Raw genomic sequence first — 144,179 nt, 5'->3', positions numbered from 1 at the left:
GCCGGTCCACACAGTCATGGTACCGTGCTCCAGTACCATCCCACACAGCCATGGTTCCGTGTTCCGGTTCCGTGCCCAGCAGCCATGGTGCCTGCTCTAGTACCGGCCCACACAGCCATTGTTCCGGCCCCAGTTCTGGCCCCAGCGGCCATGGTTCCGGCCCCAGCAGCCATGGTTCCGGCCCCTGTTCCGGTCCCAGCAGCCATGGTCCCGACTTCAGTTTCGGCTCCAGTACTGGCTCCCCGGCCGACGCCAGCCCCCCGTGTCCTGTCGGTGGTCCGGCCGACTCCAGCACCTCGTGTCCTGTCGGTGGTCCGGCCGACTCCAGCACCTCGGGTCCTGTCGGTGGTCCGGCCGACTCCAGCACCTCGTGTCCTGTCGGTGGTCCGGCCGACTCCAGCACCTCGGGTCCTGTCGGTGGTCCGGCCGACTCCAGCACCTCGTGTCCTGTCGGTGGTCCGGCCGACTCCAGCACCTCGTGTCCTGTCGGTGGTCCGGCCGACTCCGGCCCCCCGTGTTTTGTCAGTGGTTCGGCCCACTCCAGCCCCTCGTGTTCTGTCGGTGGTCCGGCCGACTCCGGCCCCCCGTGTTTTGTCAGTGGTTCGGCCGACTCCAGCACCTCGTGTCCTGTCGGTGGTCCGGCCGACTCCGGCCCCCCGTGTTTTGTCAGTGGTTCGGCCCACTCCAGCCCCTCGTGTTCTGTCGGTGGTCCGGCCGACTCCAGCACCCCGTGTCCTGTTGGCTCTATGGCCGACGCCTACCCCATGTCCTGTGATGTTGGAGGTCCCGCCGACTACTCTCCTGCCGGGGGTCTTGCCAACTCCATGTCCTGTCCCGTTGGGGGTCCCGCCGACTACTCTTCTGCCGGGGGTCTTGCCAATCCTATGTCCTGTCCCGTTGGGGGTCCCGCCGACTACTCTTCTGCCGGGGGTCCTGCCAACCCTATGTCCTGTGCCGTTGGAGGTCCCGCCGACTACTCTTCTGCCGGGGGTCCTGCCAACCCTATGTCCTGTGCCGTTGGAGGTCCCGCCGACTACTCTTCTGCCGGGGGTCTTGCCAATCCTATGTCCTGTCCCGTTGGGGGTCCTGCCGACTACTCTTCTGCCGGGGGTCCTGCCAACCCTATGTCCTGTGCTGTTGGAGGTCCCACCGACTACTCTCCTGCCGGGAGTCTTGCCAACTCCATGTCCTGTCCCATTGGGGGTCCCGCCGACTACTCTTCTGCCGGGGGTCTTGCCAATCCTATGTCCTGTCCCGTTGGGGGTCCCGCCGACTACTCTTCTGCCGGGGGTCCTGCCAACCCTATGTCCTGTGCTGTTGGATGTCCCGCCGACTACTCTTCTGCCGGGGGTCCTGCCAACCCTATGTCCTGTGCCGTTGGAGGTCCCGCCGACTACTCTTCTGCCGGGGGTCTTGCCAATCCTATGTCCTGTCCCGTTGGGGGTCCCGCCGACTACTCTTCTGCCGGGGGTCCTGCCAACCCTATGTCCTGTGCTGTTGGAGGTCCCACCGACTACTCTCCTGCCGGGAGTCTTGCCAACTCCATGTCCTGTCCCATTGGGGGTCCCGCCGACTACTCTTCTGCCGGGGGTCTTGCCAACCCTGTGTCATGTGCCGTTGGGGGTTCAGCTGTGGGTCCTGCCAACCCCATGTCCTGTCCCGTTGGGGGTCCCGCCGACTACTGCTCCGCCAGGTTTCCTGCCAACACCAGATCCTGTCCTGTTGGGGGTCCCGCCGACACCTGCTCCACCAGATTTCCTGCCTACACCATGTCCTGTCCTGTTGGGGGTCCCGCCGACACCTGTCCCGCCGGGGCTCCTGCCAGCTCCATGTTCTGTTCTGTTGGGGGTCCCGCCGACACCTGTCCCGCCGGGGGTCCTGCCAACTCTGTGTCCTGTCCTGTTGGAGGACCCGCCGACACCTGTTCCACCGGGGGTCCTGCCAACTCTGTGTCCTGTTCCGTTGGAGGTCCAGTCGACACCAGCCCTTGCTCCATCCGGGGTCCCATTGACACCAGTCCATGTCATGTCCAGGATCCCGTCTACGCCTGTTCCGTCGGCTCCGGTTCCTGTCTGGCCGACAACGGGTCCTGCCCGGCCTCCGGAGCTGTCCCGTCAGCGCCTTCCTGCCCGTCCTCCGGAGTTGTCCCGTCAGCACCTTCCTCCCCGGCCTCCGGAGCTGTCCCGTCGACGCCTTCTTGTTCGCCCTCGAGCCCGGCCCCCTGAGTGCCGGGGCCTTCGCCCTCGAGCTCGGCCCCCTGATTTCCCCAGCCGTGGCCTTCGCCCTCGAGCCCGGCCTCCTGACGCTTTCAGCCGCTGCCTTTGCTCTCATGCCCGGCCCCCTGAGTTCGCCCGCTGTGGTCTTCGCCCTTTTTTGAACTCTGCCTTGCCCCCGGGCCGTCCGCCCGAGACCCCCTCCTTGATCTCTGCCTTGCCCCCGGGCCGTCCGCCCGAGACCCCTTCCGGGTCCTCCGCTGTGCCCCTGGGTTGTCAGCCCAAACCCGTCCTCCAGACCCCCTCCACCCACCCTGCTGGAATTTTTTGGACTTTTGGGGGTTTTCTTGGGACATCTGGAATCCGTCCCTTGAGGGGGGGGTTCTGTTACGGTTTTGTATTTATGTTTTCATTTTCCACCTTTTGTTTTGAAATTTTTTCCTCCTTGTGTCTTCTCTGTTCCTTCTTCCTGTGTTTGCCTTCCTGTCATTAGTTCCCCTGGTGTGTCTGATTGTGTTCACCTGTTGCCCTTGTGTTTCTGCCTCTCTTACCCCAGCTGTGTCTTGTGATTACCCCTCCCTGTATTTAGTCTTGTCTCTTCCTGTGTTCCCCTGTCGGTTCATTGTTGGTTTTTCCTGTCTTCCTCCATGTCAGTCACGGTTGTCTCTCCTGTCTCCCTCCATGTTGGTCACGGTCAGTTTTTTGTACAACCCATTTGTTTCATGCCTTGTTTTTGATCAGCTTTTAAAATAAAGCTCGCTTTTTGTTACGAGACCTGTTACCTTTTTGATAGTCTGCATTTGGGTCCTACCCTTCCACGCCATCCTAACATAAAAGCCACATAGCTGCACCTGCAAGGTGAATACAGCTGGTAAAAGAAAAAGCGTTTGAATGCGTACATTAACAGGTTTATGATATCACTGCCCCGTCCAAGACACGAGTGGATCTGACTTTAATTACATTTGACTCGAGTGTTTCGTCAACTTAATGTGTTGCTTAAAAATAATACTTCTGCATACAGTATGTGACACTGTGAGTGTTGCACGGCCAGATACGGCTCAAGAAGCTGACTCAAATAAGGAAATATATGATACATTATGAGGTGGAGCCAGGGGTAGACCAGGTGCAGAAAACAATGAGGGGAGCACTTAACACATGTCTACACAGACAGCCACTCGAAGTCAACAATTTTTGACATGGGGGTTTAAATTGCCATGCCTCTGTTTGGCTTTCGAGCCCGTCTCAGGATTAATGCCCAGGAAGCACCTGAAAACAATAAGCCAAGACAACAATTTCAATTTACATAGATTTATATGTTGCATCATTTATTTCAAGGCACATGCAGCGGTGCCCCTTTCAATTTAAAGGGCCCATGTCATGGCCATTTCCACTGATCATAATTACATTGTTGAGGTATACTAAAATAGATTTATACTGTGCAATTTTCCAAACTCACATTGGTTTCGCATACAGCATCTCTGTATAGTATGTGTATTCAGCAGTATTCACTCTCTCCACTAAACGACTCGTTGGAGCTCTTGCCCCCCCCCCTCCCTGTGAGCCTAGTGTGCTCCGATTGGTCAGCTCGGCCACTCTGTTCTGATTAGTCAACCACCAGAGAGGCTCCGCCCGCTTTTTTTCGGCTCGCTCTCAGAACATCAGTCTTATAATGCCGTCAGTACAGCCGTATATTGTATACGCTAACTAACCGAACTGTACCTACAACTGTTGTTATAGAAGAGTGTGACGGCCCCAGGGCCTTTGTGCAGGCGTGTTGCAGGTCTTACGATGGGGTGGAGCTGAAGAGGCTAATCAGCGCGATCACGGACACCTCCGGAGCCGAGGTGCTATTAAGCCCAGCTGCCCGGAGTCACACGGGCCCCTCTCTCTCTCCAAAGCGGCTCGGCGATCCTCTCCACTCGACCACCTATCTCTGCATTTACCACAATAAATGTGCCGTGGTTTTGTAAACTCGTGTATGTCTCCTTGTCTTTCCGTTGTGGCCTACGAGCCGGTCATAACAAAGAGTAAGTTATTTTTACCTGTAATAAACTACTACTGTTTGATGAGAAATCAAATCATGGTTTGCTATATATGAATGATATGTTATAGGAGCAAATAATTCAGGGAAGAAAGGATAGGCCTACTAAGTATTTCCATTAAACTTTATTTTTAGAAATGTTCAAAAATGAACATAAATATACATATATACGGTATATCATCCATTCCCCCCCGCAACTTGCCTGGGCGCAGCCGGGGCTTTTTAGGACGATGCATCAGTGTGGTAGTCCCGTCCCCGTCATGTATTGTCCGGGTGGATCTGGCTGGACGAAATCAAATGCAAATCACAAAATATTAGAGAAACTTAGTTGTTTTAGATTCGTTAGTAGTAGTTGTGGTAGGAGTGTGGATCTATCTAATCCATCTAATGAACAGCTTGCCAGCTAATATGCTAACCTAGCTTTCTTGTTTACTGTGGTAGCTAACACGATATGAACGCTAGCTCGGAGGAACGGCAACTATAATGTAGTGTAATAAAACTACTATGAACAAAAGCTAGTGGTTCATATTAGGCTAGCAATAACGTGTTTATAATTGCAATCTTATACGGGTATTCTGCTACGTTCGGTCATACATTGTAACTTGCATGAATACATTGTTTTGCGCTAGCATGTATAGCTAGCCTCGTTAGCTATACATGCAGTATGTACATGTACTGTCACAATGTAGGGTAAATCACCCGGAGTATACTGTATGAGTATTCCGTGTGTGTGACTGCAGACATTCTCCTGCCATGACAAACATGTAAGGCCATCTGCTGACATTGTAGTTGATATATTTAAACGCTAGCAACGTAACATAACACAAATGTTTTTCCGATCAAACCCATGTCTAGCTCCGTTGGTTAGATCGGTAGCATACACGCTACGCCAGCTATAATGTAAATCCGTTTCGCGACTGACCGCACGGCAAATCACCCGGAGTATACTGTCAATAGGTATTTTGTGTGTGAATGCAGACATTCTCCTGCTATGAGATACATGTATGCAAGGCCATCTGCTGATATTAGAGTTGATATATGGAAACGCTAGCAACTTAGTTAGCACAGTTAGCACTGTGTCAATGGCTTAGCAGTCCCACACAGTTTACACATTTAAACAGTCTTGTTTGATAAATACACAAATAACAATGCAAACTTACAGGTTGTGTACCCGAATCTTCCCCTGCTCCAAACGGTCCAAACAAACTAGGAATAGCATCGTCCTTCAGTTTCAAATGCTGTGCATATCCGGCCTCAAACTGGGCAATGTTTTGGAAGCTTTCGTCTGTGAAATGCCGGTTCTTCGAACCTCTGAAGGAACAGTGTTAAAACTGACTTCATCGTGGTTCTTCCGGCGGTAGGACAAACAGCTCAGATTTCTCCTCACATTTCAGGAAACAGGTCCTTGGCAGTGGCATGACTGGATCGATTGTGAACTGAACCAGAGCTTCCAACAGTAAATGTTAGGCTGGCAGAGGGTGCGGCCAGCGCCGCTGGATGTGGCCATAGCTCTTCGGGATTGGTCCATTTCGTTCCGGGTACCGCATGACATCATGCGGTACCCGGAAGAATCAAATGGGCAGTGACGTATCTCCAACGGTATTTTCTGTGTTAGAGTTTTACTCGCTACAGGGTGTACTTTGAGGGTTTTGACTCTGCACACCGTTTACATGCATAAAAACCTTCATAACACACAAGGGGACGGGTAATAACCGGAAAAGCATGACATGGGAGCTTTAAGTAAAACCTGCACCAAAGAAAGAAATTAGTATTTAAAGCCAAGCAAGAGCGATAAAAGCAAGAAAATCACTTAATTTGTTGTGTTATCACAGAGGATGGTCTGAATACAGTATTTTACTGTGAAATAATACATTAACATGTTGTGAAATCCTGGTAATCATTTATCCTGTACATTCACAGTAATTAACTTTGCCTGCATTGATTTCCCTGTGAAATTCAAAATTACAGTATTATATTGTGAGCATTACAGGTAAAGACTGTAAAGTGGTAAAACAGTAATTTATTGTAAAATATTACAGCTAAATATTGTGATATCATGGTAATATTTTACAGTGTACTTCTTTCTACTTTACCCTAAATCGAGGTTCTGAATAAACTGCTTTTCCAAAAAACTAAAACAAATGAAACCATCCGAATACAATTGTTGTGGTCAAGTTTAAAGTATTGTTGATCTTGATTGTTTTTAATGGCACCTGTCTAATGTATTCCACAACATAATGATAATCAGACACATAATATGGTCCCACAGTATAAAGCTGATATGGCAAAGATGTTTGTTGTTTGTTTGTCTTTGGCTCCTCTCCAACTCTGCCTTTTTTTCGTTATGTGCTTTTGACCTTGATCTCAAACATTCTCTTGCACTATTTTATCTGTTTTATCTGTTTTATTTGTTTTATGTCCTATATATATTCATGTTGCACTGTTGGAGGAGCCTGTGACTTCAGTTTTTCATTCCCATATCTACACTGTAGCTCAAAGTCAAAAGTCAAGTCAGTCAAAGTCAATTTTATTGTCAATCTTCCAGTTTGTGTGTACAGACAGAGAGATCGAAATACTGTTTCCCACAATCCCAAATATAAAAACAAATGTATATAAAATAGCTACTGTGCACATGACAATAAAGACTTGAATCTTGAATGTTAGCAAACAGTGTCTTACTCTAACCCCAACCCCATCTGACATAAAGGCAATGTTGAGATCATTTTGAGAGGTAATTCTAAGGCCAATGGCGTGTGCGTGTGCGTGTGTGTGTGTGTGTATATGTGCGTGTGTGTGTGTGTGTGTCATTTCCAGCAGCAGACTAGCAGGTCCTGCAGCATGTGATCTGGTGCTCTCAGGTGATAGAACAACAATTTGTTAGGCCTGTGCACAACCAGCACACACCTCTCCTCCCTCTCCGTGTGTGTGTGTGTGTGTGTGTGTGTGTGTGTGTGTGTGTGTGTGTGTGTGTGTGTGTGTGTGTGTGTGTGTGTGTGTGTGTGTGTGTGTGTGTGTGAGAATCTGTAAGCATGCACGGATCATTTCATGGGAAAAAAAGGCCATCTTTTGAGGGATGTGTCTGATGTGTCTTTGAAGAGCTGCTTGATTACTCAAAAACAAAAAACAACTGTTAGTGTGTTTATGCACCTGGCTGCCAAAGATAAACATGCAGTTTGACCAAGGGCTTATTTCATTAGTGAGCAGAGAAGGAGAAAGACCTGGAGCAAAGAGAAGGAACTCAAATGAAGAAGCATTTCAGTGCAGAAGAGACTTCAGAAATAATCTTGCAGCCTTCTTCTGCCAGCGAGCTGCAGGACTCATCTGAAGAAGACACAAGGTTCGAGGGGGGGTCTGACACTGAATGCTCTCTGGAGTCCAGCATTTCTTTGAGTTCCTCTGACCCTTCATCTGAAAGTGGAGAGGACACTGAGGGTCCGGCCCACCATCCACCACCACGGGGGGGCTTTCTTCTCACAATCTGTGAGGACACCCTGGTTTTCCCCAGCTCCTGGGAGAACGACCTCCGTTCTTCTCTGTCCCCTCACTGTGGGCCGGACCCTCAGTGTCCTCTCCACTTTTCATATCCCTGATCATTTTGTCAAACTGGCATATATACATGAGAGGTAATTCTAAGGCCAATGTTCACTTTCCTTTTGCTCTTTGTCCGCCGACTCTGGAGAAACATTTGACTCTTTAGATGTTTTCGTTACAGCATACAAAACGACAACATTTGGCAGCAAATTCCTGCCATTCCAATGGCCAGGGGGAGGTAGACAGAAACAAAAAGAAAGAGAACTGCAAAAACATACTAGGCATATTTAGTTTAAAGAAACTCAGCTCACAGCTCTGAGGAGAGTTATCAAATTATTGAAACACCCTCCTAACCAGCTCTTGGGAAAATACTGAATGTACTCTTCCAATATCAGAGCACACATGATAACAAAGGTATCCCAACTGTAGCTGTGTACATGACAGGATGTATGATTACCTAGAAGACCATCAGGACTGTTTTAGGCATATGATAGCTATGTGATTAACATGATGATTCAGCCTCTATGGAGATAGACATATGACAAGCATGATCATTTCTGACGTGGAGCTCATCTGAACTAAACATTGAATACTGCTTTCTATTCCTCCATCTTGTGACTGTGTAACTCCCTCTCTTGTATATCAGCATGAGAAGGACACTGTTCAGGAACTATTTTTACCAAATGCTCTGTATGTGATGACTACTGTACTTCCATTCTTGAACTAGAACCTACCACTAAATCACTAAGTAAATGATCAAATGAAATAAATGATATACATCCAAATAAAAATAATAACAATGTGCCTCACGGGGCTTTGCAATCTGAACAGCCTTTCACAGAACTATATTTGACCCTAAACAGAGACATGTTGGCAGGAGCACCTGATCTCTGTGATTGATCGAAAGGGCAGAAGTGATGCAATGTTTTCTATTTCCATGCCTCCAAACAACATAATAGCACACAGATGTTTGCTGTTTGCACAGATTTGAAAATAACCTTGTCTGAACTTGTCTCTTGTGAACAGGACATGTTTGTGTAGCACCATGTCAAACTACACACTGACGTTTTCAACCATATTCAATGTAAAAAATACTGCTATATTTGACGATGTTTTTTTATATTTTTGTAATGTTATTATAGTTTTCTTAAAATAGTTTCCTATTTGTGTTTTATTTGTATTTGTTAACCTACTCTGTAATAAACCTGTTTCTGATTCTGATTCTGATGATAATGCGTCTTCAAAAATGTTGAATTTCATTGATTATTGATTTTAGGCCTCTGGAATTTAATATTGAATAAAAAAAGTACAATAACAGCTCATATTTCGGCCTAAAAAAACAATAAAAAAATAGTCCAACTTCCTACTTTACTGTGAGAAAGTATTTAACCCTTGTGCCCTCCTCGGGCATTTTTGTACATTTTTCCTGACTTTTCTTTTTGATTTGGTAATCATTTCAGCTGTGTTACAGCTTTTGGCATGGATTTTTGCAAGAAGTCTTCTTTTGAGTCAAATTTTTGAAATCCAATGTCGTTTACTCTTACATGTTTTGTATACTCTCGTGATGCATTTTGCACCCTCTGGACCCCTTCGTGGCAAAAATGTACACGCTCATAAAAACTGCTATTAAATCATCATACATCAATATTTTATTAAACTTTTTTTTCCATGAATCACTTGAACAACTTCTAACGTGCTCAAAACTACCAAACATCCAATAATTTTCAGGATTTTAACTCTTTAAATGCCTGTTTCATTATTTGAATTATTTAATTTCTCTTAAAAAAAAAAAAAAAAAAAGAATTTCTTTCAATATAATAATTAGTAAAGAGATGGAACTTTGGTGGTTATTAGAGTCTTGGATGTGTCAAAGATTAGCAACAAAATTGATTTTGACTGCATTATTAATTTTTACGTAGTGTCAGATATTACCTCTGGACACCTTCGTGGCAAAAATGTACACGCCCCAAACAACTGCTATTAAATCATCATACATCAATATCTTTTTCTACTTTTTTTTTCATGAATCACATATACAACTTCTAACGTTCTCAAAACTACCAAACATTCAATCATTGGCAGGATTTTAACCCTTTAAACGCCTGTTTCATTATTTTAATTATTTCATTTCTCTCAAAAATGCCTCATTGACTTCCATTCAGACCACATTTGTTGATCTCACTGCCATTGCAGTATAAAACCATGCATTTTGTAATGTCAGCATTTCATTTAGAAGAAAAGTAGTGATATTTGATATTTCTACTCTATTCCAACAAATTAAACCATTTTCCCACTGTTGGCCGATGCATTACATTCTTACATTTTTGCCAGTTATATTATGGAGCCGTGTGACTACCAGGGGGCCCCGAGAGTGGTGTAAAAAACACATACAATAGAATAATGAATGTGTGTGTGTGTGTGTGTGTGTGTGTGTGTGTGTGTGTGTGTGTGTGTGTGTGTGTGTGTGTGTGTGTGTGTGTGTGTGTGTGTGTGTGTGTGTGTGTGTATGTATGTATGTATATGTATGTGTGTGCGTGTGCGTGTGCGTGTGCGTGTGCGTGTGCGTGTGTGTGTGTGTGTGTGTGTGTATATGTGCGTGTGTGTGTGTGTGTGTCATTTCCAGCAGCAGACTAGCAGGTCCTGCAGCATGTGATCTGGTGCTCTCAGGTGATAGAACAACAATTTGTTAGACCTGTGCACAACCAGCACACACCTCTCCTCCCTCTTCGTGTGTGTGTGTGTGTGTGTGTGTGTGTGTGAGAATCTGTAAGCATGCACGGATCATTTCATGGGAAAAAAAGGCCATCTTTTGAGGGATGTGTTTGATGTGTCTTTGAAGAGCTGCTTGATTACTCAAAAACAAAAAACAACTGTTAGTGTGTTTATGCACCTGGCTGCCAAAGATAAACATGCAGTTTGACCAAGGGCTTACGTATTTCATTAGTGAGCAGAGAAGGAGAAAGACCTGGAGCAAAGAGAAGGAACTCAAATGAAGAAGCATTTCAGTGCAGAAGAGACTTCAGAAATAATCTTGCAGCCTTCTTCTGCCAGCGAGCTGCAGGACTCATCTGAAGAAGACACAAGGTTCGAGGGGGGGTCTGACACTGAATGCTCTCTGGAGTCCAGCATTTCTTTGAGTTCCTCTGACCCTTCATCTGAAAGTGGAGAGGACACTGAGGTAGGGCTGTGCAATTAATCGTATTTTAATCTCGATTACGATTTTGGCTTGCAACGATTACGAAAACAACGTAATCGAAATAAAACGATTATTATTTTTATTAAAAAAAAAAAAAAATTAATTATTATTATTTTTTTTTATTTTTTATTTTTTGGTTTTTCAGTTGAATTATACTTAATGTTCAGGGTAATCAACTGTTAAAAACATACTGTTCACATTTTTGTTTCAATAAATGGATGTTTTCAAAGTAAATGGATAATCGTTTTTAATAATCGTGATATCAATTATTGACCAAAATAATCGTGATTAGGATTTTTGCCATAATCGCACAGCCCTACACTGAGGGTCCGGCCCACCATCCACCACCACGGGGGGCTTTCTTCTCACAATCTGTGAGGACACCCTGGTTTTCCCCAGCTCCTGGGAGAACGACCTCCGTTCTTCTCTGTCCCCTCACTGTGGGCCGGACCCTCAGTGTCCTCTCCACTTTTCATATCCCTGATCATTTTTGTCAAACTGGCATATATACAGTAAGTGAATTGATCAAATATGTTAAATAATTAAAGCTGCTCATGCAATTCATTGTTATTTTACGCTTCTATTATATTGCATTTGATAAAATTGTTACATTTTTACAAATTACTGCATTTTCTAATCAACTACGTTAATACTTTCCTTTTTGGGTCTTTTCTAGTATGTGAAGATGTGTTGATCCATAACTGTCACACCACTCTCACTTTAATCATGACATCTTGGAGTGATCCTTTGACCAAGAATGGAGGAATAAATGATTAACCATTATAATCCAGTTAATGCCTCATAGCCACTTTGATCTAATCACCAGTGGCTCCAGAGAACTGCAGTTCCTCCGATAATACTTTAATGTTTTACCTGGCAGTTTCCCGTGGATCACATGATGTGTCTGGCAGACGGACTACGTGACATCAGATATGGATCCAGTTCCAGGAATTTGTTTGCAGGAAAATAGATTCCATGACAATCGGCAAGCGTCTAGTCTCGTTTTTCCCTGACTGTTTACTGTGTTGAGTTAACCCCTTGAACTCTTGTGGCATCCACTTGTTTAGATATAAATTGGTCATCCTCAAGATTGAGTCTCTTCCTTATGTTTAGCTCTAACAAATGATGAATACTAGATCTTTAAAAATGATGCTTTCTGGACCAGGTCAGTTATTTAAGTGCTTTTGAAATAACATATTTTCTACAATAAAAATAGCAACATTTTGTGCGTATGTTTAAGTTAGCATGTTAACTAAAAATACATAATTGAAAATAAAACAAATCTATGAAGCGATACAGTATATATTTATCAATGGTTATTACACTACTGGCAAAAAGAGGGTAGAAATACATATACTTGGAATACATAGAGTTTCAATTAATTGCACAGTGTTTATTCAAACTCTACATTTCTACTATCTAAATATATCATCATATCATATCCAATATGTCTAACTATTTATAGCTAGCAATGATTCTTATGAAGCCAATGAGTGGCAAAGAGAGGAAAATATATCTATCTATCAACAATAGGAACAACCTAGATCAACAAGCTAGATCAACATGGATCAACAACCATAGATCAACAACATCGATTAACATAGATCAACATAGATCAACAACAAAGGTCAACAACATAGATCAACAACCCCCCCCCCCCCCCCCCCCCCCCAATTGTACTCCGCACTTGGACTAGGACTACTGTTTTTATTTTCTTTGTATTGTTTCTGTTCTGATTTCATCTAAAGCATATTTGAGCATTAGGAAAAGCGCTATAAAACTCCCATGTATTATTATAGATATTCCCATGATGACCCACAATGCACCAGAGGCCTGTACTACGAAGCCGGATTTTCCTAACCTGGATATGTTTGAGTTAGCCGGTTGGCCCAATCCAAAACATACGCGCTCTGGCTAAACTGTACTACGACGCTGGTTATCAAGTGGATCGCTCAAGCCAGCCGTGTCCTATCTAGTTAGGTGCGCGTTCACATGAAAGGGGTGGTATTTGGAGCATTCGACCAATCACAAACATGGACAAGCGTACTGACAGCGCAGCGTCATACTTCCTGAATGAAAAGTGAACTTTAATATTAGTCAAATATGAAGAAGTTAAACTTTAAACATCCATGACTTAAACACTTTATCCAGGATAAAAGCCACATAGCTGCACCTGCAAGGTGAATACAGCTGGTAAAAGAAAAAGTGTTTGAATACGTACATTAACAGGTTTATGATATCACTGCCCTGTCCAAGACACGAGTGGATCTGACTTTAATTAGGAGAATTTGACTCGAGTGTTTCGTCAACTTAATGTGTTGCTTAAAATATTACTTCTGCATACAGTACAGTATGTGACACTGTGAGTGTTGCACGGCCAGATACGGCTCAAGAAGCTGACTCAAATAAGGAAATATATGATACATTATGATGTGATATGATATGAATGATAATGGGACACATCGACGTCTGCACTCACAGTGCCGCGGACTGTACTCAATGTTACTCTGATCCGGTTACTTATGTCGTGGCAGATATTTAAGTAAGTTAGTAACGCTAATGTTATAATAGTCAGATTGCTCTGAAGATGGGAGGGAATATTCTATTAATTTTCACGTTCACACAGTCAGTTGATTTTTGCCGGCCGTCTTTCCTGCAACGGCAATTTTTCTGTATTTCCTCTATCCTGTAATATGACTTGATAGCTTTAAACTCCGCACACAGAGCTCTGATTGGTCAGCAGGCGGTGCTTTCACTGAGTTGATCTCTTAGCCTGCAACCAAACCTCCTCCCGAGGAGGTTAGCCGCTCAGCATAAGTTACCATGGAGATCTAGCCCGCTAAAAAGAGAACCAGCGTCGTAGGACCGGAAAGCCCGAGTTTTCCCTGAAGTCAGCCGGCTAAGCGAAAATCCGGCTTCGTAGTACAGTCTCTGTTTTCATGGTTGGACTTCTTATCTCTATCAAACCATGTCGCTCATCACATCCCCACATCGACCAGCAAACTATAATTAATAAAACAATGAGGAGCTCCAGGGGTCATTTTACACTAGTTACCCAGGTATGGGACTGGCAGAAACAGACAGATCTTTTTATCTATTTACTTATTTATTTGTTTATTCCACACATGGCAGTTATTTTAAAACAAAACATGTACACTTTACAGAAAATGTACACTTGTAATGGTTTGTTTTTGTTGTATTTATAGCGCATGGTGGAAAGGAGCAGGGAGAAGAACGTCTTATTTTACCTGCCACTTCTTAAAGAAAAATGAATTAACCATAAAAAAAGAAAAATTATTTCAGTCACAGTTGCTTACAAATACTGACACATAAAACCAGAACACAACTTCATACCGTCTAATACGCTTTCTTTATACATTTTCTCAAACATAAACATTTTCTTACAGCCCTTTAAATCATTCGGCAAAGAATTCCACTTCACACTAAACTATAATTAATAAAACATTGAGGACCTCCTCAAAATAAATGTACTAATTTAGTTGGAATGCTGATACAGCATTCCAACTATATGTTATTCAAAATCTTGATTCCGGCCGTTATTTTGCCGGTCTTCGTGCACATTCCACATCGCAGAAACTCCGTTCAAACATCCAAACGTTCAGCTCAATCGGGAATCGATGACTATTACTTTTCTCATTCATAACTTTCATAATTTCCGAGATATATCCCATAATTCATCAAATTTTTAACCATTGAAGTCAATGGAGAAAATCTTCAGACTTGAACAATCTTCTTGCGACTTCAACTGCTAACTGTTCATTCTTACTTTCACTCAGAAACCTCATTCCAACTTTAAAATGTTACACATCTTTCTGACATTATTCGTGTAACAGAACTTTTAAATCTGACACGAGAGAGAAAACAACAAGATCAGCGCCATATAGATTATTATATACTATTATACTATTATTATTATATACTATTATACTATTATACGGCTCTGACCAAGATGAAAAAATCGAATCCATCTCATTTGCCTACGAACATTTCTGCTAAAGACCGGGCAAAGCAGTACCCCGATGTCTTGCACGAAAGTGTGGGGAAACTATTCTGCACCCCGTGCAACTGTGTGTTGGAGCATAAGAGAAAATCGACGGTGACGACCCACTTTGATTCATTCAAACATTCTAAAATGCTTTCTGCTGCTGCGGACAAGAAAGTCAAACAACTCACGTTCACCGAGGCATCAACCTCCAAAACCCTTTCGAGGGCTACAAGAAACGAGGTGAGTAGCCTACAAGATTGAAGCTGGTCAGATAACGAACGAGTAAATGAAAACAGAATGAGGCGGAGAAGAGTGTGTGTGTGTGTGTGTGTGTGTGTGAGAGTGAGAGAGAGAGTGATTAAAATAGCCCATATATAAATACATAAATAACACTTTGTGATGTAGCTTGCTTCTAGTATGCTTGTTTATCATAGGAACTCTTTAAAAGGGCTCACTTTCATTCAGTAGTAGCCTAGTAACAGGGTGTGGGAGAAGAATCACCTTTTTTCCGCCTCCCGCATATTTCGCAACTTTTCGCATATTTAGCATATTTCCGCATATTTCGCAACGTCACCGCATAAAATCACATAAAAACCCCGCATGTTTAATCGCATAATCAAGGATTTTAGCCCGCATAATCAAGGATTTTAGCCCGCATAATCTAGGATTTTAGCCCGCATAATCTAGGATTTTAGCCCGCGTTTTTCTGGAGGGTCTAATATTTCCTCACAGCAGCAGCCGCACACCTTTAGTTAATCTGCCAAAAAGGCCACATTTTTGACCCGAAAGTACACAAAAAGCACACTTCAGATACTCAAGGTCCTTGAGATGCTTCATGCTTTGAAATTTCACTGATATCTGTTACGGTTCTTCAACAAAACGTTCACATGTAACAGGTTTATCTCTCATTCAGAACAATGCAAATGCTCTCCTCTCACTGATTACTGCACGTTGACACGTCGTTAGCTCAAATATAAACACCTGTGTCATGGAACACGATGATGTCATAACTCCAACTGACATGCTCAGAGCAGCAGAATTCAGATAATGGTTAATGGTCCTGCCCTCAACAGCTCTACGTCAATTATGGGGTGTCATCATATGCCGTTTCCATGGAAGATCAAGAGAAGAGAGAGAGGGCGATCAAGAGAAGAGAGAGAGGGCGATAAAGAGAAGAGAGAGAGGGCGATCCAGAGAAGAGAGAGAGAAGAGAGAAGAGAGAGGGCGATCAAGAGAAGAGAGAGAGTAATGTAACCTCCTAATGTAATGTATAACTCCTATGAAAATGTTCAAAAAGTGCTCAAACTTCACATGTGTGCTAACAGTCCAGCCGTGAAGACATCTACGGGACAGTTTTGAGATTTCTTCAAATGCCGTTGCCATGGCAACACAATGCTCACCATGAAACACGGTTTTCTCATAACTTCAGTGAAAATGCTCCAAACGGCCCAAAACTTCACAGGCTTGGTAACGATGCAGCTATCAACGCATCTAAGCGTATTATGGGATGTCATCAAATGCCGTTGGCATGGCGACAGATCATTCGCCATCAAGTTAGTTCAAAAGTTTGCAGTTCAAATATTCTGCTGCTTTTCCAAGCCTTTTTACTTTCTTTTCTTCTCTCATCGCACATTCAAGCCCCCAGTGTTCATGTATCATTTCAATCTAAATTCTTCACTTTCTTCTTACACATTACATTTCAGCATAGCAATTCAGCGTCAGCTTTTCAGCATGAAGTATTCCCACTAGCAATTTATTCAGGAATTGCATTCTCTAGTTTTACACTATTTACTCAGATATGAGACTGGCAGAAACGCCGGGTTACGTATTGTAACCCTTGTTATATAAACACAGGCGGAGCCCTCTACTGGACTCTATGGGTACTACCTTATCCCGCGTGCATTCTCCCACTGAGACTTCTATAGACGTAGCCGGCCCAGGGCGGGCCTACCTGAATGCGCGCGCATCACACCGTATAAAAGGAGGCCTCGCCTCCTGACTGCTATCCTATACCTCTCTTCAGCGAGTGGAACAGGACAGACAGTGCCCTGAGTAGAGGGCTCCGCCTATGTTTATACAACAAGGGTTACAATACGTAACCCGGCGTTATATCTCTCACAGGCTCTGCCCTCTACTGGACTCTATGGGTACAGTGGGTGGAGCCCTGATGTATACGCGCACTGTCGTCCAACACCAATCCACCCTACTGCCCCTGACCGGCTTTTCTGGTCAGCAGCTGCTGCCCCCCCCTCTCCTTTAACCCGGTTGTGACCGAGGAGAAATCTGGGCTGCGGCTGACAGAGCACACCCTGCTGCGCTTGCCTCGCAGAAAGTGTGCTCAAAAAACAGTGCCGGGGGACCCTCCCCCCCCCGCCCCTAGACGGATGGGGAGAGCCCCCTCTGCCCCGTATGGGCTTACTACGCACCTGCCTTCCTGAATCCCTAAGGATAACAGGGAGAGCGCCAGCGCCCATGCCTCACACTCAAGCACTGACCCCATGCAGAATGTGAGAGGACTAAAAATGTGGGGGGGCTATCCTCCCCCTGCCTCTCGGCAGGAGGGGGGCAGCCCCTCCGCCCGTAACGGGCCAGCGCGCCTCTTGCCTATCCCGGGACCCTCAGAGGGCCCAGGAAAGGTGAAGGCGCATCACGTCCGGGGAGGGGGTCAGATGCCAACTGACCCACAACCCCCCCCCTCCCCTACAAATTATGTGTTGCCCCAGCAAGCACAGACGAGGAGAAAGAGCCAGACATGTCCAAGAGATAAAACCTTATAAAGGGGCCTGGCGTCGACCAAGACGCCGCTGTGCATAAATCCTCCACACTGTTGAATAAGGCTGTTGACACAGCTACAGCCCGTGTGGAGTGCGCACGAATCCCCGTGGGGCAGGCTCTCCCTGCCTGACCGTAGGCATGTGCAATGCACTCGCAGAGCCAGCCTGCCAGGCGTTTCTTGGACAGAGCTTTCCCGATCACCCCGCCCCCGAAGCACACGAACAGCTGTTCGGTGCGTCTAAGGGCAGCCGTGAGCTCCACATAACATGCTAGCGCACGCACCGGGCAGAGGAGGTGCAGTTTAGCCTCCCTGGCCCCCCATGGAGGGGGAGACTGAAACCCCCTAACTGAATAGCCCTCGACCTGAACGCACTCCTTAGGTCTTTAGACCCAAAGGAGGGGTTCGGTCTAAGTGTCGCGCCGCTCCGGCCACCCCGAACTAGTAAACAACTCGGGTGCACCGACAGAGCAGTTAACTCGGACACTCTTTTGGCTGACGTTAAGGCAAGAAGCAAAGCTGTTTTCCACGACAATGCTTTCAGAGGGGAGAGCTCCAGAGGCTCAATGGTCCCGAGGCCAGAGCCTCGAGCACTAGGGGCAGGTCCCACTGCGCGGTGGAGACGTGCACTACAGGGCGCAGTCTCCTAACCCCCTGTAAAAACCGCGACATCAGTGGTTGATTAAAGGCTGACCTGCCACCAAAAACCCTCACGACAGGACGAGATGGCTGCTGCATACACTTTCACTGTGAAATGCGCCAGCCCTCTGTCCACCAGTAAGTGTAAGAAGGAAAAAATAGAGCCCAACTCACAAGATAGGGGCTCTATTCCCCGCTCCTCACACCAATGCTGGAATCTCAGCCACTTTGGCCTGTAACAGGCTGTGTTGACGAGACGCCACTGTGGCCAGGGAAATCATCCGCCCTGCTGCGGTGGCCACGCCATAAATCAGATTACTCATCTGACTAAGAGCGTGGTCCGAATAATCGTCCTGAGACGGGAGGGCGGGGGCGTCTGCCTGAGGGTGATCAGGAAGACGCCAACACGCCAAGATTATCGGGGCCTTCGTTTTTAAATGGCTGCTGCCATGTCGCCTCCACACACCGCCATACCTCTGGCAGCTGGGGCGAAACGAAGGTCGGCTGCGCCGGATGCACCGGGTCATAAACCCCCGATCTCAGGCGGTTTATAGGCCTCGGTGGCAGCGGTGGGGGGAGCGGTAAACCTACATGCTCCGCTGCCAGAGTCATCACCGCTGGGAAATCCATCCGCGCAGAGCTGAGAGTTGGACCTCCGGATAGCGAGGCGTCCTCGTCGTCGATCATCGGAATCGGGGCCGTCTGGCCCCACGGCAGGGAGAACCGGAACGATGTTCCCTCGCTTCCCGAATCGCCCATGTCCACGACGTCGAGATCCAGCTCCTCCGACTCCTCCTGCGAGGCAATCTTCTCCAGGAAGTGCTGCCCACGATGCTCCCTCGTGCGCCGCGGGATCGCCTGGCAGGCCGAGCACGCCGGCGTCGAGCCCATACCGTTCATCGCGTGGTCGGGCCCCAAACACGTGAAGCAGAGGGGGTGCGGATCGACTCCTGAAATCAGGTTCGGACAATTCGGGCAGGTCCTATGGTCCAGCCATACTCTCTCTCTATTACTTTCACTTCAATACGTCTTACGTCTTCTGTGGAATCACTTCCGCTTAGCTGAAGAGAAAAAGGATAGCAGTCAGGAGGCGAGGCCTCCTTTTATACGGTGTGATGCGCGCGCATTCAGGTAGGCCCGCCCTGGGCCGGCTACGTCTATAGAAGTCTCAGTGGGAGAATGCACGCGGGATAAGGTAGTACCCATAGAGTCCAGTAGAGGGCGGAGCCTGTGAGAGATATAACAGACAGATCTTAAAGAAGTTATAAAACAACGATTACATATTTTATTAGCATAACTCATTATTAATCAAAACAACCTCATAGGTCAGGCTTCTGTGGTCAATTTCCCAGAAGGGCCAGAAACCAGAATAAACCTTTCTATTCACAGATGGTTTGTGGATAATTCTCATTTTGTTATAAAAAGTGAAAGCTGATGAAACAAAAATATCCTATGTCTCCAGGGAAATTAAAGCCTGCATGAAGTTAATGTAGCAACATGAACTGCTTGGCTCTGACTTAAAGATAATTTACATTTACAACAGTAACTTTATGGCAGCGTTTCACAATTTGCCCTTTTTACAGATCATAATAAAAAGCTAAGAATGAATCCATAAAAGAAATAAACACCACTTTCAATCAGACCGGCGTACCTGCAGTAAGTTCTGAGGAAATGCATTATGACGCGTTTTCTATTAACGGTCAAAACCCACTTGTTTACAGTATCATACATTGTTATTTATCTGTTTGTTATAGAGGTCTGCCAACTCAGTTGTCATGAGTTCAAACTGTCACAGTTGTGATTCTCATGATCAGTTTCATAACATGTGTATCTGATATCATTTCATGGCCATTTCTTAGAAACTCAAAGATTCATAAGAATGCATTATCACTGTTGAGATCTCATGACTAACGGGCATTTTTGACATTACAATGAGGTTGTTCTCAAGTGTCTTTGAACTGGAAAACAAGAGTGGTGGTTATGTAACTTTAATATGGGCTCAAATGACCAAGGTATCACCCAGTAGACTTCCTCAAGTTTCAAAATATAGCACAACATCGTCTACAAATAGTTAAAGTGCACCTATCATGCTATTTTAAGGCATCTATAATGGGTCTCAGATATATATATATATGTTATATATATATATATATATGTTATATATATATATACATAACAACAATGTTTTCCCGAGCAAACTAATGTCTAGCTCCGTTTTTTAGCTCAGTAGCATACACGCTAGGAACGCCAGCTATAATGTAATTACGTTTCGCGACTGACCGTACGGTAAATCACCCGGAGTATACTGTCTATGAGTATTTCGCGTGTGAATGCAGACATTCTCCTGCTATGAGATACATGTATGTAAGGCCATCTGCTGATATTAGAGTTGATATATGGAAACGCTAGCAACTTAGTTAGCACAGTTAGCACTGTGTCAATGGCTTAGCAGTCCGACACACGTTTACACATTCAAACAGTCGTGGTAGATACCTTGTTTGATAAATACACAAATAACAAAGCAAACTTACAGGTTGTGTACCCGAATCTTCCCCTGCTCCAAACGGTCCAAACAAACTAGGAATAGCATCGTCCTTCAGTTTCAAATGCTTAGCATATCCGGCCTCAAACTGGGCAATGTTTTGGAAGCTTTCGTCTGTGAAATGCCGCGCACACAGTAACGTTCTTCGAACCTCTGAAGGAACAGTGTTAAACAGAAATTTCAACCACTGACTTCGTCGTGGTTCTTCCGTCGGTAGGACAAACAGCTCCGATTTCTCCTCACATTTCAGGAAACAGGTCCTTGGCATTGGCATGAGTGGATCGATTGTGAACTGAACCAGAGCTTCCAACAGTAAATGTTAGGCTGGCAGAGGGTGCGGCCAGCGCCGCTGTGTGTGGCCATAGCTCTTCCGGATTGGTCCATTTTGTTCCGGGTACCGCATGACATCATGCTGTACCTGGAAGAATCAAATGAACAGTGACGTATCTCCAACGAGGCGTTTTGGGGAGGTATTTTCTGTGTTAGAGTTTTACTCGCTACATGGTGTACTTTGAGGGTTTTGACTCTGCACACCGTTTACATGCTTAAAAACCTTCATAACACACAAGGGGACGGGTAATAACCGGAAAAGCATGACACCTCTCCTTTAAGTTATTATAATGTAATTTTAAGTTTGCACATCTTTATTCATCATTTTTTCCAAATGTATACGTTTTCAGTTTAGACTTTAACGCATACTGTCCACCTGAGTGGACATATAAAACGTTTTTTTCCTAAATTTGAAAAAACTAGATAAAAAAAAACTAAAGTTAAAATCTTGTTTTTAATGCCCCAAGAGCAATAAAAACACTTGGTAAAAAGATCCTGAGTGAGGCTTTCATAATTCATGCATGAAAGGGTTAAATACCTAGCATTTGCCCTGACTTGACCTTTAAACTCTTATTCTAGATGTCTTTATCGGTTATTGATGGAGAGGAATGCATTTTAACAATTTTAGAATAAATCTGCAACATAACAAAAAGTGAAGCAATTAATAGGATAAGAATACTTTCTGATTGTACTGTCGGTATCTGAGAAGTCGAAATAAACGTAAAAGGTTGCTTGCATTTTTGTTTAAAAACGGAGATCATGAGATTTCAATCAGGAGAGACGGTTTTGATGTAAGAATACATATTTATTGCCCGGAATACACCAATGAATGTAATGGAGTTTTGGCTATTAGGCTCCGTTGTGCAGGAAGTATCATTCGGGAGGGGAGAACCGATCCGATGAAACCCCCCGGGGTCTAGACACTGGTCGTGATGAATGGATAGTTGGGGTCGGTCTGAAGGGGAGTGGCTTAGCTTGACCCTGGATTCAGAGGGACAGGAGGTGAAAAGGGGTGGAGGAGGGTTGCGTCGAGTCACCTGAAATGACAGCTGTCAGAGGGGGGAGAGCAGACTTAAAAGGTTTAGCGGAGCGCTATGATAGGCTTGTGAGAATAGAGCGAAGTGATTGGTTGAGCTGGGGAGTGACGCCCCCGATGACTTATTGAGAGGAGAGAGAGTAGTGACATGGAAATAGTAAATGAATGAGTAAAGAAGGTCTTCCTGGTTGAACTTGCGCTGAGCTTCATGTAGCATTGCTGTAGAAGTCCAATTAAACTTATATGAATCACATTGGACCAAATATGATCTCCCACTTTCACATTGAACACGTGCAAAATCATTTTTCCTTTATCTCACTATCAAAAGACTTATGTATCTGATGCACATGTTACGGGCCGTCTCCACGGCAGCGTTAAAAAATCTTGAAACGCTTCTGCCCATTCACTTTGAATGGGGTGACGTCACTTTTTTTCGCTTTCGCCGAAATGCATTGTGGGCAGGCGAGCGGAGATTCTCAGGATTTTCAAGATCCAAAGTTGAACAATGTTCAACTTTTGAGGCTGAGGTGGAAGCGTCAGCCAATCAAATCCCGTGTACGCAAATCTGACAGTTCAAGCTCTAGCCAATCAAACGGCGTGTATGCTGGGAGAGAAATACCGCAGGTCATTTCCTCATATTCCAAAAAATGGAGGAGAAATTAGCGGTAGCGAATCAATCACCCGGTGCTTTATGACCAGACCTACCGGGATATAAACCGGAGGAGCCAGGCATGGAGGGAGGTGGCAGAGACAGTGGTAGGTTTTCGCCTGTTTTGGGGAGTTTATATCTAGTTTACTTCTGGCTTTTTTGCTTCGTATGTCGCGGGCGGGAGATTCATGTGATTGGTTGCTCGCAAAAAATCCTCAAGCTTCAGATACGCCCACCTCCAAGATTTTTTTAACGCTGCCGTGGAGACGGCCCATTATACAACTCAGCAAGACATATTTTGAAAAACAACACAGGATCCTGAGAGTTAAAAGAAAGGTCAGACACTCAATATGTTTTTTTTAAAGAACCACTGAATGGTTAGCGGAGTTAATAGCCGCGTTCACACCGGAGTACTTTCACCGTACTTTTCGCGTTTTAGTTCCGTGAGTACCCCTTATGTCGCGTTCACACCAAAAATCGTACTTAATCTCGGGTACTTTTACCCCCATTTTTAGAGCCAGCTCAGAGAGCGTACTTTTCTGTGGGTGAAAAGTGCTCCAAAAGTGCCCCAGTGCTGATTGGCTGGGCGAATTGCAAACCACGCCCGTACAACTCTGAAAATGTTGTGTGGAGACGCCATTGTTTTTCCTCGCTACAAAAACACAACACTCCGTGCGTTGTGTTTGTTTTTGAAAGCAGTTATGGCAAGCATCAAGAAATGATGAGGAGGTGTCGGCGCTTCTGGAGATCTACGCCGAGGAGGCGACCCAGGGAATGCTACTGAAGCCAGTTCGGTAGCTTTCACTCGACCTGGGAATTGTGCACAGCCGGCTAAATATAAAGAAACTCAGGACTACAAACGGCGGATTCAGTGGCCACGATGACTACCACGACGAAGGTAAAATCAACTACATGCACTGGGGTTTTAATCTGCACAATAATGGTCTCAGATGTACTTTTATTTGCTCAGTAGATCAAGCTAGCCATGCTAGCCATAATAGGCTAACACCGGCCCCGAGCTAGCTACATCTAGCTAGCTAGATATTCTCCGCCGCTATGAAAACGTTTTGACTTGTGAATAACTGTGCAGTGTTTCTGTAATTTGCTTCACTAATTCATGGCACTAATCGTCTGTTTCAGGCGAGGATGGACAACTCTCGGGATTGGAAACAAGCGAGCTTTGCATTCTAGATCACAGTTCTTGGTCGTCCTCCTTACCAGCAACCAAACTTTGTCTTGAAAGAACGTTACGCATCGAACTGATGTTCACAATCATGTTTATTTCATAATATTCATCATATTTTATGTTTAACTTGCCTCAACAACATTAAACAAAGTTCAAGCATACATGAAGCACTCTTCAAAAAGGAACAATCCTCCGTGTTTGAACCTCTTAAATCGCTGCATAGCCGATTTATTTGGACTGGATTATCCCAGAGAAGCCAAACATTCTTTATAACACAGTTTCAGATTTGTGAAACCTTAATTCTATTTGTGAAAATACAAAAAAGGGAGATTTCAGTGCTTTTTTTACATGTAGACCACATTAGACCAGGTCCTGATCTAAAACCACTATACCTAGACTCATCAAATCTGGACTGGATTATCCGAGAGAGTCAAAAGATTCTTTATAATAGTTTCAGATTTGTGAAACCTTAATTCTATTTGTGAAAATACAAAAAACACATTCCTAGTATGTTGTAAAACTACATGGCGACTAAACAGATCTTGTATATTGCTTATTTTCCCCTCTTAGGAAAGCGGACACGGGATGCGAATTTCTTTGACACCGCCCAGGCGTTGGAGGACCGGCGTGCCGTGGTGAATGAGTCGCTGCGTGGAGATCAGATGGTGCTGTTCACCAAGGCCCAGGAAACGGAGGACAAGATGCTCACCTCGATGGAGCGCCAGGCAGAAGTGTTCAAGCAGCAGATGGAGCGCCAGCAGCACCAGGATGAAGTGTGGGCGCTGCGCCATGAGGAAGCGTCGGCGCAGCGGCAGGATGAGCGACAAACTGCATTTAATAACAGTTTATTTGGTATAGTTTTTGTAAATACTGACACACGACACACAACGTTGCACTAAGGTGTGTATGCTGCTGAGAATATCCCTACACCTGGGACAGTTTATTTTATATTGTTATTACTGTTATGACTTTATTTTATATATAATGTTTACTGACATGTACAACTGACACTTTATTTACATTTAAAATTGTTCTATTTAATGTTATGTCTTGAGAGTGCAATAAAGAAAACCGACATGGCGATTAAGCTTATTTCTCCTGACACTTTATCTTTTGTGACCTGTGTAGCATCCTATACATCACATGTAAGTGATTATTCTGATACCATCATGTTTCATCGGTTATAAACTGGCAAAGCTTTATTTGTCATTTATTTATCATCAATGTTGCAACCTTGTGGGGGAATGGCAGGGGCACATACACAAATATGACAATTTATATAATTTTAAATATTATTTGACCTAAACTTTTAATTCCCCCCCATTTCACACAACACAACATGGAGTCCACTATGGGCCAAAACTAACATGTATGTTTGCATAGTGTTTATGGCAGACGGATGCAGTGGGTCTCAGGAAGATATATAATAAAGGTGGGTTTGCTGCTGAGACTATCCCTACACCTGGGAGTTTATTTTATATTGTTATTACTGTTATTATATAGTACAACTGACACTTTATTTTATATTGACAATGTTTACTGACATGTACAACTGACACTTTAGTTACATTTAAAATATTTCTATTTAATGTTATGTCTTGAGAGTGCAATAAAGAAAACCGACATGGCGATTAAACAGATCCTGTATCAGCCATCCTACGGTGAAACATGGCAATCATGTGTGCTTTCCGTCGGCCAATCCTTTTCCTAAAGCTTTTGAACTGCCTTTGATGCTGAAGAAACTTTGCGATTATAGCATTCGACGTGTGGCGGCTCCGGATTTTTTGTCGGACGCCTAATAGGCTCAGGCTCTGGCCGCATTAACGAAGTTACAAAGCTGTATAACATGAGCACAAACAGCACAACTTCAGTCGACTCCATCTCCATCATGTCTGAGGTCGGAAGGTAAACAACAGACAGTATACGCGGGAAGTTTTTCTTCTTCTTCTTCTCTTGTTTTGTAGCGGATTGCAAACAACTTTAAGGTGCTTACCGCCACCTACTGTACTTGTAATCTTCCCTCAGGGAAAAGTACTCCGGTGTGAACGCGATCTGTACTAAGTGCCCTGGGGTCAAAAGCGCCAGGGCTCTTAGTGCCGGAACTAAGTACAGGAAAGTACTTGGTGTGAACGCGGCTAATGTGATTATGTGCTGAAAATTGTTCAAATGTTTAATAGTCACATGGGCTGCACATTATTAGATTACCGCCTGGTGCCACTGTGCAGGCCAATGAAGATCTACCAAAAGATTATTTGTGAGCTCACTGTGACATTTTTCCAATAACATTTTTCAAAAATATGCACTTCAATGAATTTTTGGCTCATATAATCATCGGGAATGTTAGTTATTTGATAAATAATACAAATAATGTTGTACTGCAGACCCTCCAGGCTGAAATAATAAAAAAACATGCCAATTACACCACATGTGAAGACATACAAATACAAATCTAACATTTACTAACCAGAATTGATAGACTGCATCTGTTGTGGTGAAATGTCATTAAAACCCAGACCGCTGCAGACATGACTTGAAATACTTTTGTTAGATGTGTTTTGATGCTGTGAATTGTAGAAACAAAGCCTGGATCAAAGGCATGCTTTCACAGAGATTGGACCGCAAAGCAACCGGAACGAAAATAATGAATATTCTAGAGTCATGCTGGCACTGACAACCGAGAACTAAACCAAGGATCAAACAGAGAGTGAACTGAGAACCAGAACTAATGAACATTATCCTGACGAGGGGAAGAAGTGCAGGTGGAGAGATGGGAAAACTCTGGGGGGGCGGGAGGGTTCAACAAGACTGATTTACAGCAGGTGTGTGAATCGGCAAACAAGGGAAAGGCAGCCAAGGAACCACACAAACACACACACACACACACACACACACATACACACACACACACACATGCGGGTTTTTGTGAACTAAAAGGACACTTTGACCCAAACACGTTTTTTCCATCATTAGGTGGACACCCCTTTCCACTAGCTTTACAAAGATGTTTTGAATATCAAAAAATCTATTTTGAGCCATACAACACAAATCCCACTTCAAATGTCCCATACACATAGCACAACTCAAAATACAACAACCTGACACCATGCTTCATTATGAGGACAGCAGATAATGAGCTGCATAAGCCCCGCCCATGACACAATGGTTATTTGTGAGGACAGTAGCTATACAACACACAAACATGTCACTGAAGTGTATTAAAGGGACAAACATGATTAAATGGAACATAACTTTACACAAACGTGTTGGATTGTGCATTACAAGAACAAACCTTTTATAAACGGACAAAATGTTTTGCACAACAGCATAGGAATACCTGATTTGTGATGTAATATTTTAATAGACAATATAGTCCACCATAGATATATAGCTTAAAAGTATGTTAATGTGTTTTGGTTATTGCTTGCCTCCTGTTTGCAATCTGTTGTTTTCATGCAAATGTAGAACCACATTCTAATACTCTCCAGAGGGGTATACTACAAGCAGGTCTTCCGAGACGAATTAAATCCATTTGCAAGTAAATGCTTATATTTGCAGCACTGCTAATTGCAATTACATCATCGATATGAAAAGAACCGATAACCATTTTATAGCAAAGTGACCGAACTGGTTTATCACTAATACAAAATGCTATTTGCCCTAGAAGACTGCTCATCTACTTGGAGCATTACCTTTTAAAAGCTGATACAAAAGGACATATTGCACCTTGGCAATGTGTGCATTAAAGTGTCTCAAAACTGCTGCCACCTCTTTTGGAGACCACTTCTGTTTTTGCATCCTCCTGGGATTCCTCTCCACAGCATTTTCAAGAGACTCTACAAACAGAAAAAGAGATCAGTCAATGGTAACCACGTTAACACATATTTTATTTAAGATGTATTATGTTACTTACTAAAACTATAACTACAAATGGGTTTGGGATGAAGGAATCGAACTGTCTTTCCGGCTTTCCTTCTTCCAATTTCTGATATTGTGCTGGTTCTGAACAATAGCATGTAAGGATCAAATGCTAATGCTTGCTCTTTGCCATATTTAAACATCTGTAAGTCTAACTGTGCAGAGCTTGCAGGAATGATTCTTCTGTATGTAGGGTTACGTTTTCTTTTTTTACTTAAGCAGCTTAAAGTTAGTATTTGACATAATAATAGTACTAACAGGATCAAGTTTTCTGAGACTTGTATTTCGTCCTCACAATGTTTTTAAATGACTTCTTAACAGGAAAAAGACGCATGTAACAATATAGTTTCAGGAAACCATATTCTGATCATTTTTGGTCATGATAAACTCAAATCTTCCAGTTTAACAGAAACATTCAGTTCATGGCTTTAACGTTTAACGCTTCACGATAACCTGAACCAGGGTTTAACCTCCATGCTTGAGAAAGTGACTCATTGGTAGTAGCAGAGTATTTTGTGTACATTTACCAGGTGGCTCATGCATGTCCCCTCTCCTGCCAGGCTCCTTGTCATTCTCATCTGCATTTGTGTTCAATGATAGAAAAGAAGAAGAAAACATCCATCTTAACCAAGAGATTTGTGTAAATATTCAATCTTCATTTCAGCTATTATGTTATTACATGATTACAAAAGCAGGGAGTCTACACCCGCACCTTGACAAAAAAGAAAGGTGATACTTAAAGTTGTGCACCTACTGAGCAGCTCTTACTGTGGATTAGCTTATTTTAAGTAAATGTTCCAGCTCAGCTCTTGTTCTTACAATGTTGTGTCGTTTATTGTAAGTCGCTTTGGACCAAAATTAACTAAATGTATGTAGCCTTTGCTGAGAGTGATTTTAAGATATCAAAAACATTTGAAGGAGCACCGACATTTAGATGATAGCAGCTTGATAGAAGAACAGCGGCTCTTCATCCTCCGCAGAATGTGGAGGTTCAATATGGACTCCAGGATACTCTGCAATTTTTACAGGTGCACCATAGAGAGTATCCTGACTGGCTCTTGTTGTGAGTTATTACAATCAGGTAGAAAGACACTGATTATAGTATTTCATATCCAAAGAGTATGATCATTCAGTTTAACAGAAGAAAAACAGCATTGACACACAGTCCTCTTAGTGTCTAAAGCTGTCCAGTAGAGTGATACACAGGACCTGTGTATCTAACCTCAGCATTCACATCCAGTCTTCATGGTTTGTAACTGGAAAGAAACATGTAACTAATACCAACATTGAGTTGTGGTTAACTCACCTGTTGAATGTCATCATAGTGGGACTCAGATGTCATGGCAGCATGTTCATACAGAGGCCGTTTCTCAATCGCGAGGATGCTTGCTTGGTAGCACAGCCGAGCCGAGCATCTTGCTTCAGAAGCGAGGCAAGAATACTTCCTGGCATTCTGAAAACGAAGAGTGGAACAGGCTAGCAAGTGTGCAGGTGTGCGTCATATGAGAGGCCCCGCCTTACATCTTCCGCCACAGATTTGGGGAAATTGGTCCATGCGCAAAGCATTGTGGGGATTTTAAGGACGCGAAGTCTACCCATGTGCAGCCTCGAAATTTCCCCCAAACCAAGGACGCAGCCTCGGTGGAATTCCAAGTATGCTGGAGATTGGAACAGTCCTTCGGCGGCACTCGATGACGTAGCATCCTTGAAATATTGGCTTGGAAGCCAATATTCTCACGATTGAGAAACGGCCAGAGTCTCTGCCTCAGTGGAAATCTTGTGGATGAAGAAGGACTAAGTTTAATCACTAAACATCCAGAGTAGTACACAAATGCTTCACTTGCTCTTGTTGTGAGTTATTACAATCAGGTAGAAAGACACTGATTATAGTATTTCATATCTAAAGAGTATGATCATTCAGTTTAACAGAAGAAAAACAGCATTGACACACAGTCCTCTTAGTGTCTAAAGCTGTCCAGTAGAGTGATACACAGGACCTGTGTATCTAACCTCAGCATTCACATCCAGTCTTCATGGTTTATAACTGGAAAGAAACATGTAACTAATACCAACATTGAGCTGTGGTTAACTCACCTGTTGAATGTCATCATAGTGGGACTCAGATGCCATGAGAGAAAGAGAGATCTTGAGAGGAGACAGGAAACAGCTCAGTTTCAAAATCATGGCCCTTCTCCAGGAGACTGAAACCAGTGTGTTGTTGCGAGTGCATTGATTATTGTTGCCAACAATTACAGGTTTTCTGGTAACCGCCATGTCTGTGGTGATTTACTTAAGAAAGACAACAGCAGTGTTTAAGTATAAGGACACCTAATTGACAAATGACCAGTTGCATAGCAAGAATAACACATCTGAAGGTTGTGGATGAATAGTATTTTTTGTTTAGTAATGTTCCTAACAAATTCAAATTACCTAAATCGCAAATTCTCTAGATGATAATGAAAGGAGCCCTTCCCTTATTATTTCCATTGGTACTATATAATACACTGGATCATTCATATCTTTTTTGAAGCTTCAGCATTTCACGAAATGTCACAAAAAAAAGAACGGCCAATTGAATTCTGAACTGTAAAACTATCAAATAGAGGTTAACATTCCACAGTGTTGTATGACATTTGTTAAGTGTTTTACATATAATCATACTAGTAGTGATTCATGTCGATTACTACGAGTGGACAAGTGAGCATCAGCAACCATTTCCTTGTCTTTTCTTATTTTAATTTAAACCTTGGTCATGAAACAACACGATATCAATGCACGGAGCTAAGTATCTAGATATGTTTTAGTAGTCCGTCCACAGAACATTTTAATTCAGTAAAATGATCAAATTCACATCGTCCAGTGTAAGTGCTGCGGGATACTCTTAGCACCGCAGTTGTCTTTTTCTCAGACCCTAAAAAAACATAAAAGCTCCACCATATACCAATTCTTTTCTGGGGGGTTTGCTTTACATTTACAGCATTGTTAAGTTTGACAGCTTTCATAGACCTTGTTTACAGAATAAATACAGGCTTATATCTCTCTGTATATCTGTTTGACATTTGTATTATTATTAAACCTTTATTTAACCAGGTGATCCCATTGAGAACATCGATCTCTTTTTTAAGGGAGACCTGTCAATTTTGACCCGTCAATTTTGTGCTGTGCAGTAATCATACAGGGTTTTAAGAAATTGTATGTTTAAAAAAATATATGTATTCTAGCTGGAGACAATCAGAATCAGAATACCTTTATTTGTCCTACAGAGGTGACATTTACATTTGTTACAGCAGAAAAGAGCCAAAGACGGCTTAGACATACTCAGACTATAACACCCCTTGCTGTTAAATACCAACCAACTGTGTGCAATAATGCTATATGTGCAATATATATATATGCCGTTAACAAATGTGCAATATATACCTGGCTGCTAAATCCTAATAACTGTTACAGGATGTGTATTTTGTAAATTGTGTAACTTTTTATATGTATTATATTATAACTTTTTTTTAACTTTAATACTTTTAATGCATGTGACATATGTAACATTATGTAACATTAAGCTGTCTGTGGCTCTTTTTCTGCTGTAACTACGTACATTTCCCCTCTGTGGGACTAATAAAGGTATTCTGATTCTGATTAATATACTAAGAAGCATGCATAACAAATATATATTAAAGAAAAAACACAAGCTTTATGAACCCTGTTAAAGGAAATGTGAAACAAAACAAATAGTCAATGCTATTAAGTGAAGTTCATAGTATACAATGACATAATGGTAAGATTAGGGCAAAGATACTAAAACACTTGGATAAAGTTAGGAAAATATTGGTATTTATTTAATCAAATTCCTCCATTGACCTGTGATATAAGAGAATGACTTTCCTTGCATCAGATCAAGATGTTGCCAGTGAAAGTAATCCATTGCATTTTCTCCCTAAACTTTTTTAGACAGAGCCAATGAATTCCAGGTGTGTGTAATTGGTAGGATTCGGAGCTGTCCTTCACACTTCATGCGAGGAGGCTCTGGGTGTTTGGAGGTTAAGATAAGATGAAAAACCTTTATTATTCCTGGCTCCCATTGTGAATCGAACCAAGTATTACATTACGATGTTTAGCCTACTCCCTAGCGGTGTTATTACACGTGAGTCTCTATTGCGTGGGACTTAATCGTTAAACTGGGCCAATGTAATGTTACTTTAACACATGGTTTCAGGAATGACTCTGCCCATGCTTATGAGCTGTACCAAAATCTTCTATGATATCAATTTGTGTGTTGTATTGAACATACATTTTAACATCAGAACAACTTTCTCATCAATTAAGAATGAAGATTAACCTGACATTTATTTTTCCAGGAATACACAAAAGCAATTTCACAGATTCATGACCTGCACACATTTTTCATACACTTAAATATATAATTCAAAAAAGACAAATACTAAACATAAATGACACTTAAGTTTAATTGGCAATCTATTAATAATAATAATACTTATTATTTTAGGCGCCTTTCATGACACCCAAGGACACCGTACAATTTGTTTAAAAAAAAGAAAACGCTAATAGGCAACAGCACATGATAAAACACAAACAGGAAATCATGGAGGAGACAATCAAGTGGACACAAATGAAACATATAATGTGGAGCACTACAGTGAGTAGGCAGATTTGAACAGATGGGTTTTTAATTGTGTCTGACTGTCAGATGTGCGGTGGGAGGGAGTTCCAGAGTCTGGGAAAAAAGCCTGAGCACCCATGGTGAAGAGGCGTGGGATGGGGACGGTTAGCAGACCAGCAGATGAGGAGCGGAGGAAGCGAGACGGGGTGTACTCCTGAAGAAGGTCAGGCAGGTAGGGGGGGGCCAGGTTATGTAGGGCTTTGTAAGTGAGCAGTAGGTTTTTGAAGTTGATACAGGATTGAACAGGGAGCCAGTGGAGTTGGATGAGGATGGGGGTGATGTGTTCTGAGCAGTGGCGGCTCCAGAGTATTTTTGTTGGGTAATCTATGGTAGGGCTAACCCATACAGTGGTGGGGCTCAAGTCAGTATTTGCAATGTAATTACATACACGCTATATCGCCCCCCTTGACAGTGAAACGCCACGTGTGAGGTTTAGATTATTTCCCTGTCTCAATCCAAATTGAACTGTATGAAATAAAAAGGCACATTTGTCTTGTAGTAAATAAAAAGGGCGACCTGGAGCCAATCCTGCAATATCCCCACAGGTGAAAGAGTTGACGTGCTGAAAACCCAACCCCTGGGGGGGATTCTCCCCCAGGAGATTTTTTGAAATACTAACATAAAATACACATTCTGGTACTCTCTTGAGAAGAAAAATAAATAAATCTATTACTACACATTTAAAAAAATGAATGCCATTTTTGTTTTTTGTTACTTTGTTCTGAAAGCAGAGTTCTGTATGATTTGAAGTTTATTGATGAGTTTGGTGGGAATGCCTGAGAGGATGGCGTTACAGTAGTCGATGCGAGACGTGACAAATGCATTGACCAGGACTTCAGTGTTTGATTGAGAAAGGGATGGGCGGAGTCTGGAGATGTTGCGTATGTGGAAGAAGGCAGTCCGGGTGATGTTATTTATGTGAGGTGAAAATGAGAGGGAGCTGTCCAGGATGACACCAAGGCTCTTAACTTGGCCAGAGAAGGGGATGGAGTAGCCATCAATGATGAGGTTGGAGGCAGGGGAGGATGAGGTTTTGGAGAGGGTGGTTTTGGTGCCAACCAGCAGGGCTTCTATTGACTGTCTATAACGGAGCGTCCACACAGCAGCGTTAAAAAAATCTTGGAGGGGGGCGTATCTGAAGCTTGGGGATTTTTTGCGAGCAACGCGACCAACAACCAATCACATGAATCTCCCGCCCCCGACATACAAAGCAAAAAAGCCCGAAGTAAACTGGATATAAACTCCCCAAACAGGCGAAAACATACCACTGTCTCTGCCACCTCCCTCCATGCCTGGCTCCTCCGGTTTGTATCCCGGTAGGTAAATAGGGACTGGTCATAAAGCACTGGGTGATTCCCTACCGCTAATTTCTCCTCCATTTTTTGGAATATGAGGAAATGACCTGCGGTATGTCTCTCCCAGCATACACGCGGTTTGATTGGCTAGCGCTTGTACTGTCAGATTTGCATAAACGGGATTTGATTGGCTGATGCTTCCACCTCAGCTTCAAAAGTTGAACATTGCTCAACTTTTGAATCCTGAGATGCCTGGAAATCTCCGCTTTGCTTCCCACAATGCAGTTCGGCGAAAAGTGAGGCAAAGTGACGTCACCCCATTCAAAGTGAATGGGCAGAAGCGTTGGAAGATTTTTTTTTACGCTGCTGTGTGGACGGGCCGTAAAGGCATTTTCAGAAAGTAGTGAAGCAAAGTGAGTCTTTAGTGAGGACTGAAAATGTTTTTCCTAAAATTTCAAAAGGTTTTGTTAGATCTATTGGTTTTGGTCGCATTTTTCTTTCGCTTTGCATGATTTTCTTGTAACAAATTCATATTTCGTTCCAGCTCCCTGTGTGTGTTTTAAAAGTAAACTGTGAACTGTGTTAAGTTTCAAAAAATCCACAAGCAGAAACATTTTGATTTTGGGGGGTGCTTTCGGGCACTAAAACAAAACCAAACAGGGGGAAAAAAACTAATATTTGTACAGCTGTACTTTTGATTTTTCACATGTATTCCTTTATTGAGTTATTACATAACTAAGAGGTTTTTTCTTTGTTGTGGTTGGTAAAAATCACGTTCGAATGAACATACTTTGCATCAGGGGTGTCAAACTCAAGGCCTGGGGGCCAAATCCAGCCCGTGACTTCAATTGATGTGGCCCACAAGAGCTTGCAAAGAATAAAATATGTTTATTTTACGGTTACATTGCGATTTACAGAAGCACGTTGCCCATAAACTACATGTCCCACAATGCATCTCAAATTTGACTTTTTTCTCAGAATTTGACTTTTTTTTCAAAATGTCATTTTTACTTTTTTTTCAGAATTCGGCTTTTCTTTTTAAATCATTTTGGGACATTCTCACTGAAGAGACTTGCCATTTTTTGCCATAGACTTCTGCTTTCAGACGTAGTTAATTATGAAGTTATTACCCTATCCGACAATAATCCAATGCAGAGGCAATAATGTAATATAATACATTATTTTATATTTATTACATATTTATATATGTATTTTTATATAGTCTTAAAGTTACAACCGGCCCTTTAAGTGCAACCATAATGCGAATGTGGCCCGTGATGAAATTGAGTTTGACACCCCTGCTTTACATCCTAAAATCTAAAACATTCAGCTCAGTGGTGCATATATCCAAAATGAGTTTCTACTTTAACCCAGGCACTGAACACTTCCGTCAGTCGATACAACTCAATCCTGATTAGGACAAAGTAATCCTGTTAGACGCCAGGGTAGACCTTCTTAGATTTATCCGTGACCAGGTGATAGGCTTTCTGAAAACATGAGCAGTTAAACCCGCCACATGGCTGTAACGTCACTGTAACTGAGGTGCAGTTATGTCAATAGATAAGAAAGCACTGGCTAGTATTAGAGCCACATTTACACCCATGTGAACCCGATAGAGGTAATTTATTTACACTTTTCAATTAGGTAGTTGCACAGTGACTAGCCTATTGGTTTCCTATCAGCATGCTTTACCACACATGAGTAAAACTGCAGGTAAGTTACATAATCGATTCACGTTTTATAGGCGAATGCTTTCTTCCACACGAAAAAGAAAGTATATACTTTACCTTTTACCTTGAAGTGAAGTCAATTCGACTATCCTTCTGGAAAAACATGTCAGGAACTTTATTGTAAAGTCCTCTTTATATAATTTAAAGTTTTTTACAGTCTCTCTTTGTAATTTTTTTGCTAGCACTGGCTAACGTGGAGGGAGATTGTCCTTCTCAAGACATAAACCCCTCAGTGAGGCAGATGTGATAGTTGCTTCCCTGGTGCTTTTCATCGCAGTTTTATGACAACACCAGCAAGGTGTACCTTTTGAACATAAGTTACCTGGACTATGGAAGGCCAGGACATGTATTGAGGTCTACATAAATTGGTAAAACAGAGATAGTAACAGACACATGTTTCTTAGGGGTTGCAACATCAGAGGGGAGGATGAGTTTATTGCTACCTCACTTTGTGTCTCTCACAGCAGTGGATCTCTGCCTCCCGCTACAGCCTGTCTCTGGGCACCTACTGAGTGTGCACTGTAGGTATGTCACAGAAGCTGTTGGATGTATGTCACAGTAAATGCTTCCATTAATATTTTCCAGGTGAACATAACCAGCTGGTGCACATGGTAATAAACTGAATGATATGTGATATGGAACCAAACGGCAACCTGCAGTGCAGAGCAGTGATGCCATGTGTGCGGAGAGTTGCAGTAGCATCAAAATGGCCACTTGAGGCTCTAAAACGTTGTCTCCATTGTTAAAATGATCAACTAAAGAGCAGAAATAACCACGTTTACAGCTTGGTACAGTATTGGTCTTTCATGCCTTTCTTTCTATTTGCTTGATAAGTGTCAGTGGGTAAATTTGTTGTAAAAATGTACCTGTTTGAGTTGTATTAAGGCCATTTTCCAAAATCAGATGTATTTTATTACAACCCAGTCTCACGGCATTTCGTGTTATCACAAAATGTATCTATTGATTCGTGTTCACCAACACGATTTCCCCATTTTTTTCGTGTCACACTAAAAGCAATGTAAATAATAACAAATTATAAGGAAAAAAAGATTAAAAAAAATATAGATTTCAGTATTCTGAGGCTCTGAGCCCCATTTATTTTCCTCACGGACGGCAAAAAAAGTCTGACATACAATTTAAACTAAAAACGATAATCGTGGCTTGATATTGAGTAAGAAAATGTTTTTATGAACCACACTGCTTCTGGTCTTCCAAGACCCGACAAAAAGACGTGGTGCAGGCACGAAACATACTACCAATAGAAATACATTTTAAAATCGTTCTGTGTGACACGAATCAATAGATTACATTTATTTTGTGACTATTACACAAAATGCCGTGAGACTGGGTTGTTTATTAAGGTCCTACAGTATGTTATCTATACTTAACAAGGAGACAGCTGAAGGGTGTTAATACATTATAAAGAAAAACAACTTAGATAAAGTATCATTTCAATGTCACAGAATCTTTTTAAATCCATGTTATAGTTGCTCCTATCAAAGTTTGTCTATGCAGTATGCAGGGACTTACAGATAGACAGTAAATACCACAGAGGATTAAACCTGTGACCCTCGTTAAAAGAGGATAGGCCTGATGAGGAGACTAAACACAACTGAGACTTTTAGAAGATCCAACCTTTCTTAAACACAAAAAAGACACCAGAGACGCAGATCTGTACGGTCGGATGTACTATAGACCATAATCCTAAAAAAGGTAGAGATGTTCAAGATCTTAAATATCAGGAAGGAATGTACATCAAGACATAACATTAACATCAAAGCTTGGTTTTAAGGACAATCATTTGGTAATGCTAAAAAATGTGGACACAAAGATAATCCTGCATCAATGTGCAAACCCACACACATATAGAAACGTTTATTCTCTGATTTAGCAGCGTTGCCTAAACCTCAATTTAACCTCAACAACTAAAAGCCTAATCTTACTAAATTACCCTTGTCCCTCCAATTTAACAATTATCTTTCCCAGGTTGCCATGTTGCCATGATAGAGAGAACAATCCTCCAGAAATCCTTTTAAATAGAACTTGTGTTGATATTGTTGACGTCAGCTCTTCTCTTGCTATCAATATTCCCCACATTCGGAAAGCATAAAACCAGGAAGACATAGCCTGAAGTATCTTTTGATATACTATCAACTTAAAACAGACTGATTTTAAATGCCATTTTCTTAATATCTTTCATTTTTTGTAAAGCACTTTGAATTGCCTTGTGTTGAAAGGTGCTATATAAATACACTTGCCTTGCCTTGCCTTGCATTGCCTTGCCTTGCCTTGCCTTGCCTTGCCTTGCCTTGCCTTGCCTTGCCTTGCCTTGCCTTGCCTTGCCTTGCCTTGCCTTGCCTTGCCTTGCCTTGCCTTGCCTTGCCTTGCCTTGCCTAAAACAAACTACCTTTGATAAGAGTTAAACCAAAGTGTTCCAGTCAGTCCTCATAAAAAGCAACAAAACCCAACCTATATTCACAGTAACTGATGACGAGTGGTCCTCAACCTTTTTCCATAATGGGACCAGTTTTTTATAACATTGACCCTAATGTTCACTGTCATTTTTATGGATATCTCCCACGATAATAAATGAGGCCAGGCGCCAGGAGGAAAGGGCTGTTAAAACTGTACAGGGAGCATTTTTCTTTCACAAAGTAAAATAGATTTGACCATGCAAAGCCTCAGAAGTGCTAAATAAGAGGAGCAAAAGGCTACTGTTTCAAATTCAAAGAATACATTTGTCATTTAGAGCACTAAGACAAGAATGTATTATTCACATTTCTTATTTTCACACACACACACACACACACACACACACACACACACACACACACACACACACACACACACACACACACACACACACACACACACACACACACACACACACACACACACACACACACACACACACACACACCAGACTTGTGGAGATAACAATTCTGGCAAAAAAACAACCCGACACAAATCAAATTGTATATCTTAAGTTGAAATAATTTTGCTAAAAATATACAATTCTATAATAACTTCAGGATTTATTTATGTTTATAACAACATTTACACGTCACAGTTTAAGACTGATTAAATAATATTTATAGTACAAAATTAGTAAACTTGCATATAATAAAATGTCGACGCATCATATTTAAAAATGTACTTCTATACAGACAAATTAATTGTAAAAAGCAGTTACCTTAATAATCAAATGTTAAAGAAAACCTAAAATAACATTATAAATGAAAGAAGTCTTCCATTAATAACCTGTCATTGTTTGTGATGAGGTAGTAATGATCCTATTCAAAAGTTATTGGTTTCTACACACTAAACAGTAGCTCCTGTGCAGCTTCATGACACATTTTTTGATATTATCTCATTCATTACACCAGAAAATACATTTGAACAGTGCTTCAGGCTATTGATTATGTCAATTTAATTGGCTGATGTCCAAAAAAGATGAGTGAAAGGTGTTGCAAAGTTTTAGTGCATGCTGAAAGTCTCAAGCACACCCACAACATGTATAACTTAATTTCAAACAGTACAGGAGGGTCTTATGAATGTTGTTGCAAGCTCTTTATGAGGATTAATGCTGTTCTTTGCTCGTTAAGGCACTATAACTTTTATTAAAACATGGAGAAATGGAGGGAGTTGTTGAATTCCAACTTTAAGGGAACACCGGACCTCAACATTGTGATGGGAATTAAAAAAATGTGTTTAAATCAATGTTCTATTTTATGAACTTTGAGTCCTTATGGTTTAGGCTACCCTGTTAGATACAACTTAATTACTAGGAAGTCCCCTGTTCGCTGGTCTTGAAAGAAGGGAGGAAGGGAAGGTATTGGAAACATCTAAACCGTTTGAAAATGCCGTTGCAGTAAGGGATATCGTAGCATGATGCGTCACAAAAGTTTGTGTTTCCCTGTTGGGCCTTGTCCTGCCAGCTTTTTATACCTCGCTCTTTTTCAGTGCCTGAAAAGAAAAAAGCAACGTTTAGCTGATAGTAGTTTTATAGTTGGTTGATACTGTAAGGATATTGTCATACCTGGAATAGTGTTGTCCAAGATAAACCCAAAGAATCCTCCAATAAACATGTGGGTGGTGAAGAGCACAACAATCACTTGGTCCAGCTCTTTTATTCCTTTGAACAGAGAAGAGAGCAAAGGAAATGGCTTGTGTTACCCAACAATAAATAGCTTGTAAAATAACAACCATAAATCTCGTGGGCAGGTTCCCTTTGTTCTGGGATGATCTTAAACCTGACCCCTGTCCTCCTCCACACAGAGGTCAGAGGTCAGGTTTGAGTTTAGTCTACTTAAACCAAAAGAAAACAAATGTCCTCAAACTCACAGCTACAGGGGTCTGACAGTAAATCCTGTAGTACGGGATAAAAGCTAATCCACACAGAGTCGAGTGATACATCTGTTGGATGGATCTCAAAACTGCTTTCTGGATTTCCTGACCAGACTTTGAATTGTAATTCCTTTCACATGTCAAGAAATGGCATTGTCATCATCAGTAGTATATAAGGATCAGAATGAGAAACAGGTTTATTACCAGGTAGATTGAAACGTACGAGGAATTTGATTTGGTGTTGTGGTGCATACATAAAAGTAAAAAATAAATAAAAAAACAGATAGAAAACTATTTGTAGATAACTATAATAACATTAAAACATATTTCAAAAAAGCTACAATACTTGTTGTATAACCTGAATCAAAAAGATAAAATATTGAATTGTTGAAGCTTGAAGGTGGGGTAGGTAATTTTGGAGAAACCAGCTCGAGTGCGCAAGAATTTGAAAATACACAGCTGGAAAAAATCTGCGACTTCCTTACAGAGCCCCTCCTCCAACACACACGAACGCGCACATGACCAATGAGGGCACGAGATAAGCTTGTGCACAGATGGAAGGCTGACAGGCAGGTAGGCCATCCAGTTATTTTAGCCGGGCCGGCTCAGATGATTGGTCGTGCTTTTTACAGTACTACGGCTTCCACAGATGACCTTTTTTTATGGAATTTTTGTCAAAGCACTTAAGATATTCATTGCTATCAGGATGTTAAGAGCATTCCATGGAATATAACAAAAAGTGTATCTCGAGCCGGTTTCTCAAACTTACCTACCCCACCTTTAACCTGTTAAGCACCAAGCCTGTTTTTCATGTTTCAGGCTCGAAAATGACATGCCCAAAACAAATGACTACAACTTAACTTCTAAAAGGGTTACATGAATAATTTCTTTTATCAAAGCAAGGTTACATCTGTGAGTTGGATGTAGAAGTGTCAGAATCAATATAGATGTTTTTTATTTTAAAGAAAATTCAGATTTTACATAGTAAAAAACTGTAAATGATAGTGTCCGTCCAAAAATTATTTTTTACTTATAGTGAAAACTACCCTTGGATGATGGGTTAGTAGACTAAAAGCTTTAGGAATCCAAGGTACAACATATAATAAGTACCCTGTATTAAGATTGATGCAAGTGACATTTGACCTTTTTAGAGAGGTTTAGCCAAAACCACTCCACCTCTGAGGTGAAAATGGGTTTCTTTCCATATCTCTGGCCCCCCTTGGTCGATTTGGATGGTTGACACCTCTTTCTGACCGTTAGAGCCAATAGAATCGAACACACACACACACACTCGTTGTGAAAACAAACGGTGGGGGCTTCCCGCATGCAGGTTTGCACCAGAGTGAAGCGATCTCTCGCTCTGACATTTGGAAACGAAAAAGCAGTTTTATTGCTTATAGATTATCAGAAATCATTTCAAAGAGGACACAGACACATTGGATTAACCCATGGATTAACTGCAGCATTGTTTTTTTATCGTTTTAATGCCATTGAAGACCAGTTTTGACCAAGGTAAGCCATGTTAGCGTTTCTAGCTACCTAGCTCCACATGTTCTGATGTACGCTTTCGTTTATAGCGTCGCAAATGTTTATCACTGAGTGTTGAGGTGGGCACCAAACGATTCTGTGTCTCCAGGAGATGCTAATCGAGGGGTTGGCTGTGCATCTAGGATAAGGAATAAGGGAGTTATGAGTGAGTTTAGGTGCAGTGATAGGTTACATTTTTTTCGCTCGTGGCTAGTGGCGAGTGTTAGCATTGTGGGTTTTTTTTGGAAAAAAAAATTAAAAAGATCAGTTAGCTGAGTTTCTTCCCGTTACATGGATATAAAACATTCATACTTTATTAAATATTAAGATTCCTTAGACATTGTTTGCTGCAAATGACGCGTTTATCCGCCCGGTACCGGGGGGGGCGGTGCGTAACAGGTTAAGTGCAATCAGTAATCGGAAATGTATAGGAATATTAAGGATCAGTTTACCCAATTAAAATAATACTGTAAATACATTCTATTTGACCAGGAAGATTTGGTGTTTTGTTGCGATATTAAGTCTTACTAACATGGGGTCCTTTAATCTGTTTAATATGATGTGTTATACCCGAGAGGATCCAAATATACCCAGCTGTGATCAAAGGCCTTTGTCAACCGTATCTGTGACAGCAAGTGTTCAGTGAGTGTTTAGGTTAAGTAACGAGTGGATTAGCATGCTGTTTCAATTAGCATCAAGTATATTCAAGTATTAGACGCGTTCTTTTAGGGTCTTGTACATTGCCGGGTCTTTTGGGGTTAAGGGACCAAGTTTTGGACACCCACTACTCTATCTCTGAAATAGGATAGAGGAGGCAAAAAAGCCCCCTGATTTATGAGTATAAAACCAGGTCATCGGTCACAAATCATAGACTGGATTTGTTAACAATGATGGAACAATCTGATGGTAATTCGTCATTTTGACATATAACAACACTGAGGGCAATCGACCAGAAGTCATTCACAGTCATTGGAGGGTTACAGGCTCTTGAGCCGATCTGCTTACTATCCTCTCTGGGAGGTGGAGCAAGTTTCCTTTCCCTGGGACATAAGTTACCAACTTAAAATTATCGGCTAAAGTGATGATCGTTTGCCAGTCATCAGTGATTGCTTAGACCAGGGGTCTGAAACCTTTTTGACCAAAAGAGCCATTTTGCCCCCTTGTTACATCATAGACAAAAACTACAGTTTTTTTGCATTCATTATTTATTACATTATAGAAAACTGTTTACCTCTAATAATAAACAAAGAACTCTTATAAGGAGAATTCAAAAAAATACACAGGCCTACTTTAAAATAAATCAACAAAGCACTTGGGGAGTCCTCTGCTCATTTGAAGAAAATGAATATAATACAAATGGGCCCACTTTGAAATAAATAAAACATATAGCTGCACCCTAAAAAGAGTTAACTGGTTGAATTATGACTGAAGATCGTCAGCTGTCTTCCTCTTCCGTGTTTTTCCTCCAATACGTAAAGGCTGCAGCACCTTTGAGAACTTCTCTCCACATATCAAACATACCGGTAAGCCAGCATCGTTTGCTGTGAAAGCATATAACTGTCCATGCAGAATCAAACCCTCTGTGTTCCTCCGATACTTTTCATTTCTTTGATTTATCCATAGTTCGCTCATCGAGCCGGGGGTCAGGTGATTCACCTGCAAGAAAAGGCGCTGGTGCGGGACCGTACGTTTTTTTTTTGTATTTATGTGTCACAGTATCACCTCAAAATACAAGATACGAAACATTTTACATTTTAATTGTATTTCCTTCGTATTTTTGTCTAAGTGGCCAGAGTGGAGGGCTTAAAGAGACAGTGGCGTTTTTATATGTACAAAAGTGGTGGGGCACAAAAAACTTAGATGTCTATATATAAGCTTCTGCAGTGACGTGCAGTGAGGTTCATGGCTGGTGAGGCACTGGCACTGACTCTTCAGGTTTACAAATATTATATTTTGACCTAAACCAAAATATAATATTATTTTCAAAAGCTTTTTTTGTCTGATGCTTCGATTAATTTTAAACAGGCAGTTCAACAAAAGGATACCCAAAAAATGTCATTTTATCATTTAAATATTGAATTGTTCTCTCTTAGTAAGATCCCATTTTCAATAAAATGGCGGTCTTACCTTGACTTGAAGATGAAGTCCATTTGCCTATCCTTCTGGACAAACATTTCTGTTACTTTTTTGTAAAAGTCCTCCTTATGTTCTTGTAGTTTCAAAAGTCTATCATAAATCTAATCCATAGATTTATGATAAAAAAATTATAAAAGTAGGGTAGACATGTGGATGTTATCCGGCTGAACAAAACGTGCATTTATCTAACAGGTACGTTTCCCACAGATCTTATTTCGAGCTATTTTCTAAAATCCTATGGAGAAACCTCATTGCTTTTTTGTCGAGGGAAGCCAAGCGCAGCTTACTTCCTGGTTTTAGGACGCGTCACTGCAGCTCTCTCATCTCCTCTTCACACACCACACTTTTCGCGGCACACGTACTTACAGCCAATCAGCTCTGAATGATTTGAGATGACGTATGGTGGGGATGGTAGCTCCATGCCCCTCTGGTCATTATTTTTTTGCCACACACATTTCATTACAAAATACTCTGAGCATGCGCAGTGAAGTTTTTACAGTCACCGTTGACTTCACAGCGAGAGGAAGGGGCATAATCAGGTTTTGTCCCACATGGCTCTAAACAGCTCAATAGGCACACACTGTGACTGTAGACACACTAATTAGAAGAACACAGACTAAAACAGCAATGTACAGACGAATCAGATGATTAAACATGATCTTAAAATATATTTTATATATTTTTTTTTTTTTTTTTTTTGCATTTTTGTAATCATTATTTGTAATACTTTCTGCTGACACTAGGTGGGGCTGTGCCCCACCTGCCCCTAATGACCAGTCGCCACTGTAAAGAGCCACAGCGAAACCTAGCCCAAAACACACACACACCCGCAGCCTGGCTGGGAGTTTGTGTGTGTGCTTAGGCTGAGTTCCGCGGTGTCTCGCTGTGTCACCGACCCCACACCAGTGTCCCGCTCCTCGCAGCAGCGAGCCTTGCAACGTCCCGCCGAGTGTGTGTGAGGAAGTCCGCGGATTGGTCCAAACGTAACGGCTCTGCGGATGTAACGTAACGGCTCCGCGGATTGGTCCATTTTGACCAATCTGCGGAGCCGTTACGTTACGTCACAATACCCGAAATACGTCACTATACCCAGAAATCTCCAACGAGGCGTTCTGGGGCAGCATAGACAGGTCTTTTCTGTGTTAGAGTTTTACTCGCTACAGGGTGTACTTTGAGGGTTTGTGACTCTGCAGACCGTTTACATGCATAAAATAGAATAGAATTGGGTGGGATGAAACCCTCTTTTAATGGTCACACATGCAGAGCACACAGCACACACAGTGACATGTGTTCCCTGCTTTTAACCCATCCTAGTACTAGGAGCAGTGGGCAGCTATTGTACAGCGCCCGGGGAGCAATGGGAGTGAGGGGGGAAGGGGGGTGTCCGGTGCCTTGCTGAAGGGCACCACGGCAGGGCAGGAGGTGAACTGGGACCTCTCCAAGTAGCAGTCCACACTCCTCATTTTAGGTCTGGTCGGGGACTTGAACCGGTGACCTTACAGCTCCCAGTCCAATCCCCTACTGACTGAGCCACTGCCAGACTACATAACACACAAGGGGATGGGTAATAACCAGAAAAGCATGACATGGGACCTTTAAGTTTATATAGCTTTGCCTTTGATTGGTTTCATTGCCTCCATCACAAGAGCTGCATGTTTCTCACCAACCGTAGCGTAACACAAATAACTTTTACATCTCCATTCGTCCAGCAGCTTATCATTATTACAGAACTGATCCAATTAAGTACCGGTACCAAGTTAGTACTGTTTCTTTATTCCTATCCAAATTGCACAGTACGTCTATGTTCATCTTTTCTCTCCATGCCCTTATATACAGTATGCATAAATATAAGATTGTTCTGTATATTAATTATTTAATGACAATGATTAAATGACAGATAAGGAGAAAGTCTAACCCCTGTAGCAGATGTAGAATAGATGTCCATGTATCTGATATATAAAGGTCTCTTGCGGGCTAATTCTCTGTAATCACTACAGCCTGCTCCAATATCCTGAGTTGGCCCATCTTGTGGTAACATGTGTTTTATGTGTTAACTGCCTAATGACGTTTTGTAAAATAGAAATATTGAATCAAGGATGGCAAAGAGCGCTCACGTAGTCCATCCAAACATGTGCAGGAACACACACACTTCCTGCCCAAAGAGGAGCAGTCAAGAGTTCAAGGCACCCACTGAGATGGTTTTAAATCTCTCAGCCTGTAGATCTAAAGGCGTCTCGAAGAAAATCAGTGTTTACAGAGACAGCCTCCTCTTGTGTGGCGCTATCAGAGGAGTGTTGAGGCTGGGGAGAACTTTATCTGAGCCTGGCAGTGACATGGGGGTTAGCCAAGAGGATTTGGAGGTAAGTAGCCTAGACGTAAAATAACCAGACAACCCTCATGCCCAGTGTCCTACTCTGGATTAGCTCTTTTCTTAGGAGACACTTGACTCATGGGATCATGGTCTTATGTCAGCAGAGAGTGGACCTGTTTAATCTTAGGGATTGTTCTTTTGATAGCACTTCATAGGAGGTGGCCACAGAGACGCTCTGAGACCCATCAATGCGTAATGAAAGGCAGGGAGTCATCAGCTGAGAGCCTGGGATCGATTTCTGATTGGATGTAAAACATCTGATTGTTCAGTCTTGTACTTGTAAAAGTCATCTGATTTCGTTGGAAACAACGTTTCATGGCTCGATTAGAGTAATTGGATTCTGTTGTGTCAAAATGTGTTACGTGTAAGAATGTGTGTATGTTTTACAGTAAAGTAATGTAAAGTGGAAAGTGCCCAAAAATATATTTTTTGTATTGGCATAATCCAGCTTGAAACCTGAGTTTAATTTGGATTAAACCTGGGTTTGAATATGTTATAAATTGCTCCAACCTTTTTTAAGAACTACCAGGTTAAAAAATGGATTAATAAAGTAATAATTGGAAGGTTTTACAATAATTTAAAGTGAAAAACAAAATGTATTTTCAAATAGTTTTTCATGAACATTATTATTTGTAAAATTAACAATTATTTGTAAAATTGACTTTTATTAATTACTTATTGTCAACTACAATTAACTCCTTTTGGTTGTATGTGTCTGCCAGCAAGTCAAGTTGTAGTAAGATCCATGTCTGTCCAAAATGCCGTCACTTCATAATTTATTACTTTTATTATAGTTCATTGTTAAGTCCAAGAGGAAGTTGGTGCCAGAAATACCCTCATGGCAATCAGGAGATAAAGCATTCACAAGAATTGGATAAAGGACAGGATGAATGGACCTCGACCTTTGACCATTTTACTTTGTCAATCCATGAGTAATTTGAAGAAATACTGTCTCGCTCTCCATGACATATTGCGTTCACTAGAATAGGACAAATTGACAGTCAACCAAAAAAGGTGTAGATGACAATGCTATAATTGTAAAAATTGACATTAGGCAGGTAGATTTTTGACTATTAAAGTATAATTTAACCCTGCAGGAGTTTTTTCAAGAATGAGTTTCCCCTTTTTGTAATCACCAACAATCTGTACACGCCTAGTGCAGTAGAAGAAGATCCCCAGGTGGCTAATCATGAATAATCAAGGCAATCCTCTTTGAATTGCTCTGACCCTCAAAAATCACTGTAAATGTCCGTGCTGCTGGACGAATAAAGGATCTCTGATTAAAACGTTTTTTTTTGACAATACCTTGATTATTTAATGAATGAACCCTTCAGCCTTAAACGCCAAGCAATAACATGCAAAACTAATATGTGAATGTGTATAAAATCAATATCAAGAGAAAAAGAAGGGTTAAAGGTTCAGTTTTAAGCGTTTATTTAGGTCTTTACTTTCTACCCACCCGTATCACAGGCATACAAACCACCTACAATGTCTATCCCTGGTGTGCATTTGAGTTCAATGAAACGATAACAAACGCAGGGTTAAGGATTAGATAAGACAATTAAAATATTCTCTTGCCAAAAACTAAAGGTCACCAGGTGTATGCCATCTGGGCCGTTAGGATTTGGAAAGACCTTAGCGTCAGAAGCTTATGCTTGCAGAACCACTGCCTCCTCCTCCTGGGTAATCTGTTGGAGGAGCAGTGGGTACTCTCTGTCAGAGGTCCACATCGCTCCTCTGATGAGGATTTAGGGCTGGGAAGTGACAATTTCTGCTGATTCAAAAATGTTGGCAAAAATAATCTATATATGTTCAGATTTTTTTATTTAATCTTAAAGTCTGTTCCTATTTTAAAGCGCTTAGAAAGTAAGGACATATACTATTCCTTTGTGTATGTGTTTGTGTTAAGGCCCGGACACACCAAGCTGACACCAAAGAACTGACACAGACGGACCCCCGACTGTTGTGTCGCCTCTCGTCTCTGCGTCTTGGCCATGTGTCGCACTGGAACACACCGCAAAGACTTCAGCCGACGGCCAAGAAGCACGTACGAACTGTGCATGCGTGAGTGGCAATAACTCTCCTTACCAGCAGGCGGCGGTAGTGTGTATTCGTCATTCAAAAGAGGCAACAACCGGAAGACAGACTGCGTGATACACCGAGAGAAGAAGAACAGACTGCGTGATATAAACAAACAACAAATAGCGTGTGTGTTCCATTTTCACTCTACAGCGAGAAGCTCATGGGGCTTAATGAGTTAAATGAAATGTCAGATTTGCCTTCTTAATAGTTTGTTTGGGTCCCTCACTTCCGTTTCGCTTCTCATGCACTGATTCGCTAGCTGAACAACCAATCAGAGTGATTTCTTTTGCCGACAACCTTTGGCCGAAAAGGTGTCGGCACGGCTGAAAAGACACAACGGTGCGGGACACACCAATCTGAGCAGGGCGTGCCGACGCCCATCGACGGCCAAAATCGGCTTGGTGTGTCCGGGCCTTATGAATGATCGTCACCAAATGTTTTACTATAAAAAAAAACACAATAAAAAAAAAGAGAAACAAGTATGGAAATCTAAGTAAGTGTAGGCACACACATTACGGTTGTTTGGCCCATTATGAATATTATTTAGGCATCACAACTAACCTGATTGGGATTTTGACAGGTAAAGTAATACATATAATTCTACCTACCCCCAAATGCCTTTTACTCAGTCATTACATTTTGCTCCTATGTTACTGTCCACCAACTGTTGGCGGAAATAATCAATATATGTTCAGATTTGTAAATGTTAAAAGAGCTTTTCCCCTTTGAAAGAGCTTAGAATGTAAGGATACATATACTATTCCTTTGTGTATGTGTCCTAGTGAATGTAAGTCTGAAAATCACCTGTGTCAATGATTGCCAATTTCTGCTGATTCTAACTTTGGTTTTCACAAGACAGTAATACCAATGATGCTGTGGGTGGGTTTAAACAAAAGGTGCTATCTTCTCAGTTATTTATAAGATTTAGATGTAAATACCTGGAATTAAAAGCTGAAATACTGACCTTTTGTCTCATATTCATCTTTTGATGTCAAACCTAATTGTTTTCCGTGTACAGCAAAAATAAAGCAATTGGCCTTGCTGTTCCATGTTGGAGGGGACTGTACTATTCCTTTGTGTAAGTGTATTAGTGAATGTATGTCTGAAAATCACCTGTGTCAATGATGCCGGGGTTGGAGTGAAACCAGGTTGGTAGAACCAGGCCGCTGAAGGTGGAGAAGCCGAGGATGAGGAGGTTACGAGACGAGTTGAGGTCCACGTACTGGAGAGGAAGAGGCACAGAGAGAGAGAGAGTCTTTATTTGGTTTTTCTAGGCCTGCTGGCGGCCATCTCTGTTTTGTAACTTTACTAAAATGTGATTAGAAATAATTAGAAACCTCGATAAAGGAATGATTTGTATTTCGGTCCAGGACTGAGATTTATTTGGTCTCATGATAGGAGAACTGAGGCCATCCTAGATCAACCCTGTCTATTAAAGTGCTCCTTATTAACTCAAATATAAAGAAGCAACCTTTATTCAGTTCTAATACACAGATTAACCGGGGGGGTTGTCACAGATTTGGCTATTTCACATATTTTTATAATGTAATTTGACTAATAAAGAGCACCAACAATACCTCATTACTGCACTGCTCTATTGAAAACAACTATTTTGTGTATACATAATACTATACCTCCCATACGTTGTAATACCTATCATGAAGACTCAATGGAGCTTCAATTCAAAGCAAACTAAATAATCATAGGACCATACAATCGTATCCTGTTACTGGGAAAAAACACATAATGGTAAAAAAAATACACTGCCTGGGTGGGACGTTGGCTCTCTAGACGTATGATTCAGTATTACAATCTTACAAAGTACATACAGAATATTTCTGTGTTTTGATTTTCGTATCCTGGCATAGCATACTCCCTCGATTCCTCTTTGCCTGGAATATAAAGAACCCCCCACTGAAATACTCTAAGTTTTTACTAGTGGTCTTAAAAGGAGCCGTTTGAGACATTTCAACAAAAAAGGCCAACAGTTACATTCTGTAGCCAGAAAGCTCATAGAAAGGGCTGAGATAGTGGGTCCGATTTAGCATTGTAATATCTTATGCTTTCATCGAATGTTTCTGTCAGACTTCTGCTCCAAATTACTTCTCAGTGTGTGAGCTGGGAAAGCATGGGAGGGCTGACGCTGTGGTATTTATTTAGTAATATATAATGTCAATAAAATGTTTTGTCGAAGGTCAATATATCCCTTTTTTATTTATCTGTACGAGAAAAGTAGGAAATCCTGTAAACGTTTTTTGCCAGGAAAATGTCCTCAATTTTAATGCTTCTTTTAAATTGTCGACCAAAACCGGATTTGACCTTTTACGCAATATAGCGAAGACCTCGACTGAGCCATCATGATGCTAAAAAGTTTGTTTTTGTTCTTCTTGACTACTGTACCACTGTTGCCTACCAGCAGCCATTGCAAAGCTACGGACCAATCACAATGCTGCTGCTAGGGTTTAGACAATAAATTAAATTGGAGATCATATAACTCTCGTTTTACACAAACTAAAGTGGCTCCCTGTACCGCTTTGAAAGGTTTAAAGTCTTTCTCTTATTTTTAAGGTAGTTAATGGCTTTTTCCTATTTTTATATCACAGGTTCCCTATTGTTTTATGAACCTTGAGGAATCCCAAGATATTTCACAGCTGCTCTTTTAACGATTCCCTAAGTTACAACAAAAAACGTTGGGGTTGCTACTTAGACCCGTAACGCCCCCTGAAAAATATAGAACACTTGGCCTTTTGATTGAAGACTTGCTGACTAAACCCTAACCCTAACCCTAACCCTAAGTGGACAGATTTTGTCTGATTTTCATTTTTTAAGATTAAAGATAAGATAAAATGTACTTTATTAATCCCAATTTGGGAAATGTTTTCGTTGCAGTAGCATAAAACAAAACAAGGCATTGCACATAATAACAAATTAAAAGATGAGAAATAAACAATTCTAAAATATGAGTATCTCAAAATAGAAATAGAAATAAACCAGCATTAGAGAGTAAAAAAATATATATACAGATGACCGGGAAGATAAAAAATCTATAAATTGTCTCACAAATAAAAACACTAGAAAACCTATTTTTATTCTTGTGCATGTGAACGGCTTTTACATTGATTTTTGGTGGGGTTTTTTGTTTGTTGCTGAACTGTAAAGTGATTTGAGTTCACATTAATTTATCTATCCATTTCCTGAACTAATATCCAAAGTAAATCCCTTCTTCTTCTGATGTTAACAATGTAAAATATATATTTCGGTTGTTTTAACGGGCAACAGTGCACCAGCACTCCTGATTTAAAAACATTGCTATTTAAGGCTAGGAAACAGGATCACAGCTGACCTGAGCTCACTGTTGATTGGACAGTTTCCTAACTACACTACCAACAAAAAGTGTATGACCCGACCTTTGGTCTCAATTTTGAATAGTCATAGTCTTGTTTTTTTCCACTGTCTTTACTATAATATGTTTCTGTTTTAAAGGAGATTTGATTTGTTCATTTGCAAACTTTTAATGTTTCTTTATGTATGTTATAAATCACTTTAAGCTACCAAATTAAAGAATATATTTTTTTAATTGATCCATATAGAAATCTTATGTTTTTTCTTAGATTTTAAAAGTCAACGGACCAGAGTGGCACACCTAGAAGCAGCTGGACTCAGTATTCAGTTCATGGGCCTCTTAGCAGGGTGGATGGGTATTGTGTCTCAGAGTCTTCATTTCCCAAGGAAGGCTGGCGTCTGAGGGATGTTTTGGATGAAGTGTCCACCAAAAAACATTTGATACTGTATGTTACAATATTGAAATGTGTTTACCTGGAGGTTAGATATCCCCACTGCTGCGATCATTCCAAACATAACGAGGAACATTCCTCCAATGACTGGGTCTGGTATGGTGATAAAAACTGCTCCAAATTTCCCAAAGATCCCCAGGACGATCATCAGAAGTCCGGTTGTCTGGAGGACCAGTCTGCTGCCAACCTGGCAAAAAACAAGCACATTGACTGGTTATCGTATACATGCCAGCCATATTCTTACCAAGACTGTGCAATCAAAAAATAACTTTTGAAAAGCATACACATGTCTTAAAAAAGGATACACTCAATCTCATCAAGAAATGTTTTGAGTTGGACGTAGATCTGCGACCAGAGAGGAAACGGCGTCAGAAAAAGAATGCTCAGGTCAAGCCATAAAACATTGAGCTGTGGCTAACGCTTTTATCTGTGCTGTGCTGCTCAAAGACCAGCTGTTCTTTTAGACAAGCTCGGGTACATCAAACTGACACACCATAGCTCAGAGCTATATACTTTTGACCTACCATTCTAGTGAAATACTCCATGAAAGTGAAACGTAATACATGTCAAGTCTCTTAATGTCAGTGTTTGCCAAGAGAATACTGCATTCGGGCATCTTTATAGATTGTGTGTGAGGCTTTTAATCCCAACATAGTTTTTCCACAGTTGGTTAATATTATACATTTTTTAGTTTGGGCAATTTTCAATGTAAAAGATGATGATGTTTTTTGAATTAATAATATATATTGGCGGTTTTGCAAAAAAATAGAGGAATAGGACAACCAGAACAAGGCCACATGCCAAGAAAAGCAGAAAGCCTTACTAAACTTTAAATTGATGGAGTGTCTCCTCAGTTATATGACCATCATTTAAAGTGTCGATCTGGTCCGCAGCTCAGTCAGCGAGACTCAAACAACTGTAGCCCTCAATAAATAAATCTTCAACATTATGGGCTTACCTATAACACCACAATCAAAAGGTCAAACTGAGCTCCCAGGGGGGTCGTCTGGTCCCTTTCCACACCCACACTGAGCTTTAAAACTGGACATGGCAGCTTTGGGGTAATAAGCAAGAGTAAGCTTTAATAACGTTTGTGTACCTTGGTAATGCCGAGTGCAGCGATGTTCTGGCTGTAGGACGTGGTCCCGTTTCCTGTTCCCCAAAGAGCAGCCAGGACGCAGCCGATGCCCTCTACTGCGATTCCTCGGTTTATGGCGTGAGTTGGGGGAGGAGGAGCGCCAGACAAGCGTGCACAAGCATAGTAGTCCCCGATCGATTCCATGGTGGACGCCAAGACGCCCGCCATCATACCCAACACTGAAGACACACTAAATGTGGGCATACCCCATTGACCTGTGTGTTCAGAGAAGGCATAATTAGTTTCCATTCATTTAGATGCAGATCACATCTCTAAGACCTACATTCTGCCAAAATCCTTTCAGAATCATAAACAGAAAAAGGTTTATTAACAGGTAGGTTGACACGTACGAGGAATTTCACTTGGTGTTGTGGTGCATATTATATTTGATTGTATTTACTTGCACAATTTTATCTGTTTTATTATGTTGCACTGCTGGAGGAGCCTATGACCTAATTGTTTTTCATTTTCATAACTACACTGTAGCTATGTACAAATGACAATAAAAGCCTTAAATCCTTGAATTAATACACAAAAGTTAAAAAAAAATTAAAAACCCAGATAGAACACTATTTTAAGAAAACTATAGTAACAATAAAAAATATAGTAGAATATAGAAGTATTTCCATTGAAATAGAATGTAATAAAATATGTGCAGTAATACAAAAACAAGATAGATAGATAGAATCGGAGGGATGAACCCCTCTGTAATGGTCACACATGCAGAGCACAGAGCACACACAGTGAAATGTGTTCTCTGCATTTAACCCATCCTAGTACCAGGAGTCTAGTACTAGGAGCAGTGGGCAGCTATTGTACAGCGCCCGGGGAGCAATGGGAGTGAGGGGGGAAGGGGGATGTCCGGTGCCTTGCTCAAGGGCACCACGGCAGGGCAGAAGGTGAACTGGGACCTCTCCAAGTAGCAGTCCACACTCTGGTCGGAGACTTGAACCAGCGACCCTACGGCTCACAGTCCAAGCCCCTACTGACTGAGCCACTGCCGGACTGTGTGTACATTGTGTGCATTAACGTAATGCATAGAGTCTATGATGTAAATATGTTTTGAGGTTTTGTCTGGGTGACATATCAACTGAATGTTCTCTACCTGGTTTTAAAGGATTGTCTAGCAGACTGCTACCATATGATCTTAAAGGTCAAGAAACATTATGTTGAAAGATAAAACAATCTTACTAAACCCATTGAGGATTTATAGACAAGAAGCAGTGCAAAACGTCTGCGAGACCAAAGGTCAACAAGACGCCATGTCGACTTAACTCAATCTGGTACACAAACATCTTGATCCAAATATCATTCTAAGATTGTATTTCCTTACATTATTCAATTTAACTGCCTGACCTTTGAAGTCTTGTGGACTTTAGAGTTCCTGATACAATTCAATTCAATATCTTTATTAGCATGACCATAATTACATAAAGTATTGCTAAAGCTCTGTATAGTTACAACATACACACACAAACACTTACATATAAACAAGCTGCTACATGTTTAACATAAGCAAGAACATGTTTTGTTTTTTTATACAGATATCTCAAAAAGTGGATGCAGCTTTTTTTGAACCTGTTATAACTAATAGGGGTTCTCTTTTTCTTACAACTACTGTATGTACAAATCTGATTTAAATTAAGCTCATCGAAGTTCAATCAGGAAGACTACCTTAAGGTTTATTCAATCTCATGTCTTACTCCATCCTCCATTACTGGCATCCACTCTTTTAGATACTATGCAGATTTATCCCATTAATGGCATGAATACAGAACTTTTTAAAGGCATGTCAAGAACATGCTCGCACATTATTTGTGCCAAGAAACCTATTCATAAAAAAACAGGGTTTATATTCATAAAAAACGTCATAAAATACCACTGAGCATCATTTGCATACATATCATTAGATGGTAATTTTGATAATAATTTAACAGCCACCTCAGTTATTAATGCCTGCATTGAAAATACTATAGGTTTGTGTTGTGTTTTATTCAGTTGTTGCTTTTGAAATTATCCGTTACACTATTTTATGCTTACGTAATATAATGTCCTGCCAAAAACATTATGTACAGAGATTTTTAACAGCGACATGTTGAGCCAAATGTTTCATCATTGGCACAGTTGTTCGTGTTATTATATTCGACTGTTTTGCCACATGGAAATAATCATAAAGTATTTTTCCCATTTACATTTATGAATATGGAAACTGACACCAAAATGAACCTGAAGGTTGTTTCTGAACACCCTAAATCTATTTATTGATTCTGAAGGACACATGCATTTAATATTTGGCAGAACAAAGAAGATTCTAGTGAAATATAAACTATTTGCATCACCGTTATAAGAGAAAACCATGAACTGCTAAATGATCAGGTTTGAAAATCAGTCCAAAAGTTGTAGAATTTTATTATGGCAGCAAATGTTCCAAGAAACTAAGGAACACATGCTCCACATGGAAATCCTGCTTGAGTTGTTGCCAATGCAGCTTGAAGTTATAGCCAAGACTGTCAGGATGCTTCTTTACCCATTGTGGTTGTGTAAAACTTTCATTTAATAAGGAATAATCATTATTCCATGTTGTACAATATATTAGCAGGAGATCACTTATAAAGAACTGTTTTGTGTTCTTGATAACTATGGACTGACTCAGCATGTGACGGAGCCCACGCACAATAAGGGGCACACTCTGGGGCACACTCTGGACTTAATTATCTCAAAGGGTCTGAATATCTCAAAGGTTGTGGTGACTGATGTTGCACTCTCTGGTCATTCCTGTGTTTTCTTTGAGAGCTCTATTTCTGTTCACAAAAATGTTCAGAAAGAGGTAACCACAAAGCGATATTTAACTGAAAATACTAGGGAAATGTTTACTCATAATTTTTCATCCACACTTGCCCCTGCTAACATCTCAGTAAATGAGCTAGTAGATCATTTTAATTCAAAAATTAAAAATGTTATAGATACCATTGCTCCAACTAAGTTAAAGGAAGTGATTGGCAAGAAAATATCTCCATGGAGAAAGGCCATGACCGTGAGAACAGAAAAAAGAGAGTGTCGAAAAGCTGAACGCAGGTGGCGAAAAACAAATCTCCAGGTTCACTTTGAAATCTATAAAGAGAGACTTGGCCTTTATAATTTGGAATTGAAAAACGCACGACAGTCTTTCTTCTCTGACATCATTACCAAAAACAAAAACAACGCACGTGCCTTGTTTGCTACCGTCGACAGACTAACAAACCCCCCAGTGTCAGTAGCCTCTGAATTTCTATCCACCAGGGCATGCAATGATTTTGCCTCCTTCTTCACTGACAAAATTCAGAAAATTAGACAAGCAGTCAGTGCCTCTGCATCAGGTACAGCAAATGTGTTGTCCCTATGTCCACCTAATATCAATTCAAACACCATGACACAATTCCATCAGATTAATGATAAAAACCTAGAGGACATTATTCAACTTCTGAAATCCTCCTCCTGCTGCCTTGATATTATTCCAATAGGATTTTTCAAAGATGTTTTTCATTGCATGGCCTCAGATCTACTTCATATAGTAAACACATCTCTTCACTCAGGTATTTTTCCACAGGCCCTGAAAACTGCAGTCATTAAACCGCTCTTAAAAAAGAATAATCTAGATGCTTCAGTAATGAACAATTTCTAGGTAAAATCATTGAAAAAGTTGTATTTCAACAGTTGAGTAACTTCTTGCATTTAAATAACTGTTTGGATGTGTTCCAGTCAGGCTTTCGTCCAAACCACAGCACTGAGACTGCTCTTGTAAAGGTCTTCAATGACATCCACTTAAAGCTCCCATGTCATGCTTTTCCGGTTATTACCCGTCCCCTTGTGTGTTATGAAGGTTTTTATGCATGTAAACGGTGTGCAGAGTCAAAACCCTCAAAGTACACCCTGTAGCGAGTAAAACTCTAACACAGAAAATACCTCCCCAAAACGCCTCGTTGGAGATACGTCACTGCCCATTTGAGTCTTCCATTTAGTTCCGGGTACGGCCTGATGTCATGCGGTACCCGGAACGAAATGGACCAATCCCGAAGAGCTATGGCCACACCCAGCGGCCGCACCCTCTGCCAGCCTAACATTTACTGTTGGAAGCTCTGGTTCAGTTCACAATCGATCCAGTCATGCCACTGCCAAGGACCTGTTTCCTAAAATGTGAGGAGAAATCTGAGCTGTTTGTCCTACCGACGGAAGAACCACGACGAAGTCAGTGGTTGAAATTTCTTTTTAACACTGTTCCTCCAGAGGTTCGAAGAACCGGCATTTCACAGACGAAAGCTTCCAAAACATTGCCCAGTTTGAGGCCGGATATGCACAGCTTGTTTGGACCGTTTGGAGCAGGGGAAGATTCGGGTACACAACCTGTAAGTTTGCATTGTTATCTGTGTATTTATCAAACAAGGTATCTACCACGACTGTTTAAATGTGTAAACATGTTTCGGACTGCTAAGCCAGTGCTAACTGTGCTAACTAAGTTGCTAGCGTTTCCATATATCAACTCCAATATTAGCAGATCGCCTTACATACATGTTCCTCATAGCTGGATAATGTCTGCATTCACACACGAAATAGTCATAGACCGTATACTCCTGGTGATTTACCGTACGGTCAGTCGCGAAACGTAATTACATTATAGCTGGCGTAGCGTGTATGCTACCGATCTAACCGACGGAGCTAGACCTTAGTTTGGTCGGAAAAACATTTTTGTTATGCTTCGTTGCTTGCGTTTAAATATATCAACTACAATGTCAGCAGATGGCCTTACATGTTTGTCATGGCAGGAGAATGTCTGCAGTCACACACACGGAATACTCATACAGTATACTCCGGGTGATTTACCGTACATTGTGACAGTACATGTACATACTGCATGTAAAGCTAACGAGGCTAGCTGTATGCTAGCGCAAAACAATGTATTCATACAAGTTACAATGTATGACCGAACGTAGCAGAATACCCGTATAATATTGCAATTATAAACACGTTATTGCTAGCCTAATATGAACCACTAGCTTTTGTTCATAGTCGTTTTATTACACTCCATTATAGTTGCCGTTCCTCCAAGCTAACGTTCATATCGTGTTAGCTACCAAGGTAAACAAAGCTAGGTTAGCTCTCTTTGCCCGCTCACAGACCCCCAAAGGACGGCCTATAGACCTCCAAGAGGTCTCCCTGAAATGGGGACTTTATTTCACACTTCCAGCTGAGACAACGGGGAAATCCCCTCTCTTTGCCCGCTCACAGACCCCCAAAGGACGGTACATTACAGTTGGCTTTCCTCCGACGCTGAGAGCATGTATAGCTAACGAGGCTAGCTATACATGCTAGCGGGAAACATTGTATGACCGAACGTAGCAGACTACCCGTAGAATAATGCAATTATAAACACGTTATTGCTAGCCTAATATGAACCACTAACTTTTGTTCATAGTAGTTTTATTACACTCCATTATAGTTGCCGTTCCTCCAAGCTAACGTTCATATCGTGTTAGCTACCAAGGTAAACAAAGCTAGGTTAGCATATTAGCAGGCAAGCTGTTCATTAGATAGATCCACACTCCTACCACAACTACTACTAACGAATCTAAAACAACTAAGTTTCTCTAATATTTTGTGATTTGCATTTTATTTCGTCCAGCCAGATCCTGCCGGACAATACATGACTGGACGACCACACTGAGGCATCGTCTCAAAAAGCCCCGGCTGCTATAAGCAAGATGCCGACAACGGGGAGTAATTGACGATATACCGTGTATATATGTATATTTACGTTCATTTTGTACATTTCTAAAAATAAAGTTTAATGGAAATACTTAGTAGGCCTATCCTTTCTTCCCTGAATTATTTGCTCCTATAACATATCATTCATATATAGCAAACCATGATTTGATTTCTCATCAAACAGTAGTAGTTTATAACGGGTAAAAATAACTTACACTTTGTTATGACAGGCTCGTAGGCCACAACGGAAAGACAAGGAGACATACACGAGTTTACAAAACCACGGCACATTTATTGTGGTAAATGCAGAGATAGGTGGTCAGGGGAGAGGATCGCTGAGCTGCTTGGAGGGAGAGAGGGGCTGCCGTTTGACTCCGGGCAGCTGGCTAGCACCTCGGCTCCGGCCAGGTGTCCGTGATCGCGCTGATTAGCTTCTTCAGCTCCACCCCATCGTAAGACAAAGGCCCTGGAGCAGCCGTTTAGACATGGGCGCAGCCTCTCTGGTGGTTGACTAATCAGAACAGAGTGGCCGAGCTGACCAATCGGAGCACACTAGGCTCACAGGGAGGGGGGGGCAAGAGCTCCAACGAGTCGTTTAGTGGAGAGAGTGAATACTGCTGAATACACATGCTTGACAGAAATGCTGTATGCGAAACCAATGTGAGTTTGGAAAATTGCACTGTATAAATCTATTTTAGTATACCTCAACAATGTAATTATGATCAGTGGAAATGGCCATGACATGGGCCCTTTAAACACAGACAGTGGCAGAACTTCAGTGTTAGTATTATTAGATCTCAGTGCTGCGTTTGACACTGTTGACCACAACATATTACTAGACCGACTAGAAAACTGGGTGGGACTTTCGGAAACAGTTCTAAATTGGTTTGAGTCCTACTTAAAGGACAGAAAAAACTTTGTTTCTATAGGTAAATACACATCTGAGTTGACAAATATGACATGTGGGGTACCTCAAGGCTCCATCTTGGGGCCTCTTCTCTTTAACATCTACATGCTACCACTGGCTCAGATAATGAAAAACAACAAAATAAGTTACCATAGCTATGCGGATGACACACAAATTTACGTAACAATTTCACCAGGAGACTATGCTCCAATTCAAACACTGAGTAAGTGCATTGAACAAATCAATGACTGGATGTGTCAGAACTTTCTCCAATTAAACAAAGATAAAACTGAGGTAATGGTTTTTGGAGCCAAGGTAGAACGTATAAAAGTTAGCGCTGAGCTTCAGTCTGCAATGTTCAAAACAACAGATAAAGCCAGAAATCTAGGTGTAGTCATGGACTCTGACCTGAGTTTCAACAGTCACATTAAAACAATTACTAAATCAGCCTACTATCACCTAAAGAATATATCCAGGATTAAAAGACTAATGTCACAGCAGGATTTGGAAAAACTTGTCCATGCTTTTATCTTCAGTAGACTGGACTACTGTAATGGTGTCTTCACAGGTCTCACTAAAAAATCTATTAGAAAGCTGCAGCTAATTCAGAACGCCGCTGCTCGAGTCCTCACTAACACTAAGAAGGTGGATCACATCACTCCTGTTCTGAAGTCTTTACACTGGCTTCCTGTGTGTCAAAGAATAGATTTCAAAATATTGTTGCTGGTTTATAAAGCTTTGAATGGTTTAGGCCCAAAATACATGTCTGACCTACTGCTAAATTATGAACCATCCAGATCTCTCAGGTCTTCAGGGACTGGTCAGCTTTCTGTCCCAAGAGTCAGAACTAAACATGGTAAAGCAGCGTTCAGTTATTATGCTCCAAATATCTGGAACAAACTCCCAGAAACCTGCAGGTCCGCTGCAACTCTGACTACTTTTAAATCCAGGCTGAAGACTTTTCTTTTTGCCGCTGCTTTTAATTGAACTATTCACCTCTTAAACTGCACTGTAACTTTTATCCATGTATTTTTTCTTTTAATGTTTATTTTATTATCTTTTCTTTTTAATGACTGATTTTAAATGCCATTTTCTTAATGTCTTCCATTTTTGTAAAGCACTTTGAATTGCCTTGTGTTGAAAGGTGCTATATAAATAAACTGGCCTTGCCTTGCCTTGCCTATAAGCAAACACTGATACTTTAACTTCACGGGTCATTAAAGAGCAGTTGTGCAACCTTCTTCTAAGCTGCAGAAGGTCCTCTGTTTGCATTCAGTTTGGATGTTTTGTGAAAGATTACATTAGGGAGAGGCTGGCAAACAAATTGAATAAACTGCAGAAACCCCAGTACTAAGCCGGGTGAAAAAACTGTAGACAGTTAGGACATTTTGACATTTTACCCCAGAAATAACCCTAACCCTAACCCCAAACACCTGAAACCATAACTATTTTAAGGTCACCTATTATGCAAAATCCACTTTTCCATGTCTCTTCTACATCAACATGTGTCCCCTCTGTGTGAAGAGATTCTGAAAGTTTCAGGAAAAAAGATTCTCTCTCTTTTTGTCCTGATCCATTTATATAAAAACCTGTCTGAAAATGAGCTGATCAGATTTTGGCCACTTTATGATGTCATAACGATGTTTTGGCTTGTGTAACCATTAGCCAATCACCAACCAAGGTAACCCCCCCCCCCCACCTTATCACCTGACTCTCCTCCTAGAGCACCGTTAGGCGCGTTCACACCGCAGTACTTTTCCCACTTTAGTTCCGATATAGTTCCGAAATGTTGCGTTCACACCAAAAAGAGCCGGAACTAAAATTAGTTAATGAGAACCTTTTTACCCCCTTTTTCTCTGCTAGAGAGCAGGGACTTTCGTGGGAGAAAAAGGTTCCTATTTCTTATTATCCTCGCATTAGCATTATTAGCATTAGCATTAGCCCAGCGCACAAACGCAGAGAGAATAACTTATGGCAACACAAAAGAAAACATGGGAGCGGTGGAGATGAGGAGGTGTCGGCGTTCTGGCGATTTACTCGGAAGGCTTCAGTAGAAGCTGCTGGGAGTCCCAGCAGCTTCTACTGAAGCCAGTCCCCAACTCCGGGGACTTCCGGCCGGGGACTTCCGGTGGCAGTATACGCCGTGAAGTTGTTTGCGGCCTGCCAGTAAACCCAAAGCAGAAGAAGAAGAAGTGACGTCAGCGGCTTCATTTGCCTAATCCTCCCCCAGGGACTTATTCCGGTGTGAACGCGATCTGTATTTAGTTCATGAGAACTAAATAGTTGTCATGAACTAAGTTCTGATGAACCTTTGTGGGAAAAGTACTGCGTTGTGAAAGCGCCTATTGTGTTATTTTTAACCAAATATCTCTCAGAGGGGCGTGGGGAGTGGCTCCTTATTTTCATCTAAAGTAACATACAGAGAATCAGCACTTTTGAAACAGGGCTGAAACAGAGGGGATTATGGGATGCTGCAATGATCTGTTTGGTATTTGGAGCCAAACACTTCAGAGATATATTTTGTATCTGAGACCTATAATGTATTGATGAAAAACTGTATAATAGGGGAACTATAAAAAAAGCTTTGTGAAAAATATCAGTAAGGTTTCAATGTGACCAGGTTTAACCAATTAGGTATAATATGTCTCCACTTACCTGGGTACGGTACATGGAACCAGGGGGAGTTTGTCACAGCGTCCAGGCTGATGTCAGTCCTGGCTGAGAAACCATACTCATCGGACTTTGATGGAAATACATCAAAGATGGTCAGTAAGAAGCAGACCAACCAGGCGCCACACATCCCGAACAGAGCCTAGAATGTGTCATCAGATACAGAGAGTCTCAGCACAAATACACTGATGTTCAACCAATGTAAAACATAACAATTTATTTAAGCAACTTCTTTGGGCCTGTTGAGGCAGAATTCACAGCATGTTCTGAAGAATAAAAACCCTTGAAGCTATTGAGTAAAATATTAAACTCACCTACTGTACATGCCTAGCATCTGATAGCCTGCCAATCATCTGATTTCTAAATGCTCCTAAACACCTGAGCTCTGTTAAGTGCCTCGATAAACATTCATCTGTTTGTCATCTTGCAATTGACTTATTTATCTAAATAGTTATCACCGTAATAAACCGTATTTAATTTCGTCTTAAAGGTGGGGTAGGTAAGTTTGACAAACCGGCTCGAGATACACTTTTTGTTATATTCCATGGAATGCTCTTAACAGCAATGAATATCTTAAGTGCTTTGACAAAAAATCCATTAAAAAATGTCATCTGTGGAAGCCATAGTACTGTAAAAAGCACGACCAATCATTTTAGCCGGGCCGGCTAAAATAACTGGATGGCCTACCTGCCTGTCAGCCTTCCATCTGTGCACAAACTTATCTCATGCCCTCATTGGTCATGTGCGCGTTCATGTGTGTTGGAGGAGGGGCTCTGTAAGGAAGTGGCAGATTTTTTCCTGGTTGTGTATTTTCAAATTCAAGCGCACTCGAGCTGGTTTCTCCAAAATTACCTACCCCACCTTTAATATACAATATGTAATTGAAAATTCTGTTCTTGTCATATTCTATTTACATGTATATAGACTTCTTGCACTATTTCTTATTTGTATTTGATTATATATGTTGCATTGTTGGAGGAGCTGGGGTCATAACATTTTCATTGCCTTTTCTACACTGTAGCTTATGTGTATATGACATTAAAACCTTTGAATCTTGAATTTCAATCACAAGCCAACGACAAGCCAAAGACATGGATGTGTTACTGTACTGTTTCTAGATCAATCTCAGCCTGGATGTGCCTTTGTACAATACGCCTTGGGTACCGGTGTGCACTTCTGAAAGCATTTGTAAAGGGATTATGTGGGAGTAAAGAGTCCTGCAGAAGAATGTTGATCTTTGATGAAAGTCAAACAGTAGCTTAAGGCAAGGGTTCCCAAACCTTTCAGCTCGCAATCCCCAAAATAACAGTGCCAGAGGCTGGCGACCCCTGTCAACGGGGGGGGTGGGTGGGTGTTAGTGATTTGTCAATGGGGGGAGGGGGTGCTAGTGAATTGTCAACGGGGGGTGCGCTAGTGGATTGTCAATGGGGGAAGCCTCGCTGCGGGGAAATTCTATAGATGGCCAGTTCGCCCCTGACAAATGTCTATGCACACGTTATTATTTTTTTTATAATTGTTTTATTTTACATTTTTTATTTGTAATCATCTCGTGACCCCCCCCCCCGGGGTCTCGCGGACCCCACTTTGGGAACCCCTGCCTTAAGGGCAGAATAACATGCCAGAGAAATGTGTTTATACTGTTTCTGCACTGTTGCCATTTTGATACCTTCATTTATAGTTGTATAGAGGAGAAATCATTGTGTAAAAGCTTCATATTTAAACTACAGATGTAACATTCAGAGTAAGACATGCATTACACAACCACTTACAAATGAATGGGACCTTCCAAGAAACTGTTGGGTGTTGGCTAACCTCATACATTCTCTTTTTCTATGTACGTTAATCCCTGGCTCAAAGCGCCACCTTTTATTTTTGTATGGCTTGATTTGATTGACAACAAACAGTGATGAATAGCTTTGAATAACACAACTTTGTTTACTGTAAGTTCAAGACCTTCAGGGTTTTTTTTGTTAGGCGTTTTAGGCGTTCACAAGATGTGAGTCATTCTGTCAAAAATGTGTGGAGCTTAATTCATAAACCATTCAAACCCTGAAGCCAAACAGAGTCCTACGGCCTTTCGTTTTCTGGATGGGCTCCTACATTAAGTTTTATATATTTTTCAATCTTTTAAAACCACTTCTTCACAATAATCATTCACAACAAGCTGCTTCAAAGCGTGGCCTACCAACCTTATGCTTACTATTCCTGTAACACCTGTTTTGTTCACCTCTTGATGAACTGAAAGTAAAATGTTCTGCCTATTGATAAAAACAAGGGTAACACTTTATTTTGATAGTCCATAGTTAACACTTTATAAGTCATCAGTTGATATTTAGTAGCATGTCAACAGTGCATCAGTTGACATGTATCAGTTGACATTCAACAGCACCGTTCAAACCGACAAGTAACTAAGCATTAGTTGATGATCAACAGATAAGCAACTTTAGAGTTTAGTTGACTATTACATTACGCATTAGTTGATGATCAACAGATAAGCAACTTTAGAGTTTAGTTGACTATCTGTTGATCGTCAACTAATCTAGAGTTGACTATCAGTATACTTTTAGTAGGCATTCTCCACTAAGCGTTTGTAGGCATGTGTTAGGACTATCCAATTAAAGTGAAAAACAGTTGAGAACAGTAGAAAGTCTATAACCTATCAACAGAACACATACATTCATCCACTAATTCCAACGGTCCTCCCCCTGGTTCACGGACGACCTCCACCCCATGAAAACCTGCGGTCGACAGCTGGAGAGACTATGGAGGAAGCAGGCTCTCGCCGTCCACCTTCAGAGAACACCAAAGTGCCTATGCTACTGCTCTAAAAAATGCCCGCTCTTCATACTACTCGTCAATAATAGACAACGGCAAAAGCAATCCTAGAACCTTATTCTCCACTATCAACCGCCTTCTCAACTCCTCCAACACAGGCCCCCCAGCTGCCTCTCCAGAACTCTGTAATAACTTCTCTGCTTTCTTTAAGACCAAGATCGCAGATATCAGAGCAACCATTACAGCCTCAACAGTAGCTCGGACCCCACCCACCTGCTCTCCCTTCATCAACGGCATCACCCTCTGCAGCTTCAACGAGGTGACGTCATCTGCACTGCTAGCCATCATAGGCAAATCGAAGCCTACCAGCTGCTCCCTCGACCCCATACCCACCCCGCTGCTAAAAACCTGTTCGCCAACCTTGGTTAATTTCCTGACAACACTCATCAACAAGTCACTACAGACTGGTGAGGTGCCTGTCCATTTCAAAACAGCAGTTGTCACCCCACTTTTGAAAAAAACAAATATCGACCGAGAACTCCTCTCCAACTACAGACCTATCTCCAACCTCCCGTTCCTTGCCAAAGTACTTGAGAAGGTTGTGGCCGCACAGCTCCAGTCTCATCTGTCTGACAATAAAATGTATGAGACCTTCCAATCAGGTTTCCGACCTTGCACACAGCACAGAAACAGCCCTAATAAAAGTAGCCAACGACCTGCTGATGGCAGCTGACTCTGGGTCACCCAGCATCCTGGTCCTACTTGACCTGAGTGCAGCTTTCGACACAGTGGACCATACCATCCTCCTCCACCGCCTCGAGACCTACACCAGGGTGACGGACACGGCTCTGAAGTGGTTCTCCTGCTACCTCACCAACCGGAAGTACCACGTGGCTCTGGGGGGTTCCAGGTCTGATGACACCGCAGTGACATGCGGGATCCCACAGGGCTCAGTGCTGGGGCCGATCCTGTTTTTAATCTATCTATTACCTCTGGGTCATATCATCAGACAACATAACATCAACTTCCACTGCTATGCTGACGACACCCAGGTCTATATCAAAACACAACCCAATACCACCAATACTATCCAAACACTAAACACCTGCCTGGAAGACATCCGCTCCTGGATGACCACCAACTACCTCCAGCTCAACAGCAGCAAGACTGAGGCAATCCTGATAGGCACCACCGACCAGCTTGCCAAGGCCGCCAACATCAGCCCCTCCCTTGATGGTCAGCTCATTTCTCTCTCCTCCGTTGTCACCAACCTCGGTCTAAGGTTTGACCCCACTCTGTCTTTCCAAGCCCACATCAAACATATCACCAAGACCTCCTTCTTTCACCTGAAAAACATTTCCTGACTGAAGCCCTCACTCTCAACTGATGACACCAAAAAACTGGTTCATGCACTCGTCTTCTCAAGACTAGATTATTGCAATGCATTCCTTTCCGGTCTCCCAGCCAAATCCATCAACCGCCTGCAACTTGTCCAGAACAGTACAGCCAGAGTTCTCACCGGTACAAAAAGGTCCGCACACATAACCCCCATACTTGCACAACTACACTGGCTCCCAGTCCACTACAGGATCCAGTTTAAGGTTCTGCTCCTCACTTACAAAGCCCTGAATGGACAAAGCCCAAAATACCTCTGTGACCTCATCCGTACCCAGACATCTACCCGCTCTCTACGCTCCAGCCACGCTCCACTTCTTTACATCCCCCGCACACGTCTCCGAACAATGGGAGACCGAGCCTTCTGCTCATTCGCCCCGCGCCTCTGGAACTCCCTCCCAGATCAGCTGAGATCTGCACCTTCCACCGAGGTCTTCAAAACCGGCCTTAAGACCCTCTTCTTTCGGCAGGCCTTCCAATAAACTTTGAGCATGGTACACCAGGAGTATTGCCATTTTTATCGCTATCTCCGACTTTTATTTAATTTATTTATTTTTATTTTATTTTATATTTAATTTTACATTTTTATTTAATTTTGTTTTAATAATTTGTATTATTATTATTTGTTTAATCTCTCAAATTGTATCAGTGTCCTTTGCTGTGAAGCACTTCGAGATTTGTCTTGGCAGATGAGAAGCGCTATATAAATTCAATTTATTATTATTATTATTATTAATTATATGCAACAGACATGGGAATAAAGCGAAATGTTTTGCACAACTGATCACGAACACTGGATAACTGAAGTCAATACCAGGCTATAAAGCACAGTAGAACAAACACTATATGCAGCATATCAGAGAAAGAAAGCTTTTTTATTTTAAGAATATACTACAAATATAGTAAAAACACTGAACAGTTGTGAAATGGTCAACAATAAAGTTTGAAACCCATTATCTACCAGCTGGTAGTCAATACCAGGCAAACGGAAATAAATCACTGCACTGCAGATTTGAACAGTTTAATAACTAGAAATAAAATAAACAACGACACCTGACCAACAGAAGAACATTAAATTATTGATCTACCCTGAGGCCAAGGTCAACCGTTAAAGGTATAATATGTAGGAATTTCCTAAAAAACAATGTATAGATAGAAGTGTGTAATGGTGTCTGTATCTACAGAGACCCTGCCCTCTGCCTGTATTTTCTCTTCTCCTTTTATTTTGCTGTGTTCAGGACGTTTATGGGCGTCAGCAAAGAGCCTTTGGCTCCAATGTGTGTGTCTAACCCCCAGCCAATTACCAGGGTGTGCAGCTCCATCAGTAAACAACAGCAATTAGGCTACAGAAAGGTCCTAAACTGATCTGTGGTTACCATCCCGTATGTCCTTGATAAGTCTTACAAGTACACCATGTGTATATGTTCTTGCTAACCAGTAGGTCCACTCATAAGGAGAGCTGTTTTTTTAAGGTTTTCTCAGAACGATTCCCCCGCATACGCCAAACTTCCCTCTTGTATGTCTGCCATGCTCTCTCAATATTTTGAGTATGTAGTCCTGTTTGTGGATCAACATAATTCTGGCTGTGGTTGACCCTGACATGCCTGTAGCCCTCTTGAGAAAGACTGGCATATGCTCTCCACTCATCACTCACAACAAGACTTTGAGGCTTGATATGCTTCTTGATGATGGGAACAAGGGTCTCCTTGTTTCTTCTCTTTACTAGGCAAAGAATGGGACGTCTGCTTGCAGCTTTGATCTCGAGTATACCAAACACCCAAGATCTCTTTCTTTTCCAGGTGTTACCAAAGCGTCCTCTTCCATACTACCAAAAAACAGTGTGAACATTATTACAAAATAATCTCTTGACTTTATGTTTAATCAATCTATTGTTAGTCAGGTGTAATTACCTTTTCATTGAAATCTGTTTTAAATTTCTTTTAACACAGTAAACATGCTTACAAAATGATTTGCTGGAAATGGATAATCTTCTCAAGGTCTAACCCGAAGTTTATCTTTTTTCTCCTCGACAGTTCATGAATTTGTGCTTTTATTTTTGTCACTATGACCACATTAGGAACCACAAAATCTTGACTGAAATTGATTGAAAACAAATCTTGTGACACTGCAATGCAATTCAATTTAGTCTTGACTCTGGCTTTGTGTGAATATTCAGTTATTTATTCATAATGTATGTAATTTTTGAGTTAGGAACACCTGTTCCTGTTTTATTTGACTAATATATAAGATAAATACAGAAGCCTAATGCATTCACTTGAGGAAAAAAGGTTTTTCACAAGAACTTTTCCTGGGATTCTGAGATAATAATCTTGTTAATTAAGAAAAACATTATTTATGTAATTGACTTGCCCTAAATTACTTTTTTTTCAATGTGCGTTTAAATAAGTAACACTTAAGCAACAATGAGAACATGTTTTAAGAACTCATTCATTTGTAAATTAATATCACATTTTCCTGAACTTTCTTATAAATACGTTTTGGAAAACTTCATGAAAATGCTTTTGTCAACGCCACGGTCATACCACGCCCTCAAACGAGAATACCGCGGTGTGAGACTTCCTGTTCCTCTTTACAGCGATTCTTCGGCAGTTGGACACGTGTTTGCGTTGGATTCTCTTCAAATCATATAAAACAAGTAAGCATACCACCTGAGTTATTAATTACTGCTTTTTAACTAGCAAGTGTTATTTACTTTTCTTGTATTCACTGTTTTGAACGGAACATCGACATGCCAGCGCCATTACTGCTGTTAAAGTTAGACTCAGCCCTGTCGTGCTCATGTAGTCTATTTTTTCGCGCAAATGGTGTTGGGCAAAGTTTGCATCAAGTGCCTACCGACACAATTATGTGGTTAAGTTAAGAGTACGTATTAAGAATCAACTCCGCAAACTGTTCCCCTGTGCCGCTCTAAGCGTTTGCCGGGCACCGTGATACAGCCACGGGGCTCAGAGGCTCTGCTGCATGTTGTGCTGTAAAATACCTCCGCTAAAGCTATTCCCTACTACTTTATAACCCAGCGAAGAGTAAGTCACTAATGCGCCGATTTGATATTTATTCCTTTGTATGTATTTCACCGTTTGTTTTACTGTGAGCAATTAATTATCTTTCTACAATCTTAGATGTGTACCCAATTTAAACTCAGTCTGCAGTTACAGCATCGAGTTGTTATTATACAGTAGAGATGGGCGAGTCCTGATTCATCCGGATCATTAACCCGGATCCTAGAAATGAGCTGGTCATGACGAGTCTCCCCTCTCCATTAACCCGAGTCCTTGAGTCCCACACTTGGTGTGACGTACAAATTAAAACTATAAATTGCGTCACTCGCTACTCTCTTTATAACATGTAAAATCACATTACAACGTACCCCAAGTCCATCTACCTACCCTTTAGCAAGTATACAGTCACAGGATAGCTGCCAGAAGTGATCGTTTGGCTCAGGGGAGGGGACGCGGATCAGTGAAACTTCCTGCAGACTCGTGGGGACTCAGAGGAGCCGACGGCTCCAACAGCAGACTCGCAGATTCGCAAATCCTGACTCGCTGCAACACACAGCGGATCAGACTCGTGCGGACTCGGAGCCGTAACCATATAGCAGCAGATCCAGAGATCCAGCAGACTCGTCGTCATGCACGAGTCCACAGCAGACTCGGATTCGCAAATCCTGACTCACTGTGCAACACACAGCAGAGCAGACTCGTGCGGACTCGGAGCCGTATATAGCAGCAGATCCAGAGATCCAGCAGACTCGTCCTCATGCACGAGTCAACAGCAGACTCAGATTTGCCAAATCGCAAAATAACCCTTTTTTTTGTGATCAACATTTTTTATTAAAGCAAAATACACTGTGTAGCGGAGGTTAATTATAACGTCAGTTTAATAGATAGATAGATAGATAGTACTTTATTGATCCCAAATTGGGAAATTGTTGTTGTTACAGCAGCATAAAAGGCATTTTACAATAAAACAAACTACAAAATATACAAGAATAGAAATAAAAATAAAATATAAAATATACATGTCGAAATAGAAAATATACATGCAGATATTATATATATATATATATATATATATATATATATATATATATACAAATATATATATATTCAAAATATATGGAATAATAATATGCTCGTGAAATGCAACAACTTTTCGGTTTCACCAATAGGATTTCTACGGTCTTGGTCATGCTGACTCATATGACTCAAATGACTCGTATGATCCGGATCTCTTCAATGACTGACTCAGAAGACCCTGAGTCCGTAAAATGATCCGGATTTGCCATCTCTATTATACAATATGAAGTGCAACTAAAACTATATTTTTCATGCTTATGCAACGCTATAGATGCAAATCCATGTTGGAATCTGCAGTTGAGAACGTTAGCTCTCTTCAGTTAAGGTGCATTCAGGCGCAATTCAGTAAAATTGTGAATTGGGCGAAGATGGATTTATAACGTCAGCAAGATGTGTTCCATGTAGTCCAGTAAAATGCAGTCTTTAGCGAGAAATATCAATAAATACAGTTTTATTAAGGAGATGTTTTATTACAACGTAAAATAGATATTAGACGAGATAAAGGAGTGTATATTGAAGTAATTAGGATCCGCTGTGTAGAGAATCATCGAATTGTACTGGTATCTAACAATACCATCCTTAATAAATGCCATCCTTATAAATGTATATAAATACAATACCGTTTTAAATGATACTTATATTTTAATTATGTTTGATTCAATTAATTGAATTAAATATGTTTTAATGAATTCTACTGAAATGATTGTTACATTTTCATCATGTAACTATTTTGTTCTTTTATTTGCCTCCCCAGAAAACAGTCCCACCTCCTCTTGAAGACATTTAGCCTCCTGCTATGGACTTCAGGTTCACATTAGGTAAGCCCTTGAGTGTGTCAGACTAAAGTTGTTGTTTCAGAGGTTAATTCAAGACGTGTTATGTTTACATACTAATATAATGAGCATCAGGTAAACGTACCCATTTCTATTTTTTGAATCACAGATGGGATGGAGTTGTAAACTATGCAGCACTAGTGTCACCACTCAAAGTGATATTTTAAAACATTATCGACTAGGGATGCTCCGATCGATCGGTCACCGATCGAGATCTGCCGATACTCACTCTCTACCGATCGATCGGTGCTCTCTAAACATGCCGATCGCATGACGTAAAATACATGACACTTTTCTCTGTACGCGGCAAAACAAGCTCACCAAAATGGCTTCACCGGTCTGGCATTATTTTAAGGTGTCCGAAAAAGACAGTAAAATAGCGGTATGCAACGTGTGTGAAGCAGAAATCCTGCAGCTCCACCTGCTGTGACGGACCGGTGAGCGGAGCAAAACACACAAGAGTTAGACCTAACACACTTAGCTATTTTATCTACCTCTGGAACAAGATAAACTAGTTATAAATATGTTTATTCTTCACTGTCGGCCTCACACATTACTGGATCAGCGAGCTGCATGAGACGATACTGACGGGCTGTCAGGAGAGGGAGAGAGGGGGGGAGGAGAGAGGGGGAGAGAGGGGGGGAGAGAGGGGGAGAGAGAGAGGGAGAGAGAGAGAGGGAGAGAGGGAGAGGGGAGAGAGGGGGAGAGAGAGAGGGAGAGGGAGAGAGAGAGAGAGAGGGAGAGAGAGGAAAAGAGAGCGCTTCCGCTCATTTCTCCCGTGGTATTATCCAAAGTGAATGTAAACTTGAATAATATACATAATTTGAATGTAATAATTAAGTTGATTGTTGTTTGTGGAAGCTCCAGTGAATGAGCCCCATTAACTGAGATTTAAACATCACTTTAAATGGAAGATTTAAAGTGATGTTTAAATCTTCCATTTAGGCCCCGCCCACTCGATCGGATCGGCGATCGGTATCGGCCGATACTGATTCCGGCGATCGGCCCCAAAATTGGCGATCGGAGCATCCCTATTATCGACTCCATCATGGAACCTTTGGACAGAAACGTGCCTTGCCCTGCATTCATGTAGACTGGCCTGCGCTCTCACTTAATCGTCTGTTCTTTTTATTCTCGGACCCATGTGCCACTTTATATAAATCTCTGAGCATGAGGTGGGGTTACAAATATGTAGTTGGACATTTTATGAACTATATCAATATCATGACTATGTAGTTCATTTTCTTGCAAACCAGCCTTTTTTTTTATGGCTTAAACCCCTTGTAATGCATGTGAATAGCACCTCTGTTACCGTCTGTTAACAGCTAATGTAAACTGTCTCGTTATGATTTCAAGACGGATGTGATTTTTGTTGTTGAGGAAAACACATGGTGTGTCCTGATTTGTACTCAATTTAGTGTTTCATTTGTATACAGGGAACAGAAGAGGTCTAAGTGCAACAGGCTCGTGATGCACAGCATGAAGTTATACATTGCCCACGAGCCAGATGCAGTTGGAATAACCATCAAGTAATAACCATGTGTCTCCATGTATGTTAATGTTTTGTGCTTTTAAACAAACTGGAAATAATCACATTTTAATAAAATGTATTAACATATTCTTAAAATAAAAAAAGCTTTCTTTCTCTGATATTCTGCCTATAGTGTTTGTTTTACTGTGCTTTATAGCCTGGTATTGACTTCAGTTTTCCAGGGTTTCTGATCAGTTGTGCATTCAATTAGTGGATGAATGTATGTGTTCTGTTGATAGGTTATAGACTTTCTACTGTTCTCAACTGTTTTTCACTTTAATTGGATAGTCCTAACACATGCCTACAAACGCTCAGTGGAGAACCTACTAAAAGTATACTGATAGTCAACTCTAGATTAGTTGACGATCAACAGATAGTCAAATGTAATAGTCAACTAAACTCTAAAGTTGCTTATCTGTTGATCATCAACTAATGGTTAATGTAATAGTCAACTAAACTTTAGTTGCTTATCTGTTGATCATCAACTAATCAACCCCTACCTCACCGACCTGATCCACCACTACACCCCTTCCCGCAGCCTTCGTTCATCAAAAGCGAACCTCCTCTATCCCCACACGAACCAAGCTCCGAACCTGGGGGGACAGAGCCTTCTTCGTCGCTGCCCCCACCCTCTGGAACTCCCTTCCACAACACATCAGAGACTGCACCGACCCCCCCACTTTCAAAACACTGACCAAAACACACCTCTTCAGATTGGCTTTTAATTTGTGAATTATGTTGTGTTGCTGTTTTAATATGTTTTATTCTATTTTATCTTGTTTTATCACCACTGTAAAGCGTCTTTGAGCACCTGAAAAAGCGCTTTGAAATTAAATGTATTACTATTATTAATGCTTAATGTAATAATCAACTAAACTCTAAAGTTGCTTATCTGTTGATCATCAACTAATGGTTAATGTCATCTTTAGTTGACATCAGAGGCCTGTACTACGAAGCTGGATTTTCGCTTAGCCGGCTAAATTCAGGGAAATCTCGGGCTTTCCGGTCCTACGACGCTGGTTCTCTTTTTAGCAGGCTAGATTTCCATGGTAACTTATGCTGAGCGGCAAACCTGCTCCGGAGCAGGTTAGGTGGCAGGCTAAGAGATCAACTCAGTGAAAGCACCGCCTGCTGACCAATCAGAGCTCCGTGTGCAGAGTTTAAAGCGATCAATTCATATTACAGGATAGAGGAAATACAGAAAAACTGCCGTTGCAGGAAAGACAGCCGGCCAAAATCAACTGACTGTGTGAACGTGAAAATTAATACAATATCCCCTCCCATCTTCAGAGCAATCTGACTATTATAATATTAGCGTTAAGAAAGCTTACTTAAATATCTGCCACGACATAAGTAACCGGATCAGAGTAACATTAAGTACAGTCCGCGGCACTGTGAGTGCAGACGTCGATGTGTCCCATTATCATTCATATCATATCACATCATAATGCATCATATATTTCCTTATCTGAGTCAGCTGAGCCGTATCTGGCCGTGCAACACTCACAGTGTCACATACTGTATGCAGAAGTATTATTTTAAGCAACACATTAAATTGACGAAACACTCGAGTCAAATTCTCCTAATTAAAGTCAGATCCACTCGTGTCTTGGACGGGGCAGTGATTTCATAAACCTGTTAATGTACGCATTCAAACACTTTTTCTTTTACCAGCTGTATTCACCTTGCAGGTGCAGCTATGTGGCTTTTATCCTGGATAAAGTGTTTAAGACATGGATGTTTAAAGTTTAACTTCTTCATATTTGACTAATATTAAAGTTCACTTTTCATTCAGGAAGTATGACGCTGCGCTGTCAGTACGGTTGTCCGTGTTTGAGATTGGTCGAATGCTCCAAATACCACCCCTTTCATGTGAACGCGCACCTAACTAGATAGGACACTGCTGGCTTGAGCGATCCACTTGATAACCGGCGTCGTAGTACAGCTTAGCGCCAGCGCGTATGTTTTGGCTTAGGCCAACCGGCTAACTCCAACATATCCAGGTTAAGTTGAACCAGCTTCGTAGTACAGGCCTCTTGACTCTCAACAGATAGTCGACATGACCCTGTTGACTTTCAACTGACAGGTTGATTTTGAGTAGTTGATTGTCAATTTTGAAGATGTTGACACAATCTACAGATAGTAAGGTTGAATATCGGTTAATAACCTGTTGCAAAAAACATGTTGACAGTCAACAGAGACTTTTTGTAAAATCTATAGATCAACACTTGAGATGTACCTTATATTCTACTGGCAGTTAGTTGAATGCATGTTACTTGTCTGTTGAAACCGTGTTGTTGAATGTCAACTGATGACTTATAGAGCGTTAACTATGGACTATCAAAATAAAGTGTTACCAAAACGAGTTATACTGCATTAATTTCCAGTAAACATATTTATTCTCTATTGTCAGTGTAAATCAACCAATCAAATACAAGCAGCATACAGTTCTGATAGAAAGCGACCAGAAGCTTTCATGCATGACTGAAACCTATCGTTATATAATGATGGTTTAAAAACACATTCTTTGTGTTGATCTATAGCCACTAGCAATGTTGAACTGTAGTCACAGGATAATTATATTTAAATACTTTGACTGGGGTTGCGTTTACTCAAGTCAATCCCAAGCCCAGAAAATACACAATCCTGTAATTTCATCATACCTTTTTCTAGTCACATATGACCTCAATTTAACAAACCTATTTAAAAAAAACAAAAAGCCTATATAACAAGGCTTTAGGAATTGAGAAAAGACCATTTCAATTGTCAGTATGATATTTGATGAAAAGGAAGAATCAAATTGTACTTTTTCTGAATGTAAAAGTTTTATCGAGCTCACATCTAATTGAATTAAAGGGTATATGACTTGACTTCTTTTCGATTCAGTCACTTTTAACTAGATACAATTCGTCCAGATCCAGATTGTCACTGCAGATATTTTAGTAATGCTTGCATACTGGATTGGCAGTTGATACTGGATTATTTAGGAGGTGGATTTCATACGGGCCAGAAATTACACACAAAATGAGCAGAACACATGATGCACAATGTTGGGAACTCACAGAGAAGAGCTTAAAGAGGGGATACTGGAAAACCTTCCACTTCTTATCCTTGTAAGCGATCATCGGAACATCGACTTTGCTGAGGTACTGCGAGAACAGTAGGATCAGACAGACCGTGCTGTGGGAAAACAGAAGAAAGGATACAATTTCTCACTCACAGTGGTTTCCCCAATGACCTGGCCCTCGCTCTAGGCCATTAATTATTCTGCCTGAGCATAGTATGCTTCCATAGGTCACAGTTAGAGGGGAGGTCACAGCAAGTGAAAACATGCCATTTGACACAGCAGGCGTAACTACACGATACTTGTCAACGTGTAAAGGATTATGGGTAAGTAACATTTGAACATTATAAATGACTTTACTCCCTGCCTTTAAATGGCATTTCATGCTGAGCGTGAAGCACTTCATGCTGCGTAGTGGGAATGTTTGCAGCCATGGGAATACTAAGAAATGTGCACAAGACAAGATTACTGGAAAGAAAGGAGATGTTCAGTAAGCAAGTTACTCGATTCCAATTTAAACATTGTAGTTGAAACAATGAAATAGAAAATGTATTATGTATTATAAGGCAAATTCTAAGATTGATTTTGTATGAAAAACCTACAGGGCCAGAACACCTCGGGGGTGTGAGATGCAGGAGATGTGTTTTGAGCTTCCAGTCCCCTGAGGAGTGCCGCAGTCTTATTTATACTATGATAAAACATTACGTCACATTACATATTGTTTAAAGGTCACCTATTATCAGTGGCGGCGCCAGAGTATTTTTGTTGGGTAATCTATGGTAGGGCTAACCCATACAGTGGTGGTGCTCAAGTCAGTATTTGCAATGTAATTACATACACGCTATATCGCCCCCCTTGACCATGAAACGCCACGTGTGAGGTTTAGATTATTTCCCTGTCTCAATCAAAATGGAACTGTATGAAATAAAATGGCACATTTGTCTTGTAGTAAATAAAAAGGGATCACTGTGAACGTGACGTATGATAGTACACGTTGAAGATCCAATAGGGATACTGAATGGCGGTTTCGATTGATCTCAATCAATAAGGCATGACGCAGACCCAATGTTGCGTTGCTCTGATTGGCTGTAGGTCTATTCAAATTGCATTCGGAGGCATTTTGATCTGACCGCGGCCGCGCTGATATTATAACGCCAGAGAATTTCCACACCTTTAGTGTATAAAACTCCCCCACTATTTAGACTATTCCTTGTACCCCTCTTCTAGCATAACCCTGAATGGTCTCAACCATATTGCATCAGTAACGTGCACTTGTTGTTACAGCAGGATCAGTTTGTGTGTTGTGGACACGACCCGTATATTTTCGCAATCCGTGTTCTCAACATTTAGCATTTTGCTTATTATTTAATTTAATTTGCTTACTTTAACATCATTTTTCATGGTGGGGCTAAGGTGGGGCTAAGCCATTTCTTGGTATGGCTGTAGAAAAACCCCAGCCATACCCTGGCGCCGCCACTGCCTATTATGCAAAAACACTTTAACATATCTTGTATACATCAACATGTGTCCCCTCTGTGTAAAGAGATTCTGAAAGTTTCAGGAACAAATATTCTCTTTCTTTTTGTCCTGATCCATTTATATAAAAACCTGTCTGAAAATGAGTTGATCAGATTTTGGCCACTTTATGATGTCATAACGATGTTTTGGTTTGTGTAACCATTAGCCAATCAACAACCAAGGAAACCCCCCCCCCCCCCCCCCCCCCCCCCACACACACACCTTATCACCTGAATCTCCTCCTAGAGCACCATTAGCCGCGTTCACACCGGAGTACTTTTCCCTGTACTTTTCGCGTTTAGTTCCGTTAGTACCCCTTATATCACGTTCACACCAAAAAGAATACTTAGTGCCGGGAACTTTTACCCCCATTTTTAGTGCCTGCTGAGAGATGGTACTTTCCTGGGGGAAAAAAGTGCCCCAGTTCTGATTGGCTGGGCGAATTGCAAACCACGCCCCGTAAAACTCTGAAATGTTTTGTAGAGCCGCCATTTTCTTATCCTCGCATTAGCATTATTAGCATTAGCATTCGCCCAGCGCACAAACGCAGAGAGAATAACTTATGGCAACACAAAAGAAAACATGGGAGCGGTGGAGATGAGGAGGTGTCGGCGTTCTGGCGATTTACTCGGAAGGCTTCAGTAGAAGCTGCTGGGAGTCCCAGCAGCTTCTACTGAAGCCAGTCCCCAACTCCGGGGACTTCCGGCCGGGGACTTCGGGTGGCAGTATACACCGTGAAGTGGTTTGCGGCCTGCCAGTAAACCCAAAGCAGAAGAAGACGAAGTGACGTCAGCGGCTCATTTGCATAATCTTCCCTCAGGGAACTTATTCCGGTGTGAACGCGATCTGTACTAAGTGCCCTGGGGTAATAAGTGCCGGGGCACTAAGTGCCGGCACTAAGTACAACAAAGTACTTGGTGTGAATGCGGCTATTGTGTTCTTTTTAACCAAATATCTCTCAGAGGGGCGTGGGGAGTGGCTCCTTATTTTCATCTAAAGTAACAGACAGAGAATCAGTACTTTTGAAACAGGGCTGAAACAGAGGGGATTATGGGATGCTGCAATGATCTGTTTGGTGTTTCGAGCCAAACACTTCAGAGACATGTTTTGTATATATCTGAGAGCTATAATATATTGATGAAAAACAGTATAATAGGGGACCTTTAACTGCGCTTCTTTCCAACACTTATCGTAATATCGTATGCCTTCAGGAGCAATTTGTGGTTAAGTATCTTGCCTCCGACACTTTGACATGTGGTCTATAGCAGGGGTTCCCAACCCCCGGTCCGCGGACCGGTACCGGGCCGCGGAGGTGTTACTGCCGGGCCGCGAAATAGCTGTGAGTTTATCGTAATATTTGCAGAATTATAAATATATAAAAATATTTTATCATAATATTTTTTTCAAAAAGTGTTTAATTTTCGCACCTATGCCACCAGTCATATTATTTCATCCAGTAGCTAGTTAATCTTTCACCAGAAAACCGTTGAAAATGGCTTTTATGATGTTCCGAGGGATTCGGCGGCTCATAAGGTCTCAGCCTCTTGTGCGCACGAGCATGTTACCGGTGCGCCAAGTAGGAAGAGGAGCGCACAGGAGACAACCGTTTGATTGCAGACTGTTATGTTTATGTGGGGAAATGGTGGTGCATACATTATTTGAGATATATTTCAAACTCGGACTTCATTTTAAGGACATGTCGACCAGGGGTGTAGAGCTATTTGTTTAAGCACTGGATTGGCAAAACAGGAGAGTAAACCAGTATGCCTTGATCTATGAATTAATGTCCGGGACTCTCACGATCTGCTGCCCGCAGCTGTTTTATAGAAGGAAACCCTCCTTCATGAAATGGCTGCAGCATCAGGAGGCAGCGGGACGTATACTCGGTAAAGAGCTGTGCCTTTTTACGCACCGAATTCGCTGTGTTTAACTTAATCAGAACAGTTTAAGAGTGACTGCAGGCTGCTACGTGTTAACCACACACACATCTACACACATCGAACTGCCCGATTACTCCCCCTTTTATTAGTTTTATGAAGGAGATGTCCAGTCAGTCACCAAGGCGCATGATGTGTGTGTGTATGTGCTCTGCTCAGCTCAGCTCTGTGTGTTCGGTGTGTTTGTGTCTGTCCGACACCGGCATATATGCGGCTGTTCCCAAAATAAATTAGTTTAATCTTAATCTTGATGTAGTGCTAAATGCTGTCGGGAGTGCACCGGAATGAACGACATTTTCCCAGCATTCACTGGATTATCCGTAAATCATACAAACAAAACCAAAACGTTGATTTATCTGTTTTCCCGTTTTGGTTTAAAAACTGAATAACGTCGGTTTTTTGGTTTTCCGAAAAACCAAAAAACAACACAGGTTCTTTTTTAAACTTTGTTAATATGTTTTGGATGCATATTGTTCTAGTATTTGTTCAGGCTGTTACATACAATTAGCCTCTGTTGCTACCTGCTGGTGGTGAGTAAATATTAAAATCAGTTAAAATTGACAACCGGTCCGCGATTTTTTTTTAATGTATCTACCGGTCCTTGGCACAATAAAGGTTGGGAACCCCTGGTCTATAGGAGCTGGGGGGTCCAACAACTCACCATATAATGTGAAGGGGCCTATTAAACAATAACCACTAAGCCACAGTCACCTCCATATAATATTAATAACATACTGTACATTTAACTATATTCCTAAAACATTTTAGTTCATAAATTAAACCTTTAGCTTTTATCCACCCAAATAAACACCCAGTTATTGACTTTGCATTCCCCACTTTTACATTCAAGTACATTCTTAGTAAATAAAGGATGTCAACATCTTCTTTGCTCGTCATATTGATCATATTTTGGAAATTGACTTCCTCATTTCCCCTGCACTGTGTCTTATGGCAGACTACAGTCTCAGGGTTTTGTGTGGGGAGTGTTGAATTACATGTCTGTGTCTCTGCTTCTGTAAGTTCCTAGCTATCCTGCCGCATGTAGACTGTTATCGGGGGGGTTTCAGGGCAGTAGGGCTAAGAGGGATATGACTGATTACCATCCATACATGGCACCAGGAGGTGGATGTGCTGAGCCTTTTAAAACCCACAAGGATCACTCTGTGTAATGACTTTACTCTGCATTATCTGGAGATGGCGGCGGTAAATGAAGACAGATTTCATGGGGCTGGACAGGTCAGCAGCAAAGGTAAATCAGAGGAGAGTTAATATGGAACAGTGAGCTGCAGAAGGAGCAGCAATTGTCGAGATTTTGAAGAATTTAAATTGTGGACATGATTGCTTCGATAAAGAAAGAAAGAAGGCAGCAGTACTGTGCTGATATTTTGTCGCACAGAAGTACTGTAATTAGATTAAACCCTATGTTTGCTAATGTGTTTCCCATGTACTTCTATGTATACTGTACTGTATTTGTAAATGCTAGAGTTGCTTTATTGAAACCCTAATCTTATTATATCAATAAGCTATTTTATCATTACTCCTAATGTCACTAAGCTTTAAGGGAGACGTGCTGAACAGCCTCAGACACAGACGAATGAAAAAACAAAGAACAAAACTAAATAAATTAGATGAGAGACCTAACAAATGCAGATGCTTAATGAAGGGTATTAAGGTTAAAGTTTGTGGGAAATTAGGTTAATCATATGATATGTATCTCACAAATCCTCGGATCTAAACTTTGGGCTCAGGCTGGGGACATCATAAAAACCAAAGAAATGTGGATATATCTTTAAGCGGACGATGTGTAGCTCTGGAGGTTTGTTGAGGAACAAGTTAATAAAACACTTCATGTTGGTATTTTCCTGGAATTTGTCCCTTATCTGTGTATGCGTACAATACATTGAAGTACACACATAATACTACACATTTTTGTCATTCACGAAAAGGATATGTTCATGTATTTTATGGAAGCACCAAAAAAACTTAGTCCAGGTATTTTCACCCATTGAAATTGAACAAACATTGCGATCTTATACTGATATTACACCAGTTCAGTTTTGAAATGTTGTGTAGGTCTAATATGTAGGTTTCAATCAATCGATAACAAACACTATCCACTCACAGAGCAGCGATTCCCCAGTGACCTCCGGACTTTTTCCCAGCTTCGATGAACAGGGACAGGCCGATGAGGTTGATGGTTGGAGCGATAGCCAGCGGGCCGATGTATTTCAGCACCAGACCCACCAGCCCGGAGAAACCCAGGACAATCTGGACGAGAGACGACACGAGGATGGCTCCCTGGATCTGTGGGAGAGAGGGTTGTAGCGACACAATTATTTCAAGATTCAAAATTGCGATACATACAGTATGCTAGGTTCTAAATCCGTAGGGGTTTGGATTTGGCGGGATCAAGTCCCCGGACGAACCAAGTACTAAATATGGTCTGGTTCTTCAAAGTCAACTTTATTGCCAATCTTTCAGTTTGTGTGTACAGACAGAGAGATCGAAATACCGTTTCCCATGAACCCGAATATAAAAACAAATATATATAAAAAGATCTATATACATGCACACAATCAAAACACACATTTATACATATGCACACATTAAGACCTAAATAAAAGCACAACAATCAATATATACAAAATAAAAGTCACTTCAATATCTTTGAGAATGTACATTAGTGCAAGACTGTCCATAACAGTGTAAAAAAAAGTGTCTGGGTGTTTGACAGGTATCATCCTCTGGCGCACACACTGCTCCCCCGACACACAAACAAATATATTTTATGACATTTTTATACTGCAATGACAAAATCTTAAATGAATCAGCTTGAATTGAAAAAGTAAATCTACATGAACCGAATAACTGAACTTAACACACGTTGCTGTATGGGACAATATGGCCTTAGTTTCTACAAAAGCACAGCTTAATGCGCCAGATTGTGAGCGTGCATCCAAGAGGAAGGTTAAAAAATGTCCAAAAGAAATGTGTGAGGCCGAAACGGTGGACAAAGCTCTTTCCAAACAACCACGAATCTGGTGTTGGGATCACCTGAAGCAACCCACCGTTTATTATACTAGAACGGGTTTTATGCAGTCAAAATGTCACTGTTGCATGTTCGACGGTAAGAACTTGATTCAATCGATTTGAATTGTTTATTTCTACTTCATGGTTCCTGTTTTAGCGTTTACAGCAGGGATGTCCAAACTACGGCCCGGGGGCCAAATGCGGCCCGTGGATCATTTTGAATCGTTCCTCAGCTAATTCAAAATTATAATTACTTAAAGTGGACCTATCATGCTATATTTAAATTGTATATTGTAGGGCCATACCTACTGTATATAAGGTATATTTATACGTTTCTGTTTTCAAAATACCAAACAGATCATGCATTTTAGCCATGCCTCATTTCGCTCTATTTGCTGTTCTCCAGCACTGTTTTTGCACGGGGCTGATTCTGTGAGCTGCAGCTGACCACGCCCCCCTGCAGGAGAGGGGAGCCGTGCTCTGATCAAGTCAGACGAGGGGGAGAAAAATAGATCTCCGTCCTCCGTGTTTTATTATATTATTATATAGAGTCGTTATTCATTTGTTTTAAAGCTCAATAAATAACAAAGAAGACCTTTGACCGGCACTTTTCTAATTTTGTCCGGAAGATTTCAACTTTAACGGACATCTTGACCGGCGAAAGAAAACCTAACTGAAACTCTGCCGCACGGTCCCCTCGTTCCTTGGAAGAGGCGGAGAGGTGGGTGTTTGTCATCTGCTGGTGGACTAACCGGAGAGAATTACAGTGCTTGCCTCGACGGGGAGGGATTGCATTGAATTAAAGCAGCGGGAGCAAACGCTTGCCTCGGGGAGGGAGAACAAAAGCCACAGCGGAGAATAAACAGAAGGGTAACCATGGTAACCATGCGCGGGAAGTCTTCTTCGCTGCTTTTGTGGCAGACTACAGCGCCACTTACAGGCCTGGCATATGTACTACAGCGTCTCCAGCGCTTTCGAGCGGCAATGGCCGGCCGTGGCCCAACCCCACATTCCCCTGATAGGTGGAGAATTGGCCCAATAGCCGTAGCGCCCCCGTCCTGACGTCAGGACAGTGTTCATCTGGATCAGTTTTTATCAGATCCGTTGCAGCCCCATTTTTTGAGATTTGGGTATGGAGGAAAATAGAGAGGGTTGTGTTTTCTGACACTTGGTGAGTTCCCTGGAACACCGGGGACACATATTCATGTATAAAAGACGTACAAAAGTGCATTTTGCATGATAGGTCCCCTTTAAGTATAATACACTTCTGCTTGTCTTATATTGTACTTCTTAAATATATATGTTCAAATATATTACACAGTATTCATGTGTTAATGAGCCCAGTTTTCTAATAAATTCAGTCAATTAAAGTTGAAAACATGTTCTAACAAATCTAAGTTGATAAGAAAAAAGCCCAATAACACATTTACATAACAACCTTGAAATATACCCTTCATATTTCATCTTCTTATAAGCAATCTGAAGCTTCTGTATGCTGTTATTTTCTTACAGCATTTTCAAATATCAAGAATAATTTACCTACATTGGATGGATTTTTCCAACTTATCACTGAACTTATGAGGCAATATCTCTAGCTAGTGGCCCAGACCTTCGTAACAGTTTGGACACCCATAGTTTACAGGCATGTCGGGTTTCAAAAGGTACATTTTGTGTGAGCTTTCTTGAAGGTGGGCAGAATGTCTGAACCCTGTGACTGCTACTATCATCATGCAAACATTAAGGTGTGACAAAGCCATATGAGGTCTTTATCGTTCCCCTTAATCCATTCTTGCTGCCAAGGAAATTGATTGGATTCCCTGTCGGGCCACATGAGGTGCTCAGATGGATCCTCTGTCTAAAGTGAATATTTGACATACCTCACGCATTCGTGTCATCCAGACCTCATCCGAGTCGTCCATCTGGAGCGGGCTGCTGCTGCTGTTCTGCGCCGCCAGCATCATGGATGCTTTGGGGGCGGGACATTGCCATTTGGGCAGAGCGAGGATGGCCAGGGTTGGAGTGATGAAGCTGAACGTCCCACCCTGGAGGATGGGTAACCTGCAAGTCAGTAAGGTGAAGGGGTTACAGGTCAGGAGGTCACCTAACCAAAATATTGTAGGTCTCTGCGTACTAGGAGGACATGAAACGGTTCAAAGCAAGTTTAAAGGTTGAGAATTTTAATGAGGATGTTTCGTTCTCTCTCAGTTCAGTGGGAAAACAATTACTTTTGAAGTGTAAAAAATAGAAATCCCATGCCAAATGTATTTTTTTTTATTATCTCAGCAAGATGTTCACAAACTTTGTTACATAAGGTAACTGTTGTTGAACCACTGACCTACAGACATGATTTCAAGAGGTGGGAGTACAAATACTTCGTTACTGTACTTAAGTACATTTTTCTGGTATCAGTACTTTGCTCCACTACTTATTTTTCTGACGACTTTTTACTTTTACTTCTTACATTTTTAACACAAATACCTGAACTTTCTACTTCTTACATTTTCCAAACAGGCTGGTTACTTTAGTTTGAATCTGTTTGGTGGCGTGATCATTATTATTTAGAATCATTGCGTGCCTATTGATTTGAACACGATCCGTGTATCCATCATTTCCTGGTCTTCTCTAAAGAAGAGGGACCAATGAAAACGTTGTCATGTTGCCGTTGTTCAGCATGGAAACATTCATTAGCTAACAATGACATTATTGTTCTATTAATATAAAGGGAGGTCAGGTACTCTTTAAAACAGCTGTTAGTTATGGGTACTTTTTACTTAAAGTGGACCTATCATGCTATATTTGAATAATATAGTGTAGGACCATACCTATATAAGGCATATTTATACTTTTTTGTTTTCAAAATACCAAACAGATCATGCATTTTAGCCATGCCTCATTTTGCTCAATTTGACATTTTTTAGCTCTGTTTGTGTAAGGGCAGATAAGGGCAGAACAGCACCACCTACAGGCCTGGCATATGTACTACAGCGTCTCCAGCGCTTTCGAACGGCAATGGCCGTGGCTGTCTCCTCCTGATTGGTGGAGTTGGCCCAATAGCCGTAGCGCCACCGTCCTGACGTCAGGACAGTGTTCAAATCTGGATCAGTTTTTATCAGATCCGTTGCAGCCCCTTTTTTAGAGATTTGGGTATGGAGGAAAATAGAGAGGGTTGTGTTTTCTGACACTTGGTGAGTTCCCTGGAACACCGGGGACACATATTCATGTATAAAAGACATACAAAAGTGCATTTTGCATGATAGGTCCCCTTTAAGTACATTTCAAAGCCCATACTTCTTTACTTTTACTTGAGTAAAGAAGTTTAGTCAGTACTTCTACTTTTACCAGAGTATTTTTAAACAAGAGTATCTGTACTTCTATTTGATTAAAGGATGTGTGTACTTTTTCCATCTCTGATGATTTCACCTTTCATTGCAGCAATGGCCCTGCAGGATAACTGTTATCTGCAATGCTGTCATACATTTCATCTACACATTTCTTTCTCTTCAAACGCTCTGATTTAGTTTCAATCTCTCATGCTCTGGATGGACTGAAGTGAATCTGAGGTAGTTATACATTTGGAAATTGAAACATGTTTTCAAAGTGGCTTTTGATTAAACAATGTGGACTATGTATGCATGAGTTAAATTGTCTATTGGTGTGTTTATTTTTCATAAAGCCCTTAATACCAAAGTTTTGAGTCTTGTATTACAAAAATAACGATTAAATATTTGCTTAATATTCAATGTCAAAGTGGAAGCTGGATCCCACTTTTGTTCCTTTAAGCTTTTGCCAAACTGTGTAGGTTGAGAACTCTAACAAAAGCATTAGCTATTTGTTCAGGCTTACTGTTACAGAGTGTGTATGGAGCCTGTACAGTGTGTGTGGAGCTGTGTACAGTGTGTGTGGAGCCGTATACAGTGTGTGTGGAGCTGTGTACAGTGTGTGTGGAGCCATGTACAGTGTGTATGAAGCCTGTACAGTGTGTGTGGAGCCGTGTACAGTGTGTGTGGAGCCGTGTACAATGTGTGTGGAGCTGTGCACAGTGTGTAGTGTGTGTGGAGCCGTGTACAGTGTGTGTGTGGAGCCGTGTACAGTGTGTGTGGAGCTGTGTACAGTGTGTGTGAGGCCTGTACAGTGTGTAGTGTGTGTGAGGCCTGTACAGTGTGTGTGGAGCCTGTACAGTGTGTGTGGAGCCGTGTACAGTGTGTGTGGAGCCTGTACAGTGTGTGTGGAGCCGTGTACAGTGTGTGTGGAGCTGTGTACAGTGTGTGTGGAGCCGTGTACAGTGTGTGTGGAGCCGTGTACAGTGTGTATGGAGCCGTGTATAGTGTGTGTGGAGCCATGTACAATGTGTATGGAGCCTGTACAGTGTGTGTGGAGCCGTGTACAGTATGGAGCCTGTACAGTGTGTGTGGAGCCGTGTACAGTGTATATGGAGCCTGTACAGTGTGTGTGGAGCCGTGTACAGTGTGTATGGAGCCTGTACAGTGTGTGTGGAGCCGTGTATGTGTGTGTGGAGCCCTGTATGTGTGTGTGGGAGGCAGCTGCACTGCGGTGAGGCGTTCAGATTGATGCATCAATCACTATTATGAAAGGTAAGCCACAAATTAAGCTCCTACACTTCAGAGATCATGCAGCTTTAAAGAAAAACAACTTGTGGTGAAAAGTAAAATGTAAGTTCCACTTTAAGTGTCCCGTTGAGCCCATTGGTGGACTGACTCATCGTTTAACTCCACATGAACCTCCACAGGAGTCTCTGAAGGAGCTGACCTGAGATTCAGGATGTTGTAAATAAAGATCAGCACCGACTCGCAGTAAAGAGACAGTGTAGTTAGGGCAAGTGTGGGAGGCCAGGGGTATACTGCCACACAATCCTCAATAAATCACGATTGAAATACTTCAAACCTCATTATCGGAAGTGTAAAACATTCTGGGCAAAGGTGTGTGGGTAATATACTTGAGTTCCCTGCAACTTGGGAACACTATTAACTAGAAATATTCCCTCAGTTTGTACCTGCTGTAAATCTTAAATCCGTAGAGAGTTTGAATACCTGGGAAATTCACAAGCAACCAGAAGCTGTTAAATCGTGCATGTATGTGTAAACAGATTGTTTTTGTGGGGACTTCCCCCCCCTTTATATTGTGTCCCTCACATTTTCCTCTTCCCTTTTTGTGAATGTGTTTCGCGTGAGAAGAGTCGGTGTGAGGGAAAACTAATTTAATAACTACTGATTTGTTGTATATCTGTTGTCAGGTACGTTCTTTTTTCCCTTTTTTTGTGAACGTTTTCCACGTGAGAAGAGTCGGTGTGAGGGAAAACTAATTTAATAACTACTGATTCGTTATATATCTGTTGTCAGTCAGTGAATAAACGGAGATCGGCTCAACTTTATGCTGGCTCGGGTCTCATCCTTCAACGAAACAAAACACAACGCAGGCACCGCGAATTGACCCCGGTTGCATATGTGTGGACCTTCTTTTGTGCAATATCATGGTTCACTGGTACTGTGAGACTGGGGTTGGTTACCTTGTACCGATGGATGTCTGCAGCAGTGTACTTAGTCCCGACACAAAGAATATGGTGGAGATGAGCTGGCTTTTGGCGCTGTTGTTGTCCTTTATGCAGAGGGGCTCGGCCAGGATCAGGGGGACCGCGATGATGCCCCCGAACGCCAGGATGTAATGCTGCAGAAGAAGATAAAGTTACATCATCTGGGGACTCTTTGAAGGGGTGGAAGAGAAACAACATAACACTTTAAAATATCCTGACTCTTCTCTCTGACAATATTTAAATAGAAGATATTGTTGTTTCTTTAAACAAAGACATCTTAATTGCTTTCCAAGGAGGTGTTCCAAAACCAGACATCACAAGGAACGATGGAAAATGTATATGCTAAAATAACTCATTATAATAGATTATGATTAGATCATCTGGGGACTCTTTGAAGGGGTGGAAAAGAAACAACATAACACTTTAAAATATCCTGACTTCTGGTTTCCTCTGGTCTAGATATTTAAATACAAAATAATGTTTCTTTAAACAAAGACATCTTAATTGCTTTCTTTTTCCGATGGTGTTCCAAAACCAGACATCACAAGGAACGATGGAAAAGTTATATGCTAAAATGTATCTAGATGAGTTGTTGTAAAAACTATGTAAAACAAAACTGATCACCTTTTATTGATGTCAAAATGCAAACCTTTGGTTCAGTTTATTTCATTTGTTACAATCATCATTCTTTGTCAGCGCTATTCTAAAATGTTCTTTAGATGTTTGCGTTTAATAGAAAAGAGGACACACTGGAAAATGAATTGTAACAAAGATCAAAGCCTGGAACCAAATTTGGGATATTAGGATTACACGAGATGGGTCTTAAACACTAACAAACAATATGTCAATGTATTTGAGTGCATATTAGGAGTAGAGGCCCCCGTGTGTAGACCAGCAGTTAAATTAGTTTGTCATCACCTTTTAAACATCAAGCCCCTGTATCATCACAGTACAGTCAGGGCTTTAGAAAATTGCTAAAAAGAACATATATATGTATTGATATAATATATAATATGTATGTACTTGAGAATGTTACAATAATTGTGGGTGTGAGATAGTTTAACTAAGGGGGAAAGGGTGATCAGACGATCAAAATACCTCCTTTCTTAAGAATCAAGGGGAGTAAATTCAAGGAGAAGACAACCTTATGACATGCCATGTAACATTAAGGTGTCGTTTAACAACCATTAAGATTTAAAAGACACTATTTAATGATGTGATAAAGTCAAACAGTTGACTCTGAGGTGACCCAGAAAACATGTACACATGTGGTCTTTTGCCTTTGTTTCAGTATAGCTGTGAATTTACAGCTCGTCAACCAGCTAGGAATTTACAGCACTTTGACTCTTCCTGTTTTTTCTCTTCAGTGCAGACAGTCTTTAAAGTGGATGAAAGATCCCTCATCCTGTGTTAACAAGCGCAGACCCTTGTTAAAGACCCTCAACTGGAAATTGCTGTGATCTATATGGGTTTCAGTTGCTCTGTTTATGTCAACGAAGGTACAAATACACTTTTAGATCCATATATTGGCACTATAAATATCTTTATTGTGAAAAAAAAAACATCACAACACCCAAAATACTATGTAAAATATGTGTTAAAATATGTATATTTGATATACATGTTCTGAAAAACACCATAATCACTCAAATAAACACAAGTTTGGTATCTGGTTACCACATCATTCTCTTCCTGGAAGGCATGATTCTGAGAAAAGTATGTCGTTTATGCTTAAAGGTCACCTATTATGCAAAATCCACTTGTCCATGTCTCTTCTACATCAACATGTGTCCCCTCTGTGTAAAGAGATTCTGAAAGTTTCAGGAAAAAAGATTCTCTCTCTTTTTGTCCTGATCCATTTATATAAAAACTAGGGCTGTCAAGTTAACGCGTTAATAAGGCGTTAATGCAAAAAAAACTGACAAATGATCACTTTGTTAAGGTGCTTTGGACTCCACTTAACTGCAATTTAAATCATCACCTAGGCCAGGGGTCGGCAACCCGCGGCTCTTTAAGCCCTTCACTCTGGCTCCCTTGAGCTTAGACAAAAATAAGGGAGGGTTTAAAGGGGACCTATCATGCAAAATGCACTTTTTGAAAAACGGGGCTACAACGGAGATGATCTAGATTTGCTTCCGATATGACGTAATATCGGAAATGTAGGCTGGCTTTACACCCACGGCCCTATCAGAAATGTTGCTATCAGAAACAATGCCCGACTGTTTTGGACGTAATATGGTCGGTGCATGTTTACATTAGCATCGCTAACACTCAGAGCTAACCTGTACTGCATGTGTGTGAAGAAGCAGGAAATAAAAAGGTACTCACCTTGTGGTATAACCGGCAAGAGAGAAAGCCTTTGAGCTCCATACTGTTTCAGAATGAGTCCTTGATAATCCATGATATGGCGTTTCATCACCGCAGTATTTAGTTTAGACAGTAGCTGCTGGGTCCCGCATGAGCTCAGCCCCTTCCTTTTTATTTAGTTAATCAATCTTTTTTTTTTAAAGCTTTATACCCCAAATCTGAAGTTACCTACTGTAACTCCAGCTTCTATGAGTATTGGCGTAGCCCTCTAAGGCTATCGCTATTGGGTAATCCCCCTGCGCACCCGCGCAGCACTGAAACACTTGTAGTCCACGCCCGCCCGCAAGGTGGGCCCTACCCTCGGGCTCCCTTCCGGTATAAATAGGAAGGAGGCCCGACAATCTGCTCCCACACAAAACAACTTTTCTTCAGCTATTCGTGGAGCCAGTGGGGCCCAGAACTTAGAGGGCTACGCCAATACTCATAGAAGCTGGAGTTACAGTAGGTAACTTCAGTTCTATTTCGTATATGGCTTCGCCCTCTAAGGCTATCGCTATTGGGTTAAGGGCGAAGCAAGATGTAGTCTGCGCCCCACTGGGTCGCCCCGGTACAAGAAGCACAGACACACCTGCTCAGATAATAACCCATGCCTATTGCGCCATGCGAATGGCGCATCACAGTCCCTGGAATATATCATAACATGAATATTTACCATGAGGGGACGAAGGCTGGGAATAATACATACCTGCCGCTGTGAGAAAGTAGAGACGAAGGTCACACTTTGCCCAGTGACAGAAAGGAGGGGGAATAGCAGCTCTCTGCGTGCAGACAGGCAGAAGAGCGCACAGCTGGGTCCCCAACATCACTCACTCTGACAAGACATTCCGTACGAAATGTGTCAGGGGAAAAAGGGGGACGTCCCTCTCATAAGAGGGAATACAGGCCACTCTCCATGTGCCGAGGCAGGAGAGAGGCGCACAGCTGGATCCCTGACGTCACTCACTCTGACAGGACACTCAGCACAGAGTGTGTCAGAGAGGAATGGGAGACATCCCTCAAATAAAATTAAATACATGAACAGGGAGAAGACCAAGAAGCAGCAGTGCAAATGTCTTCCACTGACATTCCTCCGTGCAAAGCTGTGGAGGAGGAAATTCCTCTGGTGGAGTGCGCATTGATGTTCTCCGGGGGATCCACCCCAGAGGAGACATATGCCTGTGACACAGCCTCACACAGCCAGTGTGACAGACAGAGGCTGCCCGATCGAGCGCTCTCTGTAATGCACAAACAGGCGCTGAGAACGGCGCAAGGCAGCCGTGCGCGCCACATAGCAGGACAGCGCGCACACAGGACAGAGGAGATGAGACGTGGCTTCTTCCTCCGACCTGTGAGGAGGGGGAAAGAAGCCATCCAGGGTGATCACTCTTGACCTAAAAGAGCTTGTGATGACCTTTGGCATAAAAGCTGGGTTAGGGCGTAAAACAGCTGAACTGCCATCTCCTTGGATCCGGAGGCATGACGGAGCCACAGAGAGAGCAGACAAATCACTCACCCTTTTTGCTGATGTTAGAGCCAAAAGTAGTACTACTTTGGCTGATAACATCTTAAGGGGAACCTGATCTAAAGGTTCAAATGGGGCTTTGCTTAGTGTGCGTAACACCAAAGCCAAATCCCACTGAGGCGCTAGTGCGCGTGACACAGGTCTGAGTCTCCGTACTCCTCGCAGAAAACGTTTCGTCAGGGGGTGACTAAACACCGTCCCGACCCCGAAACCCACATGACAAGATGATATGGCAGCAGCATACACCTTGATTGTGTTGAAAGCCAAATTCCTGTCCAACAACAGCTGGAGGAATGACAGCACGTGAGGCAGGGGGCACGTAATGGGGTCCAGGCTTTTTTCTACACACCAACGCTGGAAAGCTGTCCACTTGGCTGTGTAGGACGCTCTGGTAGACGCGGCCCTGGCTCCCTGAATGGTCCGTACAACATCTTGAGAGAGGCCCAGCCCCTCTAAGTGTTCCCGTTCAGGGGCTATGCCCATAAGTGCTGGCCTATCACAGGGTGACTGTTGATCGCTCCCTCCACCTGCGAGAGAGCGTCCCCGTGCCACGGAATTGCCCACGGTCTGCCTGACAGCGTACGCTGTAGGCATGGAAACCAGGAAGCGCCCGTGCGCTCCGGGGCAATTAGGATCACTGACAGTCGCTCCTCCTGCACTCGGTCCAGGAACCGAGGGATCAGCGGGACTGGTGGGAAAGCGTACAACAGTCCCCTGGGCCATGGTCGATGTGCGAACGCGTCCACCCCCAGGGGGGGGTGGTCCTGCGCTTTCAGGGAGAACCAGAGGGCGCATTGTGCGTTCCCGCGTGCGGCGAACAGATCCACTTCTGCTCTCCCGAACCGGCTCCATACCTGGGAGACCAGCTCGGGATGGAGGCTCCAGTCCCCCTGGCGCAACCCAGTATCACGGCAAGACGTGAACATGTGACGATCTACCATGCTGGGAGACGTGAATATGTCACGGTTTCGTCCCTTCAAACGTGACAGTTACACGGTATTGTTAACATGGCCCAACCAGTGGAGAAATACCCGGAAGTGCCAAGCAAATGGTCTACCGCGCCTATTGGTCGGTTTTTATTGTCAAAATGAGATGTTTTTAATTTATTTTTTAATCGTCACACTTGATTTCGCCGATTTTCTTGTTGCCCTAGCTGGTCGACACCTCTTTTAGCAGAAACAAAGGCTATATTAATGTATTAAATCGATGTTAATCCATGTGTGTGGATCATAGACTGGTGTGGATGTGGAATTAACGGACGTGACGTTGTGCGATTGCGTTGCCAGGCAACGCAATTTACAAACTCTTCAACTACAACCCTAATTATATTTTAAAACATTTTAGAAGGCCTCACAAAATACTTTAATGTAAATTAAAATGTAAATGTGAAGGGATGTGTGTAATGTGGTGATTGACATTATTCACCCACGGATCTATGGGTTGGGGTTATTGTTCCGCACGGACATTTTAGTTAACCGGACTTACTGTTGATGTGAAATCCGAATTTTTTTTTTAAATAAAATAATACTTTATTCCGAGTTTGCTTACTTTTCTGTTTGGAGGTCATCACATAACGGCATTGTAATACACGGTTCGGCTGCATTAAATATTACATATCTGCCGTAGTTCTGTATTTATAGAGCCCTGATGAGAAGACTTCTGGAAAAACAGGAAGCACTGCCGCCAAAACTGAAAACGTGACGTGGATCATAAATATATCAGCAATTAAACAACATCTTCCATTTCTTTTCACACAATACGTCTCCTTGCAGTATCAATACTAATTCGGCTGACTTTTATATTTGATCCAATTGGTAGATAGGCTGTATTTACACCATAACGGTGCACAGCTGATAGAAAGGCACATCTAGTGGTTAAAGCACGTTATTGAATTGTATTATTTTATTATTTTTCACAAAAATGAAACCATCAATAGCAGAAACAGTATTAACTGTAAAACACCCAAAAAAAAAGATCATTAGTGGTTTTGTTTTATATATATTTTAAGGATAATAATAACAATGTAACACTGTCTATGACACTTACTGTATAACACTGATTTGAAAAACATACAGAAAAAACTAATTCACTGCCCTTAATAAAGTATTTAAATATACATTTCAGGTGTGCTGTTTTGTTTAGATCATTGACATCTGGAGCTCTTTTAATGTTCTTTTTGATTATTGTTACACCAGGTCTTGTCAAAACCTTTATTCCATATTCAATATCCATTACTAAACAAAACAGCAATTCTACTCCACTACAATTCAGAGGTTAACCTGGTATTTTTACTCCACTACATTTATTTTAGTTACTTTGCAGATTCTGATTAATGATGTGAAATATAAACAACCCTTAAATCAGGCTTTAGTTACACCTGAGTAAAATTCAGGGAAAGGTGATTGTCAAGTGCCAACAATCAGGAGAGATATTTGATAGTTGCTGCTTGAGAAGACTAAACATTTATCTGCAGATCCCTATAAAGTATATTCATTACTCGTTATTCTCTACTAATAGTTAATTAAAGACTGTATATAATGGCTATTTTGCATATCCCTTTCAAGATTTCAAGATTTTCTAAGGTTCATTGACATATCATATACACAACTAATTCAATAACGTGCTTTAACCACTAGGCGGTGCACACAAGGTACACACAGCCATAATAACTTTGTATTATTAATGTAGGACACTTGTGTATGTATAACATCTGAAGATGTGTAGTTTTATTCATGTTTTCACATAATTGTACAGGATATTGCTATATTATTTCACATGTTTTACTTATAATATCTGATTTGTAAAACATCACAGACAGAAAGGTATATCCGTCATTTAACAGTAAGCTATTGAAATTCTGAATCCATAGATGTGTCTCCCATCACCCAAATCCCCTGACTATTCTCTCAACTCAGTATTTACATTCTTATATTCAAAGAAAATCAGTAATATCTTTAAAAACGACAAGTCCTTTTATATCAGCTGTGCACCGTTATGGTGTATAACGTATTTTTTTTTTCGGATTTCACATCAACAGTATGTCCGGTTAACTAAAATGTCCGTGCAGAACAATACCCCCAACCCATAGATCCGTGGGTGAATAATGTCAATCACCACATTACACACATCCCTTCACATTTACATTTTAATTTACATTAAAGTATTTCGTGAGGCCTTCTAAAATGTTTTAAAATATAATTACGGTTTAGTTGAAGAGTTTGTAAATTGCGTTGCCTGGCAACGCAATCGCACAACGTCACGTCCGTTAATTCCACATCCACACCAGTCTATGATCCACACACATGGATTAACATCGATTTAATACATTAATATAGCCTTTGTTTCTGCTAAAAGAGGTGTCGACCAGCTAGGGCAACAAGAAAATCGGCGAAATCAAGTGTGACGATTAAAAAATAAATTAAAAACATCTCATTTTGACAATAAAAACCGACCAATAGGCGCGGTAGACCATTTGCTTGGCACTTCCGGGTATTTCTCCACTGGTTGGGCCATGTTAACAATACCGTGTAACTGTCACGTTTGAAGGGACGAAACCGTGACATATTCACGTCGCCCAGCATGGTAGATCGTCACATGTTCACGTCTTGCCGTGATACTGGGTTGCCCTGGCGAGGACCTCCTCTGGACATGAGGTCTGCCCCTTTGTTCAGTTCGCCGGGAACATACATTGCTCTGATGGAGAGCAAGTGTGCGCGCGCCCAGATCAACAGCGGCCTGGCTGTGTTCAGAAGCTGCGCTGAGCGTACTCCGCCCTGGCGATTGATGTAGGCTGCCGCGGCTTTGTTGTCTGTGCGAATCAACACATGCTGATTCCGCAGCAACGGGGCAAAATACTGGATTACTCTCCGTACGGAGAGCAATTCCAGCACGTTTATGTGGAGGGACATGTGAGCCGGCCACTGTCCCCCCACTGCCTGTGACATACACGTTCCTCCCCACCCTGAGAGAGATGCATCTGTGAACACCGAGATGTGTGACGTAACTCTGCCCAGGGGCACACCCGCTGACAGGACGTGGGGACTTTTCCAATAGGTTAAGTCTGAACCCACGGAAGGAGGGATGGCCACCATGCGCCTCTTCTGTCGCACGGGGTCGATGCGCAGGCGAATAAACCACCTCTGGAGTCTCCTCATGTGAAGGAGACCCAGGGGAATCACCACGTGACCAGTTGCCATCATGCCAAGCAGCTGCATCACGGAGAGGGCTGTCACCACGCTGCGAGGTGTGACGCGTCGGAGAAGAGCTGTCAGTGCCTCCACTCTCTGCTGTGAGAGTCGCGCTCTCATGCGGGCTGAGTTCAATTCCACACCCAGGTAAATAATACTCTGGGAGGGAAGAGGGCAGCTCTTCTTCCAGTTTATTATGAAACCCAGCTTTGACAGATGTGATACGAGCTGTACCGTCTGTAAAGCAACTTCCTCTCTGGAGCGAGCCGGCAATAGCAGGTCGTCCAGGTAAAACAGCACTCTCATCCCTCCTCTGTGTAGCGGCTGCAGCGCCGTCTCTACACACTTCGAAAAAGTGCGAGGAGCCAGGGAATATCCGAACGGCAGACGGTTGTACTGGTACGATATTCCCTGGAATGAGAAACGCAGGTATTTCCTGTGTTTTGGGATGATGGCTACGTGGAAGTATGCATCCTTCAGGTCTATCGATGTGAACCAGTCTCCCTGGTGAACACACTCCAGCACCTGTCTGATCGTCAGCATGTGAAAAGGCCTTTTCATTATGACCTTGTTGAAAACTGACAGATCGAGGATGGGTCTCATTCCCCCTGTCTTTTTCGGGACAAGAAAATAGCGGGAGTAATACCCCTGATTTTCTTCCCCTTGAGGAACCCTGGAAATAGCCTCTTTCAACAGGAGTTCCCGCAGCTCTGCCTGGAGCGCAAGACACTGTTCCTGGGATGACAGGAGTGTTTCCTGTATCCCATTGAACTGTGGGGGGGGGGAGGCGAACTGCAGGGTGTACCCTCTGCTGATCAGCCTGCTCATCCATCTGTCCATCAGACACACGCGCTGCCACTCTGAGAAATACTCTGAGAGCGGGCGCACATGCTCGAGATGTATTGTGGTCGTCATGGCGACGAGCCACGTCAAAGCCCTTGCCGCCGCTGCCTGTGAGGCAACCCAAGGTGGGCCTGGAGCGAAAGGGCTGTGAGGGAGCCTCCACACGCTGCGTTTCACTCTGGCTCTCATCATGAGGCGTGTAGACGCTCAGGGGATGAGTGGAGGTGTATGCAGTGTTGACCACATGAGGCGTTATAACGGCGCTCATGGGTTTATTATGACCGTGTGTAGGAGACGTATCTCGGACAGAGGAATGCCGCGAGCTCTGCGGTTTATTAACCGATAGGTTAAAACCAGCAGGCTTCTGCAGCGAGCCCTGCTGTCTACTAATCAACAGATTGGTGGCAGCTGGCTTAGTTAGCAAACTCTGCAGTTTATTAACCGATAGATTAAAAAGTGCAGGTTTTTGCAACGAACCCTGCTGGCTACTAACCGATAGGTTATAGACAGGTTTACACAGAGTGGAGGATATGTGAGAAACACTTGATACTGATGACTCAGACAAAAAGTTGGAAAATGAACCCATTTTATTTTTCTCACAATCCCCCCCAACACGTCAAAGGCGGCTCTGCTTCCTTGGAGGCTCACGTGGAGCAGACACAGAGCGGGAGTGCCTCACTCCCCGTTGACTCACCGCCGAGAGACCCCTTCGTCTCTGGGGTGGCAGGGGAGCGGAGACGCGGGCGGAGCCCCTGCCGCCGCCGACGGGCGCTGACGCCGCGGCTGCGGTTGCTGAGAATGCCTCTCCGCCTGCCGCTGTGGCCGGGTTGGACGCTGCGGCTGCTGCGGCTGCTGCGGCTGCTGCGGCTGCTGCGGGCGTTGGTGCCGCTGTGGCCGCCCAGCAGGCTGGAGCCAGCTGACGTGCTGGCGGATGTCGTCCGCCTGTTCGGCAGCCGCCTTCATGGACCAGTAACACCTTCCTGGCCGTCTCTGTAACCGACGCCTGCTGCAGCCAGAGGTGGCGCTGGATCTGCGTCACCCACGCGGCGATCCTTGCCTGGGAGACAGCGACAGACGCGCACAGTGTGAGCTGGGAATCCAGCATCTGTAAATCCCTCCACCTTGGTGAGGGGAACAAATGTGGCCACCGGAGCCTTCAGGGTCCTTGGGTTCGCCGCCGCCCCCTCCTGGTACCTCCTGATGGCGGGGAAGCGTGGCCAGATCGGATCACTCCTGACCGTCTGCACCCACGAAAAAACTCCGGCCATGTCGTCCGGAGCACACCTCTCCTGAGCTAGGGGAACGGGGAGACCTCTGCAGGCGGCCGCCTTGCAAATGATCCCTGGCAGTTCCCCAAGATGCCACCTATCGCCGGCAGCGCCGTGGTGACGGAGAAGGGGACCGCGTGCTCGGCCGCCAAGTCGGCACCCTGCTCCGAGGGAGGGGAGAACCATACGGTGAACCGTGGAGGGAGATGGGGTAGGAGTCGTCCGACTCCTGCCCGGCACTCGGCTCCAGGGACACGAGGCTGCCGTCCACGGGCTCGAAAACTTGGACGGGCCAATCGTCCTCCTCGGCCGCAGCAGCGAGAGCGTCCGCTCTACGCTTCCTGTCGTCCGAGGGGAGACGGGCACAGTGCTTGCATGCGACCTGCTGGCTGAGAGCCGCGTACGCGTGCTCTGACCCCAGGCAGGATTCGCATACTGTGTGCTGATCGTAGCTCATAATATAGCCGGATCCACATGAGGGACAATCTCGAACGCAATTGTTGCTCATGTTCTCGGTTATATCGCTAAGTGTCTCTTGTGCTTCAGTAACGGGGTGCTGAAGAAAAAGAGGGAGCAGATTGTCGGGCCTCCTTCCTATTTATACCGGAAGGTAGCCCGAGGGTGGGGCCCACCTTGCGGGCGGGGCGTGGACTACAAGTGTTTCAGTGCTGCGCGGGTGCGCAGGGGGATTACCCAATAGCGATAGCCTTAGAGGGCGAAGCCATATACGAAATAGAACAGCACTTTTGAAACAGGAAGTGAAATAGAGGGATATGAGGCATGGCTAGAATGGGTGATCTGTTTGGTATTTTGAGCAAAACACTTCATAGACATGTTTTTTATATATTTGTATTAGGGCTGTCAAGTTAACACAACGCGTTAGCGCAAAAAAAAATTAACGCAACTAATTATTTTAACGCGATTAACGCATGTGTATTTTTTGTCCTCGGCCTCCCCGTAGTTTCAGAGCGCATCGAGTGTAAAATACCATCTACAAGCTGATGCTGACAGCCCCGCTCCTGCCGCCCGCTTGTGGCAGACCACACTTCCACGCTCACCGGCAGGCCCGGACTGGCCATCGGGAGGACCGGGAGGGTGTGTGTATGTGTGGCGCGAGCGAGGCACACCTTACGTGTTGTTGTTGTTGTTGTTAGCATCTGGTGCTAGCTAGCTGCGCTAACGGATATAAGGAGCTGTTTCAATGAAAACAGAGGAGCAACATTTCGCCGACAACTGCACCGAGCACTTGACTTCATGCAGGTAGCCAGACAGTGGGACATTGTACGAAAAGTCAGCACACTTGTAGCAGGACAGGGGGAAAAGTAAACACACACCTACAGATTCCCTGAGAAAAAGGGGAGTGGCTAATCAAGCACCCCTGAGAGAAGCTGGAGGAAACCAATCAAGGAAATGATTGGCACCTGTGTGCTGTTAAAAGGAGGACAGCATGTCATTCGAAGAGAGGAGAAAGAACCAAGAGGAAGTCGGAATCTAACAAGGAGGAAAGTGGATTCGTATGGACTTCATCAGATCAATCAGGCTATTTTTGGGAGTTTTTGCCACTGAACCCAGGAGCTGTTGGGGAAACATTTAATGTTCCTCTTCCCAGTTAAAACCTACAATCCAGTGATCTACTCTGGCCTGTCACCCTCAGTTAAGTTATTCTCACTACACCAATATCATTTCTCCTCCTCTTGCACTCGACACCCACACACCACACTCTGGACTGGAAAAACAGAACTTTACAACTTTACTTTCACACATCCTTATCCCCTGAACTACACTCTTACCCTGAGTGACAAAGGACAAAAAAGACTTCTCCCCCCCCCCCCCCCCCACACTCACTCACAGTCAATCCACATGATGTAAACAATCGTAGGCTCTCGGTGTCACATAAGTGATTGATGTTTTGAGAGTTAATTTGACTTATTTGTTTGTGTTTATGTATCTATTGGATTTAAGTTTTTCTGGTAAATGGTCTGTGACATGAGTTGTTTGTTTAATGTACTGATTATTATTTGGGGTTAAAAAATACAGACATTTTATGTTGAAAGTGAATTGGTTGATTATTATTTTCTTTTGTAAACTTCAGTAGCTAGGTCACCGGGCTATCCCTCTGTTTCTGCGTGTTTAAAGCATATCATTTTTTGACAGCTGGCTATATTAAAAATTCCTCTGTCTGGCGCCCAAGTTTAATTTATTCGTTCAGGGATAAGACCTACACTACACACTCAGCACGGATAGTGCGCGCAACATGATTGCAGCGTCCAGGCAGCTCCCGTTCGAGCTTATATGCCTTGAGCTGCACATAGCTCAACGATCCATCACAGTGTCTCCACATTCATTCTCACACACACACACACACACACACACACAGGCAGTGATATCCCCATCTCTCACTCCCTATCCCGGCATCCTATGACATCATCGTCTGATGCTGTTAGTCACCACACACACACACACACACACACACACACACACACACAGTATTATTGTATGAGAGAGGTTCCAGGTTGAATTGAAGCGAATATTTGTAATGTTCAGAGGTTGTTGTGTTTAATATTCATGAGAATATTTGTCATTGTTCAAATGATAATAAACAAACATATAAAGCATATTTGTCCACTCATATGTTGATAAGAGTATTAAAAACTTGAGATATATCCCTCTAAGGTACATTTAGAACAGATACAAAATGTGCGATTAATTTGCGATTAATCGCGATGAACTATGGACAATCATGCGAGTAATCGCGATTAAATATTTTAATCGACTGACAGCCCTAATTTGTATATATCTGAGACCTATGCTTTTGCCTAAAAATAGCATGATAGGTGACCTTTAATATTAACTAAGAAGCATGCATAAAAAAAATTCAAAGATTACACAATTTACAAAATACACATCTGTATCAGTTTTGAAGATATAGCAGCCAGATCTATCCTGTCCTTTTCTCAGTAAACTTTCTCACAATCCTACAATAACGTGCTTAAAACCATTTACAGTAGTTAACATTAGAAGGTGATTTAGAAGACTTAAAAAATGATCTAGCCCTTTGTGAGCGGCTGTCACAAACATTCAGTCAGTAAGCCACAAGGATTACATTTACGCATGCGGCTCGAGAGCCGCGGGTTGCCAACCCCTGGCCTAGGTGATGATTTAAATTGCAGTTAAGTGGAGTCCAAAGCACCTTAACAAAGTGATCATTTGTCAGGGATTTGCTTTTGGCAATTGGTTTGAGGATTTCTGTGTCAAGAGAACGTCTTACACATATACTATCATAGCTGACCCAACAAGTGATGAGAGGATCTATCTATCTATCTACCTATCTATCTATATATCTATCTATCTATCTATCTTACATAAATACTATCATAGTTGACCCAACAAGTGATGAGATGAACTGACCTGGAAACCGAGCAATATGCAGAGGTACCAGGGCGGCCTGTCGTTGAGGGAGTAAACCAGATCTGAACCTTTGTCCACGGCCTCCTCCAGGGACTCTGTGTGTGGATCCCCAATGTCCACTGTCAGCTGGGGCTGTTCATCACTGTCTTTCACCTTGAAGAGAAGCAAAGCAAAGGTTAACAAGTCATTCATTCCAAAAAAAAATCTGTTTTTTCTGTTTTATTGTGTTGCACTGTTGGAGGAGCCTGTGACCTAAGATTTTCATTGTCATAACTACACTGTAGCTATGTACGCATGACCAATAAAAGAAAACAATTCCAAGACTTTCTGACAACATAAACATACCTTAAACTAATAACTCGCTCTTCCAATCCAATCCAACTATATTTATATAGCACATTTAAAAACAACAGAGTCGACCAAAGTGCTGTACATCAATAAATATATAAAAAAGCAGCATAAATACATTTAGACAAAACCGATAGGACAAAAAGAAACAAATGTAAAAGCACGAGACAATAAAACCATACTTGTAGCCACAGACCCTCATACATGATGTAAAAACATTTAAAAACACAGCAAAATAGAAAACCCCAATTTAGAAAACAGAGACTGATACGTAGAGAACAGGGAGAACAAGTAGGTTTTTAAACGAGATTTAAAAACAGGCACATGAGGAACAGCCGACGGTTTTATAATGGATTTGTTTTTTCCTCTGTCCTTGAAACTGAGGGTGGCTCTGGGAAATACTTCCATCTTCACTGTAATGTAGAGCTGTTGCTTCAGTTGGGCTCAGATGAGAGACATAAATACCAATCGTACGCAGTTAGTGTGAGTGATGACGAGTGGAGCATCCGTGTGGGTGATAGTGGAGGGCAGGTGAGGTGAACAACATCTCCCAAATCATATCAAGATAGATCGAAGTGGTCCTCCCACACACACATTTTTAACCTTGTATAACCAATTTCATGTTTTTATGTGTATGTATATTTAAAGAGAGAGTGGAGGAAAATGTCATAGTGCAACATGAATCACTGCCAAGTTCAAAGAGCACAACATCCGTGTTATTGTGTGAATGTGAAATGTAAGGATGTGAAGCTTTGATTGGGAGGCACCATATGTGAGAATGCTGTTCATTGACTACAGTTCAGCATTCAACACCATTGTGCCCTCCAAGCTGGCCATCAAGCTCAGAGACCTCGGGCTCAACAGCGCCCTCTGCGACTGGATCCTGAACTTCCTGACGGGCAGACCCCAGGCAGTGCGGGTGGGAAACATCACATCCTCCACCCTGATTCTTAACACCGGTGCCCCTCAAGGCTGCGTGCTCAGCCCTCTCCTCTACTCCCTGTTCACCCACGACTGCGTGGCCACACACAGCTCCAACACCATCGTGAAGTTTGCTGATGACACGACCGTCATCGGCCAGATCACAGACGATGACGAGACGGCATACAGAGAGGAGGTCGAAAACCTGACATCTTGGTGCCAGGAGAACAACCTCCATCTCAACATCAGCAAAACAAAGGAGCTGATTGTGGACTACAGGAAGCAGCAGGGAGAGGGACACGCCCCCATCGCCATCAATGGGACTACGGTGGAGAGAGTCAAAAGCTTCAGGTTCCTTGGGGTCCACATCACTGAGGACCTGACATGGTCTCTTCACACCACCACCATCACCAAGAAAGCTCGACAGCGGCTCTTCTTCCTCCGCAGGCTGAGGAGGTTCAAAATGGATTCCAGGATACTCTGCAACTTCTACAGGTGCACGATAGAGAGTATCCTCACTGGCAGCATGACGGCCTGGTACGGCAGCTGCACCGACCTCGATCGTAAGGCTTTACAGAGGGTGGTGAAAACTGCACAGCACATCACCAGGACGGAGCTGCCATCCATGGAGGACCTTTACTCCCAGCGGCTCAGGAAGAAATCACTACGGATTATCAAAGACCCCCATCACCCCAGCCACAAACTGTTCTTTCTGTTGCCGTCTGGCAGACGTTACCGCAGCATCCGGGCAAGGACAAGAAGATTCGGAGACAGTTTCTTCCCGCGGGCAGTGAGACTGTTAAACAATTGAACTGTTGAAACAACATCAAACATTCAACTGCTACTCAGTAGTATGTATCTAATACCTAATATATATATATATCATTCCAATAACTTGTATATAGACTCATACTGCACTATTCCACATCATAACTTTATTTCATTTTTATAACTATTATTATTTTTGTATTGCTCTTGCTCTTATTGTTATTATGTTATGTTATTATGTTGCATTGTTGGAGAAGCCTGTGACATAAGATTTTCAACTGCATAATTACTCTGTAGCTATGTCAGATTGACAATAAAGAACCTTGAACCTTGAACCAAGTTTGGTTGAGTTTGCATTCAAAAGCTGTACATTAAAAATACGAGAATAGGGTGTTTAAGGAATAAGAAATGCAGAAGAATAGCTCTGTGGTCTTTAATGTGTTGTTTTTATTATTATCACTGGTGAAGCTGGTGCTTTGTAGAAGGTCACATCAGTTTTGTTACAGCCTTGGCAATATTTCTGTTTTACTAACTTCTTTCAGTTCAATTTCACTTCCCACTGACTTCTCCATTCATCAAGACAGCCTCCCTCAGCCCGTCTCAGTGTTCTCCTCTCATCATATGCCTGATCCAAAAATCCATTGCCCCAATTTTGTGATGTGCCTCTTGTTAATAGCTGTCTTTCATTACCTTAAAGTGGACCTATCATGCTATATTTGAATAATATAGTGTAGGACCATACCTATATAAGGCATATTTATACTTTGTTTTTTTCAAAATACCAAACAGATCATGCATTTTAGCCATGCCTCATTTTGCTCAATTTGACATTTTTTAGCTCTGTTTGTGCAAGGGCAGATTCAGTGAGAACAGCACCATCTACAGGCCTGGCATATGTACTACAGCGTCTCCAGCGCTTTCGAACGGCAATGGCCATGGCTGTCTCCTCCTGATTGGTGGAGTTGGCCCAATAGCCGTAGCGCCACTGTCCTGACGTCAGGACAGTGTTCAAATCTGGATCAGTTTTTATCAGATCCGTTGCAGCCCCTTTTTTAGAGATTTGGGTATGGAGGAAAATAGAGAGGGTTGTGTTTTCTGACACTTGGTGAGTTCTCTGGAACACCAGGGACACATATTCATGTATAAAAGACGTACAAAAGTGCATTTTGCATGATAGGTCCCCTTTAATGTTAATACTATTTATTCTTGAAAGTCTGAGGTATCCAGTCATATAAATGGTGGACTATGCAAGGTCTACTTCTGACTTTCCAGAGAAGGGACAGAAAATGTTTTCACATAATTATAAAAAGGCACATTTTATTTTCCACATCCAACCAACCACAAATGTCAATGAGATGACACTTTCTTCAGCTTGTAAAATGTGCATGTGTTATCAATAAAGCCAACAATTCAAGAGGTTATATGAGTTCATTGTGTGCATTGGTGATATAAGGCACTTGACATCAAAGTGTCAACTAAATGACATAAACTATGTAAAGTGTAACTCCCTTAACTTTGAGTTTCTAATGCCGCGTTTCCACTATACGGCCTCGCTCGGCCCCGCTCGGTATGGCTGGGCCGCGATTGGCCTCGTTAGGACCAGCTCACTTTATGGCGCGTTTCCATTACAGTTTAGGAACTGGGGTAGTATCTATAGTAACGCAGTATAGGCGGAGCGACGCTGCTTAAAACTGCCGTGACGTCATCTTCAATGCGACACAACAATGGAGGATGTGAAGATGTGAAAGCGATCGTTTGCTTGTTTTTTGCTGTGTGGTTTATTATCACAAGAAATAGACAAGAGTCGTTTCGAAAGAGGCGACGTATAGAAGAAGCTGACGCGAGAGTTCGGGCAGTCCTCCTACGCCGCAGAGACTACAGGACGACTCGAATCACTACTAACTACAATGCTACTTGGTAAGCTAACGTTCGCTAACTAGCAATGTGTTTAGGCTCACGCTCCCTATACGACCAAAGTATTTCAAGTATTTAATTAATTGTAGCTACCACTTTTACGTATTAAAATATGTATGCTTTTGTTTGTGTATTTCAGAAGTTACCGACCGAGCTACCGAGTGGTGGAATGTGATTGTTCCATCTTTCACACACTCAGTGGGTGGAGAACTTCAGGATGCCTGAGGAAAACCTACGTTCATTACATGAATTCAAAAGAGGGCATTATGAACAGAAAACAGCGAAGTTGTCATTCAGGAATTAAGGTGTTTAAAAATGTGTAAAACTGATGTGTTTTTTCATGTTTGCAAAATGTAATACATGTTTATTCATTGATAAAAGCAATAAATACTGAGGACATTGTGAGAAAGCGACATTTGTGTATAAAATGAAAAGGCGGAATTGTATAATATATGATAAAAACCGGAATGTTTTGCTCGTTATAAGTTAGTCAACATTACATTACATGTTACTTGGGTCTGATGTGCTACCTGAATACCTAGAATGTATAATGTAATACCTAAATATTCATTGTATTGAACATAAATACATCTTTTCTTTTTCACATACATGTGTTTGTCAAATTATTTAAACCAAAAAAATGTTATCAGAATTGACTATTTAGTAAATATTTGAATTTCAAGCACCAGTACTGCCCCCATAATAATAATAATCTAATAAATTAAGCAAATATCAAAGCAAACTATAAACATAAATACAAAAGTGTAAAACACAACAGAACTATATTCATAAATGCAAGTGTAAAAAATTGTTAACATGGATGGAGGCTAAAGTATCCACAGCATAAAATAATATGATTATGATGGTTTGTCTGAAAGACACAGCCTCAAGGTTCAAGGTTTTTTATTTTGTCATACGAACATAGCTAGTGTAGTTATGACAATGAACATCTTAGGTCACAGGCTCCTCCAACAGTGCAACACAATAACCCAGATCAACAGAAATATAGTGCAAGTAAATATTAAGCGCTGTGCACCGCTCTCTTTGTATAGGTGTTTTATTTTGTTCTCTTCTCTTTGAAATATATAAGCAATGTGTTTGAGTCTAGCACAACGAGGGTATTACAATTGAGTAATTTTTACTACATGTATTTATCATGTATTCTTAATACCATTATGTAATGTTATGTTTTAGAGGAGGACCTCAAGCTAGCAAACTCAATTTCAAACAGTATGCAGAGTTGTCCTGCTAAAGAGTTAAAATGTATTATTTAACCAAGTATTTATTCTCTTATTTGCTTTAATTGCAACAGATGATAAAGGTTTCACTGTGATAAGTATTCTCTTAAATCCATAAACCCCTGTACAGTGCTTTGTGGACGATGGTGTTTATGATATTTCTGACTGCAGAGGGACGCCTAGATGATGCCATCTTTCTGTGCGATCGCTGGTGGGTGCAATTATTTATCAACAAGCAATAAGATAAGACATGGCATTGATTCTGCTGGGCCAGTTGCCGTTCCTGCAGGGCCAGATCGTCTCCTCCTCGGTTTGTGCTGTTGATGCAGAGGACGTTGTTCGGAACTCTTCCTCCTCGCTAGTCCCAATGTAATCATCTAGAACAGAAACATGACTTGTAAATTCCACAAACTACTGCAGCACAATATTATAAATAGCAACAACAACTATAGAAAAGACAAACTGAACGTAAACAATGGCACATATGGTGTTAGCAAACAATAGCTCTCGCTAATGCTATCTGCCTAGCTAGCCTTCGGGGCTCCATAAAACCATGGGTTGTCGAACATAAATGTAAGGATAAAATAGACTTATTTGTTAGAAGTGAGCTTTAGAACAGATAGGGACACAAAGCAGGGACACAAAGCTTTCAAGCAAATAACAGAGCGTTAGCAAAAACGTACCATGCAGACTCCAGTAACGCCGTTGGAGAGTCCAGTGTCTGTGTAGAGACCTCCTGAAAGACTTTGATATTGCGAGTTGTCCCGTCGAGCACCCGCTGGACCTTATCATTTGCAATATAATGGACGTCGTCACTTCCTCGACCGACCATGGTGTGCTTTTCTTTGCCATTGTTGTAGCTCCTCTGTTAACAAAAATGCTGTTTGTAAAAATGGATTATCTAGCGCGCAGATTGTGACGATTCTCTCCGACCAATCAGCAGCCGAGAGCGTTGACGTCACAAACTCAGCCCGGTTGTCTTTGGCCCTGGCCCCACGATTTTATGAGGCCAGAAAAACTGTGAATTAGGACCCGCCGGCCGGTACTAGGCCAAGTGGAAACGCAACCACAAACGGGCCGCTGACGTCACAGCCCTCTTAAACCGGGCTGCGGGCTGTAGTGGAAACGCGCCATAAGAGGCAATGTCTTTAACCTTCAGGTCACCTCAATATACTCCTACAAATATCAAAGCACCTTGAAACTGGAGATCTTATTGTCTACATCTTCATCTTGAAAACATCCTTTTCTGGGAAAGTAATGATTTTCTTGCCATTTAAATCATTTTTGCTGAGATCAAGCACAGCATAGATCATGGGAGGAAATGCATTTAAAGGTTAGTCCTCTGGTCTTTAGGTATGTAACAATGAATGTTCTGGCTTTCCTCTGACCACCCAAAGACCAATGGAGTAGGTCAGGTGGTTAATATGAGGTAACATAAGTTTCAATACGAAAAACAAATGTGATATACAAATAAGATCATGATATATGATTATGAATTAATTATTGTGGTCAATTAAGCATGCATATGTACATGTGGCCATGATAGGGGCACACCCATGATTGATGAGAGAGAAGCGATACTCTCAGGGAAGGTGTCAAAATAAAAGTTTATACAGATTATTACATTTACTTTTGTAAAGAAATGCCCATCATTTCTAAAAAAGGCTAGATGTCTACTTTTTTCATTTGTCCTTAAACATTTGAGCGACCAAATACATTTCATGAGTTTCCTATCTCAAAATCTAAATTACATAACAAAATTGACATGTATCAGTTGATTTATGCTTAGTTTTCTATGTGTTGAAAGGTTTGAAAAGGCAGAGATTGAGGAGATTACTGTAAAAGGACCACATGCAGGATTCAAACCTGCAATTGTAGTGCTCTTAATTTCAGTCAATAAAAGTGAAAAAAATATATACATGAAATGTAAATGTTGGCTCAATAAACGTAACATTCAAAATATGTTAACTTGAGGTACTTGACATCAAAGGGGGGCGTTGCTTCTCTGTAGCGGCTCCCACACTGTGGAACGATCTGCCCCTGCACGTCAGACAGGCCGCCACACTGCCTGCTTTTAAATCGCTTCTTAAAACCCACCTCTTCTCCTTAGCGTATTAACATCTTTTAGAGCGTTGCTTTTATTGCTTTTAAATTGTCTATTGCTTTTACTTGTACTTGTTTTATGGTGTGTGAGCTGAGCTGGACCTTTTTGTATGTTTTGTTTTGTTTATTTGCCTGTACAGCACTTTGGTCTGGAGGTTTAAAGTGCTGTATAAATAAAGCTGGATTGTATTGTATTGTATTGTATGCCATTCGTTATAATTTTTGTTAGAAATGTTTGTTCAAAGTTATTAAAGTATTTGCAAATGTAGTTTATATTTCTGTATCATTAAACACAAATATGTTTCTACTTACAAAACCTGCATCAGAATCAGAATGAAGTTTATTACGTTAACACATACAAGGAATTTGCTTTGCTATCTGGTGGTGCGAACAAAAACAATCTAAAAAAATAAGTTAGAAATTGCAAAGTAAATCAAAAAAGAAATATATCAGGATAATACTAAATAAGCATTTTTAAGAAACATTTTAGCATTGAAAAAGGATGCTAAAGACAAGTATGCAGACCAAATGTAACCATACAAATAACCTTAAAGCTAAAACAACAAAAACACTTAGGACAATGAGTAAACTTTGGTTTGAGACCCTATTTAGTCACATCTGGCTTGAAATTGGCAATGTCTCTGTGAAGCACTGGCACCCTGATCTGTGCAGGGTGTTCACAGGAATGCATTTGACATCCTTTGGAGGAATGTGATATCTGATAATGAGGGATGTGAGCAAACGGATGAATAATAAGACAGAGTGATCCTGCTACCTCAGGCCCCGGCTCCACGAGGACGAAAACGGGTTGAATCCGCATATTTCTCATGCGTATAGCCCTCTAAGCTCGACGACACCGTAAGGGAAACGTAGAAACAGACCCCGCAAACGAAAACGGGTCCAAAGGTGGATAGATCTGGGAACGGAGCGCTCTGGGGGGTCCAACGGGGCCGTGGAGTCGCCTATACGGTCATTCGTTTTCATAGCCCCGCCTCTCCCCCGCAGGGTTGCTATCGTGCTCCAGTCGCTACTGACCATGCTACAGTTATTTGTGCAACATCTACAGGAGCTCCTCCTTGAATTCAGATTATTTATCTTTATCTCGATATGGACATAAACGCGAGTGAAGTCTAATCTGACAGGACGGAGACACGCAGCTCCTGCCGCTGTGAAGCAGCGGGAGCAAAACACACACTTCAAGTCAGATCACCACCCTTAGCTATTTTAATTACCTCTCAAACTACCTAAACTAGTTATAAATATGTTCATTTTTACTGTCGGGTCACTCATTACAGGATCAGCTGCTGCATGAGACAGACACTGACGCTGTCAGAAGAGAGGAAAAAGAGATGTATTTGATGATTATATATCATTATATCGTCGTTATTCATTTGTTTTAAAGCTCAATAAATAACAATGAAGACCTTTGACCGGCACTTTTATAATTTTGTCCGGAAGATTTAAACTTTAACACACGTTGACCGGCGAAAAACTCTGCCCGGTTCTGTCGGCCCCCACCGCGGAGAATACACAGAAGTGCAGCCATGACAACCATTCTTCTTCGCTGCTTTTGTGGAGGAAGTTGCTGCTTTTGTGGAGGAAGTTACAGCGCCACGTACAGGTTCGGCATATGTACTGCAGCTTTTCCAGCGTTTGGATGTAAACGGAGCCGTCTCGTGGAGCTTGACACAATCCGGTGTATATTGCGTGGGGACGGAAGGTTTTTTGCGGTTGCGTTTGCGTTACTCCGATGCGTTTTGCCGTATTTGTCCTCGTGGAGCCGGGGCCTGATATATGCGAGACCAGGGGCTATCTTCAAATACTGAGGTCATCTCCTTCTTAAAACAGTCCACAAGCGACGGATGACGTCAAAGAACTACACATGTATCTTATATGTAGATAAAACATCAACCTAACATTACTATGCATTTCATAATGAATACGGCAAACTTTCTTACTTCTGTATATATATTTTACATTACATTACATGTTACTTGTTAGACGCTATTATCCAAAGCGACTTACATACTCAATCCCCACAGGACACAACAACATGCTGACTGCAGTGGGGTTTGAACCTGTGACCCCCTGATCCGAACACATACGGACAACCCACTACGCCACACGCCACCCTGTATATTTGTGTACACGGTATTTTATGGGACATCACATGTGACCATTTGGCTGTTTTTAAATGCAAAGGTCAGTCCCCTCTTAACGCACTCCACATGGGACCGATCAGTGCCTAAAGGGCTTGTAAAAACTATTGAGAATGTGTCTGTTTGAAGGGTGTTTTAAAGGTGGAAGTGGTGGGAGAGTTGGTATTGACATTTGACATTTAACATGGCACTGCGAGGACAAGGGTGTAAAAAATGTGGCATATTCTAAGAAAAAGACTATAATGTTTAAGTCATGGTCATAGTCCAAAAAATACTTGGTTTAAAAGGAGTGTAAACAAAGAATTGTTCAGACCATTTCCTCCCACATCATAAAAAACACTTTGATATCAGCATTAATAGACAGTAAAGCAGTTAAAGATGTTGATTAAGAAGAAGATTAAACGTGTGATGTGGGTTGGAAGAACACCCCTCACCAAAACTCAATTTAAACCCTGGACGAAACAACAAAAATAAACAGATTATCTCAGCCTTATTTGGCCCTTTAACCAAATTGAGGATTTATTAAGTTTACCTGTTCACCAAAAATATCCCTGCAATAATAATAGAATGGCTTTTAAAACCCAGCTTTAGTAATGTTGTTTATCAGTGAATGGAGCCTTGCAGTCAAAGACTAAAACAATTACGAGTTTCCACGTCAAAGGTATTCTCCATCACCAGAAATGACACGAGTCTCAGTCAAATGTGCACTATTATAGACTTGTAATGTTGTTTTTTGTTCATCCTCTCATTTGATGTATCCATATTAAACACTACAACCAGCAGACAACACTAAATCTTTTCTAGACAGTCATTGCACATCTCGGTCCGACCACCGGGGACAAAGCCACATGCTGAAGCTGCTGCTCTGAAACCAGACAGTCAGTCTAACATTCAGTTATCACTTCAAACAAGAGAAATGCCTTGTTGTACACATCACTACGTTGTGTCTGTCTCACACAAGAGTCACATGATGGAGTCATAACAAATGTGGGCCCATCTGCATCGCATTTCCTCTGTCTTTGATTTACTCTCTTGTCATAAAGTTCTCAGCAGGTAGTGAACACACATGTTTGCTTTAGTGACTGCTGCACGGCCAATTGCTTCCATCTAGTGGTTATCTACCTGCACTAGTAACAAGAGAGGAGGGCATGACAGTAAGCTCTGACTACTTTTAAATCCAGGCTGAAGACTTTATTTTTGCCGCTGCTTTTAATTGAACTATTCACATCTTACACTGCACTGTAACTTGTATTCATGTACCTGTGTTATTCAAGGTGCTATATAAATAAACTTGCCTTGCCTAGAAGGATTAACATAATTAATAGTGGACCGACTGTCTCTAGGTCACCGAAATTACAAAAAAAAGCGCATTTTTTGCTGTACCAAAATGCTATAATGTTGTTTGTTAAATTACTTTGGCGATTTAACAAAAAAAGCAACTTGCCTGTCCAAAAACATTTCCCTGTGACTCTGGATATTCAACAGACCTCTTTGTGAACTGTTCAAATTGGAAATACTTTCTATGAGAGAAAAAGTCCCCATGAAAACGTTTGAGAGTATTGTTTGTGGATTATCCAGAAAAATGTCACTGTTTCTGGAATGACATATGTTTGATGATAGAAGCTTTTGGCTTTTGTAGTTGGATGATAGTTGGATAGATAAATCTCACGAGCCTCTGGGTGTACGACACGGACCACGTCTTTACAATTTTCTTGGCTTGATTCACTCGAGACATTTGTTACATGTTATCTCCCCCCCCTCTCTTTCTCCTTATGCTCTGTCATAACTCTAATGTGCTGTAACACTTTATAAAAGGCAATACTTCAAAAAAATTAAATAGAAAGAAATAGTCTCCAAGGTGTCATACGATCAGAGAGGAAAATATTTTTTGGTGTGTGATTTGGGTGAACTAAAAAGTAGCATTATAAGCATTGAAAATACACAGTAATACATAACATCTGTGTATTCAAAGTCACTCCAAATAATTTTAGCAGTAACATTTTAGTACATTTAAAAATCTGTGATGAAATAACAATTCAGAGTGTATTTTAATGTTGTAGGTAGTCTTGATGGAGGTCTTACTCTGTCAGTGGGACTATAAGTGCTGTGGTGTTTACATCTAAATCCATTCTTTGTTGGTGATGGGCTAATGGTTACACAAGACAAAAAATCGTTATGACATAAAGTCGCTAAAATCTGATCAGCTCATTTTCAGACAGGTTTTTATATAAATGGATCAGGACAAAAAGTGAGCAAATCTTTTTTCCTGAAACTCTTTACACAGAGGGGACACATGTTGATGTATACAAGACATGATAACGTGGATTTTGCATAATAGGTCCCCAAAAAAACGTTAATAATGCTTCAAGCAGGTATCAATATGTTGCAACACTGCAGTTACATTCATTAACAATGACAACACGTTTTAAATGAAGCTCATCCAAAGGAGAATTAGCAGTGGAGAACCAGTAGATACATAGAGATATGTGGTGCTCAGAGTGTGGTGAATCATCCCTAATGCTGACCAGTGGGATTATTTAGTGCACAGCATCATGTGCTGAGATGTGTGCCTCCTGCGTCACAGACACAGTTGTGACGATATGGACGGATAAATGAAGCGTGGTAAGACAAATCAGTTTTCTGGCTGTATGGATGATCCACAAGAGGCGTGCTTAGTTAACGACTGTAAAGCATACTGCAGAAAGAAGTGGTTCAGTGGTTCAGTGGTTTCTCAATGCTGTGATGCCGCAGAAGGACCAGGGTTTTATGTCTGGATGACCACTGTCTGCAGCATCTGTCAACTTTTTGAGGTTATTATTCTATGAGCAGGACTTTTAAAAGCCTTAACCTACAATATAATGATTTTGTAAAGCAAAACAGCAATGTCATCTGCTTTTCATATTTTAATCCAAAGGCCAATTTGTATTATTTCCCTTCAGTACATTTTATCTGATCTTATTATTTCCTCAACAGGTCATTATCTTGTTATTCCAATTTGTTTCATGTATCAAAGTTAATATTTAAAAATGCTCTTTGATTAATGGTTAATGTGGCTGGTTTCCAGTAGCCTGTTCCTGAAGTTTTTTCTCTGAGTGAAGGAGGGCACTGTTTTCCCAGAATTCCTCCTCAATGTCCGAGGTCACACCCGAACACTCATTGCTCAACTTGTCATTATATAACCCGACAGTAAGGTCACGTTTACTCAGGTTCTTCTACTCGGGGCTCACATTGATAGCCTAACCAGTGTAGCTATATTCAATATCAACCATGTATTGTACCTACATTACCTAAAGTGCCATCAACATGTTTTACCTTTACTGGGTAGCAGACTCTAAAACACATGTGTCAAACTCAAGGCCCGGGGGCCAAATCAGGCCCTTGGTGGATTTAATTTCGGCCCGCAGGATAATTTCTAATTACTATTAGATCTGGCCCGCCGGTATATTGCACGCACACCTTCACTCCATCCTGAGGGTCTCCTCAGCTCAGAGCCTGACCCCGAACATTGATGAACTTGCACCCAAGATGAGATGCCAAGTATCTGGCTTGAGCTAGCATCACAGAGCAGCACACTGAGTTTACATGGATGTTTCCTTCTGCACTTTGTTTCTTGCGACAACAGGGCATGTTTGGTTTGTTCTTTGAGGGGAATAGTTTTTTTGAAGCTGTTACTGAAAAATGTAATCATAAGAAATGACTCTGGAAAAGCTCCAGATAGAGCCATAAGAAATGAATGCAACTGATTATTTAATGTTTAATGTTGTTTTTATCGGCAATAATTTAAGCTTTGTTAGTTCCAGATTTAATATGTGCAATAAGTTCATTTCAATAAGTTCTGCAATAAACATTGAACCAGTCCGGCCCTCGACTAGTACCTATTTTTTAATTTTGGCCCACTGTGTATTTGAGTTTGACACCCCTGCTCTAAGACATCATTATTAAACACTAGCAATCATCATATGTGCCTTTTCTGTGTGGTTTCACCTACTCACAGTAACAGTAGGATAGTGTTGGTGTGTTACTACGGAAATATAGTGTTGAGAGTCACAGTTTCTAACGTTCTATCTTCGGGATTGTGGGAAACAGTATTTCAATTTCTCTGAATGTACACACAAACTGAAAGATTGACAATAGAGTTGGTAAAGAAACTATAAAATAGCTTATGTCATCAAAGAAAGAAGTTGTTTGGTTCTTTATTTCATGTTTTTCCACATACTCTTAACTGTTATTAACATACCCACAATGAAATACATGCCAAGGTTATATCAGATATAGCTTTCATTATAAAACTTTAAAAATGAGAAAATACGTTTTTCCGAATCAACAAAAGGCTTAAGAAATGTTAAAGCAAACTGAGCATTTCTTACTGTGACCATGTCTCATGAGACTGGCACGCTAGCAGGTGACTGACAGTCTATATAGATGTCCACGCTCACATACAAACATGCATGCAACACACGTGGATACAGGACTTGCTATGTTCAAAAACTTCCACTACGACCCACTAAAAGTTGTGTTTTCTTTTTTTCGTTGGCTTTCCCATTCGACTTTGGAAAAAGTAATTGGTCACTTTGTTATAATGAATTTGATTGCAACAAAATATCAAGACGATAACTTCTTCTTATAACACTTTTGCTAATGTCAATAACGTTTTTAATATGAATAAAAACAACTAGAATAACCCTAAAGCCATGTTATCACCAGCATTAAAAACAACCACCATTGAGTAGATCAAGGGTCAGAGTTACTGAACCTTGACAGTGTTCTTGTATGAAGAGAATACTACAGTCCACCATTAAGTAATAAGAGATGTGAGACATGCGGATAGGCGGATGTTTTTTCTTCATGAAGGAAGCCCCTGTTTTTGGAGCTTTGCCTCTTTCCTGTGTCGATACCTGAAACCCACGATTGGCTTCGCCTCGACTCGTGAGTGCACTGACAAACAAAAGTTCACTTGTATAAATGACAAGCAATATGCCAAAAACCCATTTGCTTTGTCATTCCTTTGGTTAGCTGATCTCTTAATGTAGCCCTGGTAGAACATGTATTCTTGTGCTTATGACATTCAACAATTATGACATTAAAATATTGTATTACCAAATTAAAGCGTCCAAAAAGTCACTGATTTCTGCATGTCTTCTTCACATGTATCTGCTTCCATTTGGTTTAAATCTGTTATCCACCATTATAGTCTAAAAGTGTGACTGCTGGGATTTTAAATTATATTAATTTGATGTTTTAAGCCCTTTCCACTGCAGGAAATATTTTTTTAAAAGGCACTAAATATGGTCTGAGGTTGTCTAGTTAAATCTTCAATAGTGTATTTACTATAAGTAAGTGGAAGGATGTATCTTGTATTTGTTTGTAGAAGATTTTTTTTTCTTTTTCGAAATCTTAAAATTGCTCCAACATACACAGCTGTTACAATAGAGGCAACATCTTACTTTAAAGTAGGGTGACGTTGTCCCCAAATATTCTTAAAAGATCCAGCAACTTCCTCCCAGGAGTACACTTAGGTCCCATGACATGGCCATTTCTACTGATTATAATTCCATTGTTGAGCTCTACTAGAATAGATTTATATTGTGCGAGACACAGCAAAACCCAGCCCGAATCCAGCCCGAGCACACACACACACACACACACACCCGCAGCCTGGCTGTGAGTCTGTGTGTGTGCTCAGGCCGAGCCCAGGCCGAGCCTTGCCGCGTCCCGCCGTCTCAGGCTGAGTTCAGGCTGAGAAATCCGCGGAACTGCAGCTGAGAAAAGATTGAGTGTGTGTGTGTGAGGAAGTCCGCGGGAGCCGTTACGTCACTATACCCAAGAAGTAAACAATGGAAAAAGAGAAATCTTCAACGAGGCGTTCTGGGGCAGCATAGACAGGTATTTTCTGTGTTAGAGTTTTACTCGCTACAGGGTGTACTTTGAGGGTTTGTGACCCTGCAGACCGTTTACATGCATAAAAAGCTTCATAACACACAAGGGGACGGGTAATAACCAGAAAAGCATGACATGGGACCTTTAAGTTAAGATGTGTTTTGTTGAAAACATACTGTTGTCTTTAATGTGTGCATATATATAAATGTGTCTGTTGGTTTTGTATATATATGTTTATACATATTGTTGTACATATTTGTATTCTGTATTCGTCTGGATTGTGGCAAACAGTATTTTGATCTCTCTGTCTACATACAAACTGAAAGATTGACAATAAAGTTGACTTTGACTTGAGCTTTGACTTTGATACTGCATTTTGATTACCTTCAAAAGTTCAAAAGAAGATCCTTGAATTATATGTTTATGCTCAAAGTCTAAATATTAATTATGAAAACTTAATCTTGAAGCCAAAGCCAGCAATCTCCATTGATTGACGAAATATTGAAATCATGGCTCAACATTGTATGGTAAAAGCATATCGTTTTTTTGTTGTTTCAGGTACAGTAGGTAATAAAATAATAATAACAATACATGGGATTTGCATAGCGCTTTTCCTAATGCTCAAAGACGCTTCACATACAATCAGAACAGAAACAAGACAAAAGAAAATAACATAAACAATAGTGGCCATGTTCCTTGTCCTGTATTATTTGTTCGGGTGTTGACAGTTTGACGTGTTTACCCATCTGCAGACAAAGCTGTGGTGTTTGTTTGTATTCCCATTTTCTCAAATTCTTCAGTTAAGTAAGAGAAACCATCCACCCTGAGCTCAGCTGTGTCCACTTTCACACCCCATGCAGCTAGGCATTCATACCGTACTCGCAAATAACACACATCCCTGCCTGAAAAACCTTTATTAAGTTTCTTGTTAGACGTTTTGTCAAAGAGAATTACTAGCTTGAACTTGGAGCTCTTTGTTCCATCTACGCTCAGGGCTGATATTTTTTCGACAGACATTAAAACAGCATGAAATTGATTCCAATGAAATATCCAGTGGTATTGTATAAGTGATCACACTTTGGTCATTTCACATTCCACACTGGCTTACATTTAGCTGCTACTGCTATAACGTAAGAAACCAGCATTGTACTTACAAGATTCAAGATTCAAGGCTTTTATTGTCATTCGTACATAGCTACAGTGTAGTTATGTCGAGGAACATCTTAGGTCACAGGCTCCTCCAACAGTGCAACACAATAACACAGATAAAATAGTGCAAGTAAATACAATACAATAGAATAGAAGTAGTCCCATAAGAGTCTATATTCAAGTGATTCATAATTTGTGAGTTGCAAACAGGTGAATGTTATGGATGCTCTTAGTTCAGTTACCTTTCTATTTGTCTGTTAGTTAAAGCATAATCATTATAGTAATAATATATGAATAACATTCACTTTTTACGCTGCTATGGACAGTTTTTGCACTCTCATTTGCACTATGTACATCATCTTTCTTTACATATATCCTGCTTACTTGAAGTAAACGGTTATTTTGTGGGTTTTTGTAATTATTGAGTGTTCTTGCATTTTAATGTGTGTTTTTTTATACCTCGGGACTGTGGGAAACAGTATTTCGATCTTTCTGTGTGTACAAACATATTTTGAGACTGACAATAAAGTTGACTTTGACTTTGAATAATGATTATTTGTATTAACAGCTCGTTACAGGATGTGTATTATGTAAATTGTGTATATTTTCTTTTTTTATCTTAATATTTTTTAATGAATGCTTCTTAGGTAACATTAAGCTGTCTTTGGCTCTTTTCTTACTTTAACAAATACAAATGTTCCCTCTGTCGGACGTATAAAGGTATTCTGATTCTGATTCTTCTGATTGTTCATAATCAAAAGTTAAGCAAGTGACTCATTTGAAACCCTCACCCAGGGTTTGACACTTTGATTTTGTTAGTGTCACAAATCCAAACCTAAAAAATAACACAAAATAAAAACTTACCCCAAATGCAGGATTGATCGTCCCCTGATCTTTGCTTCCCAGCTCTATGTTCTCCTCTGTAGTGAGCCGCATTATATTAAAATGAGGCAAAATAAAGGATAGTTTTTTTGGTGGACTCCGCACAGATCAACAAGCACACACGGTGGGAGTTAAACTCTGACTGACGGACCGCAGAGCTACAAAGACAACATGAGTCCCACGTCGCCAGGGCACTGAGTCTCACAGTCAGAAACAGAGTGGCTCAATTATTTTGTAATCTCTGAAACGTTGCTTGTTTGCTGCTAAGCCAATGTGGGCTTTAGTAACTCTTTCTTACGGTCATGTGCCTGCTGTTGTGTGACGATGGATATGAGAGGAGAGCAGCACGTTGTCACATGAATGTTCAATTTGTCATACTTATTAGGAAGGTCTGCTCTTATCAAAAGTTTGGAGTTAATAAATTGAAGTGACTGTTATTTTGTATATATTGATTGTTGTGTTTTTTTATCTTAATGTGTGCATATGTGTAAATGTGTCTGTTGATTGTGTATAGGATATACATATTTTATACATAGCTGTATACTGTATAATTTTACATCCGAAACGTCATTTCGATCTCTGTCTGTAAACACAAACTGAGTAAGATTGACATTAAAGTTGACTTTGATTTGGGTCGTAGCATTGGGTTTTTACTGGATCGACTTCTGGGGTTTGATTTGATTATTGGCTGTTTTAAAATTGGCTGTTTTAAAATGGTTAATACAGTAGTTCACAATGGAAACCATGTAATCACCGGTCAACTTACGTTACCTGACAATGAGGTAGTGGGATATTGTCATTAATATCAATGAAAGTCCCTTTGGTTTGCTGATTTCTTAATGTAGCCCTGGTAGAACATGTATTCTTGTGTTTATATGACATTCAACAATTATGACGTCCAAACAAAACTGATTTCTGCATTTCGTCTATACTTGTATCCTTTTCTGCTTCCATTTTAGTCTGGTCTAAATCTGTTATCCACCATTATAGTCTAAAAGTGTGAATGCTAATGTTTTAAGGCCTTTCTACTGCATTAAATCTTTAAAAAAAGGGCACTAAATATGGTCTGAGGTTGCCTTGTTAAATCTTAAATAGTGTATTTATTTCTGTAAGTGCAATCTTGTATTTGTTTGTAGTTTTAAACAATAAAGTGACACCATTACATAAGCAAGCAAAGGAAATCTTAAAATTGTTCTAACATACACAGCTGTTACAATAGAGGTAACATCTTATCTTAGGTCTGCTCTTATCAAACGTTTGGAGTTAATGCATTTGGGTCGTAGCATAGTGGATCGACTTATGGCGCTAGATTTGATTATTGGCTGTTTTAACATATTTTTTATTTTTGATACAGTAGTTCACAATGGAGACCATAGGCGCTTTCACACCGGAGTACTTTTCCCAGGAATAGTTCCGATAGTTCCTGGGATTTTGCGTTCACACCAAAAAGACCTGGAACTAGAACTTTTTTTCGGGAACCTTTTCACCCCTTTTCAGTCCCTGCTAGAGAGCAGGTACTTTCCTGGGGAGAAAAAGGTTCCAATTTCTGATTGGCTGGGCGAATTGCAAACCACGCCCCGTATAACGCCGAAAAGTTTTTGTGAAGCCGCCATTTTATTTGCTCGCATTAGCATTATTAGCATTAGCATTAGCCCAGCGCACAAACGCAGAGAGACTAACTTATGGCAACACAAAATAAAACATGGGAGCGGTGGAGATGAGGAGGTGTTGGCGTTCTGGCGATTTACTCGGAAGGTCCTCCGGGGACTTCCAGCCAGGGACTTCGGGTGGCAGTATACGCCGTGAAGTTGTTTGCAGCCTGCCAGTAAACCCAAAGCAGAAGAAGAAGAAGTGACGTCAGCGGCTTCATTTGCGTAATCTTCCCTCAGGGACTTATTCCGGTGTGAACGCGATCTACTAGATAGTTCAGGAATTAAAGATTTCCGGGGAATTAAGTTCCGGGAACTATTCCTGGGATAAGTAGTTGGTGTGAAAGCGCCTCATGTAATTACCGGTCAACTTAGGTTACCTGACAATGAGGTAGTGTGATATTGTCATTAGTATCAATGAATGAAGGTCCCTGACAAATCATTCTGCTCCGCCATCAAATATATGCCCCAAGGCTAGGTGTAACATTAAGCTGTCTTTGGCTCTTTTCTTGCTGTAACAAATCCAAATTTTCCCTCTGTGGGACGAATAAAGGTATTCTGATTCTGATTCTGGTGTCCACGGCATCTTTTCTGGCAGAAAGGCGCCGAGGAGAACCTTTTAACAGCATTTCATCAAAAAAAAATGCTCCCGGAATTTGTTAACTGTTTATTTTACACCGATTTTGTGAAACTAAATCTATGTGTGCTACCTTATATTAGTTTGACATTGTTTTTTCACCATTACAACCAACAACTAGATTCTTGCTCTCCCACTTTGTATGAATGAGCCTCACCGCTTGCCGTAGAGCAAGTAAAACTACAAACAGCGATTAAAACATACTCAGCGTGTGCCCGGCTAAACTTCTTCCACAATAAGGGCTTTTGGTCTTTGTTATGAGTATTAATCTGAAACATACAGCAAAAAACTGCTTCTTCATCCTTTTCTACAGTGACTGCACCTGCGCTTTTCGGAAAAGTTCAAATGTTTCCACATCTTTTTTGACTCGAAACCCTGGCAGAGACCACTCAGAAAGAAATACCTTAAATACAAGTTAAAAGGAGGGCCAATCAGCACAAGCACGCTACTTATATTCACTAAATGCATGTTCAAGATGGAGCTTTCAATTATAATTTAATAGATGTTTTTTTTATCTGAATCTGCAACATAACCATAACATTTCTGAAGTGAATGTAGTACTACAATGTTTCCTGTAGAAGTAGCCGTACAGTCACTGACTTGCCCATGTTCTGCCCTGCACTGGTACATATAAACACAGAACAAGTTTCAAAGCTAGGCTTGTTCATTATTGTATTTTTTTCAATATTATTCAAAAAAAAGTTACTCTGACTGTAATTCAGGGACAATAGTCATACTTAAATGTGAACGTATCAATGTGTGAGATGAATTAGTACCTTTCTTAGGTCAATAAAACATTAACCTGTTAAGCCCTGAGCCTGTTTTTCAGGTCTCAGGCTCGAAAATGACATTCCCAGAACAAATTACCATATCTTCCGTTCTAAAAGGGTTAAATTAATAATCTTTTTTCTCAAAGTAATGATAAACCTGTGAGTTGGATGTAGAAAAGTCAGAATCAATATAGATGTTTTTTATTTTAAAGAAAATTCAGATTTTACATAGTAAAAAACTGTAAATTATAGTGTCCGTCCAAATATTATTTTTTACTTATAGTGAAAACTACCCTTGGATGATGGGTTAGTAGACTAAAAGCTTTAGGAATCCAAAGTACAACATATAATAAGTACCCTGTATCAAGATTGATGCAAAACAAGTGACATTTGACCTTTTTAGAGAGATTTAGCAAAAAGAAACCACTTCTGGGGTCATTTGGGTGGATTTTCCATATCTCTGGCCCCCCTTGCTCGATTTTGATGGTTGACACCTCTTTCTGACCGTTAGAGCCAATAGAATCGAAGGGGGAGTCCCCCACACACACTCATTGTGAAGAGAAAAGGTGGGGGCTTTGCGCATGCAGTTTTCCATCAGAGTGAACCTATCTCTAGCTTTGACATCTGGAAACGGAAAAGCAGTTTTAATGCTTATGGATTATCAGAAATCATTTCAAAGGGACACAGACACATTGGATTAACCTATGGATTAACTTCAACAGCGTTTTTATCGTTTTAATGCCATTGAAGACCACTTTGGAGAGACTACAGAGCCAAGGTAAAAATGTTAGCATTTTTAGCTACCTAGCGTCACCTGTTTTGATGTCCGTTTTTGCTTATAACGTCGCAAATACGTATAATTCAGTGTTAATGTTGGTGTCAATCGATTCTGTGTCACCTCACGATGTGAAACGATGTGTTGGATGTGGTGAAAAGATAAATAATAAGGTTTTGTGAGTGATTTTCGGTGCAGTAAGGTGTTTTTCGCTCGTTGCTAATTCAGAGGCTCAGTGTTAGCATTGTGGGTTTTCTTTTGAAAAATAAATAAAAATGATCAGTTAGATGAGTTTCTTCCCGTTACATGGATATAAAACATTCATAGTTGTATTAAATGAACATGCCCTCAGACACTGTTTCCTGCAAGATGTTGCGGCAGTGCCCTGGTACCGGGGTCTCTCGGGCTTAACAGGTTAAGATACCAATAATAAAACAATCTAAAAACTCGAACCAAAAGCTAATTAATTACATTAACTCACTTTCTCTCTGTCTTGATCCCTTACAGAACTGCTGGATGTGAATCATTCAGAAACGTTTTATTCAGTCCTTAAAATCTTTGAAATGTGCCCACAATAGAGTGGTGCAGGGATGACGTATTTTTGTAGGCCGACCCGGAAGTAAGCTGCACATGGGTTCCCTCGTCAAAAAAGCAATGGGATTTCTCCATAGGATTTTGGAATATTGTAAAAAATAAGATCTGTGGAAAAGGAACCTGTTTGATAAATGCACGTTTTGTTCAGCCGGATAATCTCCACATGTCTACGCTCCTTTTATAATTTTTCGAATCATAAATCTAGTCGCCAGAAGCAAAATGCTAACGTTATGCTATAAACGAACTACAGCAGGGTCGCTGCTTCAACGTCACGCCAACTTAAGATTGATATTCAAAAATACAGATTCAAAATGGTACAATTGAAGCGTTTGTTTGAACAGTTTGCAGGAGGCAGGTACTTGCTTTCAAGAAGAACACGGGGAAAAACAAACTTCGCGGAGTGTTTACGTGTTCGGTGTAATGACGTACAACGTCCTCGACAACTTCTGTAGTCCTATTCAGCCACTTGTTAACAACCATCGTTTTTCAGACACGTAAACTCTTCAAAAAATCACCAGTTGGGTCACTGCTGATGTATTTAATATCGTAAAACAAAACGTGATCCGTCTCTTAAATGTGTTTCAACCACAGACCTTATTTCCAGATATTTTCCAACATCCTATGGAGAAATCGCATAGACTCTGAGACGAGGGAACTGGATGTGGTCAAATGCTGACTCATTTCCGGGTTTTAGGACTCGTTCCTGCACCACTCTATTGAAACCTCATTTGAACCGGAAAGCACAAACCCTTACTCTTCTTATTTCCATGCATGCCCAGGAATTGGACATGCCCTGGGTTAAAGAGTTTACACAACAATGGATACTAAGTTTACCCTCACCGTCCCGCGTGTCAAATGGAAACCCTCCATTTTTTCTCACCAAAAAAATGTGAAATCAATTCACTCCTATGTCATGGCGTGTTTGGGTGACTTGTCATGAGAGCTGGATTCATTGAGAAAAGGTTGGGAGCAGCTGAGGCTTAAGTATTGATTAGCAACCAATGAATTCATTTCAAACATAATACCAAGACATATTGTTTGGCATTATGGAATAATGTTTCAAATATTTACAAATTGTCATTTCTCATTACCATACCTTTGTATAAAAATGTGAGATAGATTCTAAAAAAGGGACCATATGTCATACTTTGAAATATATGTTTGCCCTTTTGCGAAAATATGTTTATATTGTAGACTTTGAAACATATTTTGATAATAAAAATAATAATAATAATAATAATACATTTGATTTGTAAAGCACCTCTCATTACTAAAAGCAATCCCAAAGTGCTACAAGGGGCATAAAATACATACTTAAAACACAAGTTTAATAAAGGCTTTTTTTAAAAGAAAGGTTTATAGGCCCTTCTTAAAGAAGTCGGGAGTCTTTTTGCCCTTTTGCTATAAGATGTTTATATTGTAGGCCACAGTAAGTTTACATGGCTCCATACAAACTTAGGAAGGTAATACATGAATGACTTGCAAGAGGAATACAAATCGGAAGTTTATCAGAATGTTTTCCATCACTCCAACCTTTTTCTTTTCAAGCACGCTGTGTTTTCATGTGTAAATGTTTATACTAAACCATTCACTTTGGTTCGTTACCCCACTGAGACTTGTGTATATTGTGTGTCATTGCACCATGTAGAGCTGGTCAGAAGACACACAATATATAATATTGCCTTGTCTACATCAAGTCGTTTTATTCATTTTTTCCTAATAGTCCACCCTTTGATATTCTAATTTAACCTACATCATCACAACAAGGGGGCGCCTTTGAAACTGTAAGTAGTACTGTTTTTATGTGTGTTTTCAAAGGCGACATCAGTAGTCAAAGATTCTGTAAGGCCCCCCCCCACATGATCAGCAATAAAACCGCTCAGCACTGGCTGTGACTTTGTTCCCCTATGGGTACAGAACTAGAAATTGCCACTGAGTGCTGAAAACCTTTCCAAGCAGAGCCAATAACATATTTGGTGAATGTCATGTAGCTATTTTGGCAATGTATATCTCCGGCAAGGGCACCACGGCAGGGGCCCAGGAGGTGGACTGGGACCTCTCCAAGTAGCAGTCCACACTCCATATTTAGGTCTGTTGAACCGGCGCTAAAATATATTAGTTTTATCATCATTAAGACAGCTTAAGAATGTGTACTGTAAATCCTGGATTCTGGTTTCTATTTGCCTTTTAAAAAGTGCAGCTTTCAGACTGTTTTACTACACAGTTGCAGCTGTGAGTCTGTACAGCAAGTGTTTGAAGTAATTCGACATAGTACTCCTCGATCTGAAAGGATTCTTTGTATCTTCAGCCTTTCAAAGTTCACCACAGTGTGAGTCTTTCACGTGATAAAACAACAAAAAAAGGTGGAAATACTTCCATCATGAGAAAGTTAACCTTGGTTTCATGCTGTAGCTTCAGCTTAAACTACAGGAAGTGCCAGATAGCGTATATTCATTAAGATAAAATGCCTTTGACACCATTTAAAAAAGTGGTGAGCAAACCTAACTACAGATGCGTTTGCAATATAATTCTTAACAGCCTAAAAGTTACCAACCACTTTTAACAATCAGACAGATCTGGCAGACAGTGACTAAAAAAACATGTGATTAGATGCATTGAAAATAATGGATCAGAGCTTCATTTCCAGGCTGTGATGAAGCGTGGACTCTCGTGACGGTGTGACGCTCAAAGAAAGAGAAGTAGCCCTGCAGAAAGACCTTATGTAGGAAACAATTCACGCACAATGTGGCTTTTGTTATTGTTTGATCTGTTTGATTTGTTTTATGTCCTATATATATATATATATTCATGTTGCACTGTTGGAGGAGCCTGTGACTTAAGTTTTTCATTGCCATAACTACACTGGAGCTACTGTGCACATGACAAGCACATTGATGAATCAGGATAACATAATGTTGGCCAGGATAACTGTGACATGGTGTTTTACTGTCTTCTTCCAAAGTTTTTTAAGGACAACATTTGCTTATCCCTAATTTAAGCAGGTTCATTTATAACTTTTTGCTATGACCAGGGCTTTACATTAACTAAGTATTTGCTGATCTTCCGAGAAACTACGGCTGGATTGTTGGTTTTTATGGGATTTATGGAAAAGCTACCGGGAGCCTATGTACATAAATACTCTTCAAAAACAAGCGTATATTCATATATTACAGCCTGCAAGGGCAAAAACAGGAGAGTTGAAAATAAAAAATGTTGTTCATTTCATTTCATTGAATCGTTTATTTGAACAGGGACAATGCACATTGATGAACACTTTAAAGCAGGGGTGTCAAACTCAAATACACAGTGGGCCAAAATAAAAAAAATTGGTACTATGAGGGCCGGACTGGTTCAATGTTTAAAGCAAAACTTATTGAAATGAACTTATTGCACATATTAAACCTGGAACTAACAAAGCTTAAATTATTGCCTATAAAAACAACATTAAACATTAAATAATCAGTTGCATTCATTTCTTATGGCTCTATCTGCAGCTTTTCCAGAGTCATTTCTTATGATTACATTTTTCCACAGGCCAACAACAGCTTCAAAAAAACTATTTCCCTCAAAGAACAAACCAAACATGCCCTGTTGTCACAAGAAAGAAAGTGCAGAAGGAAACATCCATGTAAACTCAGTTTGCTGCTCTGTGATGCTAGTTCAAGCCAGATACTTGGCATCTCATCTTGGGTGCAAGTTCATCAATGTTTGGGGTCAGGCTCTGAGCTGAGGAGACCCTCAGGATTGAGTGAAGGTGTGCGTGCAATATACCGGAGGGCCAGATCTAATAGTAATTAGAAATTATCCTGCAGGCCGAAATTAAATCCACCAAGGGCCTGATTTGGACCCCGGGCCTTGAGTTTGACACATGTGCTTTAAACAAATAATGCTTAAAATGTAAATATGCCTGTGAAGTCAACTTGGAGAATCCACAGGAGAGCAAAGGGTTAAAAAGTCGGGCTGATTGACAGAGTGGCAGCTGTCTGTAATCAGTCCCTAATTGCTAATCAGCGTCGCTGCAGCTTTAAAAGCACCACACCTGAAAGGAGGGCGGTAATTCAAAGCTGGAGAGGGACAAACTAAAGAGCGTGCGTCCAGCAGCAGCAACAAACCAGCAGAAGAAACTACAAAGAAGCAGCACTGGTACAACCTTATATGCTGTACTGCAAACAACAAAAACTAAAGTAAAGAAGAACTCAAAAGAAAACAAAGTTGTGGTCATTGTATGAGTGAAACCCAGTGAAAACCTCCTATATGGACTGTACCATCCCTTTCAAGCGGGGAAACTGCAAAAATACCAAGGGCTTGACAGTGAAAAACCGGGACTGTAAGCTGGAACAGAGAAAACAGTGACCTGGAAAAAGATAAAAAACCACCCTGCAAACAGTCAGTGGACCCAAATCCAACAGATCAAACAGTCAGGAAAACAGTTGAGCAGCTCAAAAATGAGCGGACTGCTGCAAAACGATCCTTCACACGACTAGCTAACAGTATCATCAGAACTCACGACGGCATGTCAGAAGACCAGCTCCAATATAGCTTCAATAAACTCTCCATGGGAGCCGACAAAGTCATGGAAACCAATGACGAAGTCATGGCAGAGGTCATTGCAGTAAAGGAGGCAGAGCTGAAAGAGGAGGAGTCAGTCGAACTAACCGAACAGCAAGAAGCGGACATAGCAAGGACCACAAATGAATGTGAATTAAAGCTGAAGGAGGTTGGAGAGCTACTTAGAGACATGCTTTGGCAAAAGTTTGGAGATGAACTGTGCACAGCTGCACTGTAAAACCTGACAAGTTAATAGAACTCAAAAGTTTCTTTGAAACTGATTACATACACATTTTTGAGTAATACTTATACCTTAACTGAAATGTTTTAAGTTAAAGTATAATCTTATCAATTGAGTTCTATTTAGTAGTAATTTTCAAGGCACACAAACATATTGTTTGTAAGTTAAAGAAACATTATATATTAAGTTTCTTTTAACTAATAATTTGTGTTAACACTGTACATATAAAGATCAAGTATTGTTGACTTAAAAATGTTCATATCTTTTCAACTAGCTATTTTGTTAGCACAGTACATATGAAAATCAAATATATTTAACTTGAATATTTTTATTATCTCTAAATAAAAAACTTTTCGCTGTATAAAACGCGATATGAATTAAAAACGTCAATTGATTAGTACTCAAAACTGACTGAATGTAGAGTACTTAAAACATTTTTTGAAACCGATTACATAAATATTTTCAGATAACTGTAACTCAAAATCCCTAAGTTAACATTGAGTAAACATTCAAAAGCACTTTTACACTGACAATTTAAATGCAAATCACTGTTTTATTAAGAAACAATATATATATATATATATATACACATACACATTATAGCAAATAACTCTTAAATAAAAAATATACCTTAAAAACAGTGCTAGGGCCTTTTTAACCACAATAGTTTCAAAAGAAACAAACTTTGGCTCTAAAAGTTATTATGTGAAAGGCTCCTCCTCAAGTTAAAAGAGACTCTTCTATGAAATCAGTCTACCACGAGAGACACACCAGGTTCAGATGAAAGATCACTTACACATACAGGGTCTTCAAGCCTACCAAGGCATATGAAAATGAATAGGTACTGAATACATTTAACAAAACCAGCATAGACACATAATGTGCTTGTGTTGGCAAGAATTAAACACAATTTTCAGGAACAGTTCTGCGTATTAATTTAACACATAAAGACCCAATACATATAAAAGTATAAAACAACATCTACAAACAGTCCTTCAACTTGAAGCTGAACAGTAACAAATCTGTCAATGCAATACAGAACACAGATGTAAAGCAGCAGGATGTAAACAGGAGAACAGAGTGTGTGTGTGTGGTTTTTTCTGAGAAAAATAATGTTGGCAGTTTGCATAGGGGCGGTACCCTTGCTCAAATCCACTGTTGTCAATAAAGACACCCCAATTTCACAAGGCGTGACCAGGACACTATGACTGCATCTTTAGTTTAAAGAACTTTAACTTTTGAACTCAGCCGAGAGCACAGCTTGCCAGGTGACTACGAACAACCAATCACAGCCGGAAGATAGCTTGCCTGTCTTCCGTAAATACAAGTCTTCGGTAAAGAAGTTGTTTATTTTAGTGTGTGTGTGTGTGTGTGTGTGTGATTGTTAAAGTGCAACTTTGCACGTTGGTAGTATTACACTGCCAAAAGGTCATTTTTCAGGCTCAACACCCTGGGCTTCAAATTCTTCAAGTTCCCCTCATCAAGGCCCATCAACACTTTCTGGGTGAAGTCAAAAGTGTTGGCCAAGTCTTTTGGATAGCTCAGATGCAGGGCAAAGGTCAGTGCAAAAAGCAGGATGAATGTGTCAGCCAGTGTAGGGAGTTCGATAACTCTGTTACCCTCAATGACAACAGCGATCCTCTCTGGGCAGAAGAGCGTGGTATCTGTTGACCTGGCACTGATCATGAGAAGTCCGACCGCGATGTCCTCTATGTCTGGATCATCAGACTGCTCCACCTGATGACAAGAACAGATAAACGTTACCCATTACCCCATATTGCCTTGGCTATCTCAGAAATCTGTTTTCTGAAAAATACATCAGTGACATAACACATCAAATAACCTAATGTTTTGTGCATAATGTGGCTTTAACCCTTTAACTGCCAGACCAAGAAAAAAGCTATGGAAAAATTATTTGTTTGCATTTTTTTTTATCAAATGGGCCACAAATTAAAAAAAATGTTTTGACTGACCCCACAGTTTTGTTTTTATGAGCCTCTACCAACTGGTCGAGCTGGCCTTTTATGGTAAAAGTGCATTTTCAAGAATCATCATATACAGTACAGTATTTGTACGCATCAAACTCAAATAAAACACAAACTGAAATACATTTGTTTCTTTTATGGAAAATGAGCAATATATACAACCAGATATATTCATAAAAGATAATACATTATAATTGTAAAAAAAAAGTGTTTTTCATAATAAAAAAAATAATTGCTCATCTTACTTCAGATGCTGAATTGGCCTAACAAGAAACCACTGGCTTAACAGCAAATGTCTATATCCTGTGTTGGCCTAACTTGCTCATCTGTGAGCAACTTTGGGCTGAATGCCATGCATGAAAGGTGCTATATAAATTATTATCACTCTTTCACTCTGAGACTCATAAGGCAGTATTAGATTTAGTAATATTACCATGAATCTAGCCATTTATTTACCATATTTTATTGGAAAACATCTCTGAAACTCTGAAAAAGTCATATTGCTAGTTTACCATAAAAAGCCAATTCCACCGATTGGTTGAGCATATTTTCCAAAAAATAATTACACCCTTGTTAAAACTTTTTTTGTGCATCAAGTTATCTAAATATGTTCAGTCAGTGCTCTGACACTAAAATATGTCAAAATTGATATGGTTACCTTACAAAAGTTGACCAAAAAGAGATTTCTTCAGCAGTGATTTTTAGCATTGCCAACTTTCTCAGTGGAAGCTAGCTGAAGGGCTTTCTATTTGAACCACAGTGACATCTAGAGGTTGTTGTGTGCATAACACGTCAACCAGATGGTAGAGCTGGCTGAATCAGATGGAGTTCAACTTCTTTTTTTAAACAAGATATCAAGACACAAAATGTGCTCTACCAAATGGTGGCGCTGGCAGTTAAAGGGTTAAGGAAACACCTATCAGCATTGCACAACATAATGTTACAGCCCCAGAAACTTCAGCCTCCAAAATACCCAATCAGTTGACATAAATGCTTTCTACAAAAAAAACATTTATAACCTTCATAAGGGTAGGATTTATTTTATCACTGTATTAGACTGTGTTACTATTCGCTAGTTGTACCTAATAAACTGGCAACTGAATATATATTTACAGTATAATCTCTCCCTACTACACATACAAAAATATGGGGAACACTAGAGATTCTTTTGTATTGAACACTGATGCTGTAGGAAAGAAAGCCCCCTCTTAATTGTATATTTTATTAAATCACGTGAGCCCATTTTTAACACTGAAACCTAAAGAGCTTTCAAATAAATCCTAAAGTAGTAAAGTAAAGCGAGATTATATTCAACATATCCATTGTGTACCTTACAATAATTACAATTCTTATGGCAATATTCAAATCTTGGAACTAGAACCTGAATGGGATGTGAGCAACACAAGAGATAATGTTTGAGTAATATAACCTCAGTGACAGAATCAAGCTTTGATGACACCAGGACAGTTCATACTTTTTCAAACTAAATCTATCATTTATTATAATGTTTTCACTATAAAAATTCAAATAATTGTCTTCCTGCGATAGAGCTCCTGAAACAATGTAACAAGATAAACTATATTTTTTGATGATCTGTCACATACATTCAAAACAGTTATTATGCTGACTTACATGCCACAGCCTCAGAAACGTGGAGTCATCTTCATGCAGATATGCAGGCAGAGCACGGAGGACAGCAGCACGTCGGACATAGACGTCACCTTGCTCCTTGAGTGTGAGAACATATCTTTGTTTTACTTTGGATGCTAAACAGTATAGCCACACAACAATTGATATCACAAGAAAGGGCTCTTCCATGACTGAAGAGATTACCATTTTGACAAAGATAATCCACTCTAGTATGAGAATAAAACACCAAGAGGCATAACCGACTCACCTGGAGGTCATAGGAGACGAATAGCTGAATCAGAACTTCAGCTACCTTCCCTTTGCTTGCCGCCTTCTTCCTGAACAGGCTCTGAAGACGGGGGGCATGTCTATCCAACTCCGCATAGAAGTGGTTCTTCAGGTTGAGGTTTGTTATCCTGTGAAACTCTGCACAAATCTGCCAAAATATAAAATGACTATTTAATTCACAGTACAATGTAGATGTGGACTGAAGGCAGCAGAGATAAACACAAACATAACATGCTAAAACTGAGTAAACATGTCAAAGTTATCAGTGACAAAGGCACACAAAATAATTATATAGTGGTAATAAATACAATATTTTCACCTGTGACTCCATTTTCAAGGCAGGCCAGCGTTCCAGGATCTCTCCAACAGGTAGCTCATCATTGATGATCTCATTGCGCCGCAGGGCAAAGGTAGTCTGCATTAACTTTTCAATCAAGGGAAGGTTTTTATCACTCCTCGTAACTTCATCTACGATTTGGAGTCTCAATCGCTCGAGGCTTGTACCATCTTCACCCAGTGGGAAATTAGGCAAGAAATTCACCTCTGCCCTCTTTGGTCTTTTGATGTTAGAGTCAGATTGAAGAAGCCATATATCTGCCAGTTGCTTCAGTTTCCTAAAGAGAAAAAACATTGAAGGTTAGCTGGGTTGCAAAGTTTTCACAAAATGATCTGAGAAACACTATTTTCGAACCTAAAATGGCAACACAGTCTCACGGCATTTCGTGTTATAGTCACGAAATTAATCTATTGATTCGTGTTCACCAACACGATTTCGCCATTTTTTTCGTGTCACACAGAACGATTTTAAAAGCAATGTAAATAATATCAAATTAGAAGGAAAAAGACATTTAAAAAAATACAGATTTCAGTATTCTGACACAGAACGATTTTAGAAGCAATGTATTTATATTGGTAGTATGTTTCGTGCCTGCACCAAATAATAACAAATTAGAAGGAAAAAAAGATGACATCAAATACAGATTTCAGTATTCTGAGGCTCTGAGCCATTTCTTTTCCTCACTGACGGCAAAAAAACTCAGACATTATACAATTTAAAATAAAAGGGATAGGGTTAGGCTTAGGGTAAGATATTGAGTAAGAACATGTTTTTATGAACCACACAGCTTCCGGTCTTCCAAGACCCGACCGGACAAAAAGACGTGTTGCAGGCACGAAACATACTACCAATAGAAATACATTGCATTTAAAATCGTGTTGGTGAACACGAATCAATAGATTAAATTAATTTCGTGACTAATAACACGAAATGCCGTGAGACTGGGTTGAAAATGGCGGCAGGACGCTCGCTTTTCTTCTTTTTTGTTACCGCATGCATGTCTGTGCATGTTTTATTAGCTTGGAGGCATAGAGGATTTACGTTAATTTTATCCACTAACGTTTTAACATAACCGTGCATTCTGAATGTTTGTAAAAAGCAAGCTAACTTGAAACACTAGACTATTAATCTGTTAAACCGGGCAGCCACCGGTACAGAGGGCTTTTTGTTCACGAACTTTGTCTCAGGGCTTCTTAACATTTAAAAACCTATTAATGTGTTATACCCACTTAACGAAACTCACCTAACTGACGATACGAACCATTTTTACCGAAACAAAACACAAGTCTCACAAGAAGCTCTAAATTAGCCCGGAGCGAAAAAATGCCTAACTCACGGTAGAAATACTTTATTACTTATCAGATTAAAGCTGAGATTCCACAGACTCTAGAAGTATTAGTATCATCACTGTGCAATCATTACCTTTGCTAAGTTACATGTAATTGAAAACGCTGGGGGGTATAAATTACCTTGTAAAATGAATAGTCTATTGTTTCAAGTTAGCTTGCTTTTACTAACATGCAGAACGCACGGTTATGGTACATTGTAGTGGATCAAATGAACGTAAATCCTCTATGCCTCTAAGTTAATAAAACATGCCCAGACATGCAGTAAAAAAAAAAGAAGAAAGAAAACGCGCGGCCTGCCGCCATTTTAGGTTCGAATTTTCCAGAGAACTTTTGCAACACAAACGTTCCACTTTGAGATATAACTTAAAACAATATAGAAATACTGTCTTACACGTAAGTTAAATCATTTTTCAAGTAAGGCAGATATTAAATGTAGGCTAGCTAACAAGAGCTCAAATAAAACTAACACACCATGCGACACAAAGTGCATTAGATGCAGAAATTAATAAAACATCATTTAAATACTGTGCAAAGGCAAGACGTAACTCACCAGAGTAGTGCGGCCAAAAAAAGGATCAAGATTCCGGCAGTGAGTGCAATCAGCAAGGTGGGGAAAGTATTCTTAAAAGTATGAGCGATTTCAACCGAGGCGAGGAGCTAATGGCGGACTCTGGTGAAGGCATGGGTGAGAGAACGTCTACGCACGTCGGGGGCGGAGCACATACGTGATGACGTCAGACCAGCGTCAGACAGATTCAGTAAAAATGTTTGAGTACAATCACCAATATGACCCAAAGTGGTTGAACACTGTATACACAATATTAAAAATCAGTTCATAGTCATCAAAACATTGATGAATGAATTAACTTTTTTAAATGTTTGAGTTAAAACAACCCATTTTCTTTCAGAAGCTTGTAATGTTCGGTCTTACAGTGTGTAGAACTAGCAGAAGCTGAGTGTGAGCGTGTCGCTCGAGTACGTCCTGATGGCAACCATGAGGCCTACGAATTCATGCTCAGCCATCTGAAGTCACTGGTGGGGACCGCAAAGGAAGCTCATTGCAAGTGGCAGCAGTGGGTTCCAGTGGAAGACCAGAAGGAGTTCCGCAATCGGTTGAAAGAGATCGAACGGGAAGCAACCAGTCTGGTTTCCAGAAAGGCTGAGTTCATCATGGCGAGACGACAGGAAGACACAAGGTCAGGATCAACAAATACTGCCAGTCATCCCATCTTTACCCCAACCATTAGGCTGAAACCCACAGCTCTCCCCAGATTCTCTGGCTACAAGCGTGATTTTCACAGGTGGAGAAGAGACTGGGAGTCGCTCCAAAAACAGGGAGAACCAACCGGCTCCAAAGAAGTGAAAAAGATACAGTTGCTAGACAGTCTCGATGACAGGATCAAGAAAGACTTTCACCTCACTACTTATAACACAGCAGATGACATTCTCCGTGTCTTGGAGAACCGCTATGGCAATCGAACGGCTATTGCCATTGAAATAGTGGAAGACCTTCAGAAGATGTCATCTGTCAGAAGTAGCCAACCAAGGAAAATTGTCGAGTTGATTCAAGCCGTGGAGAAAGCACTCTGGGACCTGAGTGACCTCGGAGACACAGGCGCCATAAAGAATCCTCTCGTAACAAAATCGATAGAGAGTAAACTCCCTGAGTCCCTTAAGAAGAAGTGGCTTGTTTATGTAGCCGATCCAAAAAATGGTGTGACACCAGAGAAAAGGTTTGATTATCTCTTGGCATTTCTCAAGCAGCAAGAGACTATCTACGAGGAGCTCGAGCAGCTACGAGATGAGGAGCCAAGTAAACCAAGTAAGCCGAGTTGGAAAGACACCAGAATTGAGCAGAAAAGTGCCAGAACCAAGTCTACAAAGTCAGCTGATGACCAAGGCTGTGTAGTCTGTGGCGATGTCAAACACAAGAGGAAGCTCTACTTCTGCAAGCAGTTCAGGGCTCTGAGTGCAGCAGGAAGGAAGGCTTCAGTAAAGAAGTTTGGTGCGTGTACAAGATGCCTTGAGGTTCATGACGACCAGTCATTCTGCAAACCTGGCTTTCTATGCAGAAACGAGGACTGCAGAGATGGAGAGGCTGAGCATCACTACTACCTCTGTCCCAAATCTGTGTCAAAGAGGTCTGGAGACAAATCTGAAAAGGATAAAGGCAAAAAGAAGTACACAGAGGGTCAAGAAGATTTCATCAAAAATCTCCCACCAGACCTAGCAAAGCAGTGTAGGGAGGCTTTCTCAAATGTTGCCTCCAGAGTCTTCAAACCCTCAAATGACCAACAAAGTCTACTTGAAAAGAGTGGAATGCAAGAGCTTCCAGTGATCATGATGCTACTCGTCGTCACAGCTAACGCCGGACAGAAAGTCGGAACACTCATCGACTTAGCATCTGACACAAATTACATCACTCACAGAGCGGCCAGCCGCCTGGATCTCAAGAGTGAAGATATCATGCTCGTTGTACACGGAGTTGGCGGAATGAAGGTTCAAGTAAAGACAAAGCGCTATCTCCTCAAAATCCGTGTATCCACCCCCAAGGGCACACTGAGAGCACATCAATTGGTTTGCTATGGGCTTGACAACATTGCAGATGTCCACAAAAGTGTGACACCTGAGCAACTGCAGCCATTCTTCCCAGACGTACCTCTTGATGAGCTTGTGAGGCCCAAAGAAGTCGAGCTTCTCATTAGCCACAGAGAAGGCCAGCTAGCTCCTCAGAGGATCAGAGTCGTGGGAGACCTCGTACTGTGGGACGGACCACTCGGGAGAACAGTTGGAGGAACCCACCCCAGACTGTTTGAGGAGGTTGAAGTGTCAGCCCACATGTCAAAGACGCACTTTGCAAGATCAATGAGAGCAGCAGCTGTGAAATATGAAGAGCTCACTAACCCCATTCCAGAACAAAACCCCTCAAGCAAAGAAGCAGCTGAAATACAGGGATCAACTGTTTCGACCAGCAAAGAGAGTGTCCTGAAATGGTGGCAATGGGACAGCATTGGCGCAGCATGCGAGCCCAGATGTGGAGGCTGCCGGTGCGGAAACTGCCAGCCCGGTGGTAAAGAAATTACCCTTGCCGAGGAAAGGGAGCTTGAGGTGGTAAAGGATGGACTCACCTATGTCATGAGCGATGATCACAGCAGAGAACCACATTGGCATGCAAAGTATCCCTGGCTAGAGGATCCAGCCTCACTGCCGAACAACAGAGGTGCAGTTGAAGCAACGTTCCTAAGAACAGAGAAGCAGCTAGCCAAAGCACCAGAGTGGAAGTCTGCCTACAAAGCTCAAGTGCATGACATGGTCGACAGAGGAGCTGCAATCAAGTTGACTAAAGAGCAGATCATGACCTGGAAAGGACCAGTATGGTTCGTGAGTCACCTTATTGCACCAAACCCACACTCTACAACAACCCCAGTAAGACTCGTCTGGAACAGCAGTCAAAAGTTCAGAGGCACCAGCATGAACGACTTGCTGATGAAAGGGCCAGACGTCCTTAACCAGATACGTGCTGTCCTCCTGAGGTTCAGAGGGGGAACCAATGCTGCCTTAGGGGACATCAGGAAAATGTACAATTCTGTATGGTTGGAAGATAGAGAGATGCACCTCCACAGGTTCCTCTGGCAGGATTCTGAGGACAAAGAGTTGGAGGAGTACGCAATCACCAGAGTCAATATTGGTGACAAGCCTGATAAAAACTGATCCAGATTTGAACACTGTCCTGACGTCAGGATGGTGGCGCGTGGCCATTGCCGTTCGAAAGCGCTGGAGACGCTGTAGTTCATATGCCAGGCCTGTAGGTGGTGCTGTTCTCACAGAATCAGCCCTTGCAAAAACAGGGCTACAAAAGTGCAAATTGAGCGAAATGAGGCATGGCTAAAATGCATGATCTGTTTGGTATTTTGAACAAAAAAAAGTATAAATATGCCTTCTGTGAGAACAGCACCATCTACTGGCCTGGCATATGTACTACAGCATCTCCAGCGCTTTCGAACGGCAATGGCCGTGGCTGTCTCCTCCTGATTGGTGGAGTTGGCCCAATAGCCGTAGCGCCACTGTCCTGACGTCAGGACAGTGTTCAAATCTGGATCAGTTTTTATCAGATCCGTTGCAGCCCCTTTTTTAGAGATTTGGGTATGGAGGAAAATAGAGAGGGTTGTGTTTTCTGACACTTGGTGAGTTCCCTGGAACACCGGGGACACATATTCATGTATAAAAGATGTACAAAAGTGCATTTTGCATGATAGGTCCCCTTTAAGCTAATTTCCATCCGTAGTCCCTCACATACAACATATAAGAACATGACATTTATAAACATAGCAAAAATAAATACATGATATGCAGGAAGAGCACGAGCAGCATACAAGCATTTACCACATGGCAGTACAATGTAGCAGCTACGACATATAAAGTGCAAGAGATGATACAAGAGCTACATAAAGTGCGAGAGGAGATACCCCTGTGTTAAAGTGCATTTAGCGGTGATTGCACGTCTGTGTTGATGAAAGGGTCCTTCGAAAATTACTTTTCATCTATCACGATTATATTTCTATGTCTGTCATTAGATAAAGTGCTTCACCCTTGGGTTGCATTTCGTTTACACCTGTAGTAATCCATATATATTGGACATAAAGAAGAAGTAGTGGAGATGTAGCTGGGATTTGGGGTTTGAAGTATTACATTTATCCGAGTTGACACAGGCCTTTAGAGACAGTGACGTACTCTGATTGAATGACTCTCATGTGGGGTGCTTCTGTCCATCAAACAGTGTTCATAAACACCAAATAATCTGTGTTTGTTTGGTTCGGGAGTCGTTTAAAGAGCAAAGTGACATGATGAAAAGTATGTAAATTCAGAATAAGCAACGTGACGTCAATGGGACGTGTGTTCTCTCTGTGGTTCAGTGTAGAACAAATTATTGTTAAACCCTCAACGTATTATTTGACACCACTAGCATCACTACACAGTCACATGTGATTATGAGTCTTTATGGCAGACTTAGGTTATACTGATAAATCTTAGCAGCTAATAAAATAAAAAATAAAAAAGGTGACATTTCTGTTCCAGCGTCAGATTGGAATAATTTCTTCTCAAAAGACATGTTAGAATTATACAATGTATTTACTTCTATTTAAAAAGGGAAAATGTGTGATGGGATTACAAAAGCTGCACGCCAAATCGAGTCAATTACCCTTTTTTCCACTTCTTACTAGGGATGGGAATTTTAAAGCAAATTTATATTCGAATATTCGACCCCCAAAAAAACAGGATTAACCGAATTTACATATCCTATAAATGTTTTTTTGTTTTTTTAAATGTTTAATACGTTTTAATAATAAATAAATGTTCAAATAAATATAGAACCCAAACCAAGTTTTCTTGACATTTTTCTTAAGATATTTAAAATGGCACTGTCGCATACATTTAATTAATCCATTTGATAATATCTAATCAATTTAGGCACCCCTCCAATAAAAAAACTCATATTCGAATACCTGAATCATTTTGGATATTCAAATATTCGATTATTAATTCCCATCGCTACTTCCTACCCCCCTACTTTTGACGACCGTCCTTAAATCCTTTTTAAAATAAACATCTTTAACTTTCTGTGACTGCATTTTGTGACGGCCCCTAGGCCTTAGACTCAGGTCCCTGGTTAGTTTTGATACCAATATAGTGACAACTTCAGAGACATGTTCTGTATACAACTGAGACATATGATATATTGTTGAAAAACAGTATAATAGGGGACCTTTAACAATTGCTTCAACACAAGTTTTTCTCCCTTTCTACACAAAAAGAACTGAGAATCCTCAAATGGATGTTCACCGTTTTCTCCACAAGATGGCGGTACATCCTAAACCAAGATGTGACAATTTGTGACAAATGTACTGAACTGCTGAATACACAGAGAAACACAACTATGCTGATCAGGAGAAAAAAAATGTCAGCATCACATATAAACAACCAGGGAATGGAAAACATCGAACATTTGAGATACAAACATGTAACAAGCCATAGCCAAGTGTTTTCACTTATCTTGCCTGAAAGACGATTTATCTGTACTGAACCCTAAACTATAGCACATGTGTGAATTGTGGAAGTGTAAGGCTTTCTAAATTAAAGCATTGCAGACTTTGCTTTATGGGACATTAATGTCTATGAAAACCACAAATGAAGGGGCATTAATAATTCCTTGCATAGTTCCTCCCATCATGGAGCTGAGCAAAGGTCTGATTTGTAAGAATAACCGTGGGTGTACAGGGCCTTTATCCCCTAAAACCATGCTCAAGTCAGCAAAAATAATGTACCTACTTCTCTCACAGTCCTTAAATAAGATTGAAAATGCAATGCTTACACATTTTCTGTTTATGTAGGTCCCTTGTAATCCCTTTCATTGAGTACACACACCCTATTCATGCAAAGGTTAAGGTTTACAATGGATGAATGTGGTAAATACAGTCTATGGGTAAATCCTAATCCTAAAATTATGTGAGGTAAACCTGATTTGAACCATATAGATCCTGAATTAAGACATTCATCAAAGTGGGCTTAAGAGAAACTAAGAGTTACGACTTGGGGATAAGTAATATAATTTTAAGGGATGTAACAATGCACCTATTGGTATTTCTACAAGACATTTGGTTCAGCATGCAACATTTGTTTCCTTTCTAAGGCAAGTAAATGTGTATCAATGAAATGCTGCAAGTTAACATTTTGGGCAATGCTATCACTCTAATGTCTCAGATCAATCAAAGCTTTACTACATTATAGGTCAAGAGTTTGGGTCGACATACACTCATTTCCTCTTGCAGTAGTGTGAACACTCGACAAACACACACACACTATTGACACAGATATTGCTCTTGACACATTTCTTCCATCTATAAAAAATCTGGTTTCCTTTCTGTAATCTGTGACTATTCTGTGAGTATCAAATGATTTTTGGTTTAAATTTGACTTCCTAATCTAACCCCCACCCATCTCTTTCCAAAACACAAAAGTCAACACTAACGCAGATAACCCCAGCTGACACACACATGTACCGGTTGACTCCTGTGTGTGTGCGTGTGCGTGTGCGTGTGCGTGTGCGCGTGAGCGTGTGCGCGCGCGTGTGTGTGTGTGTGTGTGTGTGACCGAGCACACAACACAAATGGCCTCAGGCCTCAATGAGTTCGACTGACCCAATTTGCATTGACGTTTTGTAGGCATTTAGCAAACATTAGCTCACTGTGGAAGTAATGAATGGAGCAGTTTGGAGAAGAAACCCTTGGCTATCATTGGAAGCCATTTTAATTTCAAGAAGTATTTGAGGAAAAATACATAACAATGACTACTGGACTTAAATGAATGGAACATAAATTGTAGCCTCCCTCAACTATCATCAACAATGAACCATAATAAATACTTTATAAGTAGCCACATCTTAAATTCCCAGATTATTAATTGTGGAAACCGTGATACTGTGATATTTCCTCTGACAATAAAGTCATCAGAATCTCAGAAAGTCACATCCTTCCTTGTAATGATGATGTACTTTTGCATTAGTACAGTTGTGTGTATTGCATGCTGGGATGTGAGTCAGTTTTTCAGGTACTGCAGTATTGTAGTATATCCAAAAAGCAATTGCCTTGTTTGGACTACCATTCTTTTTAATGAAGCTCAGCGCAAGTTCAACCATGACCGTCTTTATACCTGTAAATCAGCTTTGACTCTATTCCCACAAGCCAATCACAGCGCATCGTCAAAACTTTAAATCTGCTCTCTGCCCTCACAGTACTCAAAAAATCCAAAAGCAATTGCCTTTGGACTGCCATTTGTTTTAGTGCTACTACAAATAAATGTGATTTGAAAAATGTTTTCCAAGTTTTGCTCTCCAAAAAATAAACCCGGAGAAAACAATTCAAACCATCTCATATTTTAAAATCTATTGGGAACTGTTAAGGAATAATTCTTCTAGATATCTAACCTTTTACTCTGACATGTGTTATCTCCTTTAAGGAAAGGCCTTGGTGCCATATGTGTTGTTGTCACCAGTGACCAGCCTTTCACTGGAATGAACTGAATGTCATAATTTTGGTATTTATAAGAGCGGAACAAATCTAAGATGTTTTCATTTGTATTCTGATGGTGGGTTTTGTGGCCTGTCAAACTCTCATCGAAGTTAAAACGGAACAATGTCGTCCTCCTAATCTTCACTACTTTGGTTATTTCTCATCCTCTGACAGATTTTTTCATTAAGTGAATTGGAAGAACAAAAAACACACATGCAGCACATGTATCACGCGCTTTGAGCACCAGGAAAAGCTCTATATAAATAACATGTATTATTATTATTATGTAGAGCTCTCCTCATTGTCTCCTTTACCGTCTCCTCTTCAGCTCACTGCACCACAGCAAGGCATATCTCTGAAGCGCCACCTTTTCTTCCTAAAGTAGGTCAGTAGGTGTCTGTGCTCACCCTGCAATGTTTCATAAGCTCTTACACAACTATGCATGATGCTGATAAGCAAGAGGAATCTTTACATCTTGGGTTTATGCACATCACTTACACCATGGATATATAATAAGAACGATTTATACATAATACCATCTCCCTTTTATTTCCTGTCCTCAATTTTAAACGAAAATGCTCTCACTCCCTCTCTCTTTTTGTCGCCATCCATTCTCATTCACTGCAATAATGAAAGATGTTCCGCTAGCTGTTGCCATAACCCCGTCTTCTTTAAATCCCTTTTTCTTCTTCACTCTCTGTTAAAGCTGTTTTTTCTGAATGGGTATATTTCCTCCGATGACGGCATGCTTTCCCCTCCCGCTCACTCTCCCTCCCCCTCCTCCCTTTTTCATCCAGCTGCTGTTTTCCTGAATGAGCAGCGAAACTATCCGATGACCTCACCGTTGGCTCAGCTGTCGTCGTCCCCCCCCCCCCCACCTCCCAAAACTGGAACGATGGAGCGTTATGAAGGCGGTGCAGATGATGATAGAAACGGTGTGTGTGCTGTTACCATGTTAAAAGCAACCATCCGGCTCTCTGCAGACAATCGTGCATGATCACACAAACTAACGCTCACATGCACGCACTGCATCCCTGCACTTCAGGATTATAGCACTTAATCTGCATGGCAGCAGCCTCCATGCTGCTGTAATGCTGAGCTGATGGGGGAGAAAAGGGAGAAAGAAACAAAGCATATGAGGAAGAAAAGGAAATGCCAAAAGAGAAAATGCGAGACAGAAAAGCTAAAAATTACAAAAGGGAGAAACAGAGCGAGACAGAGACCAAGAGAGAGAAGAGAGAGGACAGATTAAGAATGGCTGCTTATTCATTCATAATTTCCTCTTCATTCAGATCGCCTGTCGGCCCAGAGGACGTTACGTAAGCAAGACAGGGGGAGGGGCGACTGGAGTTGAGATCAGGTGAAGTAGGATGGAGATGGAGCAACAACAGAGAAAGAGAAAGAGGAGAGCAGAACATACAGGCGGGGGCATTCATCCTATCATTTTAAAGCTGGACAGATCACCTTAGCATTGCTACAAGAATGTCATTTATTTGGTTTGATGATGATAGTAAATGGTGAGGCTGCAGGGAGGAAGTTGTGCTTTAAGAACAGGTGCTGTCATTGATAAAGTCGTGCGCTGTAGTTCATCAAAAGGAAACAAAAGCTCAAACTGCATCCATTCCAGTGAGGATCTTTAGGGGTCATTATATCATTATAAGGCGTATGTGCAGCACCAAAGCAGATTACAAAATACATTATTATCTGTTCTGCTATATTTAATATCATTTAAAAGTGATTGCTAATGGTTTACATTTCATATTACCTGACATGATCCTTGCTTCATTGTGTTCAAAATGTTCCACTTAGTTACCAACAAGAAAGAGGCCAGTGTCTCATTCCCTCAGCTTTTGTCCCTCACCAAGGTTATGTGAGAAAATATGCAGTTTAAGAGAAGTGAAAGGCATACGAGAATCAAAATAGGGGCGAGACACGGAGAGTAAACCAAGAGATGATTCATACCCTGATGAATTATGTCTTGTATAATCCAGCCTTAGATCCTTAGATCCATTCCTATTGCTTGTCAGCAAACATTTTGTAATCCTCCCACTGTACCCTAGTCATAATTAAGTGCTGCAGACACACTAAAACTCTTTGTTACCTCCTTGGTAAACATTAAGGGCTAAAGCCAAACCTCATAGGGCTGGATTCAGTTGGCCATGGGTGACGGGGTTTGAAA

At 41.3% G+C, this 144,179-nt stretch overlaps 2 protein-coding genes across 3 annotated transcripts; both read right to left on the bottom strand.

Annotated features, from left to right (window-relative positions):
- Window positions 1–39,406: 39,406 nt before the first annotated feature.
- si:dkey-106n21.1 (solute carrier family 23 member 2) lies at window positions 39,407–119,186 on the bottom strand. The gene is made up of 12 exons (XM_034149076.1): window positions 119,115–119,186; window positions 101,774–101,926; window positions 88,176–88,333; window positions 84,529–84,709; window positions 81,744–81,925; window positions 76,165–76,282; window positions 62,457–62,613; window positions 53,117–53,370; window positions 52,040–52,204; window positions 49,337–49,445; window positions 39,800–39,895; window positions 39,407–39,726 (listed from the first exon to the last, which is right to left on the bottom strand). Exons 1-12 carry the CDS (start codon window positions 119,184–119,186, stop codon window positions 39,545–39,547), a joined length of 1,827 nt encoding a protein of 608 aa, XP_034004967.1. The 3' UTR covers window positions 39,407–39,544.
- Window positions 119,187–129,701: 10,515 nt separating this feature from the next.
- Window positions 129,702–134,775, bottom strand: LOC117497219. Of its 2 annotated transcripts, XM_034149099.1 has the most exons (5): window positions 134,485–134,775; window positions 132,568–132,862; window positions 132,229–132,396; window positions 131,964–132,059; window positions 129,702–130,083 (listed from the first exon to the last, which is right to left on the bottom strand). In XM_034149099.1, exons 2-5 carry the CDS (start codon window positions 132,667–132,669, stop codon window positions 129,760–129,762), a joined length of 690 nt encoding a protein of 229 aa, XP_034004990.1. In that variant the 5' UTR covers window positions 132,670–132,862; window positions 134,485–134,775; the 3' UTR covers window positions 129,702–129,759. The 2 variants fall into 2 exon arrangements, with proteins under 2 accessions (XP_034004990.1, XP_034004989.1); XM_034149098.1 differs by lacking the exon at window positions 134,485–134,775 and having other exon boundaries at window positions 132,568–133,003.
- Between the last annotated feature and the right edge of the window lie 9,404 nt (window positions 134,776–144,179).

The sequence above is a fragment of the Trematomus bernacchii genome, unplaced genomic scaffold (assembly GCF_902827165.1).
Source record: "Trematomus bernacchii unplaced genomic scaffold, fTreBer1.1, whole genome shotgun sequence".
NCBI lineage: Eukaryota > Metazoa > Chordata > Actinopteri > Perciformes > Nototheniidae > Trematomus > Trematomus bernacchii.
The sequence above is the reverse complement of the archived record's forward strand: the minus strand, read 5'-3'. Positions and strand labels throughout refer to the sequence as shown.

Coding starts and splice junctions, on each gene's coding strand:
- LOC117497219 (XM_034149098.1), bottom strand. CDS start 132,879: ATGTTTTTTCTCTTTAGGAAACTGAAGCAACTGGCAGATATATGGCTT. Junction 132,060..132,228: donor TCGTCTCCTATGACCTCCAG/GTGAGTCGGTTA, acceptor CTCACACTCAAG/GAGCAAGGTGACGTCTATGT. Junction 130,084..131,963: donor CGTTTCTGAGGCTGTGGCAT/GTAAGTCAGCAT, acceptor TCTTGTCATCAG/GTGGAGCAGTCTGATGATCC.
- si:dkey-106n21.1 (XM_034149076.1), bottom strand. CDS start 119,186: ATGCGGCTCACTACAGAGGAGAACATAGAGCTGGGAAGCAAAGATCAG. Junction 101,927..119,114: donor CGATCAATCCTGCATTTGGG/GTAAGTTTTTAT, acceptor CTTCTCTTCAAG/GTGAAAGACAGTGATGAACA. Junction 62,614..76,164: donor CCCTCTTTAAGCTCTTCTCT/GTGAGTTCCCAA, acceptor GACACATTCTAG/GCTCTGTTCGGGATGTGTGG.